The sequence below is a fragment of the Electrona antarctica genome (genome assembly GCF_951216825.1).
Source record: "Electrona antarctica genome assembly, chromosome: 22".
NCBI lineage: Eukaryota > Metazoa > Chordata > Actinopteri > Myctophiformes > Myctophidae > Electrona > Electrona antarctica.
The window spans coordinates 10,177,519-10,321,697 of NC_136805.1; the positions used below are offsets into that span (position 1 = coordinate 10,177,519).

Consider the following 144,179-nt stretch of genomic DNA (forward strand, 5'->3'; position numbering starts at 1 on the left):
AGCTTGTCCATGGCTTGTTAGTCAATTAACTTGCCAACCTCAAACAACTTTTTCTTTGCCGATAAAGTGACGTTTTAGACTGCAACGGAGTCCGACATAATGTTTCCGGTAAAGACTCACCCGTGGCTTCCCTGTGAGGTTAGGGTTAGGTTAGGGTTAATGGTAGGGTTAGTGTTAGAGTAATGTCCGACATACATCGCTATTTTTCATACTGTGTATTTCTATCAGAAATGCATTAATCAGTGTCACGTTCCGTGACATGTTTTGTATTTTCACGTGTTTCTTGGTTTTTAGTTATTTAATGTTTTACTTTACTGTTCTCCTGTGATCTTGTAGTATCGTGTTCCATGTTTCTCATTTCCAGTTAGAGTTTATCTTGCACTGTGTAGCCTACCTTTATTTTGTAGTTTTGTTTTGTGCCCCTGTAGTTCTGTGCCTGACTTGTCTAACCCTGTTATTAGTCTAGTTTTCTCCACCTGTGTCTTGTTTGTCTCTCAGCCAATCCCTGTGTTGATTTGTTAGTTGTTTACCTGTGTCTAGTCAGTCTTTGTCTATATATGTGCCCCAGTGTGTTTCAGTCCTTTGTCAGATCGTCATTGTAAGTCATGAGTGTTTAGTGTATTTCCTAGTTTTGCTTCTCTCGTTCCAGCGGAAAATTGGGAGTGAGTCGGCAGTTCTGTTTGCAATGGGAAGTTCATTCCATAGTTTTGGATCCAAAAGGCTGGGCCTGGGACGTGTGGAGCGTTGTCCCGGCTTTTTAGTGACAGCTAGGAGGACGAGCGGCAGTGCCAGGTGGTCCAGCTTCGGCCAAGGGCCATTAAGGTAGGTAGGGGCCAAACCCAAATGCCTGAAAAACATCCAATCATATTAGAGACATTATATCATTCCCAATTGTAATGCTTTGAAGTTGACCATGGAAAATTGATAAATAATTGATCATTATTTGATCTAAATTTGATATTGATCTGAAGTTCTGAACATAGTTCTATGTCAGATGTGGGAAAACCATCCTATTTACATAGCCTATTTGTCATATACATACATACATATTTATCACACATAGATACAGTACATACATTATCACACATAAACTGATATAATAATTATTGATAACAGCCAACCATTATTTTTTAAGTCACCACATTCAGTCTTTCCGATGTAATGTGTAAAACTGCATACATGCCCGCAGCCTTATTAATGAGAAAAATAGGTACGCATGAATGAAAGAACCAAACTGTAGCCTACTAAACTAACCTTTTCTTTACTTCAAAAGAAAACCACATCCAAATCTCATTAGTTCAGTGTCTTTATACTGTTGGTGTGGCATGTTTACTGTTGAATTCCAAATGTTAAGCGCCAAACCTTCCTCATGGCAGTCATATATAGAATGCCTTTAAAATCCAGTTTCTTGACACTCATTATTGCCAAACCGTTTAGCCTCTCCTGGTAGAGCATGGGAGAGTTTTTTTTACGAGCTTCTACTGGAGGACTGTTTGCCATATGCCAGAGACAGTTAAGCACATATTACGGCACATTATTTAAAGGTCAGAAGGCTCTCTTGGGCAACTGACCCAGTGTCACCCCCAGTGTCGCCATGTCCTGATTGGTAGCGAGGACAATAAGGTTGACCAATGCTGTCACCCACTTCCATCAGGCTAAGAGCTTTTAAGATCTTGGTTTGAGATTTGTATAGATGAGAGATCTAAGGTCGTCACATGGGAGCCAGGGCGGTAATTGGGGCCACATATTCCCCCGGCTGGACTCGCACTCTGACCACGTAGGAGAGCCATGTGTACATTAAAGGGGAGGAAAGGAAAAAAACAACATAGATCACATCAATTCCATTTCATGGAGGCAATCACTCAGTCCCCATGTCACTATACTGACATGAGGACATCACATACTTGTAGGCTGCATCTTACAAATCTAATTTTACAAATCTCACAAATCATGGTGTGTGTACACACGTACACATACATATACTTCATACTAAGGCCTCACTCAGACCTTTACAACCTTTACAAGATTGATGCTTGCTGTATACAAAGGGTGTGACACAGCTTGCCCCAATGCATTTCCAATGGGAGTCACATGGTCTGACACAACACTTGTGTTGTATGAGGGGGAGGGGCGCAGTCGAAACACAGCCGAAAGCCATACAACAGCTTGTAGTCCAAAATGTAGTCCTCAAACCATGTGACTTCCATTGGAAATGCATTGGGGCGGCCATGACACTCACAACATTCATACAACAAGCATGCATCAATGCTGCACAGGTCTGAGTGAGGCCTTACTGTAGCTTTAATTGTCACTGTGTTCCCTTGTTTTGACTTTTCTTACCTGATGGGATACTTTTTTTTCATTTTTTTTTTTCACCAAATGTCAATTATGTAATCCTGGGCTCTACACTCCCTCTGCCAATCTGGGGAGAGCAACGGACTGACCTCATGCTTCCTTCAAAGCATGAGGAGTCCAAGCCGCTTCTTCTCACCTGACAGTGGGGGAGTTACATCGCGTGGAAGGAACACGTTATTCCAACTAGATCCTTTCCCCTCCATCAGGCGCCCCGGCTGACCAGGGGGAGGCAGTTTGGAGACCAGGATTACTGCATGTTTTTTTTGTGAAGGTATACAGTACCTACCCTAGGGGACACAGGGAGAACATGCAAACTCCACACAGATTCACAGATGGGGGGTTATTGCGGTTAACCCATCAGTGTGTGGTAAATGGTGCATTTTATAGCGTTACATAGATTGTGCAAGCCATACTATGCAAGGCACAAGAGCCTTAGGGGTTCAGAGTCTAGTCAAAATTGTACTTAATACAGTATAAGTAAATGTACTTAGTTACTTTCCACCACTGCTGTTTGTCTGCTGTTTGCTCGATGGAGGGATAAGAGTAAGACTGTCCCATGACGCAAACATGCTTCAGTGAAAAGAGATGAGTGTATGTTCAACTGACTCCAATTTCGGGAGAGTGATTGCTTGGAGATCCACAGCTCAGCATGGTGTCTATGTTGAGCCTTAGTGAGAAAAGCCCTTGATGATGAAATGGAGGCTATCGTTTTTGGACACAGTTTTCACTGGAGAGTGGTGTTCACATCAGGGCTGCTCGCTGTCCCCCCGGGGGGCTTTGAAAATGCAGTGCTTGAAGGCTTGAAATCTAATAAAAAGGGATTCGCAAGATATAGAAACATATAGTTTTGAAGGCTTGCAGTGTATTGATGTGACAAAAATAACAAACTACATCGTGTGCAATCATTATTTTGTATTTGAGTTTTACACTCTCACAACTGCAGCACTCTTTTTTTTTTTACAGTGTTTAACACATTCTCAGAGTCTGTGGTGTAGTTTAGTTTGTCATGGGTTTGACACCTTGTAAATGGTGATGTGAAAACTTCCATGCATGTGTTATAAAGTGCATATATTGCACTTTATAATTGTTGTCGTTAGGGCGTCCTTGATAAAGAGAGCTGGCTCTCAATGGTCTTCCCTGGATAAATAACGATCAATAAAAGAAAATGTGTATCTTTAGTTTCAAATGGTGGATCTTTAGAAATTTGTATTAAATAATATAATGTATTTTTAATACATAATGATGGTCTTATGTATTAAAAATAAAACGCATCTGTAAATATAATCCAAACATCTTTCATTAGGCCATGGACAGCCTGCCATTTGAATGATTCTATAGGGACACTGATATGATAATTAGATTGTTGATGACATTAGACAACTGTACATCATGAGCAATAGTAATGGTTCATAGTGGTGAATTTCACATAGGCTACAATAGATGATTTGTGGTGGAATTGAATACTATATAAAATTATGTATTTTTATCACCCCTTTTTCATCCTTATGCCAAATTGATTCCTCACATTTGTGTTGAATCCTACTGTCTATCACCCTCTCCGATAGGCTTCCCTCTCCCGAACGCCAACCGTGTTTGTGTATAGACTTGACAAAGCCGGATGCACCACGGTGGTAGCGTCGCAGAGGTTCGTTGGGCATGCAGATGTAGCCCCCAGCCAAGGCCCAGCTCGCAACAGCCCTGGCCAATCGGGCTCAGCCCTATTGGCCCGGTATAGGTTGCACGTTGGTCTGGCGAGTGGGAGGCCCGGGTTCAATCCCTGCTTCCGCGGTAATGCTACACAGACACTATACCATTGTGCCTCCCCAGCGCCCTTCATGTACCTTATCTTGATTGAAATGTTTATTTGAATAAAGCAATAAAAACAATATAAACAGTTTTTCGTAGTCCTCTAACCAGAAAATGTTAACACAGATAACATGTCTTAATTCTTCATATAATGGGCAGTAAAACAAAAAATGAATTTTCAATTTCTTTCAAATCACACACTAAACACACTCTGTCCTCCTCAGGAGTACCAATGAATCTACCCGTTTCTAAAGCTAATGGTAAGGTCCCAGAAAAGATCTCTGACTTTTGGATATATTTTGTGTAACATAAGGTTCAGGGCCATAATTATTTTTAATAAGACGATATGTTCTTAGTTTTGGTTTGTACCATAAATCAACTGCCCAACTCTCCTTATACCTAAGGAACATATAGTTCTGTATTTCATGAATATTACAGCATAGTCTAGACTCTATTTAAATAAATAAACTGTGAATTATTCATAAAAAATAAAGACTTTACTTCATTTGCATAACTAAATATGTGATATCTATGCATATATATTACATTTTTTTTACACATACACTTATTACATAGCCTACACACACAAACAACCCCCCCCCCCCCCCCACACACACACACACACCTATCTTCATAACATTATATGTTATCTTTTGAGATCCGAGTTACAGTATTACATTTGTGACCCACCTTGACAAACAGTAAGTCGTTGATTTTCTTTTTCTTTTTTTCTTGTCATATGAAAGCAGGGAGTCATATAAGTAGTTCAGTTTGACCCACCTGTTTTGGAGATATGGCTTATATAGCAGGGGTCCCAACGTTTTTGGCTGTGGACCCCCAGAAATGCTTTGGCCATGTCTCGCGACCCCCGCCCCACCACCACCAATACAAACTGACTGCAAAAATAACCTTAATAAATAGAAAATATATCATAAATGATTACTGAAACCAGATATTTGACAGCCATTCAGTTGCACAAAAAGGAAAAAAATAAATATATATATTTTTTTAATTGGGGACCCCCCCAAAATAATTTGGCGACCCCCTGAGGGGTCGCGACCCACGGGTTGAGAACCCCTGATATAGAGTAAAGTTGAGAAAAAAAGCATTGAAAGGTTCAGTATTGTGGACTGTAACATCACACCTAGCTACATGTTTGAGCATTCATTTCATATTTACATGTCAATTTCAGCTCTGACATTTATTTCAGACATGCTCTAGTATGTGAAGAGTCTGCCTGTGCTATTAACTCATTTTGGATTAAAAAAAGAAAAGAAAAAAAAGAAAGAAAATGCAGTTTTTCTCCTCTGGAGAAGGTTGGAGACTGCACGTCAGTCAAATCCAGTCGCACGCACACACGCACGCACACATGCATGCACATGGGTGAGTTATCCATATTGGGATTGTTTTGAGTAAACACGTGTTGCGTGAAGAGAGTTTGGTGAGGTGAATGAAGTCTGACCAAAAGCATTTATTTTGCTCCATAAAATCCCCACAGTCAGTTTCAATTAAAAAAGAACAAAGGTGCCTTATTGTGGCAAACATACGGTTGCTCTTTTAAGGAAATGTGCTATAACAGTAGGTAGGTAAAAAAAAGACTGCCAAAAAACCTGATTCTTGATAGCCAAAAAGACCATTTTCAGTTTAAGTTAGATCAAAGCAAGGCAGTTTTGGGTTGTTTATGGGGCTCCGTTGTCTGAAACGAGCTGCCAATGTAATGTTATCTGGGTAGCACCATTTAGTAATTGGTGAAATTTGATTACAAGAGTATTTCAGAGATTACATGTATCTCGCCTCTCAAAATAGAGATGATGAATTTGAGTATTTCAGCATGAACACAGCATTAAAACTAAACAGTTTTTTATCTAGCCTATACCTTTGCCATGCACTCAGAGCATGACGGCTCAACAGAATTGCATCATCATGTAAATATCCAAATAATCTGTTCTGCTTTTTCCTATTACGCATTGCAATATAGCAGCATGCAGGTAATTTCAGATAAGAATTGGACCCTTGGTGCAATTGCTTGATGAACAGTTCTTGTGCCTGCCGCTTGTAGTTCAAACCCCCATCAGCTGACGAGCTGCAATGCCGACATGAAAGGGGAAAATGCCAGCTGTTAAAGTTGCCTCCCTGCCATTCAAGGCCATTTTTAATGGATGAAGTGAGTTTCTAAAGGTGGAAACTGCTGCACTTCGCTCACCTTCTCGTTGGAGTGAGTGCATATAGCTGGAATAGGCTGCCTGGGAGTGATGCAGGAGGGGAGAGCTCTGTTGAAAATGCAACATGGAAACAGAACTTTAACATGATATTTCGCAGATTGTAAATCACAAAACGACTGACATGCTGTATGTTTCCTTTCCTTTCATTCTTTCCCTTGCTTTCTCTGTCTGTCTGTCTGTCTGTCTGTCTGTCTGTCTGTCTGTCTGTCTGTCTGTCTGTCTGTCTGTCTGTCTGTCTGTCTGTCTGTCTGTCTGTCACACGCACGCACACGTGCACACACTCATCCTTCTTTTTTTTTTACATACATGACCACAAACAAAACAGAGGAAACAAAACAAGAGACAATACAGAACCAAACCAAGCAAAAAACAGAACAGACAAAAACAGCTACCATACACCAGAACAAACCGTCACAAACATCAACCCACCCTCCCTCCCTCACCCACCCACCCATGCCCAGGGGGGAGTAAAATTAGTTATTACTGAATTCAGTAAGAGATAAAACTAGAAAAAGTGCCCTTCTGGGCAACAGGTCTCCACCAGGAGGATAGGAGTGTGTGTGTGATGTTTGGCAAAATGTTTAGGAGCAGTGTGTGTGTGTGTGTGTGTGTGTGTGTGTGTGTGTGTGTGTGTGTGTGTGTGTGTGTGTGTGTGTGTGTGTGTGTGTGTGTGTGTGTGTGTGTGTGTGTGTGTGTGTGTGTGTGTGTGTGTGTGTGTGAGAGAGACGCGGCTTGGCCTGTTGTAGTGCCACTATGAGGCTGATTTGAAAACTGTGGCATTTCTTCCAAAGCCTAGTGGGAATATGCATGCACAGTTTCACCACAATCGCTGCGTTGAGTAGTTGTGGCGATTTGTACAAAACGGGTACAAAGCGGGCTACTCCTGAAAAGTTTAGAATTTTATTGTAGCCAATGAGGGTGGATTATGAGAAATCAAACAAACCCGTCTTGATCACATGACTATGGAGAGCATGTGTACCGATTTGCGTGAAATTTGGATAAAATCTGAAGGAGTAATATTAGAAAATGTGTTTTACATATGTCGGCCTCCTGGTGGCGCTATAAAGAGCAGATGTGAAAAATTCCAGGCAAAGGTTTTTCCTTGGCCTCTAGGGAGTTGGCATACAAAGTTATCCACAGATCCGTGCAGTTCGAGGTAAAAACACTTTTCGGCCAGTTATAGCGCCACCATGAGGCTGAGTTGAAAATGTTCATGTGGCATTTCTTCCTCGGCCTAGTGGGAATGTTCGTGCACAATTTCACGGAAATCACATGATGTGTTCATGATTTGCAGCATTTTGTTTGAAACTGAGCACTCCTGCAAACTTTGGAAGCCAATCTTAGCCAATCAGGATAAAGTCTGAGAAATCTGAAAGACCCGTTTCGTTGAATGGCTCTAGAGAGACTGTGTACCAATTTGCGTGATGTTTGGACAAAATCTGTAGGTGTACTGTCCAAAAACCTGTTTTGCACAAAGCAGCCTCCTGGTGGTGCTATAACAGGCCATTCTGGAAATTTTGGGGCAGAGGTTCATCGTTGGCATCCAGGGAGTGTGTGTGCAAAATTTGGCATCGACCGGGTTAACGGTGCCGGAGATTAGCTGTTCACAGACGGAAGGACGGACACACACACACAGACACACGGACACACGGACGGATGGACGGACGGACGGACGGACGGAGTGCAAAACATACTCTCTCCCCATGCCTTTGGCCTGGTGGAGACAAACAAAACTAGAAATTAAATAGTAGTAAACAAAGTAGAAAACAAAAGTACAGAGCTGACCAATAATAGAGGGGGGATTGCAACGTTAATCCCTACTTAAATTGTGGTTAAGGAGTTAATGTATGAAATAAATGGGTCCCATGGTTCTGTAGAAGTTGTTTTATTAGATTTTTTCCAAATGGAGAAAGGTTGACACATCTTTTATCCAATTCCATGATGACACACAGGGAGGGTTAGGGCTCTTCCAGTGGAGCTATATACGACGTCTGGCTATGAGGGAGGCAAAAGCAACCGCATCAGCCTGTAATCTATTAAATCTGCCTCCTAAAGGAGACACACCGAAGATGTGTGGCAGCGGTGGCCGAACGGATTGCGGAGCGGTCTTGATACCGGAAGGTCGCCAGTTCGAATCAGCGGTCCGACACGTTAAAATTACCACCGCTGAAGTGCCCTTGAGCAAGGCATTGAACCACTACCATGAAATGTTCTATGAGCAGGGCCTGGTTGGAAACAAGTTATTGAGTTTAGCCCAGATACCCTGGGTAAATATAGTAACTTTGCTTTTTGCTTTGCTTTGCTTTGCTTTGCTTTGGCTATTAGAGTACAGGGAGATACAGAGAATCCCAGAACCAAACTGAGTGTCAAAAAAAAAGATTTCCAAAAAGAGACGAGGTTTGGACAGGAGTAGAAAGTGTGTGTGTGGTTTCTGTTTGTAGGGGGCTGATATGAAGGCACCTGTTACATGAGTCGTTTGATTCTGGAAATTATCTGCTCAGTTTAGCTTTAGTGTAATGAATGTTATTATGAACCACTTTCAATTGAATAAGGCACATACGAGCGCAGGCACAGTTGATTCTAGACAGCACAGCGACCCAATTATTCCTCAATCCTCACTCAGCACAGTCCCAAGTTCGTCCTATCACCACCATAGCACCACCATTCCGATTTTTCTTTTTCAGAATGGCGATGTTTCGGAATGGTAGGTTTTCGGAATGGTGCAGGGTTTCGGAATGGTGGGTCTTCGGAACGGAGGCCTGTCCCCCTTCGAATGCTATATAGTCTGGAACCACATACCAATCCGAGTAATCTGTTTGTCATTTCAGTTCACACATATCTTTAGAGCTTAGTTTTTATTTCCACTTCTGCTAATAAGCAAGCTATATATATGCTTAGATGACTTCTATTTATACTGTATATGTGCGCGACTGTAATGATGAAATGGAAGTGGGGAGGAGGTTCCTGCACTTCCTGAGTCTAAGTTATATTTTAACTTAGAGGATAGCTCTTCCGCTGCTCCAGACTGTATGACGGAAGCATTTGAAAATTGCAAGAGGCAACGTGTCTTGACTATTGAAACGCTGACTACGCAATGAAATACAGGAGAGCTATTGCGGACTCCACTTCCTTTTGGGGTACTGCATGTATTTACACTTTATTGACTCTCCCCTATACATTACCCAGCATGCAGTGTTGTTTTTGACAGCAAAGTTTGATTTTAGTTTTAGTCATAGTCTCTTGAATAGTTTTCAGTTAGTTTTAGTCACATTTTAGTCACCTGGAATGTGTTAGTGTTAGTCTAGTTTTAGTCTACTAAATAGGCCTATCTCACAGCCCGCTTTCCACGCCCACTTCCGGTAAATAGTGGTGTCTTTAACATTAGCATTTACACGTTTTTTTCTCTGGAGAATCTAAGTACATTTTCTAATGTAAAAATGTGACAGACCAATATTATTATGAAGCAAACAAGATGGTAAATCAGCTCGAACAGATAGAACAAACCTTACCTTGAGAAAACAAAAGTTGTAGACTTCTTAAATTACCTCTGTTAACATGTAGCGTCTATGGAGTGACGTCACGCTATCACCACTAACCCCGAAAGGGGGCGTATTAAGGGGGGCGGGGAAATTCTGTGAGATAGGCTTATAGCATAAGATTTTAGTCGAATAAATCTGCAGTTGATTTAGTCGACTACAATGTATTTCGCCGGGCCTTGATGCCGTCGAAATGACAGATTTTACACTTGCTGAAAATAGCCGATCTAAAAGCTCACATCGCGTCACGCTGCGACGCGTTGGGAGCTTGTAAATCTGCTATTTTCAACATGCAATCAAGTGTAAAATGACTTATACTGGATCTCTTGTCCACTAGTCCCTTCCTAACCTTTTAGTCTAGTTTTTATTTGTTGACGAAATTGTCAATATATTTAGTCTTAGTTTTAGTCCTCATAGCTTAGTTTTCATCAGTGAAAAAAGGTAGTCAACGAACATTTCTCGTCTTAGTTTTAGTCGACGAAATCAACACTGCCAGCATGCATCACCAGCTCTCTGAAAGAGCTACACTTAGACATACAGTAGGAAGGGAAGACATTATGGGCAAAGTTGTGTGCGTGCGTACATTGCACTGGAATGACAAGAAGAATCTTATACATTTTTTATGCCGTGCTTTCTGTATTTGACAGGGCAGATGTGCACACTGTGACTTAATGCATTCCTACATTGTCTCCCCCAGCAACAAGTACCCTCAACAAAATACATATCCATTCATCTGTTATTGTAGCATCCGTGCTCTCCACGCCTACACCATGCCCTCTGCTTTTGTGTCCCTCATAACGACATACTCCTTCAAAGGTTTGACGTGTGGGAATGTTCTTGACACGGAATTGGACCACCATCATCCAGTAGCAGCCAGGGGAAACGTGCCGCCGCCCACCATAGTTGGAGGGAGTTCTGTATGAAAGCTGCTGGCTCATCCCTGCAAAACCTTATTCTAAGTCATTTACAACTTCTTTTTCACCAACTTTTCTAACTTAGTGGGAGAATAGTGGCAGATATATCCTAGATGGAGGATGAATACACCAGTCAAAGGACAAAGAGTGACCATATAGTTGAAGAGCGTGGCACACTAGCAGTCCTGTCAGATTCTGTGCACATTCCTTCTGTGCACAACCTTTCTAACTAGAACAGTGGCAGATATATCCTAGATGGGGGATGAATACAACAGTCAAAAGACAAAGTGTGACCAGTTGAAGAGTGTGGCACACTAGCAGTCGTCCACCATAGTTGGAGGGAGTTCTGTATGGAAGTTGCTGGCTCGTCCCTGCAAAACCTTATTCAAAGTAATTTACAACTTCTTGTTCACCAACTTTTCTAACTTAGTGGGAGAACAGTGGCATATAACCTAGATAGGGGATAAATACACCAGTCAAAGGACAAAGAGTGACCATATGCCATATAGTTGAAGAGTGTGGCACACTATAGCATATAGTCAGATCCTTCTGTGCACATTCAACATTCATGTCAACAACAGATCGAGCCCCAAAGTCCTACTGAGAAACTAAAGGAATAGCTTAAGCATTCACTTTGAAACTGTCACAAGAAAGAAACCATCATGATACCTTTGATGTGAGGACTTTAAAGTAGCTGTGTACTCCATGCAGTATGGTGAGTATGGTCCCTTCAACTCTGTGGGGACTCTGGGGAGAAATCCCAAAACGCATGCAAAACAACAGCATTAGAAGCTTGGTCTAAGTAAGACACTAGTTCTCAACCATTTCAGGCTGTGACGCCCCAAAATAATCATATTTCAACTGGGGACCCCCCAGGCTTTTTGGTTTTGTGCTCCTGTAAGGTTCAGCTTTTTGGCATTCCTTATTTTTCTGCATGCAGCTACTGCTAACATTTTGTTGTATGCTTGACCGTGTTTGGTTCAATAAATCAGTTAATTTGAACTTTCCTGCTCTCTGCCTCTGCATTTGAGTTCAGTCATTCTGCAATCATGACATGAAAAAGTTGGGCAAATTAGTTTTTAAAATGCCCTTTACCACTTAGCGACCCTATGGGCATGTTATAATTGGCGAACATTCTCTGAGTGAGAATAAAGTCTCTGCTCTGTTTATTATCACCACAGTATAATGCAATGCAAAATATAGCAATTCTTTATACATTTTCTGTATATCTGTTACAGTTACCACCAACCCCCTTATAGTTCCAGTATAACTGCAATACACCCATTAAATGGTTTTCTTCCAGATTCTACCGGAACTCACTTGCAGTATGACTCACTTCATCCCCCAAGCCCTCAGATCAAAGTATCTTCCTATGGGTGATTTAATGCATTTTTCATGTTCATCCTCTGTAGAACTGCTCATGGTCCTTTTATAATCCAATTGAGTCTGTTCCATCGGAATTACCTTTTAGGCTTAAGCAATACATTAACTTAAACATGCATGGTCATATACAACAGTGCGCATTTATAACTAGCTACTGTAAAGCCTAACCATGACCTCCCGTCCTCCCGTTAATCTCAAATGCTATTGGGAAGTCACACTATCGGAACTCACACTGTCGGACTGGAATGGGCAGCCCTCCATTCTATCTACGTGTGTATAATCAGTACAGCATAAAATGAATGATTATTTATAACTGAACAGTTTATTTACGGTATTTGATTATTTGTCTGTAGAAGGTACAAGAGTACAGTGTTTCCTGCAGGAAAAAGCTTTGGCATGGAGCTGGGCACGGGGGGACCTGAAAATTTGGATTAATTAATTTGATTAATCAATTAATTTAATTTGGTCAATTTGATTAATAGGGCTGAGCCCGATTGGCAGGGCTGTTGCGGGCTGGGTCTTGGCTGGGGGCTACACTCGCAAAACTAAAATTCACAATATGTGAAATTATTTGGGATTTCAAAGAAGTAAATAGTAAATGAGTAGGCCATGGAAGAATGTGGTGCTCATCAGTCTAGTCAGTGGTTTGCATTGCATGATTACGTAGCTCTGGACAGTCAGTCACACACACACACACACACACACACACACACACACATACACACAATTATTGTACAATGTTTCATTGTGTTTTACATAGCTAGAGGCCTCTTATAAACCCCTTGGGCTTTTTTGCCTCAGCCTAGCACTTTACCCTTCTTATATTTATATGTTCACTGTATTTTTTGTTTTTATACTGTGCTGAATAAAACACACACACAACCACTTCCCACCTTATTGCTCCCACTGGGAGAAGGTAGACATGTTGCAGCTAGGGGCTGTGATACTGGCACGTATTAAGTTAAGAAGCTATGTTTAGCTGTTTACACATGACGGCACAACGAGGGAAATACATAAATACAAATACTTCATAGGGCTGTTCAGCAAAAGCAGGATTCCTGCATTCTGCGAGTGCAGTACTTTAGTTCGACTAGTCATTGGTCCGAAAAACGACAACCCACCTCAAACCCTAACCTAACCATAACCGCAAGCACGGGAGCAGGCTCTAGTCCGAGGTGCGGACGCATGTCGAACCAATGCTCCGTCGGACCATAGTATGCCTCCCGCATTCTGCGGGGTCCCAAAGGAAAATCCATGTGGATTAAAGGAGAATTCCATACTAGAAGGTTTTCTTACCTTATTTGTAGTTGTTACGTCCTGTGGCTCAAGAGGTAGAGCACGTAGAGCAGGTCATCCAATGATCCATGGGTCGGCGGTTCGAATCCCGGCTCCTCCTGTCTACATGTCGAAGTGTCCTTGGGCAAGACACTGAACCCCAAATTGCTCCCGATGTGCTGGTTGGTACCTTGCATGGCTTCTGTTCTGGAACGAATAGACTGTTTGTTGTTTTGGAGCCTCCTGCTGGCAGTTGATTGTTAAAATCAGTACTCACCTAATTTCCTACCTCATTTCCTGTCTAGTCAGGATGTTGTTGTCAGATCAGGAAGAGAATCCATGACTACAATGTGCCTCTAACTAAATGTGTCAGTGTGAATTGCAATCTTACTCCATCCTCTTCACATGCTTATTAATACGCAATGTCTGTGAGTATACTTGTTTAGGAGACTTATATTGTTGATAAGAGCACCTTATTTGTGAACTTAGCAGAATGTTGTACACAGTTATTCTCTATCATTTGGATGCATCTACTGTGAATATGCTAACTTAATAGATATGCCAATTCATTCTTTGTAGCCTACTTACCTTATACAATTGGAAGCCTAAAAAGAGAACTACATGTTATGTATAGTATTTACCTACCTCATTGGTATAAAGAGCACACATTACAGTACATCTGTACCCACCTGCTGTATTGTATGTAAGTTACATCTTGGCCGTATTCAATACTTGCTGGCCTATTTGTCGTATTATTTAATACTTGTATTGCATTTACCTTTATTCTGAAACACTTTGTACTGTTTATGCTTTGTTTCAGTTTCACACTTTTGTTCAGTAAACCTTCAAATACAAGTCCTGGCTTCCACTGGAGTTATTGAACTGAGTGTTTAACTTACTGGGTAACCTATCGCTGGTGAGACCAGTACAGTGAAAAGACAGCAACCCAATAGGCTGTGAAAAAGGCGAGCGTGGAAGGATTCCTCAACAAGCTGTCAGCCAGCAAGGAGCACCCCTCCACTGCAGTCTCAACACAAGTCCCCACTTCTGCATCCCACATCATCATGGCTACAAACAAGCAGGAAGATCCATCACAGCACGACGATGATAGCGATAGTCGTTCCAGATCCTCATCATCTAAATTATCATGCAGATCTATCAAGTCTGCAGTATCAAGCTCCAGCATGGCCGTTGTCAGAGCAAGAGCTAAAGCACAAGCAGCCCAAGCCAGAGCTGCCTACGCAAATAAAGAAATAAAGTTAAAGGTTGAAGTTGCCCGTCTCCAGGCCACCCTAGAAGCCATGCAAGAAGAAAAGGAAATGAACGCTGCTCTAGCCGAGGCGGAAGTAATGGAAGCAGGCTTATTGGAACCAGAATATGAGTCGCTGAAAAGAGCATCAATATCTGTTCCTCTTCAACAACAACTTCAATGCACAGCAGACTATGTGAACGATCAAGCCAGCATCAAATCCATTCACCAACCTGCCGAAACATTCACGGATGAAAATATGACAATTTTCTACCCACTTCAAGTGCAAGCTACATTCCCCACTCCCAGTCACGACATCCCCAGTGAATGCATGGCGCGCGTTACATCTCCTACTCCCAATCACGACATCCCCTGTGAACGCATGGCGCGTGCTACATATCACACTGCCAGTCACGACATCTCCAGTGAACGCATGGCGCGTGCTACATACCACACTGACAGTCACGACATCCCCTGTGAACGCACGGCGCGTGTTACATGTCACACTGCCAGTCACGACATCTCCAGCGAACGCACGGCGCGTGCTACATATCACACTGCCAGTCACAACATCTCCAGCGAACGCATGGCGCGTGCTACACATCCCAGTTCCAGTCACGACATATCCAGCGAACGCATGGTGTGTGCTACATATCCCAGTGCCAGTCACGACGTCTCCAGCGAACACGTGGTGCATGCAGCATTTCCCACTCCCAGTCACAACGTCCCCACTCCCAGTCACAACGTCCCCAGCGAACGCATGGTGCGTGCTACATATCCCACTCCAAGTCATAACATTTGCCCAAGCGAGTACGTTAGCTCCAGGCACATTGATGTGGAACCAAGCATGGGCGGTCAACAACTCTTCGTACCTGACGCCGGTCAACATAGTCGTCAGCAGCGGCAGCAGCCTGGGGGCGGTCAGCAAGAACGCAGCCAGCAACAGTCTGCCGTCTACCAATCCCACCACAACCCTGTTGGGACTCATAACCATGGAGGCCAGATCACCACCTTTGACCTAGCCAAATACATGGCTCGTTGCCAGCTGGTAACGACAGGCCTGACTGCCTTCGATGATAAGCCAGGTAACTATTGGGCCTGGAAATCAACCTTCCAAAGTGCCATCGCTGGCCTAGACCTCTCACCAGGAGAAGAGCTCGACATACTCATCAAGTGGCTCGGCAAACAATCATCTGAGCATGCACGCAGGATGAAGGCCGTTCATATCAGAGACCCATCCAGAGGATTAAAGAGGATATGGGAAAGGCTGGAAGAAACCTATGGCTCACCCGAGGCCATCGAACATGCCCTCTTTGCCAAACTGGACAACTTTCCGAAGGTGACATACAAAGACCCTCAGAAACTCACAGAGCTAGCGGATCTGTTGGAGGAGGTGGAAGCTGCCAAGACGGACGGCAACCTACCTGGCCTTTCCTACCTAGACAACTCTAGAGGAGTCAGTCCGATCGTAGAGAAGCTCCCATACGGCATCCAGGACAAGTGGGCATCATTCGGGTCAAGGTATAAACTTCAACACAATGTTCCCTTCCCACCCTTCAGCGTATTCGTCGACTTCATCCGCACCGAGGCAAGGGCAAGAACAGACCCCAGCTTTAACACTGTCTCCTTCCAGTCAACGCCTGCAAAGAGAGACCATTCAGACAAGTATGATCGCACAGCCATAGCAGTCCACAACACCCAAGTTTCACCCACAGGCAGAAAGGAGGATCAAAAAAGAGACATAGACCTCACCAGAAAATGCCCGATCCACCGTGAAATGCCTCATCCACTAAAGACATGCAGGGCCTTCAGAGAGAAGAGCTATGAAGACCGCAAACTGTTCCTGCAAGAGAATTATATATGTTTCCGGTGCTGCTCATCCACAACTCACTTTGCGAAGGAGTGCAGAGCAGAAATACAATGCAAAGAATGTGAGAGCAACCACCACATTTCAGCACTCCATCCAGGCCCAGCTCCATGGAGGCTACGGTCAGATTCTCCCGTCTCAGAGCACGGCGGGGAGCCTGATGAATCTGACAATCAAGAAGTTACCTCTAGGTGAAGAACAAACCTTTCCACACATCGCTCACGCTCAGTGACAGACACTGGTGAGAGTTCGGGCCAGTCAGTCTTCCATCAGTCAGGTAGCGACCACAAACCTCAGTTAATTGACATTCCCACAGAAGTCTCAAAGGACTCAGAAGCACCTCCTATCCTGACTCGCTCTGTGTTGATCCAGAAAACTGGCACCTCTCCTCCTAGAGAATTTAGGAAAGCAGAAATCCTCAGTGAGGAATTTAGACGTGTTCAGAATCTAGACATTATGGAACAGGTGTCAGAAGTACCTGAACACACTGCGTGCTACAAGTGGTACGAAAACAGAGCTAATCTCAAGAAAGGGTTCTCTGGACATAGCCCTGATGAAGGACAACCAGACCAAAAGGAACAGGTGGCCTAAGGCCGTCACTGCGAAAGCCTTCCCGGTCCACGACAGAAGAATGAGAAAGATGGATGATGGAGTCTCCAAAGTCGGACCCCTGAAAGTGTCCCCTCAACCCGTTACCTACGGGGTCCTTATGCCTTCTGAATATGTTTGTGTTAAGTAAAGTTTATGTGGGTTCATTAAAGAACCCAAGCGGGGAGTGTTCTGGAACGAATAGACTGTTTGTTGTTTTGGAGCCTCCTGCTGGCAGTTGATTGTTAAAATCAGTACTCACCTAATTTCCTACCTCATTTCCTGTCTAGTCAGGATGTTGTTGTCAGATCAGGAAGAGAATCCATGACTACAATGTGCCTCTAACTAAATGTGTCAGTGTGAATTGCAATCTTACTCCATCCTCTTCACATGCTTATTAATACGCAATGTCTGTGAGTATACTTGTTTAGGAGACTTATATTGTTGATAAGAGCACCTTATTTGTGAACTTAGCAGAATGTTGTACACAGTTATTCTCTATCATTTGGATGCATCTACTGTGAATATGCTAACTTAATAGATATGCCAATTCATTCTTTGTAGCCTACTTACCTTATACAATTGGAAGCCTAAAAAGAGAACTACATGTTATGTATAGTATTTACCTACCTCATTGGTATAAAGAGCACACATTACAGTACATCTGTACCCACCTGCTGTATTGTATGTAAGTTACATCTTGGCCGTATTCAATACTTGCTGGCCTATTTGTCGTATTATTTAATACTTGTATTGCATTTACCTTTATTCTGAAACACTTTGTACTGTTTATGCTTTGTTTCAGTTTCACACTTTTGTTCAGTAAACCTTCAAATACAAGTCCTGGCTTCCACTGGAGTTATTGAACTGAGTGTTTAACTTACTGGGTAACCTATCGCTGGTGAGACCAGTACAGCTTCAGCTGCAATCAGTGTATGAATGTGTGTGTGAATGGGTGAATGTAATGCACAATCTATGTAAAGCGCCTTGGATAAAGGCGCTATATAAATGCACCATTTACGTCCCCACCAAAGAGGTCCAGGTGTTATTTTGTGCAAAAGTGCATTATTGGCTATTTATTTCCCCTACCATAAGACCTCAATGGGGGTTGGGTTGTTGTGCTAATTCGCTTATTTCCATCGAAATAAGTAGTAAAGTGTGCCGCTTGGGATACTATTTACATTATGAAGAGAGGATATATAAAAAAGAAAAATATGTTTGAGCGACGGAAATAAGCCCCATTCAATTCAAGCCCCATTCAATTCAATGCAATTCATTGAGGGCTTATGGTAGGGGAAATAGCCAATAATGCGCTTTTGCACAAAATAACACCTGGACCTCTTTGGTGGGGACGTAACAACTACAAATAAAGGTAAGAAAGCCTTCTAGTATGGAATTCTCCTTTACCAAAACTCTGCAGGAGTGATGTCTGGCTTGGGGCTTTGCCTCGGGACATGTTCTGGTCCTGTGTTGCTGGCATAGCCTACAGCACAGCATGTGTGCTGTCTGAGAAGAGATCAACTTTAAGTTATGTGCACATGCGTCCGTGTGTCCATCTCTCTCGCCTTGCATCACAATTGATTTGGCAGGTATAGAACTGGGTTGTTTGTTAGTGGAAGTCCATCTCTGTCAGTCCTGAGGGAACAGTAGGCCTATACAGGCACGCACGCACGCACGTACGCACGCACGCACGCACGCACGCACGCACGCACGCACACACACACACACACACACACACACACACACACACACACACACACACACACACACACACACACACACACACACACACAACGACAACCTACGGGTACATTTCAATCACTTAGAACTTTACTGATGTGTTTGTTATAAAGACTCTTGTAATGATCCAACACTGTTTTCTTCAACTTTTTATCACTCTAGACAACATGTTTATCCCTATATGACATCATCCTATTGTTGGCCTATTTGTGGCCGCTGTGGTTCAGCTGATGAGGAGATGAAATTGCCCTGAGAAAATGGTCTGTGGGCTCGTAATCTGTCTGTGGCAGCTAGTGGAATATGGCTAATCAGTCATGGGAAACTGCGCGTACGATAATAGCAAAAAGAAACCTAGTATGAATTTACAGCAGGAGAGAGCAGTTGAGAAGCGGGGCGCCCAGACTTTAAAGGGTAATCACCTTTAAAGTCTGGACCCCCCGCTGGATTGAAGATTGCACTAGATTGGTGTCACTTTTTTATGTGACAGCATCATGCAATCTAGTGCAATCTTCAATCCACACGAGCCACACTAATTACCGATCCTGCATTTTCCTGTCTTCTTAGATGCGGATTTAATTCCATGATCACAGACATCAGAAAGTGGCACAGCGAGGTGACAGACTATGCCAGAAGATGATGTGAGAAGAAATTAAATCCTCCCATATAAATCTCATTGAGTCGTGCTACTGCTGCTGTTTTTTTAAAAGACTCCCCTGTCCAACCACACAGCAGGACAGCGCGGATAGGTTTCACTTATTCCAGCAATACTCTTTTTGCAGCAGAAATGATGAATGACACACATCGGCATAACACAGCCCTCTGGGCATTCTGCTAATTTTTTTTGCCAATGGCTGATTCGGTCTGGTTTATTAACCAGGCTAATTCTGAATGTACAGCCTCCTGGACGACGGGTATTTATGCATGCAAAGAGAGAAGAAGCCGAAAGGTCACTGGTGTGAGTTGTACGTGTTGTGAGGAAACGTGTATATTTGTGTCCCTCAGAGGTTATTAACAAAGACTTCCCTGGCATTGAAGATTGCACTAGATTGGTGTCACTTTATGTGACAGCAACATGCAATCTAGTGCAATCTTCAATCCACATGAGCCACACTAATTACCGATCCTGCATTTTCCTTCTTAGATACGGATTTAATTCCAAGATCAGACATCAGAAAGTGGCACAGCGAGGTGATAGACTATGCCAGAAGATGATGTGAGAAGAAATGAAATCCTCCCATATAAATCTCATTGAGTCGTCCAACCACACAGCAGGACAGCGCGGATAGGTTTCACTTATTCCAGCAATACTCTTTTTGCAGCAGAAATGATGAATGACACACATCGGCATAACACAGCCCTCTGGGCATTCTGAATGCACAGCCTCCTGGACGACGGGTATTTATGCGTGCAAAGAGAGAAGAAGCCGAAAGGTCACTGGTGTGAGTTGTACGTGTTGTGAGGAAACGTGTATATTTGTGTCCCTCGGAGGTTATTAACAAAGACTTCCCTGGCACGTCACAGCGATTGATGTGGCAGCATTATGGCATTATGGAGGAATGTGTGGTCAGGGACAGTTGAAACAACTGTGTGTGTGTGTGTGTGGGAAATCATCACTGCACACACATCGTCCTCTGACATTTGAAAAGGAGTGAAACATCCGTGAAATAAAGTCATCCATCAGATTCAGCGCATCGCTTAACCCTGCAAGACCCGGATATATTTCTACTTGCAAAAAAGAGATTTCAACCTTTCAGAAGGTGTTGTAGGAGTACTTTGGAGAGGAAAATATAATGTTTAAAAAATAATCAGACCCGTCTGAAGTGAGTAGTGCTGTTGGTACTGTACTGTACTGTACTTCGTTGTACTGTACTGTATTGCAGGGGTTCTCAACCCGTGTGCCGCGACCCCTCTGGGGGTCGCCAAATTATTTTGGGGGGGTCCCCAAATTATTATTAAAAAAAATAACTGAATGGCTGGAAAATGGAAATTGAGAGTTTACATAGTACACATAGTGCATGCATAAACTGTCCTTAATGATTATATCTGGTTTGTACTGGACTGGACTGGACTGGAATGGACTGGACTGGACTGTTGTTCGTAGTTGTTGAGTCAAAACTCAGAAATGGACTAAAACTATGTTCAGCGTGACATCTCAGACCTCAGAAACTACATCTCCCAGAGTGCAGCAGCAAGATGGCTGCTCATTACCTGGTTGGTTAGGAGCACCTGAAAAGGATTGGAGGTTCAGACTTTCTCTCAAACAAAACACCAGCTGCAAACGGCAAAGATCTACTCCTGGGTTCTACCTCCAAAGACGCCAATGGTCGGTGATATATTGTTTTGTTTTGTTTTCACTTATGTAAGCAATACTGTTTGATGTGGTTAAAATCTGGCTAATTGTGTTTAGTAGGTTCAGCTGCTTCAGTTTGAAGTGAGGAAGGAACACATTAACACATTGGATTTGGACTGTACTGTACTGTACTGTACTGGACTTCGTATTACTGTACTGTACACTGTACTGTTCTTCGTTGTGTGTGTGTGTGTGTGTGTGTGTGTGTGTGTGTGTGTGTGTGTGTGTGTGTGTGTGTGTGTGTGTGTGTGTGTGTGTGTGTGTGTGTGTGTGTGTGTGTGTGTGTGTGTGTGTGTGTGTGTGTGTGTGTGTGTGTGTGTGTGACAGTTGGTGGTGAACAAAAGGTACTTCCTAGCCGCAATTTGCAACTCTAGATTTTTTTTACAATGGGATGAATCTATATGCAATACCCTCCATTGACTCCCCACTCATCATTTTGCGTTTGCGATCTGCTGGTCTTAAACGACGTTAAACTCACCAACATTGCAGCTGTAGTCCAAGCTTGAATTTTGCTCTTTCAATCTGCAAAGCTTGTTTTTCATAAAAATCCCCCGTAGACATGTTATGAGCTACTTTCTGTCCAAAATATTCCACAAGTGATATTCCGATCCGCCATTTTGGAATTCTGCGACGGGCCGTAAAAACAAGATGTGAGGGGGAGAGCTTGTTTAATAGAATCTTACCTGCACAGGTAAAACACCCAAAGAAGAGGCCGACGCAGCGCGACGCCCCGTCACGCACGGCCTTCTATTAAACAAGCTCTCCCCCTCACGTCTTGTTTTACGGCCCGTCGCAGAATTCCAAAATGGCGGATCGGAATATCACTTGTGGAATATTTTGGACAGAAAGTAGCTCATAACATCTACGGGGGATTTTTATGAAAAACTACAGCTGCAATGTTGGTGAGTTTAACGTTGTTTAAGACCAGCAGATCGCAAACGCAAAATGATGAGTGGGGAGTCAATTAGCCCGGCAGCTTAAGGCCATATTTTAGCAAAATGTGGACGCGGCAGACAAAAGCGCCAAAAAATTTCCACATGCTCTCCATAACCATACGTTTCATTTTGGAAGGGGGGCCACGTCATCAAGATGTCAGAAGGCGGCCATCTTGGCGTTCAAAGATGGCCGCCATGTAATATCTATAAGTGCCGCTATCTCTGCTTCTAAGCCACTTAGAAGGTCAATCTTGGTGTCAAAATATACATTATCTGGGTCAAGGAATGCAATAAGGTCATTGAGAATATCACTAGATGTTTATTTGTGCCAATATCAAATAAATACGGTCATTCTAGCAACATATTTACATAATCTTCAACTTCAAATTATCTGTCACAATTACAACTGCAAAGAGCTGTGCAATTCCAGTGTGCCTTCTGACATGAGCATCTTGCACCACAACCCTTTTTACAACCGCACTTTACCAGTTCATTGCAGGCTTTTGACGCCATAGGTAGAGTGCTCCACACAGGAAGCCAGACCTGGTTGTCGACATCCAATGTCCATCCTCATCCTTCTGGACTGGGTGTTGGCTGCTGGGCCAGTTCAGACGTGGCCCAGATCCCAGACTGGTATACAACTCGCTTCACGTGCTGCAGCAGTGAATCTTGCGTTGGTGTAATGTGTTCCATCGTTTTGTTCTTCTGGCAGAACCATTCTCGCCGTGCTTCATTGACAGATTCCAAATCACTTGTTTTGTCATACATGATGACTGTAAAGCGCTCAAGAAGCTGAAAGTGTTGGGCATCTATGGTCACATTAGTGTATGGATTTTCTGTCATGTAGGTGAAGGCCTGGGTGACCTCAGGGTAGGAATTCCAAGCCGCCCATGCTGACTTCTTCCCTTTCCCACAGAATGCTGATGTTGTGTCACAGCCTGTGTAACAGTGGAAGACCGGAAGTGCTGTGGACTTGTCTTTGCCCAGAGCATGGCAGATGGTGTTTATATGAACATTGGTGTAGTTTTTGCCAGTGCCAAAAGCGACCCAGATGTCTGCAGCTGGATACTTGGTGAACAGGGCATGGAACTTACCGATGAGTATAACAACAACATCCGTATCCACAGTGCGTATCAAGCAGGTAGAACAGCCATGTACCAGGGCATCAAGCAGGTGAATCACTATCCTGGTGTCTGCCTCTTCATGGTTACATGGCAGCATGTAGTGGCTAATGTCTGTGCCAACCACTGTGATGCCAGATGTAATGACGACCAAAAACTACACCAATGTTCATATAAACACCATCTGCCATGCTCTGGGCAAAGACAAGTCCACAGCACTTCCGGTCTTCCACTGTTACACAGGCTGTGACACAACATCAGCATTCTGTGGGAAAGGGAAGAAGTCAGCATGGGTGGCTTGGAATTCCTACCCTGAGGTCACCCAGGCCTTCACCTACATGACAGAAAATCCATACACTAATGTGACCATAGATGCCCAACACTTTCAGCTTCTTGAGCGCTTTACAGTCATCATGTATGACAAAACAAGTGATTTGGAATCTGTCAATGAAGCACGGCGAGAATGGTTCTGCCAGAAGAACAAAACGATGGAACACATTACACCAACGCAAGATTCACTGCTGCAGCACGTGAAGCGAGTTGTATACCAGTCTGGGATCTGGGCCACGTCTGAACTGGCCCAGCAGCCAACACCCAGTCCAGAAGGATGGGGATGGACATTGGATGTCGACAACCAGATCTGGCTTCCTGTGTGGAGCACTCTACCTATGGCGTCAAAAGCCTGCAATGAACTGGTAAAGTGCAGTTGTAAAAAGGGTTGTGGTGCAAGATGCTCATGTCAGAAGGCACACTGGAATTGCACAGCTCTTTGCAGTTGTAACTGTGACAGATAATTTGAAGTTGAAGATTATGTAAATATGTTGCTAGAATGGCCGTATTTATTTGATATTGGCACAAATAAACATCTAGTGATATTCTCAATGACCTTAATGCATTCCTTGACCCAGATAATGTATAGTTTGACACCAAGATTGACCTTCTAAGTGGCTTAGAAGACGAGATAGCGGCACTTATAGATATTACATGGCGGCCATCTTTGAACGCCAAGATGGCCGCCTTCTGACATCTTGATGACGTGGCCCCCCTTCCAAAATGAAACGTCTGGTTATGGAGAGCATGTGGAAAAATGTTGGCGCTTTTGTCCGCCGCGTCCACATAATTTCGCTAAGATACCGGACTAAATGGAGGGTATTGCAACTCTAGATTCATCCCATTGTAAAAAAATCTAGAGTTGCAAATTGCGGCTAGGTACTTCCGTGCTTAGACATGCATACATACATACTGTACAGACAGACATTACATACAGACAGGATGTGTGTGTAGGATGGTTAGCACCAATCAAAAAAAATGTATTACATCCAGATATAGTCTTATTCATGAGTCCGGCAGTCATAAATTAGACTAGCATATATTATATGCAGGTCTGACAAATAGGCTTTTACATGAAGAGAAGCGTTCCGCGCACTTAATGGCTCTTTTTCCACATTTGTCAGGGTGCATACAGCCATAAATTATTATGTCTATATTTCCGACAATGTCTGACTTCTTTAGTACCCACTGAACCTGAGCATTTGATTACACTTGTAGGTGATGTTGATTTGGAGTCCTCTTGAGAACAGAGGTGGCCTGTTATTGTAGAAAGAAAAGCATTTGATTTTGCAGATAGTGCAAACATAACGCCTTCTCTTCCAAGAGGAGGGAAAACAACGAAATCCACCTAGCTGTGACTCACTCGCTTTGGGATAAACATCCATTTCAAATCAATGGACGGTCGAGGAAGGTCGCAAGACCGAAACGTTGCTTTAATAAAATGCTCTGAACCCAGCAAGTGGCAGTGTGCGGGTGACCCTCCTTTCACAAATCAATGGACGGTAAAAGCTTCTTTCACAAAGTAATCACTGTTTGTTCACGGAAACTAACAAAATAAATACAAACATTTAGTTAACTGAAATAGGCTTTATAAACAATGATATCTAACTGACGGTTTACAAAGCTATCTAAAACTAACTAAATGCTAAAATGCTCTTCAAAAATAGCAGATCTACAAGATCGAATTGTTTTGAGCTCGTAGATTTGCAATTTATGCCATTTTTTTCTGACCTTGGTGAACCCAATTAACCTAATTAGTATTCTTGCCCCCGACTAATCCATATTAAAAAAAAAAAAACGACTAAAACTAAGCTTTTTCAAAAACTAAAAGCTAAACTTAAGTAGAATGCCAGCTAATACAATAAATATAAAAACGTTGCTATGTGGGCAGTGTGTGGAGCAACATAGCGGGGTATGTATGTACGTGCCTTTGGTACGCATGCTTGATCTAATAACAATAGGGTGGAAGTGGATCATTTGCTTGTACAAATACCAGCCGTGTTGTGTTACTCTTTCTTTTCACCCTCTAATGCTCCCTAATGGTCTCTGTCACATACTATGCCAAGACAAATTATCGTCTCTTTATTTTCCATCTGAGCAACTGCAAACTGTCTCGTACACGTCACGACACGGGTGAGTTGACTTGAGTCCGGACGGTATGGGCAAATACCCACTTGTTTGCCTTTTTGCATCAGTGACAATGTATCTTGATTGACTCATTAATCTTGTAGATCTGTAGTTTGTCATATTGGTGGTTCGGTATATCTGTGAACTAAAGGCTTCCCCCGTGTTTCCATTAGACAACATCTGTTTCCAAGGTAACAGCATCCACATGGGGGGAGAAGAGAGAACCTTTTAGCCAGAGACCCCAAAGATACATTTCTGTCTCTCCTGGACCCAAATATACTTAATGAATTAACTACCGAAGCCCTATTTAATAGTTAAAATAGCCAATCTACAAACTCACAATGCATATCGATGTGAAATGTAAGCTTGTAGCTTACATTGTCAATTATTTTTGAAATATCTATGTTTATATTTTATCTTTTGAAATGATAATTTAAAACAATTACAAGAGCAATTATTATTACAATTATTACAAGAGCCAGAGGTGATCACACACACACACACACACACACACACACACACACACACACACACGGGGCGTGCGCACGCACACACAGAGAGAGAGAGAGACACAGACACACACACACACTGTGTGTGTTCTGCTTTATATGCTTAGTGAAACATTTTATCTCAGTTTAGAAAAGAAAAGAAAAACAAATTGATGTTTCAAAGCAAATATGTGGTGACATTCGCTTCAATAAAGTCTCCAAAGTAGTGCAGAGAACCGGCCTTGCTGCTAAGTGCTGAACAGCATGGTGTCCCTGGGGGACCAATTTAAGTGGCTACTTGAGAGCAATCAGCACTTTGTGTCTTTTAATTTTAGTACTGTACACTTATGAATATGATGACATTACATAATCCGTGTGGAACATGCTGCTAATGTTCTTACAACCAGAGGAAATAAGCTGGATGACTGCTGTGCACAACTTTGATTAATTGATTGTTTGAATTTGGTGATAAACGATAGAGCACACTAGCACTTTCAAAAACAACTTCTCTCAAGACAGATTCGGGCTAACAACACGATCTGTCAGCACCACTGCCTTAATCATGTAGTGTTGTTGTTAGTAGGAATAAACACAAGTAGCACCTGGGAGCAATGGCGTGTAAAGTAACTAAGTGTACTTAAGTACAATTTTGAGGTACTTTACTTGAGTATTTCCAATACTTTTACTTCGCCTCCCCTACATCTCGGATCAACATATTGTACTTAGGACTATAGTCCACTACATTTATTTGGAAAACTTTAGTTACTAGATTTTGATTATTATTACAAAACAAAGTAACCAATTCAGCCCTATATACTGTACATTTCGACCTTTTGAAAATAGCCAATCTACAAGCTCACAATGTGTCGCATCGCAACGCATTGTGAGCGAGGGAAACAAATACAATAAATACATGTTCAGAATCTACAGCTTTGTAGGCTACATATAACCAACAAACCAACATAGCCAACACAGAATGTATGCTTATCAACAGATAAATAACTGCCATATTGGTTAATGGCAGTTTTATTTGCAGATACCGATATTGCCGATAACCAGATAACTGAGTAAATGTACTTAAGTACTGATTCTGAGGATTTGTACTTTACTTGAGTATTAGTTTTTTTGTATACTCTTACTCGAGTGCATTTCCAAGACAAATTATTTTACTTTTACTCAAGTAAACTTCTAGAAAGGCGCAGTACTGAGTATAGGTTGACTGTTTTGACTGACTTTCAGACATGATGTCATATGTGGCAGTCAAGTCTAAAGCCCTAAAGGCCAACTTTTATACTGAAAAACATCCCTCCATGTGCAGAAAACGAATGGAGCGGCCCTGTGAGTGGCTTTGGCCTCACTCAGACCTTTACTGCATTGCTGTATGCTTGTTGGATGAATGTTGTGTAGTGTCATGGCCGCCCCAATGCATTTCCAATGGGAGTCACATGGTTTGTAGTCCACATTTTGGACTACAAGCTGTTGTATGGCTTTCGGCTGTGTTTCGACTGCGCCCCTCCCCCTCATAGAACACAAATGTTGTGTCAAACCATGTGACTCCCATTGGAAATGCATTGGGGCGGCCATGACACTACACAACATTCATCCAACAAGCATACAGCAATGCAGTAAAGGTCTGAGTGAGGCCTTTGTGAGAATAGTATTGGAGGCAGACTATAGCATGGTGAAGTGTTTACATGTTCGCATTAAGGAAAGGTATTTCTTTCTTCCCTTTCCCCCCTAAACATCCGGCTTATAAGAGCACAAGGTCTTATGATTTGCTTCATTATAATCAATAATGGAGAGTTAGACCTTCATTCGGCCCAGGACACTGTAGGACAGCAATCATACTGTGTAAAACCATAGGGTGGAGAGGGAAAATTGGGAGACAACTAGATGGATGTAGAAGGAGAATTCCTTCTTTGGTGTAATGGACAGCAGCCACTCATCCATCCATCCATCCATCTTCAACCGCTTATCCGTAGTCGGGTCGCGGGGGCAACAGCTCCACCAGAGTGCTCCAGACTTCCCTCTCCAGAGCAACATTAGTGACTTCCTCCTGGGGGATTCCGAGACGTTCCAAAGCCAGTGAGTCCATGTGTTTCCTCCAACTGTGCCTTGGTCTGCCGCGGGGTCTCCTCCCAGTGGGACGTGCGTTGAGGACCTCCCTAGGGAGACGCCCGAGAGGCATCCTAACCAGATGCCCGAACCACCTAAGCTGACTCCTTTCCAGGCGAAGGAGCAGCGGTTCTACTCCGAGTCTCTCTCGTGTGACTGAACTTCTCACCCTATCTCTAAGGGAGATGCCAGCCACCCGTCGAAGAAAACTAATTTCGGCCGCTTGTATTCGTGACCTTATTCTTTCGGTCATGACCCACACTTCATGACCATAGGTGAGAGTAGGAACGAAGATTGCTCGGTAGACAGAGAGCTTTGCCTTCTGGCTCAACTCTCTTTTCGTCACAACAGTGCGGTACTAGCCTGGCTAATAAGCCAGACCGAATCAGCCGTTGGCAAAAGAAAATTGCCTGCCGGCGGATTAACAGTGTTGTGTGATATTAGTCTGGCTTATTAGCCAGGCTAGTGCGGTACAGCAGCCACTCAAAACTCAGAAATAGCTACAAAAACAGCTGAAGTACCGGTACTTGAAAGCTGCATTATTCTGAAAGTAACGAGAAGTAGACAACATGTCTGGCTGTTTGGTTTCTTTGTACCATGAAAAGGTCTTTCATGGCGCGTGCGTGCGTGCGTGCGTGCGTGCGTGCGTGCGTGCGTGCGTGCGTGCGTGCGTGCACAGGGCTGGGCAAAAGATTCAGCCCTGACATTTTGGCACAGACCGGCGCACCACAACCGGCACACAGATAGATACTCTACCGCTTCGCTCTGTCGAGGCTCACACAAACAAACAAGCCATAACACCACCACTTTTATACTGAAAAACACCCCTCCGTGTGCAGAACATGAATGGAGCGGCCCATTCATTGGATGGCCCACCGGCCATATGCCCTGGCCTGTATGTCAAGTGGCCAGTCCAGGCCTGAATTTACTTTTACTCTTGAATAGTTTGACCTGAGATCAGATTCTAAAAATGTCTTCTACAGTTTTCTGAAAAAGCTATGTTTCTATGTCAGTCGTTCTTCGATTTTTCAAAAATAGCAGACCTACAAGCTCGTAGCGCGCCACTCGGTGGCGCGCTATGAGCTTGTATATCTGCTATTTTTCAATAGCTAAAGCACAACATAATTTTAACACCAAAAGGGTTCCCGCCCCTCAAATGGGTTAATAAGTACATTTAAAAGCACGCACTTTTTTACTCTTACTCAAGTAACATTTTGACCGACCTACTTTTACAGTACTTGTAGTGAAGTCTATCTGAACAGGTCGTATTTGTACTCTTACTCAAGTACTGGGGTCGAGTACTCTGTCCACCTCTGCCGATAACGGCATATATCGGCCGATTATAATAAACAAACAACCAACCATTAATTTACACAACACCGATCATAGTGCTGTGAAATTAAATCTACGGAAATCTTTAATCTGCAAAAACGTTTTTTATACAGCATGTAGTTAGTGACATGGTCCCTGCTTAATCTCTCTCTCACCTAAGGGGTCCTTAATTGGCCTGAAAAACATTGAAGACCTTTTGCAATAGTGCTGTACATACAGTACATATAGTGTACAGTGGAGGAGAGGAGTATGAATGAATCAAGCATTACTCTGAGAGTGTTCAGCCTACAGCACAGCTCTATTAGTTACAAATGGATAAATGAACACCAGGGATGAACACTCTGATCTATCTTGGATGTTTGATCTTTCGTCTTCCTTTCTTTCTTTCATCTGTCTAATCGTGTTATGTGGAACGCTGAGGGCTTTAATTCATAATTACCCGTTCCGTTTTATTCATTATATCATCATCAAACATGAGTTACGATATCGACTCCTGGCTGGGAGAGAAAAAAAGAACATAAATAAAAACTAAACTCAGAAGAGCACGTGCATCATGTCGGCGAGGAGCCGAGTAATAATCCAGTGCTTGTCAGATGTAATCCAATGCAAACAAACCGCAGCAGCTCTGAAGAGCCACACGGATGCAATCGAGCTCTTTTGTTGGTGCAAACAAATGGCGGGCAAATGAGGATTGATGTTTTGGTTTAGGTCTGTCTGTCTGTGATGGAAGAAGTATCAATACTGCAGTGCAGTGTAGAAATACTCTGTTACGAGTCAAATTCCAGTATATAAAATGTACTTGAGTGTACTTTAAGTACAAAAGTATTGGCATCTGTCTGTCTGTCTGTCTGTCGAATCAATCTATTCAAATGACCAAGGAAGGACAAAAGAGACAGCAATTCAGGTGGAATCAAGCAGATTTGATTTTAATAGAAGTGATATTTGGCAGTGGATGGAATGATGGGATCTATAACAACATTTACACTGTACCCGAAGTGTTGTCTCACATCACTGAGAAAAAGCAATTCATGATAAATAATGACATATATAACAGCACACAAAACGACAGCTGTGTGTGTGTGTGTGTGTGTGTGTGTGTGTGTGTGTGTGTGTGTGTGTGTGTGTGTGTGTGTGTGTGTGTGTGTGTGTGTGTGTGTGTGTGTGTGTGTGTGTGTGTGTGTGTGTGTGTGTGTGTGTGTGTGTGTGTGTGTGTGTGTGTGTGTGTGTGTGTGTGTGTGTGTGTGTGTGTGTGTGTGTGTGTGTGTGTGTGTGTGTGTGTGTGTGTGTGTGTGTGTGTGTGATCTTGTCACTCTCAAGATGGCTGCCTGTGTTCCCCTTACGTTTGTATATTCTATCCGAGTGTGCAGGAAGAGACCAGGTTAGGCAATCCTAGGAAAGGATTGTGTAACTGTAAAACATTTAAATAGAACGTCTACCCCCAAAGTCCTTAAGTGTGTTGTCTTCATAACAGGGAATCATATACCGGGATGAAAACGCCAATCTTGAAAATGAAAACACAGGAAAAGCCTTGGATATCTTCAGACAAAACGTGAGTTGCGTATATTATGTACATCTGCTAAGCATTGTTCTCTGCCTGTTTCCTGCAGTCCTCTTGCAACAAATACAGATCTGTAATGTCTGCCACTTTGTTATCTCCTCATAGACACTGTACTCTCTCTCTCTCTCTCTCTCTCTCTCTGTGTCTATGACAGGTGTTCATAATCTTCTCTGAAGCGTCGATCAATCGTACGTTTTTGTTTCAGAGCATTTCCACTCCCCTTTCTCTCTCCCCAAATGTCCTCTTATGTTCCGTTTAATGGAAAAAACCTCATTCTTGCCGTTAAACAGTTCCCCGGCCGTGCTATTTAACATAACCATTTTCATTGACACAGTGTGGCTTGAGCAGCACTTCAACGTCGACTCGCTAGTGAGAACGCTAGTGAGAACGCGGCATAAGTATAAGTCAGGGCTTCATTCCCGTCTTTGCGTCTGTCTGGCAGCGGTGGCCGAACGGTTTGTGGAGCGGTCTTGATACCGGAAGGTCGCCAGTTCGAAACCCCGGGACCGGCACGTTAAAATTACCACCGCTGAAGTGCCCTTGAGCAAGGCATTGAACCCCAACCATGAAATGTTCTATGAGCAGGGCGCGGCTGTAAACAAGCATCTCGAGCTTAGTCCACTTACCCTGGGTAAACAAAGAACTTTGCTTTGCTTTTTGATGTCTGACTATGACTACTTGCTGTTTAAACCGGTGTATATAGTGCGGGATTGACCACAGACCAATATATACAGTAGCAGCATGAACATGCAATGCAACGATTACAAACATGGCAAACATTTTAGCTGTGCAACCGATGAAGGCAAGAGCTACAACTACAACCATACCAGAGAAGTAGAGCCAGATGTATCCTTGACCAGTCATCTATCAACATTTTGTCATTTTCTGTCTGTTTATTTGTTGTTGTTTATACAGGGAATTTTAAAAGCATGAATCCACAACTTGCCATGGATTCAGACGAGGCCTTGCTGTACTTTGTCGATATAAACATGTTCTCCGTTACAACAAAATATCGTGGTCCTTTCACAAAATACTCTTGACCTCTTTTGCTGAAAGAAATGTGATATGAATGATGTTTTGGGAAATGTCAGTTCTCTGTCAGATCTGTGGTCTCTGCTTTGCATTACTGACATTAATTAAAATCGAGCATATTATGTTCCGTACACAGAAACCACCCTCCGTCCACAGCGATACTCTCCCGTCCGTTGTCAGAAAACGGCAATCCATCTTGAGTGAACGGTAGTTTTAGAAATAACTTTATATGTACATAACACTGTACATAATCTATGTTCCTATTTAATACGGGGTGAGGGACTGAGGGTGGTAAGTTGGGAGAGAGGGTCAATGTGAGAAAAATGGGGGGAGATAAGAAAATAAATAAAATAATCGCTTGTGTTAGGGTTTGGAGGTGTAATCACTTCGTCTTTGGCCAGTACAAACAGGAAGTTCAGGGAGTGACAGGAGGACGGTGCGTGTTTATAAACAGTCCCAGCACGGGGGGAAAACAGTGGCAGCCGGTTCACTCTGTTCCTGCCCGCTTCAAATAGTTTTATTGTGCTCTCCACATCCACGCTGTCACTGGAAATATATCAAGCTCTTTACAAAAGGAAACAACTCTGGTTCTTCTGGTTTTCGGGTCGCGGCCGTCCGTCATCTCCCATCAGTTTATGTGCTGCCGCCTTTTCCTCTTCCTCAGTCAGCAGAGCTGCTTCTTCATATTGTGAGGCTACCTGTCAGTGAGACACAGGACATAACAGGCTATTATTACTCTGCTGGTAAATCCTTCCAATGTAGTTAGCAAGCGCGCGCACACACACACACACACACACGCACACATGCATACACACACAATTTACAGTGGTGGAAAGTAACTAAGTACATTTGCTTAAAGGGACACTTCACCCTTTTTGCAAAAGAATATATGTTAATGACGTTTAGAAGATTTAGAACACTTTCCTGGGGGTCTTTATGTGTGTAATATGTGGTTTTAGATTTTAGCAGTGAGCCCAGTGTCTCTGATGTCATGTACACTGGGCTTACTTCCTTCCTGGACTACAATTCCCATAATGCTTTGGTGCACTGCTCGTCCTTGTGGATAGGGGGAGGGCGGTCTTACTGAGACAACATGTAGTCCAGGACGTAAGTGAGCCCAGTGTCCATGACATCAGAGACACTGGGCTCACTGCTAAAATCTAAAATATCTAAAACCACATATTACACACATAAAGACCCCCATGAAAGTGTTTTAAATCTTCTAAACGTCATTAACATACATTTTCTTGCAAAAAGGGTGAAGTGTCCCTTTAACTACAATTTTGAGGTATTTGTACTTTATTTGAGTATTTCCAATTTCCATTGCTTTTACAAATATTGTACTTTTTACTCCACTGCATTTAGTTGAAAACATACAAAACATACTATATTGACACTTCAGCCCTACATTTTCAGTCATTTGAAAATAGCCGATCTACAAGCTCACACTGCGTCACATCGTGAGGCATTGCGATCTTGTAGATCTGGTATTTTCAAAAGACATTTGAGAACTTTAAAAATAAGACAATCGGCATAATGAGTACTTTTACTTTTGGTACTTTATGTACATTTTGATACCAATACTTTTGTACTTTTAATCAAGTACATTGACTTCTAGACTTTTACTTGTAACAGAGTAAGAATTGATGCTTTTACTTAAGTATAGATTGTGAGTACTTTTTCCACCACTGACAATATTTATGATGACCACTTAATGCTCTCTCTCTCTCTCTCTCTCTCTCTCTCTCTCTCTCTCTCTCTCTCTCTCTCTCTCTCACGCACAGAGAGTCTGTTCAATATCCCAGTAATCATTATGACAGGAGGAGTGAGAGCGTATAGTTAACAGCAGCATCAGCGCCATCAGATAAGCTGTGTGAACATTGCAATATCTACAAGTCAGACGGCAGCTGTGAGGCAAACATCAGTCAAAACGCACTGAAATGTGTTCATTTAACTCTGAGAGTACAGCTCAGAGGTAAATTACAGTTTTTCACGATTGTTAACACACGTTTTTCACAACCTAACGGCATTCTCAAAACTGCACACACAAAACTGAAAACCTCGCACACAAAATGCTAAACCCTGACACTCCTTTTCCATGATGACTTTGCCATCAAATCTCTTAACTGTTCCCAAAATGGAACTTGTGCTTTCATTTGGTACACACAGCCATATTTTCAAATGACACACATACCATTCATTGAGTACACACAACTAAGCATTTGCTGCACACTATATTATACCAAGCATTTACAACACAATGAAGTGCAAAATTGAAAACGCAATCATAGAAATGGAAGACACATGAATGACATGACTCTGGAGAATGAGCCATTTCTCCTTTTGTAAAATGAAAGGCCTACTTTTTGAGTGGTGCAACCACTCCCTTACGGAGCTATGTGTGTGGCTGGGTGGGTGGGTGGCTGGCTGGCTGGGTGGGTGCGTCTGAGCACGAAAACAGCATGGTTGTTTTTCACCACCTGTGCGCAACCTAAAGCATGCACGCACATATTAACTGTATATATGGTGATTTTGGGTGTACCAGTACAGTACAGTACAGTAGTGGGACCCCATTACTCTGACATTTCTCAACTGTTTCGGACACGGGCCGGCTCGCCGGAATCGGGCCGGCACCCTGGGTGCGTTCCTGTGGGTCTGGAACTCCCCCCACCCCCACACGGAGTTGCACCACTCACTTCACACGGGTGTGATTTTTCATAGTCAAACAGCACACAAAATATGCAGCTTTCTTTTTTTGTTTTTTGTTTTTTTTACTGTAAACGCCACAAGCTGCATGGCGTGGAGCAGTACGTGTGACCCGGCTCTGTGGGTTCCGTTCATATACCTTCTACCTCCAAGCTGAAAAGAACTCCTCAATAGGATTCAGGAAAGGAGAATAAGGTGGAAGGAATAGAACAAAAAAATGTTCTAATGATGTCAGCAACTGTGAAGCGGCTCCTTCTCTCTGTCCACCTACTCCTCTACCTCCTCCTCATCCTCCTCACTCTTACTCTTACCCCTCTCCTTCTCTGGTTTTCGGTCTCTTCAAGGTTCTCCATTGTTCACCAAACAAAACAGAGGCTCTCAAGTCCTTTTTTGCTGCAGTCCTGATTGCAAATTGTTCACCAGATCTGAATGTTTAGAGATCTGACTATTTGTGTGTTATACATGTAGGTTGATGCTTTGAGATTTTCTGTGAGAAGTGTGTGCACTTCCCCAGTTGGACTTTTAATACATAATTGTCCTAATACATATAAGTAATAAATAAAAGGGACCATTACTGCATCACACTACCGGTATACTAAAAAACTTGTCAAATAATGTAAGAAAGAGGCAAAGTGCATGTTTACATCATAAAGTTGACCGTCCTTAAAACAAGTAGCCTATACCCTATACGGTATATTAGTTGGTCAAATATCCAATTAGCTGCCTTCCCCATTCTCTGCCATATGGTTTCTGGTAATATTATTGACCACTTATTGTATTTCCGTGGCAAACATCTAATTTTGAGAAAATGTCCACCACAAGATGGCATGATGCAATGTATGCATGCATGTTTCCCAAGATGGTCAGCTTGTTTTGATATCAAATTGATTTGCATTAACACTGGGTGGTGGTTGTTTTTTCCTTAAAATAAATAAATTAAATAAAAATAAAATGCTGCAACTATACAGTACAGTATATAGTAATCTCCTCCTTGAGAGCAGACAATAAAAAAGGTAACATTTCAGCTCTAGATTTTAGCTGGCAGTAAAACCATCGTCCATCAGCAAGAAACGAACAGGTTTACAGTTACACAAATGCGTACGTGTGTACGTGCTTGATTGCATTTAGCATGTGCAGAGGCCCTTTCACAGCAAGAGTCACTCTTTCCACATTAATTTACAGCTGGGCTCCCACGGTGGAACATGAATGTGTGGGAGCTCTGTCATTAAAACGATACAGTGCATGATTGGCACATATCAGACTTAGAGGGACTTCGAGGAGACATTTTCCACCCTGGCCTGCTTGTGGTGTTGCTCCTGGCATGAGACGTGCTGAGGGATGGATCTCTAATTCTCTATACTAGCATTCACTCATTTCTCTCTCCTTGTCTTTCGTCTCTCTCTCTCTCTCTCTCTCTCTCTCTCTCTGTCCCCCTCTCTCTCAGAAGCAGAAGTACACCTTTTTCAGATTGCTGATTGCTCTATAGCAAGTGTGGACAAAGTATTCACATTTTGTACGAAAATGCAGGAAAAGTATCAATACTGCAATAATAGAAATACTCGAGTAAAAGTACAAAAGTATTGGTGCCAAAATGTACCAAAAGTAAAAGTACTCGACTCGTTATGCAGAATGTCCTGTTTCAAGTTTTCAAATGTAAACAAATCTTTGGAAACTAGCAGATCTACAAGCTCACAAGTGAGCCAGATTCAAATGGCCAGGCTAAGGGCTGAAGTGGGTAACCTATGTTTTGTAATAATAATCCAAATCTGTGAAGTAACTAGTAACTAAAGTCTTCAAATAAATGTAGTGGAGTAAAAGTACAATATTTGGATGTGAGATGTAGTGGAGTAGAAGTAAAAGTGGAGTAGAAGTAGAAGTATCAGAGATTGGATATACTCAAGTACAAATACCTCAAAAGTGTACTTAAGTACAGTACCTAAATATACTTAGTTACTTAGTCCACCACTGCTCTATAGTCAATTGATCACAATTTTTGTTTCACACAAATTAGCATATTTATTGCTCAATTGTGCGTTATTTCTAACAGGTTGTAAGGTGGGAGGACAGGATTATATAGGGAAGTGCATGGTGGAATCATGTGACTTCTCAGTAGGCACGCAGCACCCTCAAGCCTGACTTTTTGCACCAAAAATGTCAGGTCTACAGTACATGAAGCTCACAACGTATTGCAGTGCGACACATTGATGTGAGCTTGTAGAGCTGACGTTTTCGGTGTGAGACACCGGCCCGCAGGGACGTAGCTACTGTAGCTGACCATTTGGTTGCCCTATTTGTGCTGTGATGCCCCCCCCCCCCCCCCCTCCCGGTGATAGCGCTGCATTTCCTCCTTCAGATCGGCTACTTTTGCCGTTTGTGAGGACGCACACACGGCTGCTCCTTATTACGCGGAGGAGCCGCGGAGAAAATTGTTATGTGGGTCGGCTTGGAACTTTTTGCTGCTACCATGGGAGCACATTGCTAATTGCACACATGTACTGTATACATACACCCACATGCAATCTATAACAAGCACACCGAGCTCACTTGTTGCAAGTACTGTATGCACGTACAGTACGCACGCTTCTGTGACTGCTTGCAGTCACAGAAGCACTACATGCTGCCCAGGCTGCTTCCCACTCTGCAGTCCTGATTCTCCAAACTGGGGTCCCACAGGGACCTGTACTTGGTCCCCTCCTTTTCTCACTGAACACTAACATGACACACAACTGTTTCTATCCTTCCCCCCCCTCTGCCACTCAGGTGGAAGAGCGCATCGCTGCATGCCTGGCTGGCTGACATCTCACAGTGGATGTCTTCCAACCACCTCAAGCTATATGAGCTTTTCTTGGGGGCTTGTCCTGTGCTACAGTATATGCGGGAGCTAACTATTTCCATAGACAAGTTGACAACGCCCTGGTAACGTCTGTCCCAACAGCCAGGAAACTTGGTGTTGTCCTGGACAGTCAGCTCTCGTTCAAAACACACATCACAGCTGTCACTCGATCCTGTCCAGGAGTCAGCCCAGCTCCTAATCCAGACAACAGTCTTGACTATTGTAACTCCCTCCTTACTGGCCTACCGGCATGTACACTTAAGCCTCTCCAACTGATCCAAAATGCCGCAGCTTGCTTGGTCTTCAACTAGCCAACATTCTCACATGTCTCCCCCCTTGTCTGCCCACACAGAATACAAAACTCTGATGCTGGCATTCAATAGCCTGGCTAATAAACCAGACTAATATCACACAACACTGTCGCGGGCAGGCAATTTTTTTTTGCCAAAGGCTGATTCGGTCTGGCTTATTAGCCAGGCTAGGCATTCAAAGCAACCAAAGGTATGGCTCCCCCATATCTTGCAAGTATGATCGAACCCTACAAACCCTCCCGCGCACAGATCAGCCAACGCAGGGAAGCTGGAAGTAACCTCACTAAAAACGCTGGGACAACGCTCCGCACGTCCCAAACTCTTCTCCCTTCTGGCTACAAAACTGTGGAATGCATTTCCCATTGAAGTCAGAACTGCAGCATCACTCTCAATCTTCCGCCGTAGTCTGAAAACCCACATTTTCAGACTCCATCATGGCCCGTAGCACTTACTCTACCCCCTTAGATAGCACTTTTTGTAGACTGATACAGACTTATAGCATGTTATGTAGACCGCACTAGAATTGCATTGTATGTAGTCATAGCACTTCATAGTACATATGTATAGCATAGTATAGTATGTATTGCCATGCTTTTTGTTCTTGCTTAATGTAAACCGCTCTGGATTAAGAGCGTCTGCTAAATGCCTAAATTGTATAATTACTCACCATCTGTTTTAATTAATTTTAATACGTGGTATTCTAGTTCAGTTTACTTTATTTAAGGCTTTATTATTATTATTATTATTTATTTTGTAACGTTTTACTGTAATGGGGGTCACGTAGTCATCTACGTGCTCACAAAGCGTAGCATCTCGATGTGTTGTGAGCTTGTCAATATTTGACATTGCATTGCTAATTGCACACTAACAAGCATGTACAGTACTACACACACCCACATACCCTCTAATAAGCACACATATAGGTCATGTATGTACTGTATTCACACCCACATACAATCTAACAAGCTAGCACATATGTCATTTAATTACTGTACACACACCCACATACAATCTAACAAGTACACATCAAAGTCAAAGTCAAAGTCATACGATTTGTCACACACGTTACCGCAGTGAAATTTGTTCTCCGCATTTGACCCATCTCTTGGAGCGGTTGAGCCGCAGCCAAGGAGCGGTGAGCTGCAGCGTGCGCCGCGCTCGGGAATCATTTGATTAGTAGATTTGACCCCCAATCCAACCCTTTGATGCTGAGTGCCAAGCAGGGAGGCATTGGGTCCCATTTTTACAGTCTTTGGTATGACCCGGCCGGGGATCGAACCCCGACCTCCCAGTTTCAGGGCGGACACTCTAACCACAGGACCACTGTCTGGTGTAGTAGTACATGTACTACTACACACATACAGTCTACAGCACACTTCAGTATATAGCGTCCCAGCAAGTCAAATGACGTCATGAAGACGTTATGACGACGTCCTCGGTTGACGTTCAGGACTAGGCAAGATCACAGCCCATTTGGGGATGATCTTTAGGTCATTTCCAGGACGTCTTCACCAGTTGAAATAATATAGCTTATTCTGGGCCGGATCTGACTAGTTATGATATGACTTAAGGGACTTATAGGCACTTTAACTGGCTGTTATCCTTTTGTCTGACTGCAAAACTTCCTCAGTGATGATTAACAAAACTGAAATGGAAAGTTTGTCATACTGCACTGGCAGTATAGTTTCTCCTTATAGAATAGATTGTGCTTTACATTCACACACACATTCATACACCGATGGCGGAGGAAACCAAACCATGCAAGGCACCAGCCTGCTCATCTGGAGCTTAGTGGTCCAACGTCTTGCTCAAGGACTCTTCGACACCTCTGGGGGAGCCCGGCGGGATCGAACTGGTTCCCAAGCATCCGCTCTACCCCTGAGCTACTGCCGCCCTTTGTACCAGGTTGTACTTCTGTTTATGTGGACATATTTCACATATCAGGCTGAATCTCTGTGATTAAGAGGAAGCAAGTATAAAATATCATGTGTGGGTGAGCCAAGAATATTCAGCAAATCAACATGTAGCCAGCTGGCTTGCCTGGTGCTCCAGGGCTTATAGGTACATCATGTTTGCAGTAATGATAAGTACGAAAACTGATTATTCTGCAACTTGCCCTCTTGCCAATGTCAGAGGTTTTGTAAGATTTTGATGAGCCAAAATGGGCTAAAATTACTTTTTGAATAGTTTTCTGCCTGGCTGCGTGCCAGTGTCCCTCACAAGCTTGTAGATCCGCTAGTTTTGGTATGAGATAATGCGTAACCAAGTGTAAATTGGGGCTATAGTTGATATGGTTGAAACAAAATCCTCAGCGATAATTTAACCACTTATCCTTATTGTGGGGAAGGTTTTTGCAAAAAATAGAAGATCAACAAGCTAGTTCACAACGTGCCACATGCAGCGTGATGTGTTGTGACTTACTTAGCCGATACCGATACTGAATACCGATACCAGAGAATTATATTTATAATAATAAAAATCACACCTGTGTGAAGTGAGGGGCGCTCTAATCATCGTACATCATCATACATCATCATCAAGAATGGTGGTCCCTTATTGGCCAAGGGTTCCCACCGACATGCTGATTTGCTCAGACACATATGTGACCAGGTCTAGCAAAATGGTCCTCATCTCGCCTAATGAAAAGGCAGAAAATCTAAAATTAACGTGATTTTTTTTTTTTTTGTGATTTTCTTTTTTTTCATATTAACACAGTTTGAATGTTGAAGGTTTTCATTCCAACAGATTATTGATTTGGGCAAATTAAATGTATATATTTATAAGTCAAAGTAGGCTAGCCAGCTCTAGGTGTTGAAATGTTGTGAACATTCAAAGGGGATTTTCTCAGCTTTGGGTAAAATGGCACAATCATTTTAAAATGGTCATATCTCCTTCAAATATTTTCCATATGAAAGCTTACATTCTGTACTTTAATAATCTGTAAAAAACTGAAAAATGACTCTGGTCGAGATGAGGGCCTATTTGCCAGACCCGGTCGCATATGATGTAAATTCTCCATCCATTGTCAATGGCATTTAATGTTTGTGTTCAGACAGAATCCACACTAATTAGCTGTTTATAGAAGGAAAAATCACACCCGTGTGAACTGAGTGGTGTAAGGTTTTATATAGCATGATCAGCTGTGGTCTGACGTAATGTCTGACGTAATGAAATAAGGTAAGGTATTATGTAGCCTGATCAGCTCTGATCTGACGTAATGAAATCACACCCGGATGTGATTTCACAACTGGCTTTTTCTGTGCAGAGAAAATGACCACGGTTGCTACGGTCATCCAGTTCACCCGGGTGTGATTTAATTACGTCAGAAATTATTTTGAACATAGCAACCATGGTCATTTTTTTCTGCACACAAAAGCCAGTTGTAGGAGTGGTTTACACCACTCAAAAAGAAAATCTTATTTTGAAGTCCACCGACCGGAAGTCAAGCGTTGACACATATGCTATGCTAAGCTTTGACCGTTCAGCTGCGCTGCATTCTTCACAAGTTGGACTAGTAGGGCAGGGGTTCTCAACCCGTGGGTCGTGACCCCTCTGGGGGTCGCCAAATTATTTTGGGGGGTCCCCAAATTATATATATAAAAAAAATAAAAACTGAATGGCTGGAAAATGGAAATGAAGAGTTTACATATAGTACACATAGTACATGCATGCACCTTCCCTAATGATTATATTCAGTATTTATTTATGGTGTATTGTCTCTATTATTAAGGTTATTGTAGCAGTCAATTTATATTGAGGGTCGGGAGGGAGGCGGGGCGGGGGTAGTAGGGAACCGTAAGGAACATGTGACAAAAGCTATCTAGCTATATATCTTGCGTTGTGTTTATAGCAGACTCCTCACTCAAACGTACACTTGCAGGTTGGGCAACTCGAAAGCAAACTCCACATGCCCCAACATTTTATTTACCTGCCATAGTGTCAACCCCTTACCCCTGTGTCGGATCGGTGGTTAGACTGGCATATTCACCGATACCGATATGACCCGAAAATCCACTAGTGTAGAGCCCTGATGGTCAACCATATGGGGTTCAGCACTAGCATGTCTGAAGTAAAATGAGATCTTCAAAATAAAAACGGTCAAAATGACCTCTCAGACATGCTAGTGTTAGGTGGTTAACTAACAAGCCCTAAAAGTGCACTCCTGGTTGTCTAATGTTACAGTATGTGTACAATGAATACCCCTACCCATACAATCCTCAGTATCCCCCCCCCCCCCCCCTCTCTCTCTCTCCTTGGCTGATGTAACTGTGCTCTGGGTGAAGCACACCCCACGTACAACAGCTGCTAGTGATCTTATCTTCACTGTATGATCTTATCACACATTTGATCATCACTGCTTCACACGCTGGTCTTTCACACAGGTGTGATGATTCTTAAACCCATAGAACAGCTGTACAACACAGGTGTGATGATTCTTATTAAACCCATAGAACAGCTGTACAAAATGGTAAATGGTGCATTTATATAGCGCCTTTATCCAAGGCGCTTTACATAGATTGTGCATTACATTCACCCATTCATACACACATTCATACACCGATGGCGGCGGAAGCCATGCAAGGTACCAACCAGCACATCGGGAGCAATTTGGGATTCAGTGTCTTGCCCAAGGACACTTCGACATGTAGACAGGAGGAGCCGGGATTCGAACCGCCGACCCATGGATCATTGGACGACCTGCTCTACCTCCTGAGCCACAGTCGAACAGCTGTACAACACAGCTCTCACGGTGTTTGACATGAAACCTCCTCACTCATATCACCACTGTAACAACGGTGTAGAGAACAGTTTCTTGAGTTTTTAAGTTGGTGTTATAAGACCTTACATGGTCTGTGCCCGCCTGCCTTGAGGGAATTCATAAAGAGGGAAGCCTGTTAGTGGAATCGACACCCATTAGAGGGGACTGTGAAGTGCAGCGTAGACCAAACGCATTCGGACAAAATGTCCTATCAGCGCAGGGTTCATCGTTCATTGGCCATGAGATATTGTTCTACTTTACTCGCTAGTCGATAACCAAACTTGCGACCATTCATAATCAGTCATGCACTTTATTGTCTCCACCAGGCCGACGGCATGGGGAGAGTATGTTTATTGTCTCCACCAGGTCGAAGGCATGGGGAGAGTATGTTTATTGTCTCCACCAGGCCGACGGCATGGGGAGAGTATGTTATTGTCTCCACCAGGCCGAAGGCATGGGGAGAGTATGTTTTATTGTCTCCACCAGGCCGAAGGCATGGGGAGAGTATGTTTTGCACCCCGTCCGTGTGTCCATCTGTCTGTCTGTCCGTCCGTCTGTGTACCGCTAATCTCCGGCACCGTTGGCCCGGTCGATGCCAAACTCTGCTCACACACTCCCTGGATGCCAACGACAAACCTCTGTCCCAATCTTTCCACAACAGCCTGTTGTTGACAATGTATCGTGTACTTAATTGAAAGTACCCTTGTTCCCAGCCTTAGACTCATATGCGAAGAGATCAAAGCCTGGTCACGACTTGTTTATAGGGTGTCTATAGGGGGCCTATAGGCGCCAACCGCCATACTTATTTCTCCCAGAAACAAGCTTTTTCGACCAATCAAAACACTTGTTTCATTGACGAAGAATAGAATGTAACCAGATTCAGTGACGTAGAGTCTGTGGGGGCCGGGGGGCCAGGGCCCCCATGAGGAATTGGACCAGGGATCTCGGCCCCCATGAGGAATTGGACCTGAATATATATTCACCTCGGTTCGTCCCGTTTGTGCCGCAAAACACAGAACCTGCCGAGGCGGACAGGACTATAGCCTGCAATCATGGCATTTAAACATGCTCTTCTGTTTATGGCGGCCCGGGCCCCCATGAGGATTATGAAAACTATTCCAGATTTGTGTGTGCATGTGTGTGCGTTTGTGTATGTGCACTGCACAACGCACATACACAAAGGTCTATGAGTCACAAACGGATGATGTGTGCGTGTGCATTTATAGACTCCTCTGGTTGTGAGCTGTAAACTATATTAGCGGCAGATGAAGGCGGCTTGTGGCAATTGACAGATCAACAAAGCCACCTCCCCAATGTCCCTGAAGCTCACAGCAATCTGCACTATGTTGTTGTGTGGCCTTTTATATAGCAGCGGGCAGAAAATAGACAACCCCCGCACACTGATCCAGCTGCACAGCGTGGGCATGGTGTTGACTGGAGACCAGCATGAAAGTAGTGATAGGCATCGTGCCCTGGCGTGTGTGCCCTGCCAATTTACCACTTCTTTCAACCTGCCCGCCCTATTTTGGGCAGGTCGATGATAGGCGAAAGGTTTCACAGGAATTCTCTGTTCTCTTTCGCTAACTCTCGTAATTGTCTTTCCATCCCTTCCTTGCGCTTTCTCTTGCTGCGACCTTGGCAAACATCTAATAGGCTGGGCTATACCTCAGTTTTTCAGTTCAGTCTTTTATGTATTCATAGTGCAATATCACCCCGAGTCATACAACAAAACACAATAGCAAACCAGACCAGCATGTGTGGTCAAACAGTCACCATGTGGCAGTGCAGAGGTGAGAATGTAGGTCAACAAAAACAAAGTTTTACAACACATGTACAGTGTTTAAAACCACACGGCAAGAAGAGGTGGACATAACAATGAAATCAATAAAACTAGGGAGAACTAATGCAAGGGGAAAAGATTTATTTTATTTTTTTGCGAGTCGGCATCTCTCTCATCAGCTCACCCTCTTTGGCATCTGTGCTGCTCGCCTCCTCTTCCTAATAAGGCCTTAATTCAGCCAGTGTTGCATTGGTGATTTTATCTTTGGTAGGACGCCAGTTTAATCACGCACACGTCGCTTAACACCTACACTATACAGCAGGGATGTCAAACTCAAATACACAGTGGGCCAAAATAAAGAAATTGGTACAAGTCGAGGGCCGGACTGTGTTTCAACACACGGGCACCGCAGTCGTCCCAGGCAAACAGCAAAAAAAGTAAATGCATTTAAAACTGAAAATGGATTATTATTCATCTCAGTTTCCTGTTCTATGATCCTCACCATCACTGCTTTCATAGTATGTGATATGTGCCAATGCACTCGCAGTGCATTGTCGGACTTGTAGTATTATGGTGGTCCGTGCAATATACCCGAGGGCCAGTTCTAATACTAATTAAATATCATCCTGCGGGCCAAAGATAATTCATTCACGGGCCTGATTTGGCCCCCGGGCCTTGAGTTTGACATATATGCTATACAGCCTTTAACATGTCACACAATGGACCCTTGATATGCATACAGGCTCATTCCTATGTTTAATCACGCTGGTGACACTCTGCAGTTGGCAGCTTTTGTAAACGCTGAGGCGTGAACTTAAGGTTTGTTTTTAATCCATGCATGTGCGTGCGAGCATGCTCCTGAAAAATGACCAATATGCAACACGGCCTTCAGCGTCCGCATCATCAATAGAGAATCATCGGTTTGCGTGATCTCTATTGATGACGTCCGCATCATCAATAGAGAATCATCGGTTTGCGTGATCTGCGCAAAAGGACAGTTAACTGTCCTTTTGCGCAGATCACGCAAACCTCAGCAAAAAGAAAAGGACAATATCGATGGCCTCCAACTGTACATTTAGATTGTGTCAAAAGTCATATCTCACCTGGACACGGCCGCGTTCTGACACAAATTTTGACCTGACGGTCAAGATTAAATTGATCCCTCCGAGCAAGCAGGCTGGCTCTATTTGCTCAATGATAAACTTTTCAGCGGAAAGTTACATAGTGCTGCTTTAACTCAAATAATTTACATCTAATTTATCAGTTTATCAGAGTTCTCCTTTGGTCGATTGTTTTATGAAATGTGTTCACATGGAAAATAATGACTTGACAATGTGTGAAAATACTGTACAATTGCTATATTAGCAAGCATAGCAGTATAAATCTCCTGGAGAAAGATTTACGGGGGTAATTATGGTTCTTATCGGAGCTCTGTTATTGTTATGTTTTGCACTCTGGGCCATATATTCAACCTGGAAGAAATTTTATAGTTGGCACAAAATGCCTGGAGATGTCTGGAATTTTAATTGCAATGAGTGCACGTGTGTGCGTGCATTGTGCACACATGGATGGAGTTTTTCTGTGCTCCCTGCAGCCAAAATACTCAAACTAATGAAATAACAAAAAAGTTGAATTGACTAAACAAAGTAGAAACGAGGTCTTTACTAAATAATGATGACTCACTGACACTGTGTTGTGTTTACAAAACCAACTAAAACAAACTAAAAACATAGTAGCCAGGAAATGTCCTCAGTTTTGGTCCGCAAGCTCTCAACATGCCAAGATGTTACGCTTTGTGAGCTTGTAGATACCGGTATACCAGCTTTTAAAAGTAGCCTAATTATAACTAGAAAAAGTCACAAGAAAATAACAATGAAAACTAATGTTAAAAAAACTGCTTAACTAGCCGAGGGCTATTCTTTCATCTGGTTTCCAGGCTATATAACCTTGCTCCCAGCCCTCCTGTCTCTCTCTCTCTCTCTCTCTGTCTCTGTCTCTGTCTCTCTCTCTGTCTCTGTCTCTCTCTCTCTCTCTCTCTCTCTCTCTCTCTCTCTCTCTCTCTCTCTCTCTCTCTCTCTCTCTCTCTCTCTCTCTCTCTGGTAGGACATTCAGACCTGCTAATCCTGTCTTGGATTAACACGGAGGCTCTGCCTTATCTCTGTCCCACAGCACCCCAGGACTCCTGATGCATGCACACATGTAGCTCCATGACCAGGCGTTCTCTGGACAAGACTGAAAGAACACAAGGTCGATGCATGTGCTGCAATATATCACCGCACTTTCTCTTGCTGAGCGTTATCGATACTGCCTGGTGCCAAGGATCGATATTTTACACGCTATCTATCTGACTATATTTACGGATTGCCCCCGGTGATAATCTCGACTGCACGAGATCTGTGCGATCAGTATTACTGATCATCCGTATCTCAGACAAGTAAAATGTGGAAACATGCTGTGTTATTAGTAGCTACTGCACATTATACATAAACACGGAAGAAGAAGATGAGAACAGACAGACTGCGAAACCGGGAAGTGCATCCAACCAGACTACTGTAATCATAACACCGTTCCTCCCTGCCGAGATGAATTGCACACGTTTCACTGTCTCTTTTCCATGGATGACACCTCGCATCTCAGACTGTTCTCCATATAGGCCTGCTCACCAAAAACATTGCTCTGTAGTCCATATGGATATGATTTGGATTGTGATCTTAAAGATGAGATGATCATGTTAATCATGTTAACCCATTTTGGGCGGGAACCCCTTTTGGTGTTAGCATTATGTTATGCTTTAGCTATTGAAAAATAGCAGATCTACAAGCTCATAGCGCGCCACCGAGTGGCGCGCTACGAGCTTGTAGGTCAGCTATTTTTGAAAAACGACTGACATAGAAACATAGCTTTTTCAGAAAACTGTCAGGATGTAGAAGACATTTTTAGAATCTGATCTCAGGTCAAAATGGGTTCGAAATGTAGGTGCTGAAGTGGCTATAGGTTCTGTAATAATAATAAAAATCTACAAAGTAAGTAATACTGTAACTAAAGTTTAAGTTTAAGCAATATCTCACAACGGGTAAGGGCTAGTAATAATAATAAGGGACATGCCTCGTATTGGCTTGGCCCCTATACCGTAGGTCCGGGAAAAGAAGCCACGCAGCTGGTGGTGGGATTTTCAAGTTAATTATAATTTGGTCCGAGATGGGTTTCTTTTTTCCCCGTGAAGTCCCTGTAGTATCGCTGTCCTTTGAACAAAACCAGATAATACCATGGCATTATGGTAGCAAAAAGCCTGCCGCCACTCCAGGGGGAAGAAGATCGAGGCGTCCTGCCAGAGAGAACTGACAGAAACGTGTTTATTTTACTCAAACGTTCGTCCTCTGGGTACTGTTTCCTTGTTTCATTCTGGTCAGAGGCTGGGTTATTGTACTCTCTCTAGGGATTGAGATAGGCCCATGAATATTTAGGAGCTGTGCGTATGTGCGTGCGTGTGCGTGTGCGTGTGTGTGTGTGTGTGTGTGTGTGCACGCTGTGGTCAGCATTTTGCACGCAGCATTGTTCCCTGCACTAAGCTCTGTGTGATATCCGTAATTCTGTTTAATTTACACAACATCCAGCTATAGTGCAACGCAAAGAAATGCCTTTTTTTGCTGACAAATGTGCTGACATCATCACATTTGAGGTGACGGCTATGGCAGTTTTTAGCCCAAGCATGATGAAATGTAGATTTTTTTTCCCCCTTATAGGTGGTTAATGGTATGGACCTGGTCACATTATGCCAATTATGAAAATTACTCCAACATATGCATCTGGCAGTTTCTACATGCTGGGGACCCATATGCCTACTCAATATTTCTTTCAAAATCTTTTTTTATTTTCGTTTTATAACAGTATGGGTGTCAAGTCACAGGTTCATAGAATAAATATCAGATTTTAATATCAGTGACTGAGGTAAACAAACGTAGCCTACTGTATGAATCGGAGATTGTGGGCACAGACATAATGAAAAGACTGTTATTGTGCAAAACATGCCCCTTCAAGACAAAAGAAAAACATTTTCTCCCCTTCAAGTCCCAATTTAGTAAAGCCAATTCCCAATTCCCCAGCCTCTCTACAAGTACTCCATCTCTGCTAACCCCCACAATCAGTCATTGGGAGGGTGAAGAAAGCCTCGGGTCTCCTCCGATACCCGGGCCATCAAGCCAACATCTTCTACTCAATATTTCTAACATAAAACGTTGGTGTACTCAACATGCCTGGGTTCACATTCTGGCAAGTGGACTATTAGGAATGAATGGACTAAACAGAATCACAGGCATCACACAGAGCTTAGGGGTGTGCAGACTTCTTGCGGAAACAAAGTCACAAGAACAAAATGAAGTAATTGAAGAGAAAATAATCCAACAGTCCTTTTTGGCCAGGCTTTGCATTTCTACACCACTGCAAAAATACCAATGTCAACATTGTGTGCGATTGCATGGTCATACATTCAAGGTGCATGCTCGTGATTTATTATGTTTTGTCTCCGCAAATCTGCCAGCAAAGTAATGCAATTTTAATGGTTTGAAGAAAGGTTGACTGAGGCAGTTAGGAGGTACAAAAACAATGTAAGATCCCTCTCTGGGACTATGCTGTACAAACTGATGAAAACTAATTATTGAAGATAGGACACACTTTGTCCACTGAAGAGAGTGCAGGGATTACATTTCAGTCATTTTCATTTGGATTCCATAGAAGCCTGCCGCTGTGCCTATAGCAATTTGTTCAGAAGCATCTTCCATAAAACTGTAATGGTCGGGGCTTTGTGATAAAAGCAAAGGTTAAAGCCTTGTAGGCTGTGATTTCTTCACCTGGTTGGCAGTATTATGTAGAACAGCAGGAACAATATTACTCAAGCATAATTTTACATTAGGACTTGATCATACAAACATTATTTTTGCTTTTTATCCACAAGAGTGTACCTGCTCGCTCTCTCTCTCTCTCTCTCTCTCAGGTTCAGGTTCAGGTTCAGGTTCAGGTTTATTTGTCATATGTATAAATACAAGTATAAATACAATGAAAATCATTTTGCTCAGAGCATTCTCAGTCCTACATACACAGGACATAGACAACATCTATAGTGCAAAGAAAAATTCGAAAACACAAAAAAAGTGCAAGTGGATGACAATACAGTGCAATACAGTTCAAGGTCAGCTGTTCAGCAGCCTGACTGCCTGGGGGAAGAAACTGTTACTGAGACGGTTGGTGCGAGATGTCATGCTCTGGTAGCGTTTTTTGGAAGGGAGTTGTTTGAACAGGGTATTTGCGGGATGGCTGGTGTCTTTGATGATGTTGTGGGCTTTTTTCATACAACGAGTGGTGTAGATGTTGTGGAGACTGGGTAGTCTCTCTCTCTCTCTCTCTCTGCTAATGACAACCTGATGTGACAAAGCACATCAGAGGTTGTTGAGTGGATTCTGGATATCCAGGAGGCACAATGTCCACTCCAGCAGTGTATACAGACAGGTCAGGGTCTAATGTCTAACGGAGTCGCCTCATCATGTAGAAAACTCCACAGAAAGCTTCTGTTCTGTTTCGGCAAGCCAATACAAGTTGACTTTGTTTGAAGTATGATGCCAGCTTTCACAGTCCTCGCTGTCACTGTTAGCTAAATGTGTTTTTCAATGAAGAAAGATTAAGTCCATTAGACTGACACCCTTGTTAAAGATGAAAGGCTGCAAATTGTGTCACATTTTTGCATATCAGTGGCCATAAGTGATGACTAATTCATGCCAGTCTTTTGAAAAACATGTGGAAAAAAGGTCATTTGCAACAGTTCTATAATTTGACTTCTGAAAATGTGTTTTTATCAGGAACCAACAGATGCTTTTTAACTCGGTGACACTGAGTATTTTATATTGCACGCTATATGCTCTTTTTTGCGTCATCAGTTGGTCTCATGCAGGGAAAATTACTGTTATGGCTCTGTATACTTTGTAGTACTAGGTTTGTAATGATATATTAACTGCATCGAAAAATTTTGTTTAATTTCAAGAATTGAAGTATATTGATATGTAAACAGCACCATACGGTATCGTTTTATCTTTGATCGTTTTGCAATGCAAATCGGTATCGAATCGGTTTAATGCAATGCAAATAATCGATTGTTCTTATGCATTGTATTTAGCAATTAGTCTATTGATAAATGTGTCCATAATGTGTTAAAATATAATATCCATGTATTTGCCAGATAATTACTGTTTACTTATTTATATTCATATTAATCCCTTTTCCCTTTAAAAAACCTGCACTATCCACATGTTTCACACATATATATTTCTTTGTTTAATAGTTACTGTATTGATTTTAAATAATTGAATCGTATCGGGTGCATACTTAGTTTAGACTATAGTCATGTAGTGATATGTATCGTATCGCTGTTAACATGTATCGTTACAACCCTACTTTGTACTGTATCAACAAACCATTGTGACGCTGCCACATAAATGTGTGAAGAAATGTATTTCCTGTCGTGGTATGAGTATTGAAAGAAAATTAAACTAATAATAATTAGTTAATATATAATTAATATGTAACTCAGACATCACATACAATTGTATGGTTCTGATTGTTATACCATAAGAAAGCCAGCAAAGTATAATCATAGTAATCATCATATCAAAATCTCAGTTTGTGTCTGTATTCAGAATTATAGCCCCATTAATAAGCAATGGCAAGGAATATTAAGTAGAATAGTGTAAGAATATGATGTTTATCACAGTATGGTCACACATGATCACTTCCCCAAAATTCAAATAGCTCTCAGCTCAATGTGTTCCCCTGCTGGCCTGGTGGTCAGTCCTTTGGTAAACTCTCTAAAACTTTCTTTTTTAAATCTTGTATCAATGTTATTGCCCAAAGTTGAATGTTTAATGGACCACAATGGAAACACCTTTGGCTTTCTTCATCCATTTGTCTTTTTTTTTTTTTTTTTTTACTTTTACTGCTGTATTTTATTTTTCTGTTGCTGGTTTATCACAAATCACTCCTGACATTAATCCCCATCCGTTCCACCCTGCCTGCGCTCTCTTCTTCACCTCTCTTACGCAATCCCCAGTATTTTGACCCCAAATTGTTTCAACTCCTTGGCCTCCACCACCTTCACTCCTTGCATCCTCACCGTTCCACTGTCCTCCCTCTCAACCGGTTCCCTCCTCTCGATACAATAAAAATGTTATGCACTGTTACGTGCCACGTAGTGTAGGTTGTGTAGTTGCTCTGTATTCCTCCCCTGTCTCTCCTTCCCTCCACTCTCTCATTCTCTGCAGGTTTGAAGTCCCCAGTCACTCATCCGTCAATCAGCCTGTTACCTGACTCCTCCCTCATCCAATCACCACCACCTGCTGCCTATAAAAGGCTGAGTCCCACCTGGGCTCACTCTCTCTCAACCAGTACACCTCAGTTGTTTGTTTGTAGCCCTGTCACTGCTGCATCATTTTTGTCTCCTCTTGTGTCCCTGAGCAAACCTTATCTGTTTAGTTTAATGTTCTACTACTAATGTAAATTCTATGCTGTATGCCCTGCCTTGGGACAGGTAAGACAGAGGCCTCTATACATAGGCACCACGTAGGTAGAACCTTGTTAAGCACACTAGGTAAGGGGTGTTTGCCACCACATGTATTTTGAACTACGTTTTGGTTAGAGTAGTTAGGTAGGCAGGCTTTTGTTTTACTAATTGTCTAGGTAGTTAGTTAGTCTGTCTTTTGTTTCCCTAGCTGCTCCTTTTGTTATTTTGGCAACACTCGTGTCCCCTGGCAGTGGCTTAATTGTTTTTGCTTTGTTATATGCTTTATGCATATACACTTGACCACCTGTAAATATACCTCAGAGTAAAAAAGCACATCACCTTTGGTGACAGTAACCCTGTGTTGACTCCGTTTATTTGCACCTCCAATGCTTGATATCCCTTGTTTCTTAAACATTGTTGTGAAACCCTAGCCTCTAGACACGTCATGGCTATTTTGTCTAGGGGTTTCGTAACAAGTTGGGGGCTCGTCCGGGATCATTGAGCATTGGGGGGGGGGGCAAATAAGTTGACTTGTGTTGTGAGTTTAAGTTTTCCAATTTTCAAGTTTCAAGTTTTCAAATGTTCTTGCACTATGGCTTCAGGCTTTGATTTGGACCAGTTTGTGTTAAATCCTTCCCTGAAGGCTTTTGAATTGTTTCGCAAGGAAGATCTGATTTTGGTGGCCAAACATTTTGGCATAACTGTCAAAACTGGGTCCCGTAAAGGGGAAATTAAGTCAGTAGTGTTTGGTGGGTTAGTGGACAGGGGTGTCTTGGGTTCTCCGGAGGTGGGGATGGATGGTGCAGCCCCTCCTGAAACATTGGAGACGGGGGGGTCACCACCGGCCTCGCCGAAGGGGGGCCCCATGGCTTTCTCTCCGACCCTAATAGGGTCCCTGGATGGCGCTAAGCTAAAGTTGCGTTTGGCCCGCCTCGACAGAGAGCGGGAGGAGAAAAGGGAGAGGGAACGTGCAGAAGTTGCAGAAAGAGCTCAGAAAGCTGAGCATAAACAGCAGCTTGCAATCCGCAGGCTGGAATTGGAATTCCAGCTAGAGACAGCCATCAGGCTGCGCAAGTTGGATCTAGAGTCCTCTCCCCAAACTGTGGCACCGTCCACCTCCTCTGCCTTCGTTCCGCCATCCACTGCGGTGGCCCCTGCCTCTACTACCTCCACCACACTATCTGGTAAATCAGACCTGTTTAAACACATAGAGCTGCCTCCCTTTCGGGAATCAGAAGTAGATGCTTTCTTTCATACCTTGAGCGCCTTGCGACTGTACTTAAGTGGCCAAAAGAGAACTGGTCCACCCTGTTGCAGTGTAAGTTAACTGGTAAAGCACAGCATGTACTTGCGTCCTTGCCTCTTGCTGACAGTCTTGACTACGATGTATGTAAAACTGCTGTACTCCGTGCCTACGAGCGCGTGCCCGAAGCCTACAGGCAACAGTTTAGAAACACCAGGAAAGGTCCCACTGAGACTTTTGTTGAGTTTGCCAGGGAGAAGGGAGAAATGTTTGATAAATGGTGTGTTGCTAGCAAGGCCAGTGATTTTGCATCAGTGCGTGAGTTAATTCTGTTGGAGGAGTTTAAGAAAGGTGTCCCAGAGCGCTGTGTCAGGTATCTGAATGAAAGGAAAGTTTCTTCACTCAGCGAGGGCGCAGTGCTTGCTGATGAGTATGTGCTAACCCATACGGACGTATTTGTGCCACCCTGTGATCAGAGTTCTGTGTCTGATGTGTGTCCAGTCGACAACACCTCACCTGGAGTCTCTAAAGACAAAAGGGAGTGCTATTACTGCCATAAAAAAGGCCATGTCATGGCTGACTGTTTGATATTGAAACGAAAACCTCAATTGGGCCCTGATCGTTCTCAGAGTTAGTTTTGGATTTTATGGTGGCGCCGTAGAAAATTTTGGTATTTGTGATGTTGCAGGTCAGCAGTCTAAGGAGCATTGGTTGCTCTTGTTGTGATCAGAACAGGGTGTCAATTCGGCCAATTGACTGTGTTTCAACCCTGCTTTCTTTTTTTGTGTTGACTGCGTGCCTGTAGGGTGTTGAAATGGTTAATTTTGGTTTGCTCTGTGTTTGGAGACTTTTTTTTGTTTGTTTTGGTTTGGTTAGAGAGCATATGATTTAACAAACCTTAGTGTAAGTTTGTTCTTTGTGGTGGGCGTGTTACGTGCCACGTAGTGTAGGTTGTGTAGTTGCTCTGTATTCCTCCCCTGTCTCTCCTTCCCTCCACTCTCTCATTCTCTGCAGGTTTGAAGTCCCCAGTCACTCATCCGTCAATCAGCCTGTTACCTGACTCCTCCCTCATCCAATCACCACCACCTGCTGCCTATAAAAGGCTGAGTCCCACCTGGGCTCACTCTCTCTCAACCAGTACACCTCAGTTGTTTGTTTGTAGCCCTGTCACTGCTGCATCATTTTTGTCTCCTCTTGTGTCCCTGAGCAAACCTTATCTGTTTAGTTTAATGTTCTACTACTAATGTAAATTCTATGCTGTATGCCCTGCCTTGGGACAGGTAAGACAGAGGCCTCTATACATAGGCACCACGTAGGTAGAACCTTGTTAAGCACACTAGGTAAGGGGTGTTTGCCACCACATGTATTTTGAACTACGTTTTGGTTAGAGTAGTTAGGTAGGCAGGCTTTTGTTTTACTAATTGTCTAGGTAGTTAGTTAGTCTGTCTTTTGTTTCCCTAGCTGCTCCTTTTGTTATTTTGGCAACACTCGTGTCCCCTGGCAGTGGCTTAATTGTTTTTGCTTTGTTATATGCTTTATGCATATACACTTGACCACCTGTAAATATACCTCAGAGTAAAAAAGCACATCACCTTTGGTGACAGTAACCCTGTGTTGACTCCGTTTATTTGCACCTCCAATGCTTGATATCCCTTGTTTCTTAAACATTGTTGTGAAACCCTAGCCTCTAGACACGTCATGGCTATTTTGTCTAGGGGTTTCGTAACATGCACAAACATCATCAACTTCTGCCTTGATGATTGATGATTGATGTACTGCAAGTGTGCATTTGTGTGCAGTCTTGATATCTTAATGTACCAGCAGTTTCATCACTGATGATTGATGATTGATGTACTGCAAGTGTGCATTTGTGTGCAGTCTTGATATCTTAATGTACCAGCAGTTTCATGATGATGTACAAGTGTGTTTTACACTTTTTCCCGGTCTGGTCATCCATAAGCCTGATTGTCAAAAGGACATAACCAAAATAGGGTGTTGAAATAGTTTCGGAAAAGTCTGCTAGTAGAGGTCCTGTGTCGGACAGGATGGGACTTGAAGCATCATCGCGGTGTCAGACGCAGTATCATGGGAGCGAGGGTGATGCCTTGATCAGATTCCACTTTTAATGGCATGATGCCATGCTTCATTACAATGATTGAACAGCTCCATTGCACACGCCAGCTTGTGTGACTGTCAAGGCTCTTTTAAGGCTTAGTTCTAGCATATTAAATGTACCCTTCACCCGGGCCATACACCAAGATTCAAAGCTGGTTGGCGAGCCGTACACTCACCGTACTTTGAAGCTAACATTGGAGGTAGAGAGACTTTGAGAGATTCCCTGAGGATTTCATCATTGTAGGCCTTAACAGATGCACTGTGCAACAGTGCAGAGTGCTGTCATATGGCTCAATCATGCAAGCACAGCATGCGTCCCTTTGGATGGCAAGTCGTTTGAAGTAACATATAACTTTGAAAGTGTTCAAAGTTGGTCGGAGTTGGAGTAAATTGGGTCCCCATTATTTTAGACGGTATACTTCATCCTTTTTCCCCTCTACGCCAAATCTCTTCACTGCTATTTTCCCCAATGCCTTTCCTGGGACGAGTATAGGCCTATATTCGCCTATTATGCCCAAGGGACACTCGAACTATACTGTATTTCATGCGGTAAAAACGGTGAAGCTTGCATGCTGCATTATGGTGACATTGCCAGGAGAACTCATCACACTGAATAACAGCTCTGACGACTATGACAATGATGTAAAACAATTACTGTATATATATAGTCCTGTACAGCAACATGTTAGAAATTAGATTTTCGGTGCTTTTACTTTGGCACAGACACGTGCATGCGTGACACCCCTCCTTATACACCCTGAACGGTCCAGAGGTAAATGGTGCATTTATATAGCTTTACATAGATGTGCATTACATTCACCCATTCACACACACATTCATACACCGATGGCAGCGGAAACCATGCAAGGTACCAACTAGCACATCGGGAGCAATTAGGGGTTCAGTGTCTTGCTCAAGGACACTTCGACAGTAACTCTGGGGGAGCCCGGGTTCGAACTGGCAACCTTGCGGTTCCCATCCAGGCACTCTACCCCTGAGCCACCGCCGCCCCAGAGGGAATCTACTGTTAATGTGGCAGTGTTTAAAAGCTCTATACCTCTTTATAACAACCACAGTGTGGTCTAATGACGTCAGCGCTAACAGCTACAGCAAATACCGTAAATCTGGGTGCTAGGAGTGTACTGTACGTGAACATGCATGTGAGATTGAGTTTATGTATCTGTGCCTGAGTGGGTGGCGTGTGCATGCGAGCGAGCGAATGTGTATTTATTCATATACCTCTGAGTTTTCACGTGCAGAAAGCATGTGCTTGTGTGTGCCGGTGCCCCAGCACTCCATATATAGACTATGGGCAGTTAGCTTTATAGCCTAAGTGAGAAAAGGCAGTGGCATGCAGTAAAGGTTTTGCCCCTTGAGTGCTGGAAAAGAAAGCACTTGTTTGTACTTTGTACTGAGGGAATTGTCTGTCTGTCTGTCTGTCTGTCTGTCTGTCTGCAAGCAATGCTGGTTTCTGAACATTCTATGTGTGTTAAACGCATACAAGGATGGGGTTTGATTTCATGGCGCAGGTGTTTCTCTTCAAGGTCTTACGTAATTCTTCTCCACAACCAACAGATATTTTTCTCCTCACCTGTTTAGAAACGGCTAGCTCTCCTTTTCTTTGAATCGGTTTTATTAAGACTATTTTCTCTGTGTGTGCGTGCTTGTGTGACTGTGTGTGTGCGGTGCATGCATGCGTGCATGCATGTGTTTTATGACTTTCTCCTTGGCTATCTTCGTCAAGGTGGCAGAATGTGACTTGGATATCTTGTCCACATGTCTCACATTTCACTTGAACCATAGCGAGCACACCATATAGACAGCCGACCTGCGGGCAGCGCAACCGCAGGTTTATTTTCAGAACAAAGACTCACAGCTTCGAAGAAAAACTCCTGCACAGTGTTGATTTCGTCGACTAAAACTAAGGCGACTGACAAACTAAATGGAAACTACATGAGAACTAAGCTATGATGACTAAAACGAAGACTAAATATACTGACAATTTCGTCAAACAAATAAAAACTAGACTAAAATGTTGGACTAGTGGACAAAGAGGACAAGGGGTTTGAGGGACCCTGGTCATAGGGTTTAAGTGGTTAAATTGTGAGGTCACTTGCAGTACCAGGGAAGATACATCAGCTGACCAATCAGCACAAGCACCCTTTCATCCATTGAAATATATCTGGAACTTTGGAGACTTTTATAAAAGGCCCAGAACCAAGTTAAATGGACATGGGGTACCTTATTATTATTATTGACTGTTGGCCACTGTTTATAAAAGGCAACATTTTGTGTAGTCAAGTTGAAAGTGTGTTCCATTTATTATGCCACGTCTGAGGCTTTTCATCAGTCTCTGTTTCTTTGTGAGATAGATAGGATGTCATGGCTAACCAGGCCTTTATAATTGATGATGCCATTCCCCAGATATCTATCAAGCTATGCTTTTAGAGGCAGAGCTCCAATGTTTTTCCCCTAGTTTGACTGTTAACAGAGGTACGGTCAGGATGCTCTTTTGGTTTTTAAGTGCTGTGTTTGTTTAGGCCAAGCGTGTGCGTCATAACTTATAAATTACATACAACGGGAAGGGAGACCTTTTATGAAGTTATGAGTGTTTGATGTTTGGTGTTTAGAAAGAAATAAGTCACGCCAAATGTCAAGTGAGATTTCATCATTGCATTATGTTGTTATTTGATGTCTGGCACAAGTGCCTTAGCCAAGGAGGTGATTCTGGGCTCGACGTATTCATTTTCTTGAATGTGAGTGGGCGGGTGTTCACTTAGAGCAGTGGTTGTCCAACATTTTCATGTCAAAGACCCCCAAATTTGGCCACAAAACACCCTTTGAAAAGACTAGACAAAAGTTCCCTTCTGGCGTTTGGCCCTATGTATGTGAACTGAAAGTACAGGAGAATATTTTCTTGCATATAGATTCGTTGCTGTCGGGAGGAAACCACCTAACACCATTTTTGAGTTTTTAATTATTATTATTTTTTGCATAAATCTGTGCTATTGAACACCCTTTACGTCTGTGTGTGGTTTAAAAAATATTGAACCAATGAAAAAAGCGCTTCGGATATACCTCTTAACTCCATTGGACCCTTAAACTGTCTGCTAAAAGAGCTAACTCCACCACCTCTCCCCCTCTCATGCAAGTAATTGACAATATATAAAGTCACAACACCAACTTTGATGAGGCAGTATTGCTTTGTTTTCAAATATAAGGTTTTCTTCATTTCCTGAAAAATAAATATTTTTTATTTTCTGAAAAATGTACATTTTGGAATTAGGTGTTTCTTCCCGACAGCAGAGAGAGATAGGCCTATAATTATTTTTGAGTGGCGCTAGCCCCTCCTATACATTCAGCTATTAGTGTAGATTTTCGTCACGAACATTAAATTCACATTGACAATGCATGGAGAATTTTACGTCATAGTGTCTGAGCAAATCGGCTTAGTGTCTCTTTTTGTCTAGCCTGGCCCAGCCATGCAGCGTGCTTTCTGGTCTAGAGGGGTGGGTGCGCATGGAGCAAGCGCTGGAGAATATTGGTTCACCGATTTTAAGATTTGTTTTTGGCTTTTCTGCCTTTTTTATTGATAGTTTCAAGTGGAGATTGACAGGAAAAAGGGAGAGAGAGAAGGGGAGAGACATGCAGAAAAGGTCGCCATGAATGGGACTCAAACACGCAACGCACTCGTCAGGCCAGAGTCTATATGTGACATGCGCCTGGACCACTAGACCAGCGGGCTCCCATGTCTGTGTCCCTTTTATGCCCATATTTATGGAGTTCTTTATGTGGAGTCTATATGCAGATGTCAGAACATCGTTTGTTAACAGGCCAGCTCCATATTATGGCGATCTAGGGGTGATCAGGTGTGATCAATTGGCTAATTTGGGCCCTGTCCAGAGCCTTTAGAGCGGTTCCCATTGGGCACTGCAGGGCCTACTTGAAACGATGCAAGTATAGGAATTGCATTCCCCACCCAGTTATTATGTCTGTGTCCCTTTTATGCCCATAGTGTATATGGAGTTCTTTGTCAGGCATGCCCAAATATGAAGTATATGCATTGTTAGAATGATGTCAGAACAGAACAGCTCCATATATGGAGCTGGCCTGACCGACTCGACACCGACCGACTCGACACCGCACTCCCTGTGGTGGTGTGGAACGCACGTATCGAATTCGAAGTCGGTGGTGCGAACGGTTGTCGAGTTACGTGGATTACAGACGTGCACGTCTGTAATCAGAGGTCTAGTAGCATTTATTGCTACTAGACCGGTGCCCGGCTGTAGAGCACAGAGTCGGTGACAATACACTGACACCACGGCGCGTAAACAGCGCCTCAAACTGTGACTCCGCCCACAAACGGGGGAAGTTGTGATTTTCGCTCGTTCACTGCAATGCAATTTGCGGCATTTTCAAAACAATATTGAGCAGAGTAGCGATTATCAAACGTATTTGCAATGCCATACGTTGAAAGATCTGTTGCCCGTAAACAAGGCACGCTTACCTCCGCAAGTTAGATAGCATCGGCATAGATGTTTGTCCGTATGTGATTAAGGATTGGACCAAGTTGCATTGGCAGCCATAGAAAATTCCGGGGTAAATTCTTACCCCGGATGTGACGTTTTTGGGCGTTCCTGTCTAGCGTGGTGTCAGTGTATGGAAGTTGGAGATCCTTGTAGATAGATAATGTATTACGGTTATGATAAGTATAATACTGTACACATATGATCCCGATTCGCTGCCAAAAGAAAAACAAATCTTTGAGCGACCATTGTAAACTACAGTATTATGCTACTTGACCTTATTAGTATAAAATGCTTTATATATATTAGATATGATTGCATTATCAGTAGCCTACCTCACCCATTTTGGGCGGGAACCCCTTTTGGTGTTAGCATTATGTTGTGCTTTAGCTATTGAAAAATAGCAGATCTACAAGCTCATAGCGCGCCACCGAGTGGCGCGCTACGAGCTTGTAGGTCTGCTATTTTTGAAAAATCGAAGAACGACTGACATAGAAACATAGCTTTTTCAGAAAACTGTCAGGATTTAGAAGACATTTTTAGAATCTGATCTCAGGTCAAAATGGGTTAAGTGTGTTTATAACTGTAATTATGAATGCAGAATGTTATATGCATAATATGGGACCGACCGACTTCATATTCGACTCGCGCATTGGCGCCCTAACCTCAGTAAAACTATGCCTATAACCCAAACCCTAAACCTATAACCTCAGTAAAGCCATGCTTGCCCGGGGGTGTGGTTATAAGCACAACCCGGCTTGGATTTGGAATGTCGCCAAATTGGCAAGTTGTCTGCCGAGTTGTTCGGGTATCCAGACTTTTGTGTGTTTGTAAAGGTGTCTACTAAATTGAGCCCAAGGAGTGTTTTTCGTGCAAAACTAATGCTTGGAATGGGTTCAGAATCATGAAAACCCCCTAGTTTGACCCCTAGTTTGGCCATAGACCCCCTGGCCATAGCCACTTGCCCAAATGTGCCCAGTGCCCACCTCACCTCATCACATTTGTGATAACGGCTGGGCTATGGCCGTTTTTAGCCCAAGGAGTGTTTTTTGTGCATTTTGGCCCTTTTGGTGTTATGCTTTAGCTATTGAAAAATAGCAGACCTAAAAGCTCGTAGCGCGCCACTCGGTGGCGCGCTACGAGCTTTTAGGTCTGCTATTTTTTTTAAATCGAAGAACGACTGACATAGAAACATAGCTTTTTCAGAAAACTGTCAGGATGTAGAAGACATTTTTAGAATCTGATCTCAGGTCAGAATGGGTTAAAGCTGCTATAAGCAATAATATGTCAAAAATGTAATGTCCTTTTTTTTTAACTTTTTTTTGTTGGTATTCAGACAGCCAGCAATGGGTAGAACGCTCCCAAAAAACATTTGAGTCTCTGTGACACATCTAGGGGCCGCAATCTGCATTCAAAGATTGGTATGAATACCAAAAAAAAAAGTTCATTAAAATCTTGACATATTATTGCTTATAGCAGCTTTAAAACATAATGAAATTTAGAACATTTTGCCATTGGTTGTTGATTGTACCGCGACTTTCAGCAGCTGTCATAAATTCCCCTAGGGTGGTTGAATATAAACCAATGTGGGATATAGACACCTTTACAAACACATCGGTGAAGAAAATTCTTGTATGGCTGCAAGCCAACTCACATCACTGTCATCCCTAACATCGTCCCTAACGTTGTTCTGGAAATAGCTCAATCTTTCTCTATTGAAATTTGCACTGGAAATTATACACATATCACAAATTATGCAGGACTTATATAGACTCTTGTCTTGACCCTGTGACAAGGTTGTCATGGTGTTTCCAACTAATTGTGTGTATTCGTGTCTCCATGCGTGCGTGTGCCATGTGAAGGCGTGAAGTGTTGTGAAGTCCTTCTACTGATTTGACATGAAATTACATGATATTACAGTAAGTAGCCCTATAATTGCGTTCTGATTGCATCGTTATTTTTATCATTCCATGGCTTGTCATGTCAAAGAATATTGAAACCGGGAGATCAGCTGCTCATAGTTGCACGCACGCACGCACGCACGCAAATTATTCCATATGTTTGTTCTATTTTTGAGAATCACTCAGCATCACTCAATCACTCACTCAATCACTCAGCACTCAGACACTCAGCATCAATGGGTTTGGATTGGGGGGTCAAATCAACTAATCAAATGATTCCCGAGTGCGGCACGGCGGAGAAAGATTTTCACTGCGGTAACGTGTGACAATTATTAGATCGTACGACTTTGACTTTGTAATCGCTCAAAGCGTCACTCTCTCACTGAATTCAAAGCTTCATGGGGTGTGTAATTGATAGAATTTAAAATTATAAATGTATCTCCACATAGGGGAGTCTGGAAAAGATGCAAATGATGTCCACTCTGCCTTCACCTCCGACATATCTGTAATAGACTCTCACATCTGTCTACCATCATCCTCTCTCAGACCTCATCTCCCCCCTCTCTCTCTCGCTCTCTCTCTCTACACATATGGTCCTGTCATGTCAAACAGCTTTCACTCACTGCCACGTTTCAGTGCCTAATCCATTTACCCCTGGGTGGGATAGAAATTGGCAGAATGCTTATTGGTTTTTAGCACGTACGTGTGTAGCATCCTTCTGCATCACTATAAAAGAGTTAATACTGCATCTGAGTCTCCACATATAAAGTGAAGATGGCAGCACATTACCTTTTGGAACGTGCGTGCGTGCGTGCGTGCGTGCGTGCGTGCGTGCGTGCGTGCGTGCGTGCGTGCGAGATGTAACTGCTAACACACCAGATGTTGTTATTGTTGATGAGGACGGACAGTAGAGAAGTGACCATTTTGGAAGTGGCATGTACATTTGACCACAGTCTAGAAGAGGCATTCCTTAACAAGGTGCTTAAGCACTAGGATGCTATTATACAGCTTGGCTACAAATGTAAACTACTTGTGTCCATATTTGTTAGCCTCGGTAATGTCCATAAATCAGTTGTGAGCGGCCTGCAGATTGCAGAAATACCCAAGCCGAGAGCCAAGGCATTGGCAAACTTCTGTTCAGTGTCGGCGATAATTGGCAGTTGCCATATATGGACAAGGCTGTGTGTGTGTGTGTGTGTGTGAGTGTGTGAGTGTGTGAGTGTGTGAGTGAGTGAGTGAGTGAGTGCCCACGTGCGTGCGCATGTCTCAAAGGGATACCAAGGACAGCCAGGTCGCTGTGTGGGCGTTAGCGCACCTCACATTATCATCTTGTTTCACTGCTGTTTCACGTCTGACCTATGCAATTGTTTTGGGACGTCCAATATATGTAAATTCCCTAAAAATAGGACTTGCTTGTATAGCAGAGCTGTCGACAGCAGAATAAATGTAAAGCCATTAGTCATTGTGATGCTGCAAGTTTCATCTGGATCTTGAAGTGTGTTTTTATCATCGCCACTTTTTCCTCAAAGCCTGAATGTTTTACATTTCGATTCTTGGACGGCTCCCGTGAAAACGAGATGTTTATCTCAATGTGACACCCCCACTTAAATAAAGCTTACGTGATGAAAGATTAAGTACAGGCGAACGGCAGGTTAGAATAATTAGATAGACCAGAAGGCGAATCAAGGGTGAAGCTGCCTCTAAAGCTCCAACAAATACACCTCTTTGTTCGTATAGCTAAAACAACACGCAGTTATAAGAGTTCAATTAGGGTCGCTGAACTCCCCAACATACTGTAACTAAAGCCCATATTAAATTAACATACTCCTCTCAAAGCGTAAATAAGCTCATAGGGTGGCTGTGCAACTGTTAAATGTGCCATTCCCAGTCGGAATTAAAACTCCTAACGCTGCCAATGTTTAGCCCTGTGTTATTATCTACAAATGGAGGAATAAATAAATTGGTCCAAAGGCTTTGGAAAGCATCCGGCACTGCATCACTCAGACACTCGGGTAGCTCATTAAACCAGGTATAATTGTATGCTCTTACTGTAATTCATTCATTATTTCAGGGATGGATTGGCGTGGATTGGCGAGGGAGAACTAAGTCAAAACAAAATGCACAAAATACACGTGCAAAGCTAACAAACTAAGTAGCTATTTCCGTGTCAATCAGTGGCAGAGACGAAATGTTTTTATAATCGTCATGGGGGCACCCGCCACAACGGGGGAAAAAACGTATTTGTAACACTCTTTAAACGTGTCACAGTGTTTGTAGATTATAAGAGCATGTTTGTTTAAATGCCATGATTGCAGCACTGAGTCATCTGGTAGGCTACTCCTTTTCATTGTGAACAAGTAGCCTAAGCAGAGTACAGACTGTACCCTACCTGGCAGGTTAAACAAGATTAGCATTTGAATGCCGGACAAAAGGTGTTAACGTGCGTTCAGACTTGGATGGTTAGAGCTGCGCGATTACATACAAAGTCAATGCAAAGACGAGAATTGAGCGAACCTGCCTTGTCTAACCTGTATTGTGATTAGTCTTTGTTTTCCACCTGTGTCCTCTTAGTCCCCCAGCCAATCCCTGTCTTGATTTTGAGTTTTGTTTCACCTGTGCCTAGTTAGTCTGTGTCTATTTATGCTCCCCTGTTTGTTCAGTTCCCTGGCTAGTTCGTCACTTTATGTCATGAGTGTATCTATGTCTATGATTATCTACTAGTAAGTGTATTCCTGGTATTTGAAGTTCCTTGTATTGACCGTGTTTTGGAATAAAAACACTTGGATTGAAGTCCTCTGCCTGCACCTATCTGTCTGCATTTGGGTCCTAAAGCTCCTGCCTTTGCACTGTGACACTCCTCCGATACATACAGTATGGAGTCACCAGGCACTTTCTTCTCATCTGTTGGTGAAGAGTTTCCCTGGGTTTAACGTCTTACGGAGGAACGCGGTGTCCTCTGCTGAATGGGTTCCCCAATGGGTTTTTTTTTTCCCTTCACATAATAATAATAATAATATAAAACTTTATAGCACCTTTTAAATTTGCATTACAAAAAGCAGAAAAATATACAGCAGAAGACATACAGCAGAAAATATACAGCAGAAGACAACAAAATATAATCAGCAGGAAAATAATATATTAGATTGGCAGTGAAGGCTAATCTATAAAAGTGTGTTTTCAAAAGGGATTTAAAAGAACACTGATTCAGCACGCTTGATCTGTAAGGGCAGTGTGTTCCAAAGTTTAGGCGCTTATGGTGCTGAAAGCCTGATCTCCTTTGGACTTTAGCCGACAAGTTTGAGGATCAAGAAGGTCTTTGGATGAGGATCTCAGGGAGCGGGTTGGGACATAGGGGGAGATTAGATCGGAGATGTAGGGTGGAGCGAGACCGGACCTAGCCTTGTATATGGTGAGAAGGAGTTTGAAATCGATTCTGAAGGAGATTGGGAGCCAGTGCAGGGACGCTAGAACGGGGGTGATATGGTCAAATTCCCTGGAGCCAGTTAACAGGCGAGCAGCAGCATTCTGTACTAGTTGGAGACGATGAATAGATTTTTTTAGTGAGGCAGGTATACAGAGAGTTACAGTAATCTAAGCGTGAGAATATAAATGCATGAATGACTTGTCAAGTCAGAGGTTGATAGAAAGGATTTGATCTTATGCATGCTGCTGTAACGCGGGGATAATAAAGTACATCTCATCTTATCTCTCAAACTGTAGGAGTCACTGTCGGGGGCCACAGTTGAACGGGTTTCCTATGCCCGCAAACGGGGACAATTCGTCGGCAGTGCTCGACCAAGAAATGTTGGCCCACTGAAGTCAACTGCCAGCAGGTCAGGACATTGCAAACACACACACAGGCCTACAAACACATATTATTCAAAGAAGCAAAGGAACACAAAGTGTGGTGTGGCAGACTGAAGGGAAAGAAATATTGAAGCACTCCGTCTTCAGGTTTTTTCTTATGAGCATTTGTGCCTGTCGTAGACATGCGCAGAGCAAGTTCAGTCAGGGAACCTCAGTACCCGCCTCAGCATCACGCTCCCATTCACATGATTCACTCAGCCAATCACACACTCACTCCATCTTCATACCGGCTACTTTAACCGGAGGTTTGCATTCCTCCTCCTGCTTGCTTGCTCGCTGCTGCTACCGTATACCTGCGCGCTGCAGTATACAACCTTGCTTGCTGCTGCTGTATCAGTGCGCCGCTGTATACAAACCTGCTGCGCACCCACCTCCACCCCAGCTACCACCTGTCGTTTTGGATCTACTGTTTAGGTACGGGGGATTCGGAGTCCCTATGGTCGGGACTGATGCGCTTGATCTAAGTACCTAAAAAGCAGATCCAATACATCGCCAAACCATAATAAATATACTGTATTGCTCATCTATATTCAATAAATATATATTACATCCTTCTTGAGTTGTCTGACTGAACTTTTTTTGTTTTGCCTCAGTATTTCCTTCCCTGCCGTCTGCCTCGCCACAAGCAGAACTTTTGGTTCCTTTGCTTCTATGTATACCTGTTCCACTAAAGAGCACCTGTTTTGAGCCACAGTGATTGAACTCAGGCAGCTAGCGCTTCCTTTTTCTGTTTTAAACGTATTATTCCAATTTTTAATACCATGGGCATTAACACACGCTCGTAACATATGCAGGTGTACAATAGAGTATATACATTTAAAACACCAAATTCATAATACATTCAAATGTTGGCTCTTATACTGGTACAGAAAGAAAAACAAGATTCACAGAAACGGGTCCATGGTCTGCCATCAATGCAAGCTGATTCAACAGAGGAGAGCTATAATTGCATCGTCATTGGCCACAGCCGCCGCCACACAGACATTTGCCCATGCAGGTGCACTGCGCTGCCGCCCCCCCCCCCCCCCCCCCCCCACACACACACACACACACACACACACAGACACACATGCTGGGAACTAACATAAAATCCATAAATCCAAATCTCTGTTCCCCAAGAAAGTATAACTAAGGAATAGTCTGACTTAGAGAGAGAGAGAGAGAGAGAGAGAGATGGCAAGGTCACTGCTATATTTGTATTCCTGCTCCGAGGAGTAAACACGGCACCTCAACCCGATGGCTTAACTTAACGTTTAAAACTAATGTTTATTTTTGAGTGGTGTAAACCACTCCTACGACTGACTTTGTTAGTTTACGTGTCTGTCTGTCTGTCTGTCTGTCTGTTCGTACCAAAAAATGAGCATGGTTGCTACGGTCACCCAGTTCACCTGGGTGTGATTTCATTACGTCAGACATTACGTCAGACCACAGCTGATCAGGCTATATAAGACCTTACACCACTCAGTTCACACGGGTGTGATTTTTTTATTTCACAACATGCTGCTGTAACGCATCAATTTCCCCGCGGGGATAATAAAGTCTCAAACTGTAGGAGTCTCTGTCGGGGGCCACAGTTGAACTGGTTTCCTATTCCCCGCAAACGGGGACAATTGGTCGGCAGTGCTCGACCAAGAAATGTTGGCCCACTGAAGTCAACTGCCAGCAGGTCAGGACATTGCAAACCCACACACAGGCCTACAAATACATATTATTCAAAGAAGCAAAGGAACCCAAAGTTCTGCTTGTGGTGTGGCAGACTGAAGGGGAAAAAAATAGTCTTCAGGTTTTTTCTTCTTTTTTTTGTTTTGCCTCAGTATTTCCTTCCCTGCAGTCTGCCTCGCCACAAGCAGAACTTTTGGTTCCTTTGCTTCTATGTATACCTGTTCCACTAAAGAGCACCTGTTTTGAGCCACACTGATTGAACTCAGGCAGCTAGCGCTTCCTTTTTCTGTTTTAAACGTATTATTCCAATTTTGAATACCAAGTGCCTTAACACACGCTCGTACATTATGCAGGTGTACAATACATACATTCAAATGTTGGCTCTTATACTGGTACAGACTGTAAAACTGTGCATGAAAAACTGCATGCAAAAAAGATACTGGTACAGAAGGGGTCCATTGTCTGACATCAATGGATGCTGATTCAACAGATGACAGCTATAATTTCATGGTCATTGGCCACAGCTGCCACAGGTGCACTGCGCTGCCGCACGCATGCACACACACATGCGCACACACGCCGGGATCTAATAAATAAATCCAAATCTCTGTTCCCCAAGAAAGTATAGCTAAGGAATAGTCTGACTTAGAGAGAGAGAGAGAGAGAGATGGAGACTGAGTCGCCACAGGAACCATTTAACCGTGTATCTGGGAAGCCTGTTTTTTTTTTGTGTGTGTGTGCGTGTGTTGGCGTGACGTGTACTAATTGCAACGATCCCACACCGAACATGTCTCACTGGACAATTAGTGGCTGAGAACAATCGGTTACGCCTAATGAATAATGGGACTCTGATTGATGAATGTGAAACCTCAAGCCAGTCCGCTTCATTAATTCAGCTCCGTCGGACTTGGCGGCCGGGGGCTCAGATGTGTCTTCATTCTTTCATTATTTTCCTTCTCCGAGTTCCCACTCGTTCTTGGGCAATCCCAGAATCTCTCCTTTCTCTCTCCGGCCTCACAGGGAGAGACAGACAGAGCGGGCCAGCATGAATTAATGCACATTTGACCCTCCATGTGCTTTGAACTTATACCTTATAGCATGGGTTCCCAAAGTGGGGTCCGGGGACCCCCGGGGGTACTTGAGGGAGTTCCAGGGGGTACCTAGCTCAATTAGAGATAGCTAGGAACCAAATGGACCCTTATGGGTCTGTAACTCAGAGAGTGTACAAATGGAACCAAATGGAACAGTGGTTTTACAATATAAATTGGGTACCAGAGATAGAAATGCCATTAAATCGGGGGTCCGTAGCATAATGTGTGTGAAACTGGGGGTCCATGAAATGATTATGTTTCGGAATCACTGCTAGAGCCGTACAAATCCTCCCTTATCGAGGTCACTGGCTGGCATATGCTTTCAAATGGGGCGTCCGTAGCCTAATAAATGTTGATTTGGGGGTCCTTTGGCTTTGGGAACCACTGCCTTATACTGTATTATATGTTATCCTGTATGTTTCCGCATAAATCCTGTCCATGTGCTTATATACACATACTTTCTGCCTGTTCGTTGACACTCCCTGTGCTTGTTTATGCTGTTCTTCCAATTCCATACACACATTTATTTGTCGAAATAACCTCTCCTGGTTCAGCGGCCACAGGTTATCAGCACAAAGGGCACGTCCATAACTTAATATGGACATATGGGTATACTAAAGCTGTTGATTTTGACAGCAGATTTTAGTTTTAGCCTTAGTCTTTTGAATAGTTTTCAAGAACAGAAGGTTTTAGTTGACCTTAATCTATGGTATTTTCATGGAGAGCCTTGATGCCGTCGTAATGGCTCATTTTACACTTGCTGAAAATAGCCGATCTACAAGCTCATAAGGCGTTGCGCTGCAGCGCTGTGACGCCTTGTGAGCTTGTAGATCAGCTATTTTCAGCATAAAATGACTTGTGTCTTTTACTTATACTGGATCTCTTGTCCACTATAGTCCCTTCCTAACATTTTAGTCTAGTTTTTATTTGGTGACGAAATTAGTCTTAGTTTTCATTGAGTTTCCATTTAGTTTTTGTCAGTGAAAAAAGGTAGTCGACGAACATTTTTCGTCATAGTATTAGTCGACAGAAATCAACACTGCTGCTGATGTCTCCCCTTCATGTGCATCATTATCGTTGCCTCCTACTATTCTGGAACATCCGGGCCTTAACCTTCACCAGGCTAACATTCACTCCTTAAGAGTTCCTCTTAACCTCCTACTATTCTGGAACATCCGGGCGTTAACCTTCACCAGGCTAACATTCACTCCTTAAGAGTTCCTCTTAACCTCCTACTATTCTGGAACATCCGGGCGTTAACCTTCACCAGGCTAACATTCACTCCTTAAGAGTTCCTCTTAACCTCCTACTATTCTGGAACATCCGGGCGTTAACCTTCACCAGGCTAACATTCACTCCTTCCTAAGAGTTCCTCTTAACCTTTCTATTCTGGTCTATCCGGGCGTTAACCTTCACCAGGCTAACATTCACTCCTTCCTAAGAGTTCCTCTTAACCTCCTACTATTCTGGTCCATCCAGGCGTTAACCTTCACCAGGCTAACATTCACTCCTTAAGAGTTCCTCTTAACCTCCTACTATTCTGGAACATCCGGGCGTTAACCTTCACCAGGCTAACATTCACTCCTTCCTAAGAGTTCCTCTTAACCTTTCTATTCTGGTCTATCCGGGCCTTAACCTTCACCAGGCTAACATTCACTCCTTCCTAAGAGTTCCTCTTAACCTCCTACTATTCTGGTCCATCCAGGTGTTAACCTTCACCAGGCTAACATTCACTCCTTCCTAAGAGTTCCTCTTAACCTTTCTTTCGTTTGTTTTGTTTCTAATCATCCCATAATTAATATTATTATTTATTATGCATGCCCTATGCATAAAGCAAAGATAAACATTCATCCTGCGTCACTAATGTAAGAGCTTTATTGTTTCATTAGTAATTTTTTAAAACAAACCACAATTCATGCATTCTGAGCACATCCAGCCCACGTTTTCCATTCATATTTATAAAATACTGGCAGTGACCCGTGTGTTCTGACGGGAAATACACAGTGTATCTGTCCTTCAGGACATTTCGTAACACGTATTAATATTTTATATCCATTTTTGAAAATATTCTCTGTCACACTGTGACACGCACGCACGCACGCACGCACGCACGCGCACACACACTCACTCCCTGGAGGATTAGTTGAAACAACTAGCTTGCTCTCCTCAAATGCAGCATGATGGCAATGCACATAGCGTTCATAGAGTGTACCAAAATCTCCTTGTGTCACGTCACGTGGTTGCGGCCGCTATACTTGTTGGCTTGTCTGGTTTGTTTACATTGAGCGACTATCCGGTGTGCTTGTATACGTTTTTTTTTATACTGACCTCACTCACAATGGTGCAGACTTGCTCAGTAAATAAGTGCCACAGCAGGTCACGTCGAGGGAATGAGCCAGAAAACGGAATTAGATTTTCAGCTTTCCAGCATGGAGACAGCATCAAGGAACCCAGATTGACGAGTTTACAAAAAGGCTTGGATCTCGGCTGTACACGGCGCACGGGCGCAGAGGCATAACGTTCAACAAAGTATCTAAGCACAGCCGTGTTTGTTCACGACATTTTCCTTGTCCTTGTAAGGTATTTGGGCTATGTCAATATTTACAAAAACATACCACCGTCACTCTATTCTGAGTGATGTGGGCTAGAGTTTAAATTAAGCCCACAAGAAGGCCGCCGCTAGCTTTTCATCCGCCGCCCCCCTCTTGGTGACGTACACGTTTTTACACCCTATATGCAAAGGGTCTCTAAACTGATGCAGTCAAATCCATGGCATCTCGCTAATCCCCAAAACACACACACCTAAAAAAAAATAGGCCTGTTAAATTGGTTAATGCCGAGCCCCAACATATTGAATGTGTTCCCTGGGATGGATCATTTGATCCCTTTATTTGTCGACTTGAGGTGGCCGCGGGCAAGGGCACTGCTATGTTTGTATTCTGCTCCGGGGAGTACACACAGCACCAATGGCTCAGAACGACAGTCTTCTGATAAGAATCCATGGCCTGATGGGAGGGATGTCTGTCTGTAAACGAGAGGTCAGAGAGAGGAGAGCGAGATTGATCATGGAAAAACACCAGAAGTCAAACTAAAATTTGAAAGCCTGAGGGTTCATTTGACTCGGAGAGTATACAAATACACATTGTGTAAACGCTCGGTTACAAATGGATAAAACATACCGTAAAAAGTCTAAAAATGTAACTCTCACAGTTACTAATAAGGATTTTGCAGAGTAAAAGCATGCTATAGGGAGGGACGGTAAAAACGCACAAGGCAGCCGAGTACTTTGAGACCCCCCAGCTAGTTCTTACGTCAACTGAATGTCATGTTAATGTCTTGAATTTCACGATCATTGGGCGTCCAAGACTTTCTCCACACTTTTTAACTACTGTTAAGGGACGTGGTGACCCAGACTGGGTCACTTTCCCCATGCTGACGCTGTAAACGACTGCGTAACTGTGTCGACACCGTCATCTTCAGAGAGTTGAAGTGCTATATCTTTTTAATGTGACATTTAATCAAATCATGTTTAGGCCTATTATACATCTATATCTTCATGCTTTTATTTTATTTCTATTTGAATAGGGCTATGTATCTTGAATATTTCTTAACCATGCTATTATAAATGGTGCATTTATATAGCGCCTTTATCCAAGGCGCTTTACATAGATTGTGCATTACATTCACCCATTCACACACACATTCATACACCGATTGCGGCAGAAGCCATGCAAGGTACCAACCAGCACATCGGGAGCAATTTGGGGTTCAGTGTCTTGCCCAAGGACACTTCGACATGTAGACAGGAGGAGCCGGGATTCGAACCGCCGACCCATGGATCATTGGACGACCTGCTCTACCTCCTGAGCCACAGTCGCCCACAGTTTGCTATTTATTTTGTGAGTATGTACTATGTAGTATGCTTATGCATGTACTGTATATACATTGTATGTACATATACTGTCTATACATAGGTGCTTTACAAAGTTATTATTATTATTATTACGGTATGAATTAATTAATTAAAGGTGCTTTAAATAGGCGCAGTGGTAAAGTCTCTGCCCACAACCACAGAGGTTGTGGGTTCCAATCCACCGTGGTGCTTTGTCGGCCGTCAGTGCGGTGCGGGGAGTGGGGTAGTTGTCACTGCAATGTATTCCTATACTGGCTGGGGCGGCACCTGTCAGCATGGTAACAGGACACAGGCTCCACGTCCTCCTGGCGGAGGCTCCTCACTGGCACTGATAATGTGGTTTTTCTAGTCTGTTCTGACTCTTCTATTTCTATTAGGTTGGAGGCTGCATTCCACATTCGGGTAGGTGTGTCCTGGCAATTACCTTGCTGGTCTCCATTTGGCAATCACCATGGCTGGCTACAAATGCCTGGCTGTGACTGCAGAGTGCACTCTGTGCTCAGTGATAAAACCGCCTTCAGTCAGTACACACCTCTGTGCTTCATTATTCAGCTTTTGGAAGCTTGGACATTAGTTAACTTTTTGGACTTGTTTAAGTTTTTCCCTGAATCCTGCGGCTTGTGTTTGATGCCTGCCTACTAAAGACTTGATTAAATACACTTGAAGTTTGCATCAACGTTTCCTTGGTCTTTGTCTGCATCTGGGTTCTAACTGCCTTGACACATTACCAGTCTGGCTAATGCCAGGGTACCTCACTGGCATGTGAGTCAGTGCAGTGGGATACAACACAGAACTATGTGTGGGGAGGAATTAACTGGCATGACGACTAAATTGGTGCAGAAAAAGGGGGGTAAAAAATAATAGGCTACACATAGGAAACATTGACGACGCAATAAACATACAGTACAGCAGAGCTTTTTCATACTGCAGCATCACCAGTGTGAAGACTATTCTGTTTCATCATACTTTAGCTTGTCTTGTACCTGGGACATAGTGCAGTACACTATACCTTCCTCACTATTATGATCATCATTGTCGTCAGCCAAAGTGTAATGCGTCAACAACAGCGCTCCTGTCCTGGTTACTGTCCTGCTCTGCCTCTCCTCATGTGCACACACGCACCAAACTGGTCCATTACGTCTCGTTAAATTGACTGTCATTTGTCCTCTCTACTGTAATCTCTGTCCAAAGCTCACAGTGCTGTTTTGTGAATCAGGCCCGGCTGTGAATAAATTCTTGGCAAAACCTGAGCGCATGCACTCAAACTGGACTCAGCACAGCCAAATGGCACTTATAGCTTTGCATGTCTATTGTTATCAATTCTTGTGCATTAATATCTCATTAACCTATTAAAACCGGGAAAGCATCTGTGTCATTTTAGATGTCTTTGGCTATTCAAGAATAGCAGATATACAGTACAAGCTCATAGCGCTATATACTTCATGCTACTATGAGCCTGTAGATCTGCAATTCTTTGAAAAATCGTGAACATTTTGTGAAAATCCTTGAATATATTATTATTTTTAACTCAAACTTTTGCTTCTGGGGATCCCTGGAACAAGATATTTTGAGATGGATGGGGGTCGGCGGCCAAATACATAAATATTAGAGATGTCCCGAATCTCCCGATACTGTATCGGTATCGGGAAAAGTATCGGATCGGCCCTTATTTGTCGTAACAGTGAAATATGCCGTGTCTAACCACCGATCCGACACAGGGGTAAGGGGTTGTCACTATGGCAGGTAAATAAAATGTTGAGGCATGTGGAGTTTGCTTTCGAGTTGCCCAAACTGCAAGTGCACATTTGAGTGAGGAGTCTGCTATAAACACAACACGAGATATATAGCTAGATAGCTATAAACACAACATGAGATATATAGCTAGATAGCTATAAACACAACATGAGATCACGACACTGGTATCGGTATTTGGTATCGGTATCGGCTAACACAGAAAAATCGGAAGCGAAAAAAGTGTATCGGGACATCCCTAATAAATATAATCATTTTGTGGGTCCTTGACAGAAAAACTGTAAGGATTTACAAGACATTTGTAGATTCGACCTCAGGTCTAATCATTACCAGCATGAAAATGGCAGATCATTATTGATTATCTTCAATGAGCGACACCAGCGCGCAACTAACTTTAAATCAGTAAATCAGGGCTTAGATGAAACGGGCTGTTCTTTGATCTCAAATCCAGACATCCTATTGATCAGCCAATAGTTTTGGCAGATCACCATGATTTATTACACCGGCCAGCCCAGTGTCGAGTACACACGCTTATACACTAGTGTGCCGCACACACATCTGAATTAATTAAAGCTATTTGCCAGAAAGGGGCATCTAGAGTATAGTGTACCATAGAGACTGGGTTTCGATTCCTCCACAGCACATCCAGCTTGGCTGGGCGCGCACACGCGCGCACACACGCACGCGCGCACACACGCACGCGCGCACGCACCCATTGCGTTCACATTTAAAAACAAATTCTTGAACACAAACAATAGTATGCACAAACTTGTTTCAGGATACAGCTGATCACGACTGCCAATTATCACAGACAGACACTGAACAGAATTTTGCCAGTGCCTTAGGTCTTGGCTTGGGCATAATTCCTGCAATCTGCAGGCCTCTCACAATCGATTTATTGACATTACCGAGGCTTCCAAATATGAACACAAGCAGTTTGCATTTGTAACCCAGCTGCATAATAGCATAATTAAGACGTAAGCACCTTGGTATGGACTATGGAATGCCTCTTCCAGACTGTGGTCAAATGTACATGCCACTTCCAAAATGGTCACACGCACGCACACACACACACGCGCGTGCGCACACGCACACACTGGCGGGCTGGCAGACGAGGGTGTTTTCTAATCTCTATCACTGCACTATAGTTACTTCTGCAGGCTGTTCAACTGGGAATTGGAGTGGATACCGTGTTCCACGGTTTCACCACCACCACATGCGTTTACACCGTCAGGTGAAATATACGGCTGGTTGAGAAGACCAAACAATATGACCAAATGAAAGAGCAGTAACACGTATTCACCAGAGAAATGTTATGAGCATGCCGATGTGCTCCAGTCGCAGAATCCTGAGCCTGGATTATTAGTGGGGTGATGGAAGGATGTTGTGAGGGCATCTTTAACCCCCGAGACATGAGCAGTGCAATTTAGTTCAAAGCTCCCTGGCTTACCTTATCCTGCAGGAATCCAGAGTGCTTTTAATTAATATGGCTGCATGCATTGTGTGTGTGTGTGTGTGTGTGTGTGCGTGCGTGCGTGCGTGCGTGCGTGCGTGCGTGCACTCTTCCTTCCCGAGCTGTTTAAATAATGGTGAAATAGTGAAAATAGCTGATCTGCAGTTTGAGCACAAACTATAAAAATGTTTTGTTTTTGTTTTTGCTCTTTATCCAAACAATTCCCTCTGCTGCTCCCTAAATAACAATGACTCACCTGTGCGTCTCTGCACCATGCAATACCACCAGCTTGTAGCTGGTCTTAACATGACATTTTAAAACCAACACACCCCCCCATTATATGCAAAAATGTTGCAAGAAAGGTGTGAATGTGACCACTGCGCCAGGGGGACGATGTCGAGTGCCTTTTGCTATTGGGTCATTGTCGTGCCACATTGCGGAAGATATAGTGCCCAGAGGCTGTCCATGGACATGCAGGAACTGTCTGATAACATGAGTGCAAGTGGTTGTAGGTGTAGTTGAACGCGTCGAGAATATTAACAGGCCTGAGCTTGGAGAAGTAAAGGGCACCTGGCGACACCCTTCTATGATGTGCTGCAGGATATGGGTGAGCACCTTTCAGCCATAGGCTCACACTCCCCCCGATGCGGAGCGGTACAGACTCTCTTCCATGCCAACTGCTATCAGACTCTATAAGAACTGCCTCCCCCAAATGGCATATTATGGTCCTTGGTGGTCCTGGTCTTGTGTGGTTATGTCCACTTGTGTCTGTTGTTTTTTGAGTGGTGTAACCACTCCAAGGAATAGCAATGTCCCTATGTCGGATGTCCACGAACCTGTCCCTATGTCCGTCCCTATGTTTAGAGTACCAATAGGGGCAAAGTGGCGCTGTTGTGCTAGAAACAGAGAGAGAGGGAGATAGTGTTGCACTGTTGCCTGCTAATGAGAGAGAGAGGGGCCGTGTCTGCTAAATGCTAATTCCCCCACACAGTAACTCTGTCATTTCTCTACCGTTTCGGACGCAGGGGCGTCCAGTAGTTTTAGCTTTATTTATGTGCCACATTATACTGTTGTAAAGCTTCAATTTCCCCTCTGGGATTAATAAAGTATATCTCATCTCATCTCAAGTGGCTGACTATGTTACACAGTGTACTGATAGCTCATTGTATGTGTCAGCACTGCAGGGAGAAGCTTCACGGTACAAATTTCAATTTAGATGGAAATTGTGTGAACTGATGGATAGCATGGATGGATGGATATGGATCAAAGACTTGATCTGACTTGTTTCTACAGAATATAACAATCTTTTGTGGTGGTGCCTCGTGTCGTACGTTTCTGTCACAGTGCTTGGGCACTTGTCGCATGCCTTGGAAAATGTCCTCGTGTAAACCCACCCAGCGGGGAAGAACAACAATCATTTCCTCCGGCAACGCAGGAAACAGGAAAACAATGGCTTGTATAATCTTGTGGGGGTCAAGGCATGTAAATTATACAGATATGTGTAAATTGCCTCAGTAAATGATTTATAGGATTCATGGGGGGGGGGCTGATCTTTTCTTTGAAGTCTTTGAATGTATACCGATGTTGTGTGCCTATGCGTTACCCCCCCCCCCCCCCCCCCCCCCTGCCCACTGCCATACTGTACACATATGCCAGGCACTTTTGTCCACGGTCAGGGGAAAACTATTTACAAGCGTGTGAGTTGCCTAAGGAGCAGTCTATTAACACAGACAGCTGTCCGGGGTCACCGCACGCACACGCACACGCACACGCACATGCACATGCACACGCACATTTATTTATTGCCATTTTCAACTATAACCCTGAAGCCAAAAGTAGGTAGTAAGGTCACGGCTCGTTGCGAGTGTAGATTTGCGTGACAACTCGGCAGCACACGACTATAAATCAGGAATAACTCCAATCCTATAACCCCTAAACCTAACCTTTTAATGTCTAATCATAGCACACACACACACACACACACACACACACACACACACACACACACACACACACAGAGCCTTATCCCTAAACTTATTTGACATTGTTTACTTACTTTACTGTAAGGGGTGGCGTAGCGCAATATATAGCTGATAGAGTATTATTCTCACAGCCATGCTCCAACCCAATTGCAGAACCTATTGTATCTCATTGCATCAGTGAAATTTACATCTCACCTTTGTCTGTCTTGCTGGGTTTTTATTATTGGTATTTATTCTTGTCCACTGCCACAGCCACTACCTGTCCTGAATAGTTTCAGCTTTCCCAATGAAAATCTGTATCTTCTTCTTTTCTCTTTACCACGAGAGCTCAGGGTAAATAAGTATAGGCCTGCTTAGCTTGATACATTCTAAACATGGCTTCTCCTCTTTGTCATACAATGGATTCCTTCGGCCGCTACTTATCTCCTTCACTGCGCGAAAAGCATGGAATACAGATGTGTATATTACAGGAAACTCCCGTTAAACTTTCCAACAAACTCTGGTAAACTCCCGAATTGTACAATCACACCTGTATATTATCGTATATTACTGTATATGCCTGCTAAACTTGAGGTTTACGGGCAAATCTAGTGCCCATAATTGCTCGTTAACTCCTCTTTTCAAACTGGTTAAATTCTGCCCGAAACCCTGGCCTACTGTCGACACCAATACCCAACACCAGCCTCTGAAAGTAGCCTTTTTAAAAGTGCCAACTTTTAAAAGTGGGACTGTCGGTCCCGATGTGGCTCATTAGGCCTTGGCCTAATAGCCCAAATTTTCTCTCTGAAAAGAATTGGCAGAGTGCTGAGTGACTGAGAGAGGCAATGAAGTGCTTAAGTGAGGCGAGAATGGCTACGGTTGAGTTTGTACTGCACAACAAATGCAGCTATCATTCAGCTGTCAAAAGAAAAAAACAAAAACAAACAACAGCTTGTAAAGCTCATCAACTCAGGGGAAAAAAAGCATTCTTTTCAGATACAGTACAAAGTACAAACCAAAGGATGTCTATTGTCTATCTACCTATAAATAAGGGAATGTCTGTCTGTAGGTTATGTCTGAGGCAAATGTCACTGCTCCTCACTGGCTGCACCAATGGCTCTGAATGTGCACACAGGCGTTGACCATTACCTTATGGAGGTCTTATGGAGGTCTTATGGAGGTCTTATGGAGGTTATCGAAGCCCTTTTTCACTTTATTTATTTATTTATTTATTATGCTGTTTATTAGCTTTTTAAAAAAACTCTGTTTAACTCTAGTGCAGTTTTTTCCGTCACTGCCATGCGTGATGTTGTCACGGTTACTGTCCCGTTTATAGTTTCCGTCATGGACACGACGCATCCAAAACCACATTCTCTCCACAAATAAGCGTAAGCTCAGCTTCAGCAGAAAAAGGATACATTTCACTGCAGCATGTGGACCCAGAGGAGTATTAGCAACTAACGTGTAGCTCAACGTTATAGCACTAGCAGCATGTTGTTTACAAATGGAGCAGGAGTCGGGTGTGTGCAACGACAGGTCGCGCAAACATGCGTTTGGACCAACATGCAGGTGGTCCACTGAACACCTGCCTCAAAACGTATACTATCTTTTTCTTTTACTATAATTTTTATCCCATGATTTTGTAACCCATTTTTCACCCCTGTGTCAATTATCTAATGTGATCCTGGGCTCTACACACCCTCCGCCAACCTAGTCCCAATATATGGGGGACATGGGGAGAGCAACGGACTTGAACTCATGCTTCCTTCATGCCTGAGTGTTCCAGTTGCTCCTTTACACCTGACAGGGGGGAGTTTCCCTGGTTGGACGTAGCATGTGGAAGGAACACGTTGTTCCAACCAGTTCCTTCCCCCGTAACGTATAATATAAATAATAGGCTATGATCTATTTTTGAACGGGGGCTATAGGACTAGCATGCATGCATAAGAAATGGAAGCATTTTTAGCAAATCATACTGAAGCTACAATGCGCTCACATTTTGATTTCGAAACGCTGCATGTTTCATCCTTTTCCAGTCAGACTGAAAGTCAGACTTTTCAAGACAGAGGTTACAGACTAGTACTGTAAAAGCAGATGACAGGGCACATAGTCAGAGGTTACAGTACTGTGAAAGCAGATGACAGGGCACTCCATCAGCGTAATGTTCCATAACAGCAGAGAATGGCGAGCCAAGGTGCGAATTGATCACAGAGGTGACGGGTAGTAGAGTAGTAGGGCCATACCTGGCAACCCTGGCAATATCTATTACAGTGAGTGAGTGAGTGAGTCAGTCAATACCAGTCTATCATCTATCTATATGACAAGGATGGGCTTCCCTTTGCTGGGAAAAGAGCCAATGTAATAAGCTTACAGTATATGGCTGAGAAATCAATAGTACAGTACTCATCGCGTGTGCGTGTGTGTGTGTGTGTGTGTGTGTGTGTGCGTGTGTGCGTGCGTGCGTGCGTACATGTGTGTGTGTGCACGTGTGTGTGCAGTCTGTGCACGTTTTTGTTTGTGACAGAGAGAGAGAGAGAGTTATTGCCTGTGTCTAGTGTGTGTCCTTGACTGACCTCTAAATAACTGCCCTCTGCTTGGTTGCACCCTCACCCCCACAACTGGTTCACTGGCCAGATCCTCTCTATACAGAAAGCCTGGGGGAAAGGGATGGGAGGATGGCACTGTCTCTCCTTCAAAGCCTGGGGGAAAGGGATGGGATGATGGCACTGTCTCTCCTTCAAAGCCTGGGGGAAAGGGATGGGATGATGGCACTGTCTCTCCTTCATTCTGGCCAGATCCTCTCTATACAGAGAGCCTGGGGGAAAGGGATGGGAGGATGGCACTGTCTCTCCTAGCCTGGGGGAAAGGGATGGGATGATGGCACTGTCTCTCCTTCATTCTTAGCGATGTCCAGCAGAAACCTTGTTTTTCGTTCGGCCCGCTGTGAGCTTGTAGATCGGCTTATTTTCGCTATTACTGAAACATTTTGGAAAGTGAAAGTGGTTAAGTCGTGTATTCTGTGGGTTTTAGAAATACGCTATCGAGTGTATTGAACCAATTAAATGTTTTAACAAGAGCCAAGCGGCCAGTTAACACGTTCACTGGATCCATAGGTTGTATCCATTTATAGAAAAGGGTTTGGACTCGCAGTTTCCATGCAGCCAACCATGATGATGCCTTCTGTGGGATGATAATGTGTCACAATGTGTCAGCTGTATGTGATTACAGGGAGCGATTACACCATTTTCATGTTGTCAGATTGAGCATGAAGAATCATGTCATCTCTGTAAGGAAATGCAATATGTCACGCACATGAACTATTCTACTGACAGGTAGTCTTTATCTTCCTCTCGCTTCTCTCCTCGTGGCAATATTTACAAGGTTATGTGATTAATGGTGCATTGATATACAGGCCATGTCTTTCTTCAAAGGGCTTTACAATCTGCAATACATTCATTCATCCATTCACACACTGGCAGAGGCGACCATGCAAGGCATCAACCTGCTCATCGGCAGCAGTTAGGGACAATTCTATACATCATCATCATTTGAGTGACCTTGAGATCTGCGACACAAGCTGCTTCCACTGGTCTCTTTTGCTCATTAATTGCCACAGCGAGTTCATTCACAGTCATTCCTCCTGTGCCCCTTATTCAGAACATCTGGAAATGTGAGTGGTCTTGTTCCTCGTGATGGGCAGGGTAGTCTTGTAAGTCTCCACAGAAGAATATCCAAAATGACCTGGCCTTTTGCTCTGTGTCCAGCAAAGTGGAGTCTTCTTTGTGCCACAACAACTGAGATGGAAGGGATGCCTCCATAAATATGAGCTTTAGTTGAGTTGGTTCCTCCAAAACCACCTTTACTTTTTTACCCCAAAGAGTGTTTTGTGCCTCCTTTTTATAAGATATTTTTAGGGATTTTCGTCTGCCTTTATTGATAAAAACAGTAGTTTGACAGCAGGAAAATGGGGAGAGAGAGATATGGGGATTGACATGCAGCAAAGGTCGAACCCACAACGCGCTCTCAGGCAGTATTATTAGCCTAAGTGCCCAGATGGCTACGCCAGCCGCCCATGCTGTTTTGTGCATCCTTATGGGTGTATAGAGTTACTGTAGGATTTATGGACTTCTGTGTTCCTTTTTGTTTTGAAGTAACAATCCTAATGTATCTTGTTGTCCTTCTAGCGTCGGCAAAAACGCTTTGCCGACGCTACAGGTTGAAGCCGCGCATGAGTGTCATTTCCCTCCACCAGCTGTTTAAATACCAGAAAGAGACGCCTGCTCTAAGCGTTTTCTTGACACCTCTTGATGCGTATATTATGTGCCCCCGTTGACTGCCAGTTTGTAATTGTTGTTGCCAGCATGTTCAGTTCTATGTTATGATCTCCTAGTCACTAGGTGTTTTCTCAGTATTCCTTGTGTTTCTTCTCAAGCTCCTAGTGTTTCCTGCTTTTGGTAAATAAATCATCTTGCACTTGACCTGCTCTTCCTCTGCCTGTCTGCAGCTGCATCTGAGTCAGTCCGAGTCCTGACAGATCCAGGATTTAGAGCACTTTTCACGTACAGCTTGTCACACGCACATTCTTAAAAGCTCATCTCTACCCGTGTTTTGAGTTCCCTGGATTCCTACAGTAGCTTTAAACTTTTGTTTTCCACCACCCTCCTGCAGGATATGATTTTCTATTGTGGATCACCTTTTAAGTTCACTATTTTCCTTTTATTCAAGTCACAATTTGAATGGAATATGGAATGGAAACAAACTCTTTGAAGACATAACTGATATGCTATATTTTAACAATCATATTTATCAGTGTTTCTTGGCCTGTTTGCAAAATGTGTAAAAATGTGGTCTCTCAAGTTACGGATTGCAGCTTTTACGCAAGGTTATCAACCTTTGATATTTCTGGAAGTTGACTATTGGAAAGAATGAAGCTGAAAGATATGTCAAAACTGATAGATATGTTCTATGTCCACCACCCACTGCCGTTTATGTATTGCTAACTAGTCTGGCAAAACATTTGAATAATGTGTATACAAAAACAGTTGAATTATGTGTATACAAAAACAGTTGAATAATGTGCAAGTATGTTGATGCCCTTAAAAATGATCAAAGGTAAACCTTTGGCAGTGGAAAGAACGGTATAAAATAAAAACCTGATTCATGTGTTTTGTGTTTTGTCAAAATGTTTTTGCTTTTCGTTGGTGGCCTGCCCTAGACTCCCTGCAGTAGCCTATGCTGTCTCTCACCCTGTCCATTCTGCCCTGGCTTTCCCTCCTAATATCCATGACGGGTGCTCCTAGCCAGACTTCTCATCTTGGTATCAAAATCTACTTCCTCTGCAGTGCTGACTAATTAACTTCCTCTCCTTATCGTGTGAAAGGGAAGGGCATGCATTTAAATATGCCACTATGACAATGAAAACACAATACTGGGAGTTATGTAAAACACTATTCCATTATTGTACATGTTGCATTCTATGTCTGATCTGTTGTTCCTGTACATTAGCAAGGTGATTGTTTAAACTAATGGCTATATTGTAAAAGCAGGGCCACATTGTTTAAGGGACAACCTTAGGTTTTTTCAACCAAGGTTCATGTTCTAGGTTATTAGAGAAAGTAAAAGATGAGTCTTAATTTCATTTGCTGCTTTCTTTCGTTTTAGCGATTTTATCTATTTTTGACAGGGGGGCGGGGGCATTCGAACATAGGGCTAAATATGTATTTTTTTACCAAATTTGATAGCGATTTATTTTTTTATTATTTACTATAGTCCTACTAGACCCCAGGAAATTACATCTGGCTACAAAAGATCACAGGATCTACTGAATGTGAAGGGGGGTACTATAGGGGGCTGCTATACTGTGTTGTATGGCTCAACAGGTCAGTTTGTCACCCCCTTCACATTCAGTGATCATTTGTAGCCAGATGTAATTTCCTGGGGTCTAGTAGGACTATAGTAAATAATAAAAAAATAAATCGCTATGAAATGTTGTAAAGAAAAACATATTTAGCCCCATGTTCGAATGCCCCCGCCCCCCTGTCAAAAATTGCTAAAATTGCTAAAACGAAAGAAAGCAGCAAATGGAAATAAAACAACACTCATCTTATACTTTCTCTAATAACAACGTAAAACATGAACCTTGGTTGAAAAAAACTAAAGTTGTCCTTTAAGAACTCCAGTCAGAGGCTGTTTCTTACTGAGATTATTGTGCCATATTTTGTTTTGCAGATAACTGCTGCTAAGTCGTAAATGCTGTGGTGTTGCCATAGCAGGGGAGTTGCTTTGTTTTTGCAGCGATGAGATGCAATCTGCATCTTCCATAGGGCCTGCCAGGCAGCTGTCACTGCAAGGGCGACTGACACAAAGTTCAGCCTGGGGCAACATTTTCAGAAGTACTTTGTATACCGACTGCACTGGACAAATTACATCCAAAGTGAGGGTGTGTCGTCAACAGATTTAACCCAGTATGACCTGACCAAAAAGATTTGAGTTAAAAATGTTCGCTTTAACATTTCTTATTCATTCACAGATTTGCAAAAATGTTATTTTCTTGTTCTTCACATTTTCTAATTTAATAGCAGATCTGCAAGGTCATATGATCTGCTATTTTTGAATAGCCAAAGTATAAAATGACACCGATGCTTTACGGCTGCTTTTAATGGGGATAAGGTTCTCGCTGACTAACGCATTTTTTGGAAAAAACTGTGAAAAACACATCAGTATGCAAGGACTGTAAGACTGTGATACAGCTTTAGAATCATATTTTCTCTTGACCCGTTGAATTCTCCAACCGCCCGCTGATCACGGGATTGCTAGTTTAATGATGTACTAACTGTACTAACTGTACTGTAAAACACCTTTCAGTACACAACATCTGCTTGTAAAACAAATAATGATAAAAAAGCAACACAGAATACAGTATTCCTATATTCAGTTTATATGGAGCCGATGAAATGGATGGTTGTTGCTGGTCCAATCAGCATCTATAAAACCATGGCAGTGGGACTGCTTTTCAGTGAACAAACAAACCCATTTAGACCTGAGAACAATTCTACAAATGCCTTCTAAATTCTCAACTAAAAGTTGTTCCAGGGACCTCCCCAGAAGCAAAGATTTGAGTTGAAAACGTTCGCTCTGAAAGAATATATATTCAAAGATTTGCGCAACATTTTCACGATTTTTCAAAATAGCAGACCTACACAAGCTCGTAGCGCGGCACTCGGTGCCGCGCTATGAGCTTGTAGATCTGCTATTTTTCAATAGATAAAGCATAACATAATGCTTAAAACACCAACAGGGGTTCCCGCCCAGAATGGGTTAACAGACCTGTACCAAGAATGGAAAAAATACGTTGACTGCGGAGAATTGAAATCTTCAATTCTCTGCAGCTTCACTGCGGAGTATTTCACTAACCTTTGAAGAATCACCTGGGTGCTAATGTATAGGTCAGTTTCACCAAAATCCGCCTGAATATATTCCAATCGTTTGTAATATTATTCAAAAATATTCCACAGTCTCGACAACAACAACAACAGCTGGGGCACACGGGCCATTGCTTTTTTTCTTTTTTAGTTTCGTTTATTTCTAACCTTTCACATGTATAACAATACATAATACATTATACACTTGAGTGGCCCGAAAAGGTGTAGGTTGAAGCTAAAAGCTTATAATTGCCTACCCTATTGGTTTACAGAACCAAATAAAAAAAGAAATAATAATAATAATAATAATAATAATAATAATAGAGCTGACAAAACTGTCAGACAGTAAACTAAGAAAATAACAATGATAATAATAAGTCCCTCAGAGCCTCAATTTCCCAGAAGCCCTGAGAACCCTGTGTGACTGATTTGTTTCTTCTGGTCACGTGATCCAAACGCGTGACGTATCCTACTGTGTCCGCTGGAAACCATGTACCATGTAACATGTACCATGTAAGTGATCAAAAACTGCAAATTAAACAATGAAAACTAAAGTCGGGAATGTCGTGATCCACAGGGAAAGATCTCTTTATCAATTAAGTCGGGAACGTCGTGATCCGCAGTCAAACTGTTAACCCATTTTGGTGTTAGCATTATGTTATGCTTTAGCTATTGAAAAATAGCAGACCTACAAGCTCATAGCGTGCCACCGAGTGGCACGCTACGAGCTTGTAGGTCTGCTATTTTTTTTAAATCGAAGAACGACTGACATAGAAACATAGCTTTTTCAGAAAACTGTCAGGATATAGAAGACATTTTTAGAATCTGATCTCAGGTCAAAATGGGTTAATAATATGTCAGGGTCATGTCGGAGTTGAATGCATGGGGTAAAGAGAAGGGGGACCATGAGCTTCAATTTAGAAACCTACAATGAATAAAATGTAATTTAGTGGAGTTACAATAGAAGAAAATGTAAGAGTATACTGTCAAGTGAGCTTTACGCTATCGTATAAGGTTCTATGACAGAAGAGATAATGATATACATTGATGTAGGGATTTAGTGTCCCCTATATGTGCACAGAGTTGGAGGCAGAAGGATCATGTTCTATTCTATTGAAGGCTTATGGCGCTGGCTTATCCTTACTGCCCTCCGCCAGGTCACCTCATTACATTCTCATAGAATACATGCAATCTCTGCAGACTCTTGGCTGGATAATAACTATATATGTCCCTCTGCAATAAACATAAAGGTTAATGTTATAGAGAGTCGCAGTCCCGCCCCCTTTCATGGCGACGATAGGCCCAGGAAATAATTCCCCATGCATTTTCCCCATAGACATTTCAAAAAGTATTTATTTCAAGATCTGTAAACCTCGAACAAAGCCAACTCGGATCGGGACAAAACATGGGCCGAACAAATAATTACAAGGAAGAAAAACAACAGAAAAAGTGTTTTGTAACCTGCCCTTTTTTTCTTCTTTCTAATTATGTGTTCGGCCCCAAAAATTGTGTTTGTTGTCATGATTTGTCACGATCCGGGTTGGCTTTGTTCAAGGCTTACAGATCTTTAATTAAATACTTTTTGAAATGTCTATGGGGAAAATTAATGTGGCATTATTTCTTAATTGGGTCTGTCGTCGTCATGAAAGTTGGCAGGACTGCGACGCTCTATTCTCCTGGATGGTGTGCCAATTTACTGAAAGCTCTCTCTCTCTGTGTGCGTGCGTGCGTGCGTGCGTGCGTGCGTGCGTGCGTGCGTGCGTTAAATGGAATTATAACATCTGATGAATGAACTTCAGCATCGTGATAGCAGTTACTGTAAGTGCCTTGCTCAGGGACACTGTGTAAGCTCCGTAGTTTTTGTTGCTGTTGTGTGACATGGCTTTTTCGTGTTGCCATATTTGGTAACAGTTTTAGAAAAGAGGGGAAAAGCAACAAGCCACACGGGGGGGTCATGGTTTACCGTGATTTTAGAACGGCTAAGCCTAGTCGCTGTTCTCAAATCCGTGGTAAACCCAGGGGCTTGCGTGCCTGCATGGTTTCGTAAAAAAAAATCGCATGACTCTCCAGTCTCCCTGGTCTTTCATTTGTTTCTATCTGCGGATGTGAGTTGTTTTTCTAAGACTCAGTCTTAGTCTTGGGCATTTTGTCAGAGTGATTGTTGTTTGGTTTGATTCAACTGCAGAGCGCTCTACCTTCCTTTCGGCACAAGGAGAGCCGTTTTCTCTCCTACCCCCCTTTTTAGCCGTTCCAAATAATGAAAGGGTACAATGTGCATGTGCGCGTGCACACAGAGAGGACCATATGCTCTGCCCTTGTGAATTATGGTAGTTGTTGTCACTCGGCGAGGTATATTCTCAGACAAAGAGGGGGTCAGCATGCAGCACTGCTCTCATAGCAGTCTCTACTGCCTTGAACTCACAGCACTATACTGTAGCAAACTAAAGTGAAGCACCACAAAGTTATGACAAGTTTAGGATTCTGGTCGTTGAAGTTCTTTCTGCCGATGGAGTTATATAGTTATAAGAAAACCGAACCGGCTATTATAATGAAGCTGTATGAGAATAATAGGTTCCTCAGAGACGTTATGAGAATAAAGGATAATACTCAAAGAAGAGCAGACTGGTCCCCTGCTGCTTAAGATGGGTTATGACAATGTGTGTTATTGTTTCCATAATCCTGACCACTGTGACCAGTGGCCAGTGGCAGAAAAACCCCATGTGGAAAAGTGTGTTATTGCGTGTGCGCTGCTAAGAAAAATATATCTTTTAGTGGCGACGGTATTTCATGCAGTATATCTGTCTCCTTATACATACAAACCCCTCAATCAAATCAAACCTCTATAAAAGTTTATCGTGGAGAACCTGCATTGTTACGGCACACGATCCATTTTGACCCGTCGACTTCAGTACAGTTGGGTGCCACCGATATTGTCCCTTATCATTTGACCCATTTAGGCCTGACCTCAAAATTTAAAAAAATCCTTCTAAATCCTCCAGTTTTCTGAAATAAATATTTTCACGATTTTTCAAAAATAGCAGACCTACAAGCTCGTAGCGCGCCACTCGGTGGCGCGCTATGAGCTTGTAGATCTGCTATTTTGCAATAGCTAAATTATAACATGTTTAAAACACCAAAAGGGGTTCCCGCCCAAAATGGGTTAACTGTCCTTTTGCGCAGATCACGCAAACCTCAGCAAAAAGAAAAGGACAATATCGATGGCCTCCAACTGTATGTATCCTGTGTTTGCACTGTGCACGTACAGTATCCATGCGTGCACACTGCACACACACACGCGCGTGTCTGCATCCTCATGCCCTTTTCAGTTGAGCGAGTGATCTACAGCTGTAGCACATGAAGTGCAGAGCTGTGTCATAAAACGGAGTGCTTGTGTGTGCCCCTATAGTACTCAGACCACCACCCTCCCATGAGCCAAGCCCTGGGCTCTTAACCCCAAGTTCCCCTCCACTGCAATCAGCATATCACAAGCACCCGGTTTCCTCTCCAGGGAACACTTAAGACCGGGGGATTGCGACGTACAGACAGTATACTGCTAGAGACGGTGCACTCTCATGAATGTACACAGATACACTGACACGCATGCATGCAGATATGCGTGCAACATGCAGCCACGCGCACACAGGCAGACAGACACACGTACATACACCACCGGCAGATCGTTTCGGGCCGCAGACTCATGCTTAAGGAAGACCTCAGCGGGTTTCCTCTTAATCAAGAACAGCTCCCCTGGCCGCGACATGAACTAGCCCCGTGACACGGGTGCGATTGAGGCTAAGAAATAAAACACCTCGGAGAGCATGAAGGAGAAGGAAAAAAATGATCGTTTACCGATTGCCATGTAGGGACAGCGCAACCGAACTCTGAACAGACAAGAATGCAGACAGTTGAATGTGGACCGTGGCCACTGGCCAGGCAGACAGGAGGGCAGAATTATTTTTGGTCATAGATGCTTGAGGCCCCAAATTTCATGCACAACCTTGTTCTCATTCAGTGATGAGATCCCACGGTCACCCTGACCCTGGCATCCCACGGTCACCCTGACCCTGGCGTCCCCGGGCATGTCATAGGCTATTAATCAAAACCCTTTTCAACATTTTCAAAACTTTTCGAACATTTTCAGAAATGGTCAGAAATAGCCGATCTATGAGTAGTAGTACAGTAGATGTTTCAACAGGTGGGCCTTAAAGGAGTAGTTCGTCCAAAACAATTACTTATTTTCGACCAGTTACTCATCCCATGGAGACTGGAGTTGAATTCATGGATATATATATATTTTTTTACGCATTCCTGAATCCTAAGCCAATAATTCGATGACACAAAGAGTCTCCATTGTGTCTCCATAGAGTCTCCTTTGGGTCTCTATAGGGAACCACTGCTGGACATCAAATTATGGGTTTAGGAATGTGACAAAAAAAAATAAAAATATCCATGAATTCAAGTCTCCGCATGGGATGAGTAACTGATCGAAAATAAGTCATTTTGGAGGTGAACTCTTATAATGGGGTTTTGAATTGAGGCTTTGAGGTGCAGGTCAAAGGAGAACAGATGTGTAGATGTCCTACAGGTATGAATTGGGTAACAGTTGACTGAATGTTTATTGTTGTCCAATAAAGCACGCGTTACCTCAGATCCGGCTCTACGCATAAACAAAAAAGAAAAAGAGGCACCGCTTGTCGTGTTTACATAATTATAATAGTATCGGGAGGCTGACGGTTCCCCTGTAGACAGACATGTCTACACACGCAGTAATGGAACCCATCTGCCATGTTAGCCCCCCAGGATCAGACGTTCCTCTCTTTAACAGAGTCAACAATTCCAAAAACATCCAGATCTGCATGAGCCACACACAGGCCATGGAACTGGTACAGCGCCATGACTACACGCATGGAGTATGGAACATTAGCTTTAAGATCTGGTCAAGAATGTTTGTGGTCAACTTGTTGTTCGAAAACTGCCATGACCACTTAAGCCCTATATCTCCGCACGAAGACTGGGCGAAAACAGTGGCTGCGCAAGCTCACGATGCTCGTAGACGTGACTACATTTGACTGAGGGACTGCCATTGGATTTTTTTGAATTTTCGTTTTTTCATGTCATATGAAAGCAGGATAGCTTCAAATTGACATATTGGTTGTTCAGTTTGACCCGCCAGTTTTGGAGATATGGCTTATAGAGTAATGCCTTGTAGAAAACAGCGAGTTGAGAAAACCGGCTTGAAAGGTTCACTTCTGTGGTCTCTAACATTACACCTAGCTACATGTTTGGGCATTTATTTCATATTTACATGTCGATTTCAGCTGTGACACTTATTTCAGACATGCTCTAGTATGTGAAGAGTCTGCCTGTGCTATAAACTCATTTAAAAAAGAAAAAAAAAGAAAAACGTTTTTCTCCTCTGGTGAAAAGCTGTAATTTGCGCCATGGCAGGCTCTCAGTCAAATCTGGTCACATTAATGAACATGACACGACGATAAAAGATAATCACAATCAGCTGGCCCCCGGCCCTTACCTCTCACAGGCTGCTGTTGTGGGCGCGCAGGGACGCGGTGTGCGTGAGCACGAAGCTCTCGGTGCACTGCTGGCTGCTGGAGGAGGTGGTGGACCGCCGCGGCGAGCGCTGGAAGCGGTTCCTCCGGCTGAAGTAGCTGCCGGCGGTCCAGGAGCGCTGGTGCTTCCGCAGGTACTCCTTATAGTTCTTGGTGAGCAGCGTGTAGAGGAACGGGTTGATGCAGCTGTTGCTGTAGGTCAGGCAGGTGGTCAGGTAGTTGATGTTGCGCTTGGCCTTGGAGGACAGCTGCAGCTGCGGGTGGAACTGGCCCAGCAGCTGCCAGATCCAGAAGGGCAGGAAGCAGGCCCAGAAGATGAGCACAATGGTGAAGATGAGGTACAGAACCTGCAGGAGAACCCAGCAAGATGTTATATAGGCCTGTTATAAGACATGAGAACAGATTCTATGAAATGTCTTCTAAATCATGACAGTTTTCTGAAAAAATATATGTTTCTCGACTATGTCAGTGGTTCTCAAACCTTTTCATGTCAAGGATCCCTGCAATATTATATGTAATTGGCCGCCAACGCCCTTCTCAAAATTTGTTGTTTCAGGGACCTCCCAGAAGCCAAGATATGAGTTCAAAACGTTCGCTGGGAAATAATATATATTCAAAGATTTGCACACATTTTCACAATTTTTCAACCGCTAAATAATAATAATAATGGTTAAAAGCTATAAGGTGACACAGACGTGTCCTCAGGTCTAAATGGGTTAGTGGTGGACATTTATGGACATCCCTCTTGTTTTGACTGTCGCCTACATCTGTTGACTCTGTTCATCTGTACAGAACTTTTGATCCAAATCTAATCTTCAGCCATGTGTCCTACATAAACAAAGACATGCATGTTTCCGCTATAAAGGCTTCATTTTTAGATTAGAGTTTTTCTCCAGCCTGACAATGATGACAACTTGAATTTTCATTTCGTTTCACTTCATTATTCAGACTGAAAGCCTGAATAATAAGTGAAACCGAATACGGCAGCTGCAGTTTCTGGGATGAGTGTTGCTAAAGCGGCAGTCTTCACACCAACAAATCAAAATGGTAGCAAAGCTGTCAATCTGGCTAAGGGCCGATTCATACTCCTATTTTACCGCTGTTTCGGCGCTGTAGTGCCGAAATGATTTCGGCTCGTCAGAAATTTTCAGTAGCACCGAAGAGCCGACTTTAGGACGCCCCTCCGAACCTCAAATGACGTCACATTGTAGGCTCTACAGAGCCGAACCGACTTTTATTCGGCTCTAAAATAGGAGTATGAATCGGCCCTAACCCGGTTGCTGCTAACCAAACAAACACGGTCAACGAGCGCTGCTAGCATGTAAATGAACACGGTAACATATGTCGGATGATGATGTTTCTAAAACCTGTCTTTTTCTGTAAAGAAACTAGTATATCATAGGGCGATTTAATAGCCAGATCGATACAGTCGCAAGTTACCACAGTGGTAGCCTGGAACTCACCTATGCTTTTTATGGCATAGGCAGCTCCCGGCAGGATCCGCCGGGAGAAACTATGCGCAGCTGCTGGACATGAGACTAATTACTTAGAGCGACAGAGAGAGAGAGAGGAGTGTGTGTGTGTACATGTGTGCGTGTGTGCGTCAATTTAACAAAGGTGCAGACGATCAGAAATCAGCAGAGAGTGAGAGATGTTTGCGCTACTCTATGCCGAATTGAAGTGGACTCGGACCCAGACTTTTTTTCTCCCTGGAAAAAAAAAACGTACGTGGTTTCCGAGGCTACCACAGTGGGGGCAACCATGTTTGTTGTTTGACGTCATCGAGTTGAAACGGCGCTGATTAGCCGTAGCCGCAGTATCAGATTTTCATGCCAAAAGCGATTCAGGGGCTGGAGCCATGCAGGCTACATTAACCCATTAAAACACAGGACAGATTTGTTTGTGTTAAATAGCAGAAAATAATTGCAGATATACAAGCTCACAGCACATCACTTCGTGCCGCGCTGCCAGCTTTTACATCTGATATTTTCATCTTGTCTTATAATGGGTTAAACTGTTTTCAAACTTTAGTTAACATTGGCAGTTAACGAGGTATGGACACATGCTCAGGTGGAACAGGGGTAAAATACCATATATTCCAAATGCCATATATTCATATTCATTCATACTGTATATCCTTTGATGATTTTGATTTATATTAGGATACATTTGCGCGACTGTAAAGTCGAAAAAGGGAAGTGGGTAGGATCGAGGCTTCACTTACGCTTTATCGCTAACTCATGATCAGAGCTTCCGTTGCTCCAGAGAGTATGACGGAAGCATTTGAAAATCTGGCAATGCGAGACTATAGTCAATATGGGCTAAACTACAGTATGGTACTTTAATACGTACGTCTAATTGGAATTAATTAATGCATGAATGAATGACATCTAGTTCAGTCAGATAACTCACATACAGATTGTATAAAACATTTTATTAATAATGTATAAACACAGGTGTGAATACCGTCTTATTTTTGATGTTTGCATTCATGCTCTGCTACTTGTTTCTCCCTGTACAATTAGAAAATAAGGCAGATATATACCGGTACTGTGTACACACTGTACAGTATATAAAAACACCCACAGCAGAAAAAGAGCCCACAGGTGGCACTGGGGGTGGCGGTGGGTACAGCACACACTGTACCAACGTGTGCTTGCTGCTGTTATGGGACAGCAAGACCCACAGTGGAATGAAGTGCATTTATGTAACCTGTCAGGTCAGCTGCTTGACACATAACAGTTACATAAACCCACAAAGTGGCGCGCATGCATGTGACCCTCTCTCGGGTGTGTCTGGTCGAACTATATAGCCCGAAAGCTCTGAATAATTAGTGTGTTGAAGAGCTAATGCATGGGCGCCCGCTGGCCTATAGTGGTCCAGCCGCATGCCACATAGGCTCTGTCTGGCCTGACAGCACGCCGTGTTGGTTCGAGTCCTGTTCATGACGACCTTTGCTGCATGTCTCCCCCCGTCTCTCTCCCTCTTCGCTGTCATTCTTCACTTCGCAACCTACGTTAATCATTAGTCTCGGCAAGCGCCAATAAACGTATGTTTATTCAGTTGTATAAATGTTTTGATCCAATCTAGCTGAAAGTCTACTCACATTAGTTTCGGATGGCTATCTGTTGTTAGCCATAACACTGTACTGCGCCATCTTGATTTGCGCGTGCACCTTCAGTCGCTTTTATCTCCAATTCCCCGTCCCAGGCGGCATTTCTGGTCAAAACAACGCTTATTGCACGGAGCGTAGTGGTCACTAATGGCGCCGGCCTGTACTTCTCATCAGCTAGTGAGAGATCAACACCTAATCCGACACATACCATTCAGTCAACATCCGATTCCGGTCGTGGTGTTTTGGATCTTCAAAATAAGGGTTGAACAGGGGGATATCCTGCCATATATAGTAATCATTCTTTAATTAATCCTGGCGGCCAAACGGTTAAAAAAATAAAATAAAAGAAGAGCTAATGCACCAACCTTCTGATTGGGCAGTTTCTTGGTCTGCTTGAAGGTCTCCGTCTGTGAGATCCAGTAGGCGCGCGCCAGCCGGATGTACAGGTATCCGATGATGAGCCCCGGGGCCACGATGCTGGTGCAGAACAGGCAGGATATGTACACCTTGTACGCCGACTCGGACAGCGTGGGCAGGCACATGGCCTTGTCGCCGCCCTCGAACAGCTGGATGGTCACGATCATGGGCAGCGTGAGCACCAGCGAGGCAAGCCACACGGCCAGCGCGATGGCCTTACGGTAGCTCTTCGACCGCTTGACCGTGTCGAGCGGCTTGAGCACGGCGAAGTAGCGCTCGGTGCTCATGGCGGTCAGCGTGAAGATGCTCGCGTGCATGGTCAGGAAGTCCATGCTGATGAGCACGCGGCAGCCAATGTCGCCGAAGTACCAGCCCTTGAGGAAGTGCGTGCAGACCACGAAGGGGATGGTGAGCAGATACAGGAGGTCCGCCAGCGCCAGGTTGACGATGTAGATGTACATGGAGGCCGCCACGCGCACCGAGTGGCACATCACCACCAGCGTGTAGATGTTCCCCGTCACGCCCACCAGGCACATGACGGAGAGGATGGCGCCGATGGTGAAGGTGGCGGCCGCGTCCTGCTGTGACCCCGGGACCGCCAGCGACGACGACGACGGGAGCAGGTCCAGGTCCGGGGCGGGCGGCGGCTCCACGGTGGCGTTGAGGAGGAGGACCCCCGCCTCCAGCAGCACCGTGGTCAGCGCCAGGGGCTCCATGGACACTGTGGTCATCGCTGCATGGGTGTGGAGACAGTGGTGGGGGAAAAGTGTTCAATTGTTTTACTTTTAACCTTTATTTAACCCGTAAAAACACATTGAGACAGAGGGCTCCATCTTGCCACCCTTATCCTTTATCACTAAACGTATTTGCCATTTTTTTTTACTATTTTGAAAAACATTTTAAAATAGTTCAACTAGCCGATCTACATCGAGACATTGTGTTCGGCTGCAGATACAAGCAGAGCTTGTAGATCGGCTATTTGAACTATTTACTATAGTAATATAGTAATAGTAATTTGAACTATAGTAAAAAATGGCAAGGGATAAGGGGTAAGGTAAGTCTTTTTCAAGTGGGAGCTGGCCTAGTGGGAAAGAGGCAGAAATAAAATTACAACTTCAAAGCTACATCATACATGTCAATTACAGTACAGACAATATACATCCATGATACCCCATAAAGTCAGCAAGATATAATACAAAAAAATTCCAAAGTGATACTTAAAGGGGCATTCCACTCATTTTCAATATTTTACTGTCATTAATATACCTTAGAGCTGTTGTGTGGAAATAATTAAAAAAACGTCCCCCCATTCTGTGTTTCCTAGAACTGGAGGTCTGAAAAAATTCATTAACATGGTGAAGTCATCAAGATGTGATTCACCATGTTAATGATGGTATTCCCCTTTAAGTGAAAGTGTCAATACTGCCATGCAAAAATAGGCTACTCTGTTGCAAGTAAAGGTCCAGAATTAAAAAAAAAAAAAAAACTGCCAGCCTGATGGAGGGGAAAGGAACTGGTTGGAATAACGTGTTCCTTCCACGCGCTACGTCCAACCAGGGAAACTCCCCCCTGTCAGGTGTAAAGGAGTCCGTTGCTCTCCCCATGTCCCCCATATATGGGGACTAGGTTGGCGGAGGGTGTGTAGAGCCCAGGATCACATTAGATAATTTACATAGGGGTGAAAAATGGGTTACAAAATCGTGAGATAAAAATTATAGAAAAAAAAGAAAAGAAACTTGAGTAAAAAGTACAAAAGGGTTGGCATCAAAATGCACTTAAAGTACCAAAAGTAAAAAGTACTCGTTATGCAGAATGTCTCATTTCATGTTTTTACTTGTGTACAATTCTTTTGAAAATAGCAGATCTACAAGCTCACAAAGTGTCTGCTATTTTCAAATGGCCGGACAGTGCTGAAGTGGTCAATGTATGTTTTGTAATAATAATAAAAATCTACAAAGTGACTAGTAACTAAAGTTGTCAAATAATTGTAGTGGAGTAAAAGTACAATATTTGCCTCTCTTTGCCCTCTTTTGCCATCTGTCTAATGTCCGCATAATTACTTTGCAGATGCTTCTGGCCGTCTGGTAAAGGCCTGATAGACATAAGATTTGTTGAGTACTCTTAAGAGAAAGCAAATTCCACCTCTAAGCCCCGTTTCGGAGAACGACTCATGTAACAGCCTCTAGCTATGTCTAGGTCAATGCAATTACAGTTTTATTGACAGTAAAGTCTAATCGTATTCTGGAAACGAACATAGCCCAGACACTGGTTGGACAGAGAAATGTGATTTAGGATGTTTTGATATGGTAACTGTACCCCTGTCTGGCCTCCTGACCCATGGTACACAGTAGAATCTTATGTTAATTTATCTGTGAAAGTGTACACATTTAATGGTTGACTTCTGTGTGTAAAAGTATTTTAACAGGGTGTGACCATTCTAGGAATGATTACACTTCAGACACTTACAAGATGTCACATACTGTACCATGCTTGCCAACGACACAACTGAACTAGCTTCTTATTATTTTGTGACCAGTTAAAAAGTCAATGTAAAATTAATAACTTCAAAGTGAAATTTCATTAAAAAGGCTTCAGACAACTTTTCGGTATTGGGGCGTTTGTGGCTCAGGGGTAGAGTGGCCGGATGCATGGCAACCCCAAGGTTGCCACCTCGAACCCGGGCTCCCCCAGAGTTAATGTCGAAGTGTCCTTGAGCAAAACACTGAACCCCGAATTGTTCCTGATGTGCCTTGCATGGTTTCCGCTGCCATCGGTGTATGAATGTGTGTGTGAATGGGTGAATGTAATGCACAATCTATGTAAAGCGCTATGTAAGGAGCTATATAAATGCACCATTTACCATTTATGTTTTCAGAAACAAAACATAATGTTACTGGTGAAAGAAGTGGAAGTGTAGATCATACACATATTCTGTGAAATGTTTAACATGTGGGACTGTAAATATATGTGAGCCGTCACATATGTTATCAAATAGAGATTTCACTCCTTTTTTTACAAGGCACACACACAGCAGATGACACAATGTTGAATCTGAACCTGATTTCTGTACTAAATACCCAATGAATAATTCCACACAAGATACTACAGATATACTACATAGTAAGAGAAATCTATGAAAATCTGGGAACTAAATCGTTACCAAGAAATTTCTTCACCAATGTGTTTCTAAAGGTGTCTAATAACATGTACTAAAAGTTTGAAATTCAACTCCCGTGGGAAATTGAGTTATTAGCATAATATGTGACCATACCCTTAACATCCTATATAAGGCAAAAAAGTCCAAATTTCATCATTCTTTAAGTAGCATGTGACATATGAAACTAGGGGGTTTTCATGATTCTGAATCCATTCCAAGCATTAGTTTTGCACAAAAAACACTTAAAGAATGATGAAATTTGGACTTTTTTGCCTTATATAGGATGTTAAGGGTATGGTCACATATTATGCTAATAACTCAATTTCCCACAGGAGTTGAATTTCAAACTTTTAGTATATGTTATTAGACACCTTTAGAAACACATTGGTGAAGAAATTTCTTGGTAACGATTTAGTTCCCATATTGGTCAAATACCTGATAAAATGCCCTTACTAACAGCATATTAATTCCTCAATTCTGGACTTTGGACCCTGCCCAAAAAAACAAATAAATTGGACCAATCCTGTTTATGGAACACGGAGTACCGTGCCTCCTCAGTCAAAACTATCTCTTTTGGTAGAGAGACAAATGCTGAGCAGCTGTCAAGACTCAGACAGGAATCATCGTTAAAGTGTTTTTTGTCCTTGGACCCAGTGCCTGACTGCCCTGGTGCCAAACGCTCCACACACTGAACAACATAGGGGTCAATATCTCATCCCAAATCTTCCCCTCCTAATTATCGACTTGTCTCTTCTGCTCTTGCAGATAAGCACTGACACATCAGTCTACTGTGTGTGTGTGTGTGTGTGTGTGTGTGTGTGTGTGTGTGTGTGTGTGTGTGTGTGGTTTTTCAATGAAGTTGTGTTTTTTAATGTTTTACTGTAAAGCACTTTGGTACAACGTTGTTGTTTTTAAATGTGCTATATAAATAAAGGTGGTATGGTATGGTGCGTGCGTGCGTGCGTGCGTGCGTGCGTTTAATCACACCCTTGCATGTGTCTGTAAGCAGACCAGTGGGTTTCCAACTTTTTAATTTAAATTTAAATTTAAATTTAAATTATTTAAAGGAATTAAAATGGCCCATTTGGTCAAGTTCAACACACTCAGACTTACAGACCTGTAAGGGTCCATTTGGTCCACTCCACTCAGAGTTACAGACCTGTAAGGGTCCCTTTGGCACCAGCTTCAAGTAACCATGAAGGTCCAAGGACCACACTTTGAGAGAGCCACTGTTGAAGACATTCAATTACACGTCTGCTTATCATGTGTATGTGTGAGCCCCTCTCTTTGTGTGTGTATAACAGCGTGGTGTGACTGTGTGTGGGAATACCTCACAGAGAGAAAGCAAGCGTGCTCCGTGCTTACCTTGACCGTGTGCCGGGAAAGTGGGCTTTAGCACTTAACTCCTGGTCTCTGGCTGTCAGCCATGCTTTCGCTCACTGGGGTCCTCCAAACTTCACACATACTGTACTACGGACATTTCATGCTCTATAAAAGTCCTACATGTATGCGATCCCGAAGAGCATCCGAGTTATGAAATTATGATGAAATACGGTAATAAAAGCCAGAAAAGCCTTGAGGCAAAAGAAAATCAAAGGTGTCCTTCGGTGATGTGTGGTAAAACTCCTGCCATTGATGAATAAATAGCCTCTCAACACAAAGTCAAGATATCCAAGGTGCACAGATTGAATGGAAAGGTGCTTTGGACGAATGGCTTATAAAACTTCTCTCCTGTTCCCTCTCCCCCTAAACACCTCGATTGCATCCAAGACCCGATAAGTGTCTGAGACGTCCGACTGACACATGGACTTTCCAGGAGATAAGCGAGCAGCGGAAAATCGGTGGAAGGATGAAGAAAGATCTGAGGATCACGTCAGAGCTACAGCTGGCTAAGCGGAGAACCCCCCCACCCCCCCACCGCTCCTTGTTCACTGAGAGAGGGAGAGTGCTGGAGGGTGAGAAGCGCTTGTGAGTGAGAGACAGAGAGGGGGAGAGCAGAGAGATAGGGAGAGGAGTGCACTGGTAGAGGCACTCTCGCACATGTGCACAACGTGGGAGGAAGAAGCGGAGAGAGCAGGCAAAAGGGGAAGAGAGATGGGGAGGGCTGGGGCATGAAGGGAGGAGGTATGTAGGAAATATGTTCTCTCTCCCTCCCTCCCTCCCCCTCTCTCTCTCTCTCTCTCTCTCTCACACGCATGCACCTACCTTATGCCATCATCGATTGATTTCCTATGCAACAGGAGTAATTGGAGCCAGAGGCTGAGCGAGAGAGATGAGACACATACCATGTCTAATTCCCAGCTGTCAACTGTACATCGTCAACGATAATCACCCCAGAGTCTTATCTGTGTCATTATTGTAAATGGATATAGACATGGCCAATGATTTGGATGTTAAGGGCCACGCCAGTCTAAACATTTGGAGGCTCGCCCCGACCAAATCTGTTGATGCTCACAGAGTCAGACAGGGAGAGACGATGAGCTCTCTCCCTTTCCTTTTACCCCCTCTTCTCTCTGTATCTCTCCCTCCCTCCCCTCTTTTACCAACAAACACTAACATTATACAACTAATATTAATAATGATGATACGCTCAGTGTAATTAAGTTAAGCCCATGTTCTCACACGGCATGTTCCTATTTACAGGACCAGAGCCACAGATGTGATTTTGGGATGGAACACAAAGTTGCGTGTTTGCCCACTTATCTGATCAGCGATGCCCCAAAGGCAGAAATGGTTCCAAGCAGAGATGGACATTTAACCACTTAAGCCCTGTACTTTGATGACCAAAGTCCCCCAGGGCTCTATATTAAGCCCCTTCCAGGTTTTTTGCTGATCCCCATGCAGGGGGTTGTATTCCCCCTGCTCTTAATGGCTAATGATGCTTATCTAATTGTGCCGAGCAGGGACAAAAAGGTAGCAGAGCCTGAACGGCAAGCGGCTGTGGCTCAGGAGGTATAGAGCAGGCTGTCCACTGATCCCTGGGTCGGTGGTTCGAATCCCGGCTCCTCCTGTCCACATGTCGATGTGTCCTTGGGCAAGACACTGAACCCTACATTGCCTCCAATGAGTTGGTCGGTGTGAGCTCGCCACCATTGGTGTGTGGATGTGAGAAGTGAGGATGCTGGCGTTGACTGTTCGCCGCTTCACCTCCCAATGTATTAATGAATGAACCATTGTAAAGCGCTTTGAGCACTTGGAAAGGCGCTATAAAAATGCAATTCATTATTATCATTATATTCCACTATTCACATTCACAATTTTGGTTCATTCTAGTTACCTGCATGACTGTAATGACCTTTTTCATTTCCAGTATTTTCAGCCAGGGCCATTTTGACCTCAAAGGTCAAGCTTCCATTCATAAAGACCACTTGATGTTTCCTGTCAAAAATAATTTAGCAGTAGATCTACTATTTTCCAAAGAATAGGGACGGTAGCGTTCATGTGGTAAGAATGTTGAGTGGCTCTCATTGTCTCTTTTCTTTTCTCAAGTCCAATTCTCATTCTGCTGTCTCCATGCATCTGCCCCTTTCTGCACCAACCATCCGTACACACCAGAATGGCCAATGTCAAAGTAATTGGGCTGCACATCCTGTGTGCACTGAATTAACAATGCACACAGGATCAGCCACCCCCACAGGCCCACACACATTCAGGAAGAAACTGGTAAGTGAAAGATACAAAGTCAAAGTCATACAATTAGTCACAGACGTTACCGCAGTGAAATTTGTTCTCCTCATTTGACCCATCTCTTGGAACGGTGTGCCGCCGCGTGCGCCGCGCTCGGGAATCATTAGTTGATTTGACCCCCAATCCAACCCATTGATGCTGAGCAGGGAGGCATTGGGTCCCATTTTTACAGTCTTTGGTATGACCCGGCCGGGGATCGAACCCCGACCTCCCAGTTTCAGGGCGGACACTCTAACCACAAGGCCACTGTCTGGTAAGATACACCCTAAGATGCACCGGGACACATCTTCAGTGATGTGCCTGAGATCATCAGGGGTTTCGGGTCTTTCAACAATCATACCCCCTCCCTCAGGGGACCCAGCCAGGGTTGATCAGACCCTGGCTTGTGTCCCAGGCCAGTAGCATTGGCCCACAGATCACTCCTCCTGATCCAAAGCCATTCTATAGGCGCTCTCTCTGCCGCCTCCACGGTGGACTTGATGGTTTTCCATTTTGCAGCCCCCGTGATGCCAAGTATAGCGTGAACACCTTGCACAGTGAGCGACCAACAAAGCCTCTACAGTGACAAACCCCACTTCAACTCGCAGTGTGCCTTCCAGCCTCTTCTTTGGCAATGCTCGACCAGCTCCTAGTACTTTGACCGCTTCTGCTCATTCGATCCTCCCAGGGAACTGTCAGTTCTATGCAGCAGCCACCTGCCTTGAAGATGACGAAAAGCACAATGTCTGACCCCAAGAAAGATGTTGTGACGTGGTCTGGAAACTTGAGCTGCTTGCCCAAGTCAACTCGTAGATCCCAGTCCAACACTGAGGTGAGAATGAAAGCCGGCTGTTGGTTTGGGCTGTGACTGCGGCTGCTCTCCACGAGCCCTGACAAAGGCCATGTTCCTGTTGCCATGTTGTTGCTTGCCAATTGCCATTGTAGTTTTTGGCCACGACTTTAGAGATGGCTTCAGCAACGGTCTTCAGCTCCTGGTCGTGCCGCCAACGGTAGCGGCCCTCCCCCAGAGCTTTCGAGCAGCTGTTTAGGATGTAGCCTGGCGCGCAGTGGCATGGCCAGACCCATAGCGTGGATTCACTGACTACTTATAGGATGTGCTCCAGAGAGCCTTTCCTGGAGCACAGAACACACTAGGGCATTCACTAAAAAATCGATTTATCGATTTCATTAACACAAGTCGATTCAGATTAGGTGAAGTCGAAAGTTGAAAAAAAAAAAAGGAAAAAAAAAGGTTTTCCCCATATCATATTTTTTGCTCTGTGTGCGATTAACAATGGAACTAGGCGGAGCTTAAGCGCCAGGGCCCGAAGCTTGCAGGGCCCGGTACGAGACAGACTATAGGTAGGCTACAGCTGTTGCTTCTGTCGAAAAATACAACGCAACACAGGAATCCCCGCTAGTGTTTTTGGTCGTCCGACAGTTTCTGTAGCAGTTGATTTTCCCTCGGTCGGTTGGGGGGGGGGGGGGGCAGTCGGCTTGGGGGGGTTCCCGACGGCTGCGCGTCGCTTCCTCCTCCATCACTGACAGAGGGGAAGCGAGTAAGCGACGCCGCCAGAAGCCCCCTCGCTCAGGAAGGCCCCCTCTCTCAGACCAACGTGTTGTTGTTGCGACAATAACATGTGTTCAACACACAGGCTGGAGAGTCAACCATGCCCCAGATGGAGATTGGCTGGGCTGGGTAGGACATCATAAACCACTTGAACCATGAACTTGATGTGCTGGGGTTCTGCCTGTCATGCTTTTATGGCTTGGCAGCACCACGCCTATGGAACAGCCTCCCCATGGACTTGAGAGTGCCGCAGAATGTGGAATGTTATAAAACAGGCTTAAAAACGTTCCTGTTTCAGAAGGCTTTTTCGTGTTGAAAATTGCACTGTTTTTTGATAACCCTGTTTTTAACCTATGATTGATTATATGTTTTTGTAGCACTCTGGGATTCCCTGTGAATGAAAAGTATAATACAAATAAAATTCATTATTATCATGACAGAGAGGCTAGATCAATCTGTCCCCCTGAATGTGTGTGGCGAAGTTCATGAAAGATTGGAAAAAAAACTTTTTTGCCATAATTTAGAATCTTCCATCTTCCATCTTACAATAGCAGTTTTCTGTATGATGTTCTCACTTTGGGAAATATCAATGATAACCCTGTTTTTAACCTATGATTGATTATATGTTTTTGTAGCACTCTGGGATTCCCTGTGAATGAAAAGTACAAAACAAATAAAATTCATTATTATCATCATGACAGAGAGGCTAGATCAATCTGTCCCCCTGAATGTGTGTGGCGAAGTTCATGAAAGATTGGAAAAAAACTTTTTTGCCATAATTTAGAATCTTCCATCTTTGATCTTACAATAGCAGTTTTCTGTATGATGTTCTCACTTTGGGGAATATCAAACCTTCTATTGCATGTCTCGTTTGATATTCATGATGATGAAATGTGTGGATAACCTTTTACATAATCTCTTATGGGACTGTGTGACTTTTATATTTCTGATTGAATTACTGAAAGACAAAAAAGAATCCCGCACACTGTCTTCAAATGCAATTAAAACATTTGAATGGGAATAACAGAATGTCAAGCCTCGGCAACCCATGGGCGTTTTTTTTGTTTTGGTTTACAACATTTAGGTCTGTTAGACCTTAATTCATCAGGATATCTTTTAATGAAATTTCATTAAAAAAACAAGAGGATCTCTGAGTTCTCTGAGTTAACCATCTCAGACAGTCACTGTGGTGCATGTCTTTCACATCATCACTCGGCATCAGTTGTGCTGTCCCTACAGTACATCCATGTATGGTTGTATTGTATCTTTGAAGCAAGGACGCCCGCACGACTCCAATCCGTCTTAGCATCTCTGAACATTCTTACCGGGTGCGTGCCTGTGTGGTCGAGGAAAGTTAACTTTACAAGACATTCTCTAAGGAGAGAATACCAGCACGTATTGTATACCTTCTGTCAGATAAAAGAATGCAAAGGTCTTATAGAGTTCAGTCATTCCAAAGTTTTTGAGGGGCGCTAGACCCTCCAATGCCTGGCTTTTGAAATGACGTCATATGGCAGCCAAGTCTATGGACTGGTTTGTTTGTTTAGTCAAGTCACCTTTATTTATATAGCATGATTTAAAAACAACAGAAGTTGACCCAAAGTGCTTTCCCTTTAATAAGAATCACACCCGTGTGAAGTGAGGGGCGCTCTTGTCGTCGTACATCATCCAATAAAAAAAAGATATGCTTCTTCCTTAATTCATTTGTCAACTTAAGTTATTATCTTTTAACCATGATACAATGTTTAAAAAACCTCATCTTTCCATCATGATCATGTAAGATGACAACTGAATTTATGTGATATACAGTATGTGTGTGTATATATATATATATATATATATATATATATATATATAAACAGTTGCACTGTGTTTAGAAAAGCCGATTTGCTCGTTCACATATGACGTAAATTATCCATTCATTTTCAATGGCATTTAATGTTTGTGTTAACACAAACAGCCTGTCTGTTGCATACATTTATTATGTAGTGATGTCCATAATGTTTCCTGTTTTCCCTAGTTACTGTTTCCTGTCTTGTCTCACCTTTATACTAGTTTTCTCCACCTGTGTCCTGTTACTCTCCCAGCCAATTCCTGTGTCTACTTAAACCCTCAGTTCCTTGTGTTCCCTGCCAGATCTTAGATGTTGTTTATGTCATGGTGTTATGTTCCCGTCCTGTTCCTGTGTATTTCCTGTGAATAAATCCGGGTTAATTTGACCAGCTCTGCTCCTGTCAGTCTGTTTCTGCAATTGGGTCCTACATCTCCTGAGTCGCACCGTGACTCCGCCGATTTGTTCAGACACACATACATGACGTAAATTCTCCTTTCATTGTCAATGGCGAATATGACACGAGTTAAGGACTAAAAGCTGTATATAGGAGGTGAAATCACATAAAAAAATACCACATAAAAACAACATAGTAAAAAGAAACAATAATACAAATACGGTGCAACATCATCATAAGAACACCTTTAACAAAAATCGAATGGCAGCCACGTCTAAGGACTTTTAATGTTTGTTTGGGGCACTAAATTGGGGTACATGTGTTTGGTCCGCCGATTCATTGATCCGATACCCCAACCCCTAACCTAACCATAACCGCAAGCACGGGAGCAGGCGCTAGTCCGAGGTGCGGACGCATATCGAACCAATGCTCCGTCGGACCATAGTATGCCTCCCACTAAATTGACGACGTGAGACGTCATGATGTGGCCAATATAAATACATCTTGTGACCGGTTTGTTTTATACAATAACACACTGCACTCCATGTCTCGTAACGTACAGTACATAGGCTATATAGTGGCAGTGAATCTGCAATCGTGTGGCAGCCATAGTGGGCACTAGAGCGGACGCAGAATAGGCACATCAACAGGCTGGGTGCTGGGCTGAAGAAACTTCAGCAGATGATGGATGGAGCCCTGTTGCACACCACAGGTACAAAGAGACTTTCTTCATTGAGAAATCTGACAACGTTTCGATCTGTTTGATCTTCATCAGGTCATGCCACAGTGGGCGCCCTTCACTTCACACGACTGTGATTCTTTCTGGACGTGTCCCAAAGTCCATATCCTTTGGAGATTTGTAACCATACTGACTAACGTAGATTTAATTAAATTGGAAATTGGAGTCCTCGATCTTCCCCCAAGACTTGGAGGAGGGAGATCAAACTCCGATCCACCCTCAAAGGCGTCAGTCAACATCATCCATTAAGATCTGGAAGCCCTCTAGACTATGTCAACGTCACTGTAATTCCACAAAGACACCTTTTATTGCACTGTGATCTACTGTCACTGTAGTGCCGTTGCGTGGGATTGGTGTGGGTTTATGTACAGTACGGTGGGATTAGTCATTTTTCCACACAACTCTGGCCCATCGTCTCTATGCAAACCTGGTCCTCTATTGTATTTGTGTTAGGTTCAGTTGTCTTCTTTATAGTTTTTGGCTTCTCTGTTCAACATTCCACTGTTGAAAACCCAATAAAAAGCCCCCCACCATGCACGCACGCACGCACGCACGCACGCACGCACGCACGCACGCACACACAAAACCGTGAACCGTGAGTGTTGCTTGGCTCAGCGTTCACTTTTTTATTATTACTTGTTGTATTTCTGTACTATACAGTATAATATCATTGCTGTCGGAAAAAAACTATGGAACCAATGTTAAGTATTGAAAAGCGCTTCGGACAAAACCTCGTAACTCCATTGGACCCTCAAACTGTTTGCTAAAAAGGCTACAACTACACCACCTTGCAAGAAACAATTACGAATCGCCGTAATCCTCTACGAATCGCCCTAATCCTCTACGAATCGCCGTAGTCCTCTACTACCACCAGCTGAGCTTACGTCAACGAGGAATCTCAGGAACGCAATGTGTTGACAGCTGGGCGTGACGTATATTAGCAGCGACATTGCCTTCATATGTAGTTTCAAGGCTTTTAATTCCATTTTCTCCAGAAACTGGCTGTATCAAATATGAATGGACATCATTAACGACGCACAGCCACTCCCCTGACAGAAAGGCCGGGGTGGTCGGTTTATTTTTCAAACACAGTTCTACTGAAAGTGACGTCAGACGTCGGTGCTCTATACAGGGCTCCAATAACATTCACACTCAGAATGTTCTGATTAGGAGAACCTCTATGTACGCACGCACGCACGCACGCACGCACGCACATACGCACGCACACACACACAACCTTATGTCATTTTATAATGCTTAATAAATAATTATGATGAATATTATAGAACATTATGAGTATAATTATAACTCCTTATATAACTGAGTCCTTATAACTAATAATCCAGTGTTAGAAGTAGATTATAATATATTTAACATTATAAGTCATTAATAAAATGCTTCATAATGTGTTGAAAGCATTTTAAAGCTTTATAAGGATATTTGTGTGTGAACGCGTGTGTGCATGTGTTTAGTCTACTCATGCCTTTCTGAATGCGCAATCTGTTAAGGGTTTAATAACACCTATTGCTCTTATCTTTTAGTAAAGTAGAAAAAATAAATGATGGCATCTTGGGGAATGGTTAGATGTGGTGTGTGTGTGTGTGTGTGTGAGTGCGTGCGTGCGTGCGTGCGTGCGTGCGTGCGTGCGTGCGTGCGTCAATGCCAAATAAAGTCTTACATGTTAGAACTCCCTCACACTGTGATTTAGAGGAGCAGATGAATTGATATCATTGAATACATAATATCATTTATTTTAATGTAATTTAATTCGTATCAAATTGAATGACATCATGACTCGCATGACATTTTCAAAATTCCCCACATGGTCCAATCAGGATCCAACCTGTGTCCTCGTGAGTCGTTACCATGCCCGCCACGGCGCCACGGACAGTGGCGTGCACAGATAGACACTAGGGGGTGCTATCTGTGCTACCTGCCCTTTTGGAAATGTGCCCTTTTGAAACCCTTTTTTTTGTACAGTGTACACTGTACAGTATGTGGACCATGGTGACATTGATCAATTCTTGATGAAAAGCTTCTAATATATTATTTAGGCCCCAGAATCTATAAATCTCACACTATTTAGGCAACCGGCCGGTTCCACGCGCTGCACATGGTGCCCTTTTTTCCCTTGAGCACCTGCCCCTCTAAATGTCTGTGCACGCCACTGGCCACGGACCAAACAAAACAGCGTTCCAGCTATAGGGTTGTCCTGATCCTGATATCATGATGATTAGACTGGATATTGTCTGTGATTTGGGATTTTGTACTATTATAATATGGCATAAATGTTCTAAAAATTGGGATGCACGATTAATCGGTAGCATAATCGGAATTGTACCAGCTCAGTGGCCTTGTGGTTAGAGTGTCTGCCCTGAGACTAGGAGGTCGGGGTTCAATCCCCGGCCGAGTCATACCAAAGACTCTAAAAATGGGACCCAGTGCCTCCCTGCTTGACACTCAGCATCAAGGGTTGGATTGGGGGTAAATCCCTGCGACATACTAGCGTCATGTCCAGGGGGTGTACTAGGAGATATAGGCTCCTGCCCTATGGGCCCCATGGCTCGGCAAGGCTACTTTTTTATTTTATTTTTTTACTTATAATTTTACTTATAATTGGCCATATCGGCCATAAAAATGCCATATCGGTATCGGAATGGTCTCGAAATAATACAGATTATTTAATCGGTTTTCAACAGCAAAAAATAAAACAATTTTAAATAAATCTACATTTAATTTGTGTACTCATCTCATTCAGTAGTCATTCAGTTGTGAAAACAGACACATGGAAAAGTATTATGCTATTTATTGATTGATTAAATTACTTTATTAACAGGCTTTAACTAGGCTTGTTTCCATTGTGGTCCTCTGTATAATATCGGAATCGGTCAGAATCGTTATCGGCAGATATGACCCTGCAAATAATCGGAGATCGGATATCGGTCATAATTTCATAATCGTGCACCCCTAATAAAAATATAAATCGGTATCGGCAGATACTCAAAATCAAATGATGGAAATCGGATAGGGAGCAAAAGAACGTGATCGGGACATCCCTAGCTCCAGCAAATATAGCTCTGAAGATATAGCTCTAAAACCATGACAAAAAGATGTCCGTCGACTACCTTTTTTCACTGACGAAAACTAAAAAACGAAAGCTACGATGACTAGACTAAAACTAGACTAATATATTATAGGGAGGGACTAGTGGAAAAGAGATCCAGTAGAACTAAAAGACAAGTCATTTTATGTTTGGTGCGGTCCGAAAGTAGCAGCTGGTAGCTGCGACGCACTGTGAGCTTGTAGATCTGCTATTTTCAGCATGCAACCAAGTGTAAAATCAGGCATCAAGTACAGCATACAACGCCATCAAGGCCCACCACAATACATTTTAGTCGACAAAATCAACTGTAGATTTAGTCGACTAAAATATTATGATATTTAAGTCGATATATCGAGTAAACTAACACTGAAACATTTCAGATGAACAAAATATTCAAAAGACTGTGACTAAATCACACACTAAATGTGCTGTCAAAATCAACACTGCACCAGAAGGAAAAGAGAAGACAAGAAGAAAGAGAATGACGCAGCAGGGTGCAAAACAATTGGGGAAAACACATCTGAGGAATACCAGAATGAGGGAATAGAGATAGAGAGACACACACAGAGACAGCTAGAGGACTGTTTGCCGGTGTCTGAGTGGCCTTATACTTCATTTGTTAGCGCTATCGATGTGCAATGACACACTCAATACTCCCACAGAGTTCAGAGCTTCAATAGAGAGAGACACACACACACACAAAATGTGCATAAATAAATGTACAAAAGTATTGGCATCAAAAGTAGAAAGTACTCTTTATGCAGAATGTCTCATTTCAGGTTTTCAAATGTATAACAATATTAAAAGAAAATAGCTGATCTACATCTACAAGCTCACAATTCGTCGCGATGTGACGCAATGTGAGCTTGTTGATCAGCTATTTTCAAATGGCCAAATAGTTCTGAAGTGGTTCATGTTTGTTTTGTAATGATAATAAAGATCTACAAAGTAACTTACTTACTTACTTACGCCTGACACCCCTACTGGGGTATAGGCCGTCGACAAGGGTCCTCCAGAGTTCTCGGTCACTGGCATTCGTCTCTATCTGCGACCAGGTGCATCCCAGCCTCTTGGTGTCTGCCTGAAGATCCCGTCGCCAGCGGTTTTTGGGCCGGCCTCTGTTTCTCTTTCCCTGAGGGTTCCAAGTCAGAGCCTGTCTGGTGGTGTTTGATACTGGCTTGCGCAGTGTGTGCCCGATCCATCTCCATCTTCTTTGTCCAATTTCCTCTGTTGCAGGGAGTTGTTTAGTTTTCATCCAGAGATCGTTGTTGCTTATCTTGTCCGGCCAGTGAATTTTCAGGATTCTCCTCAGACATTTGTTTATGAATGTTTGCACTCTGTTTATTGTGGTCTTTGTAATTCTCCATGTCTCTGCCCCATAGAGCAGGACGGATTTAACATTGGAGTTGAATATTCTGATTTTAGGTTTTTTTTTCTAGAGCGCCAGATGTTCTTGAGAAGTATAAAAGCTGTTCTTGCCTTACCTATTCTTACATGTACGTCTGCATCCGTACCACCCTGGTGGCTGATAATACTTCCCAGGTAGGTGAAGGACTCTACCTCTCCTATCGTGGTGTCGCCTAGTGTGATTGGTTCTGCACTGGTCGTATTTATCCTCATGTTTTTGGTTTTTCCTTGATGGATGTTAAGTCCTACTTGTGCGGAAGTCTCTGCAAGTGTTTTGGTCTTGTCTTGCATCTGATGGTGGGTATGTGACAGTAGTGCCAGGTCGTCTGCAAAATCTAAGTCATCCAGCTGTGTCCATAATGTCCATCTGATTCCATTTTTCCTGTTTTCTGTTGTTCTCATAATCCAGTCAATGACTAGTAAAAACAGGAATGGGGATAAGAGACAACCCTGTCTGACCCCGGTCTTGATTTCAAACTGGTTTGTGAGCTGTCCATCGTGTATTACTCTACAGGTCATTCCCGAATAACTGTTTTTAATGATGTTCACTAGCTTAGTGGGCACTCCGTGGTGTCTACAAAGTAACTATAGTAACTAAAGTTTTCAAATAAATGTAGTGGAGTAGCAGTTGGAGGAAACACATTGACTCACTGGCCTTGGAACGTCTCGGGATCCCCCAGGAGGAAGTCACTAATGTTGCTCTGAGTCATGAGAGGGAAGTCTGGAGCTCTCTGGTGGATAAGTGGTTGAACATGTAGTGGAGTAAAAGGGCAATATTTGCCTCTGAGATGTAGTGGAGTAGAAGTAAAAGTATTGGAATTTGGAAATACTCAAGCAAAGTAGAAATACCTCAACATTGTACAGCACTTAAGTAAATGTACTTAAGTTACTTTCCACCACTGCAAACGGCTGACATCAATAACTAACCTAGCCACTAGCCAGCTTCGGCAAGAAATACATTGGTTCAATGTGTGCGTAAGTCTTTCGCCCGGGATTGTGTGGGGATTTGTGTCGGCGCGCAGCAGACACCATCGCTCTCCGGTGGCTTTGAATGCACATCTGGAGACCATCTTCACACACTTAATACTTCCACCATATAATACAGTGTACAAAAAACAGCAGCTGAAACTCGGATTGAAATCTAAAATAATATCATCAGGCTTTTTGAGACTTTATCAGCGACTTGACATGAAACGTTTAACTCGGGGAAAAGACTAGAAAGGTGCCCTCTGTAGAGAACATTTATTTTAATTACATAGTTATTGTTGACTATGGTTCAGAAAGAAATATTCTGAATTGAAATAATATAACACTGATCGCCCTAGAGGTATGCAAGATTATTTGTGGAGAAACACAAACAAACGCAGACAATACGTACACGCACGCACGCACGCACGCACGCACGCACCGGTGAAAACATGATGTCCTGGCACAGATCATTATGGCTGGGCAGCTTATAACATTGATGAAACGCCTCCGCACTAATCGAGGCCTCGACCCCTCGTGAGTGGCCATATCTGAAATACAAACGCTGTCCTCCTTTCTCATTTGTTTGTTCGTGGGAAATTGTGTACCGCAGGCACAATTTCACAATTTCCGTTCTAGTGTCAGTGAAGTATAATGGGTCAGGATCTGTCGTGAGAAAACCATGCATGGCAATAATTATGTTTTCGTCATTGTTTATACTACATCTCGGATCCAAATATTGTACTAATCTATTTGTAGATTTTGATTTGAAAACTTGAAATGGGACATTCTGCTGGGGTTAAGTTTAGGAATAGGCTCAGGTTTTAGCACCTGTTGTACTGATGCACCAGCTTCTGGCCGTCCAAACGTCCCACATGGCTTAACCGTCCTAACCACATTTTTGCATCACATTTGTGACGCGTTGTGATCTTGTACAGCTGCTATTGTTGGCTAATGCTGGGGTTCAAGTGGTTCATTTTGGCTAATGCTGGGGTTCACGTGGTTCATTTTGGCTAATGCTGGGGTTCACGTGGTTAATTTCAAGGACCCTCAGTTTAATATGCATGCAGAGAAAAATGAACGTTGCTATTTTCAAACTTTCTTGCAGCTTTTCATTGTCATGACATTTCAGAAGCTTCAACAATGTTTGCAGAATCTTTGATACAATCTTCACAACACAATCAAAGGGACTTTTTTTTTCTTTTTTTTTCAATTGCTTGGATCAAGCTAGATCTGCTATTAAACTAATGAAGAAGGGTAATTTTGGAATATTTAACAGCACAAAATCTTGTATGGGGTCCCCTAGCACAAAATATTTTCAGGGGCCTTGGACAATTAATCTGGGGGTCCTTGCCGTGAAAATGTTTAAGAACCACTGGTTTATAAACAAGGAAACAAGCCCAAATATGCAAACAAGTTTAAAAACAATGGCATTTTACAGACAAACAAGCCTAAAGTCGCTTATAATGATATTGGCAACACTGACAGAGAATAAGGAGGCCGAACAGAAGGAGGAGGTGGAGGAACACTCCTCTTAATTCTGGTCATGTCTATGGTCTTATAAGGCTTAGGTTTCATCAAATAGGTGACCCAGGCTTAGAGAGATGCGTGCAGGGAATACCGGTAACCGGTTTTACCGGAAGACTCGCCCCAAAAAACAGTCCCCCCCCCCCCCCCCAGCCTTTTTGCGGACAGCTCTCCACCAGCGGTTCTTGTATTGTATTCTGGTTTAAGGACTTCAGTGTTTTGTACCTAGTTGACTAAGACTAGACTAAAGACTAAAGACTAAATTGTTTAGATTGCCTAAACTGGCCTAAAGCAGTGTTCAAAGACTATAAGCTTAAATCTGAATGTGCTATTAAAAGTACATTTAGGAATAAGGTTACAGGAGGTTTAGTTTACTGAGGTTACGTTTAGAGATGTCCCGATACTGTATCGGTATCGGGAAAAGTATCGGATCGGCCCTTATTTGTCATATCGCGTCATATCGGTATCGGCAAATATGCCAGTCTAACCACAGATCCCACACAGGGGTAAGGGGTTGACACTATGGCAGGTAAATAAAATGTTGGGGCATGTGGAGTTTGCTTTGGAGTTGCCCAAACTGCAAGTGCACGTTTGAGTGAGGAGTCTGCTATAAACACAACACGAGATATAGCTATAAACACAACATGAGATCACTACACTGGTATCGGTATTCGGTATCGGCTAACACAGACATTGAGGTATCGGGATCGGATCGGAAGCGAAAAAAGTGTATCGGGACATCACTTTTAGGAATAAGGTTAGGTTTAGGCATAGTTTTACTGAGGTTAAGTTTAGGAATAAGGTTAGGTTTAGGCATAGTTTTACTGAGGTAACGTTACGCTTAGGAATACCTGGTGGCGACCGTTCCGAGGTCGCCGGATTTGACCCAGGGCGAACGTTCTTGTATGTGGAATATCTGGTAGAGGCCACGTCAGACCAAGACATAATGCAACAAAAGTTGCATCCGTTTAGTAATTGTGGATTGTGTCATCATTGGTGGCGTAGCCCCGCCTGAGGCTGCTACAGTGGTTCAGCCCAATATCCCATGATGAAATGTAGCCTCAAGTGACAGAAGAACCTTCATCAACATGTAGTATCAGCTGTCAAATTGCAGTATAATGCATGCTACTGGATACCACCCAATAGGACATTAGTACCATTCACATTTCAGTAATATTAACTTACTGAGATTATGTCTATCTCTGTCTCTCTGTGTCTCTATCTGTCTCTCTCTCTGTCTCTCTCTGTCTCTCTCTCTGTCTCTCTCCCACGTGGTACTGCAGTCTCTCCGTCTCTTGACCTATTTGTATTGCAGGCCACGTGTGTGTGTGTGTCACAATATGCTTCTCTCTGTGTGTGTGTGTGTGTGTGTGTGGGGGGGGGGGGGGGTGTACATGCACAGCACACACGTGCACAGTGCACACCTGTTCGCTATGTGTCTGTGTGCATTGTGATTGCTGCGCATCAGAATCAGAAGAGGTTTTATTGTCACATCACAGCTTTACATTAGTGTAAATAAGTGGGTGAAATTCTGCTTCCTATGGTGCTTCCCTGTTTTCTATGGTGCAAGTCATTCAATTGTAACATTATATATGTGCACGTGCACACGCAGGCAGGCAGGTTTTTGATTTGTTTTTGCATAAGTCAGTGCTATTGAAAACCTTTTACGTCTGTGTGTTGTTTCGAAAATATCGAACCAATGGATAGTAGTAAAAAAGGCTTCGGACAAAACCTCTTAACTCCGCATTGGGCCCTCTGTCACGATATCTGTCTGTTGAATACCTTTTATTATGTAGTGATGTCCTATATGTTTCCTGTTTTCCCTAGTTACTGTTTCCTGTCTTGTCTCACCTTACTAGTTTTCTCCACCTGTGTCCTGTTAGTCTCCCAGCCAATCCCTGTGTTGATTGTTAGGTCTGTTCACCTGTGTATTGTTATCCTGTGTCTACTTCCCTCAGTTCCTTGTGTTCCCTGCCAGATCTTAGATGTTGTTACAGTGTTCAGTCCTAGTTATGTTCTCGTAGTGTTCTTTGTATTCTCCTGCGTTCTCTTGTGTTCCTGTGTTTTGGAGAATAAATCACCTACATTTGACCTGCTCTGCTCCTGCTCTGTTTCTGCAATTGGGTCCTACATCTCCTGAGTCGCACCGTGACAGTAAGATCTGGCCATAAGATGGACCCAGCAGAACAGAAACCATTTCAATTAAGGGTGGATGAATTTGAGAATGCTGTGTCTTGCCTCATCACATCAGCTCCCAATCAGCGTGCTGACATTGAAAGTAGGATTTCGACCCAGCAGCTATGGTTACAGGAGCGGCCATGGGTGAGCCACTTTGTGCCTCACCTTAACATTGTCTGTGAGAGGCTAAAATATTTTTGTCATTCCACCTCAGTTACCCCTGCTTCCCAGCCTGCTCCTCCTGTCAGACTCGGGGTCATGAACCTGCAGCCTGCCTGCCCCAAGTCTTCCCCACTGAAGACGGAATCAGTGAGCCTGCTGCACTATTTTAGTAGCAAGGTTAAGATTCCTACCTATACTGAGCAGCTGCTAGACCCCACGCCTTCTGATGCACAGTTGGGTTCTCGCAACCCAACTGTGCAACTACGATGAGGCAGTATTGCTTTGTTTTCAAAATTCATGGTTTTCTTCATTTCCTGAAGAATTTGGATTCAAGTGGTTTCTTCCCAACAGCAGAGATATATTATATATTGCAGTAATGTTTTGGTATCTGTCTATATGGAAATTTGATATTTTCATGTACAGTATTTTAGTTCTATCCCGATTCCCTCTTCTGTGAGATATAAAGTGAATTGGTCGAGACAATGGCCTTGCCTTGCCTGATCTCTGACACACAGGCTTATAGATTGAAAATATACAACACACATCACAACTTCAGCACTCAGGACAACTCAAGAATGGATGGAATATTGAATACTAATGACAAATTACATTTATTTCAGACCTGCTCTAACATGACGTGAATAATAATATAGCTTCAGATCATTTTAGATAAAGGACAATGACAATAGTTTTTCAGCTGTCCTGAATAGTTGCCACCCCCGTGATGGCTGTCTGTACATCGCGTGGGGTCACATTTTATTATGGTTTGGCGATGAATTGGATCTGATTTTAGGTACTGAGATGAAGCGCACCAGTCCCAACCATAGGGACACCGAATCCCCCGTACCTAAACAGCAGATCCAAAACGACAGGTGGTAGCTGGGGTGGAGGAGCTGGTGAGCAGCAAAAGGTTAAGCAGGTAGCAGCGCAGCAGTATCAGTGTGCAGCAGCTGTTATGATGCAACGAGAGTTGAACCCAAAATGCAGAGTCACAGGAAACAAGCTTAGATTTCAAAGTAATTTAATAAAAAAAGGCAAAACTCTTACACGGAAGTTGCACGCAGGAATCAGGCAAATCAGAAAATGTCCAAACAGTCAAAACCAGGAACATGCATCTGCTACAACAAACTATGAACTGACAAAGGTGGTTTGCAATGAGTCCAGTTATATAGGGGGCAGGCTGATTTGTAGAAGTGTTCACAGGTGGGATGACGAGGGAGTTGGAGACAGGTGAGTAAATGGGACTGCAGTGTGGAATGGAAAATGGGAGTGGCCAGGGCTGACATGGTCTGTGGAGAGACAGACCCTGACAGCAGCAAGTATAAGCAAGCAGATTGAGCAGTGCTGTGCAAACTTCCAGTTTAAATAGCCGGTATGAAAATGGGATGAGTGTGTGATTGGATGAAGAGAATCATGTGGACGTGATGCTGAGGTGGCCCGATTAAAGTTTCCCGACTGAACTTGCTCTGCGCATACATGTCTGTGACAGGCGCGATGCTCATTAGCCTTGTTGTGAGCATGCAGATTTGCACACTCTCATTCTGCGTGTGCGCATGCACTTGGGTGTGCGTGTGCGTAAGTGCGTGTGCGTGCATTTATATAGTGATGGAAGTAGTACTCACAGTTTTTACTTAAATAAAAGTATCGACATCACAATGTAGAAATACTAATTAAGTAAAAGTCTGGTATTTAAAAGTAGAAAAGTATTGGCATCAAAATCTACTTCCAAGTACCAAAAATAAAAGTACACTCATTATACAGATTGCCATTTTCTCATTTCACAAGTTTTCAAAATCTTCTAAAAATAGCATATCTAAAAGCTATTGGAGTGAGTGAGTAGTAGCTTGTAGATCTGTTGTTGTTCAAATATCCAAAGTAGGGCTGAAGTGGTTAATGTACAGTATATGTAGTAATTATAATCTAAATCTACAATTAAGCACGGCACGCGGACATGCAAACATACATGAAATGAAATGATTACTATATTTACCCAGGGTATCTGGGCTAAGCTCAAGAACTTGTTTCCAGCCAGGCCCTGCTCATAGAACATTTCATCGTAGTGGTTCAATGCCTTGTTCAAGGGCACTTCAGCGGTGGTAATTTTAACGTGTCGGACCGCTGATTCGAACTGGCGACCTTCCGGTATCAAGACCGCTCCGCAATCCGTTCGGCCACCGCTGCATACATGCATGCTTGTGTAGCCCCCAGCCAAGACCCAGCCCGCAACAGCCCTGCCAAACGGGCTCAGCCCTATTGGCACGACAGGTTGCGAGTTGGTCTGGCGAGTGGGAGCCCCGGGTTCAATCCCCGCTTCCGCGTAATGCTACAATCTGGCGTAGTCGGCAGGATGTGGAGCGTGATATCCTCGCGTGAGGGACATGAGGGACATCGTGTGCGGCGGTCCGCGGTGTGAAGTGAGAAGCACGAGGACTCACTTCAAAGACTGGGGGGGTGATTGTAGCCCCCAGCCAAGACCCAGCCCGCAACAGCCCTGCCAATCGGGCTCAGCCCTATTGGCACGGTAGGTTGCGAGTTGGTCTGGTGAGTGGGAGCCCCGGGTTCAATCCCTGCTTCCGCGTAATGCTACACTTGCGTATTCGTGCACAGACAGATAATGTTGCCAAAGACTGAGACTAAACTGCACCAAAACATAGCAGATCTGCAAGCTCTCAGGGCATTGCATGGGTGTTAATAACGACGTAGGCTACTGTATAAATCACTCCTTAAAGTCTTGCGAGGCTGTGTGGCAGGCTGCAGGCCACAGGCTGCTGTGGAACGGACCACAGACTGGTAGCAATATGCCTTATGTAAACACCAGTAAGGGGGAGGGGGGGGTGTGTGTGTGTGTGTGTGTGTGTGCGTGTGTGCGTGTGTGTGTGCGTGTGTGCGTGTGTGTGTGTGTGGCCTCGGAAACCCAGACGTTTTTTTATTTAGTGAGTGAGTGACTGAGTGAGTGAGTGCATGCATTTAGGGAAGTGTGCATATAGTTATTAGTAGCTTATATTTCAGTCTTCGATTGTGATTACTTTATCACTCTCTCATACACTCAAACACACGCGCGCGCACACACACATCATGCGCGCACTATTGTCAAGGACATGCATCTGGAAGGGAGAAAGTAAGGGGAGATGGAAATAAATCATGGGTATACAAATCCACAGGCGGGCAACAGCACATTTCCCTCAAGATGGAAAATGGAAACGTTAATGACAGGGCTGCCTTTCACTTCCTATCATGTTTGAGCAGCCTTTCAACAAATTAGATATGACAGGGAAGGTGAAGGCTCACACTGCAACACATAGTCACTGGTAGAGCCTACAGCGCTGGTTCTCAAACCCTTTGTTTCATGTCAAGGACTCCAAAATTGATAATGTATTTGGCCACGGAACCTCATCTGAAAATCTTGTGGCAGGGACCCCCCCGGAAGAGAAGAACAAAACAAAAAAAGAGTTATTCATAATGTTTCCAATACTTTCAAGATAAATAGATGTGCTTGACACGCTGTGCGGAGATGTGCGCTTGTATATCCCTTTTTTCATGTGCCGTCTAAAATGGCATAAATTAGATTCAACATATTTTGTATAACTAAACCACTCTTAAGAAGTATCTTCTTGGTAATGATTATAAATGATTCATACTAATGTTTCGCACAAGTGATCACACACCGAGAAGAGCCGATCTACAAGCTCCCCATGTGCGTCGCAGCACGACATGTTTTGAGCTTGTAGATTGGCTATTTGTTGGTGCCCAACACAGTCAGGCATTAGAATAGATTGAATCCAGATCAACTCAACTCCACACTGCCCTCTAGCAGCACTATGCATATGAGCACCTTCCTTCTCTACCTGCATAATATGTTTAATATCCACTCTTCCTTTGAGCCATATCCTTATCCTTCCCTGACTCTACTTTCTCAGCTCACCTCACTCCCCTTTCTGTCAGCGATTTTTCCATAACTTTTAAGGGGCCAAGCCCGAAGGGCCTATGGTCTGTTTTATTTCTTCTTCTTCTTCTCCTTCTTACGCCAAAAATTGGGACTCCCTGGGGACCCCCGGAGACCCCCACATGGTAACTCTGTCATTTCTCTACCGTTTCGGACGTGGGGCGGCTCGCCGGAACCGGGCCAGCACCCTGGCCGTGGTCTTGTGGGTCTGGAACTTCCGGGGACCCCCACACGGGTGTGATTTTTATAGTGTTCCAGTTCCAATTGTGTCTGCTCATTTCTTTGTGTTACAATTCCACCAATTTAATTTATATCCTGACTGAGTTCTCTATCCTGATTGGATCAAATTTGTATCCCGACCTGAAAATACATTTTCTGTTTAATAAAAAAGCTGGAGAGACATGGAGACTCGGCCCTGTTACTGAACAAACGGTCTATAGCAAATGAGTACTATCACAATAGCTTTTAAATACTCATCTTAACCCATTAAGGTAGGGTAAGTGGATTTCTTTGGTTAACATGAAATGTGTTCTGTGTTTACCACTCCCATGTGTGATATTGTACTGTGTTGTGTAATGTGTGTTGCTATGGCAGATGGGACAACAGTGGACACGTTTATCACAGAACTGCGCCAGAGGAGCGAACCCTGTGACATGTTAAAGGACAACTTTAGTTTTTTTCAACCAAGGTTCATGTTTTAGGTTGTTTTTAGAGAAAGTAAAAGATGAGTGTTTGTGGCCAGATGTAATTTCCTGGGGTCTAGTAGGACTATAGTAAATAATACAAAAATACATTGCTATAAAATTGTGTAAGAAAATACATATTTAGCCCCATGTTACTTTCTCTAATAACAACCTAAAACATGAACCTTGGTTGAAAAAAACTAAAGTTGTCCTTTAAGAGATAAGATGGTGTTCAGCTTGAATGCAGCCTCTCTGAAAGGCTACTATGGATTTAACCCTTGAGAAAGCACTGAAGCTGTAACCTTGTGCAGAGCTTGTTGTCGTTATTCTTCTATGCAAACAAAAAATGCTGTGGGTGAGTCACATGTGCAAGCCATGAATAGATCCCTATAGCTTACACAGATAAAGGGACATTCTACAGAAAGACAGAAAAGGGAAACAGAGAGTACACAGAGTGCACATGCACTGTAACAAGTGAGAACACATGAACCGTGCCAGTTATGGTGCTGTATATGCCACAAATGCAACACCATTTTGCGAAGATGCAGTGCCACACCACCAGCTGGACAGGACGGGCACCCAAACTAACAGAACAGTGACAAGACGTGGTGTCCATGTATGACCTGGAGACTGAGGTGTAGACCAGGGGTTTTGGCCGTGGACCCCCGGAAATGCTTTGGTAATGTCTCGGGACCCACGCCCCGCCCCCCTCCCGACCCCCAATATAAATTGACTGCTACAATAACCTTAATAATAGAGGCAATACACCATAAATAAATACTGAAAACCAGATATAATCATTAGGGAAGGTGTATGCATGTACTATGTGTACTATATGTAAACTCTTAATTTCCATTTTCCAGCCATTCAGTTGCAAAAAAAAATAAGAAAATAATTTGGGGATCCCCCAAAATAATTTGGCGACCCCCCGAGCGGTCGCGACCCACGGGTTGAGAACCCCTGGTGTAGACTCGCTGTTTATAGGCACTGTGTCGTGTGTGTGAAGTGAATGCAGTCGCTAAAAGTAATGTATGAATGAATGTCCCGGTCAAATTCAAGATTGACACAGGAGCAGATGGAAATGTGCTGCCTATGTCAGTAGTTCCCAAAGTGGGGTCCGGGGACCCCCAGGGGTACTTGAGGGAGTTCCAGGGGGGACCCAGCTAGATGATAGTTTGTAACCAAATGGACCCTTATGGGTCTGTAACTCAGAGAGCGTACAAATTTAACTCTGAGTGGAATGGAACCAAATGGACCCTAACGGGTCCATTTGGTTCCATTCCACTCAGAGTTAAATTAGCATTGATTTTACAATATAAATTGGGGGTCCCAGAGATAGAAATGCTATTAAATAGGGGTCCGTAGACTAATGCATGTCAAACTGGGGGTCCTTTAAACGGGTTCTAAATCACTGCTAGAGACATACAAATCTTCTCTTATGGGGGTCCCTGGCATATCTTTTCAAATGGGGGTCCGCGGGCTAATTAGTGTCAATTTGGGGGTCCTTGAGATGAAACAGTTTGGGAACCCCTGGCCTATGTCCATTGTGGAAACACTCCCAGGTCGTATCCAGCTACAGCCCACAAGAACAGTGCTGGTAGATTATGGAAGGAACCGTCTGAAACCTGAAGGGACTGTCTCACAGATGAGTGAAACTTCCAAGGCTAAAGCCGAGCTTGATTTGTACGTGATCAACCAGTCAGCCGTGCCAATCATGGGCAGAGAGGCTTGTGAGGAACTGCGGCTTGTGAAAATAATTGATGCACTTGAGAAAGAGACCTCCAGCAACAAATGAGGAGCTGAGGAGAACTCCAGCCACAAAAGAGAAGTTGCTGGAAATGTATCCCAACAGTCTTCACTGGGCTGGGTGAGTTCCCGGGTGTACATCACATACACACACTGACCCGACACAGTTACACCTGTGGTACATGGGTAGGTGCACTGCAAGGGACATTCCTATTGGGGCGGTGGTGGCTCAGGGGTAGAGTGGCCGGATGGTAACCGCAAGGTCCTGATGTGCTGGTTGATGCCTTGCATTGTTTCTGCCACCCTCCATCGGTGTGCGAATGTAATGCACAATCTATGTAAAGTGCCTTGGATAAAGACGCTATATAAATGCACCATTTTCCATTCATTGCTGTCACGGACAGGATGAAAGTCACACTGCAGCACCTAGTGGAAGCAGATGTAATGACACCCATTCTGTTGGGTCACAACAGAATGGGTGAGCCGTTTGGTGGTCACAGAGAAGAAGAACGGATCACTGAGGTTGTGCTTGGATCCTCGTGACCTGAACAAGGCCATGAAGAGGCAACACTGCTCCATTCCCACTCCAGAAGACGACCGCTGCAAACTGGCAGGGAAATCCACCTTCTGCATTCTGGATGAGAAGGATGGATATTGGCATGGTGAAACTGGATGACGAGCCATCATCTGAGCTGTGTACATTCAACCGGTACCACTTTAAGAGACGGCTAACCACCCTGAAAACACACGTGCACGCAGGCACGCACACACTCACAAACGTTTGTATATCAACAAACGCTGTTAGAAATAGCAATCTAACTAATGGCATTTTACCTTTGACACAACCAGGTGTAACCCCCACACTAACACACAAACATACGCACGCACGCAACGCACGCACGCACGCACGCACAAACACACAGAAGGGAGGTACTTTCACTCAGCCTGTGTCTTAGAGATGGTCATGTCTATCTACGGTGGACACATCAAGCTGACTAGTACGACTATATTGCCATGGACTAATGAGTCTGACATGTACAAGTTGGACACCAGCACAATGGTCTGGTCTTTAATTAACACCAGAGGAGCTCCACCACCTGGTAAATAAATGGTGCATTTATATAGCGCCTTTATACAAGGCGCTTTACATATTGTGCATTACATTCACCCATCCACACGCACATTCATACACCGATTGCGGCAGAAGCCATGCAAGGTACCAACCAGCACATCGGGAGCAATTTGGGGTTCAGTGTCTTGCCCAAGGACACTTCGACATGTAGACAGGAGGAGCCGGGATTCGAACCGCCGACCCATGGATCATTGGACGACCTGCTCTACCTCATGAGCCACAGTTGCCCGCTATATTTGGTGATAACCAGACCATCAATGCATCAAGTAACTCTAACTCTGCCACCATCATCGGGACAAAGATGTTTGTATTTGTGGGCTATGGGTACCAGGGGTTTTACATCAGTGTCAGTGTGTTTGACACAGAGACCAACTACTGCTGAACACACCTTTTACATTAGGGGTTCAGTGTCTTGCTCAAGGACACTTTGACACTAACTCTGGGGGAGCCTTGGTTCGAACTGGCAACCTTGTGGTTACCATCCAGCCACTCTACCCCTGAGCCACCACCGCCGCCGATGTGGCACGTCATTTCATCCTCTTTGGAGGATACAAAGAGACAACACACCCACTCTCCACTAAAGACCTGTTCATCTTGACATCAGGTGTTTGCGTCACCACATCCACTATGGCCTCCAATCCCATCCTCTCTCAGCTTTGCACTGGTCTTTCTCTCCCTCAGTGACACACCGCACATCCATCTGATCGTCCTCATCTTAGTGAATCCTGTAGCCTATATTTTTCTGTCTTTCTGTGTGTTGTGAGTGGAATTTTAAATGCGTGTTTTAAGTGTGTGTGTGTGTGTGTGTGTGTGTGTGTGACTGTGTGTGTGTGTGTGTGTGTGTGTGTGTGTGTGTGTGTGTGTGTGCAGGGCCGGTCCTGAGCAATCTGGCGCCCCAAGCAGGATTTTTCGCGGCGCCCCCGACCCCCCCCCCCCCCCCTCAAAAAATAAAAAAAGTTTTTTTTTTTTTTTTTTTTACTCTGTCCCAAAAATTGAGGAGACACTGTGGAGGCACTGGGGGGACAGTGGGGACACTGTGGAGGCACTGGGGGTCCATTGGGGAGGCACTGTGGGGACACTGGGGAGGCTCTGTGGAGGCACTGGCACTGGGGAGACACTGGGGAGGCACTGGGGAAGCACTGGGGGGGCACTGGGCAAAAAAAAAAAAAGTAAAAAAAAAAAAGCCCCTCCCCCATGGCGCTCGAAGCCGCCGCTTCGTCGGCCTGTAGGAAGAACCGGGCCTGTGTGTGTGTGTGTGTGTGTGCGCATGCGTGCGTGCGTGCGTGCGTGCGTGTGTGTGTGACGTGTGCGTGTGTGTGCGCGCATTTGTTACTAATATATTTTTGTGCATGTCAAATTAATTGTTCTGCTTTCATGAATGAAATAAAAGGGAGCTTTATGCGATGCTCCATCAAGCATGGATTTCTGGACAGAATACAGATTGGTTTGACATCAGCATCAGTTTGCCAGTAGTACAGCGTGTAATGCTGTTTAGAGGCTCTGCTAGCACATCCTGTGTTTGCTTGGGCTAAATTAAGTGTTATTTTTAGCTGTATGAGATGATTTTGGTTGATTAACGTAATGACTGACATGACTTTGATGTATGCCATGCTTTTTGTTTTTGTTATTGCTTAATGTAAGTCGCTCTGGATTAAGAGCGTCTGCTAAATGCCTAAATTGTAAATTGTAGAGAAATACAGCACATAATTCTGCAGCCTCTTGCAGACTTATTTTCCCATATATTTAAGTTGGATTTCAGCAGTAGGATAATCGTTTATGGTAGCGCACTTGGATTGGATCAGGTGGTGCTGAGGGAACAGTACTGTGTGTGTCTGAGCAGCCCAACACCTGAGTGACAGTCTCTTTGGCAGTGATGGCTTTTGAATGCGCTGCCGTCGCCTGTTGACACCTATTTAGGTTCCTTTCGCCTAGCTCTCCTTTCTGCTGCTGCTTTATTCAGTTCCGCTTCGCTCTTCTGGATTCCAGTCCAGACCTCATGCCTCCAGCAGGCACGATCACTTGCACTATCCTCCCAGTTGTCTACTCCTATGCCCATGGATTTCATGTCACGCTTGCAGTCGTCTTTGAACTGCAGGTGGGGGGGGGGCGGCCCACTGGCAAGCTGTCCATATAGAGCAGGTCCTTGGGGATCCTCCCGTCTGCCATACGGCGGACATGATTGTGTCAGAGTTCTGAAGGCTTTCAATTGTTGCATACGTACTACACATCTTTTTGTGTCATTGTTGTTTCTTCTGCTGTGTTGTATGGTTGGTCTCGGCCATTTAAAATGTGCTCTATAAATACAATTTGAGTTCTGCAAACTCGCCTCCCCTCTTTTGGAACTTTTCATGTTTTTTACTGACATTCACCCACTTTGTGATACGCATTGTGACCTGTAAGCCAAAACGAGATCGAGCAGCCTGGCACATCAGCTTAAGATATATATTTTTTGTGGCTTTCGCCTTTTTTCTATTTATTTTTTATAGAGGGATAGGTATACAGTAGGCTGACAGGAAATGGGGAGAGAGATGGGGGGGGGGGGTGACATGCAGTAAAGGCTGTCGGGATCGGGAGTCGAACCCGCGGCACACTGCCAGACTGGATTACCAGCCAAGGTGCCCAGATGGCTACGCCAGCCGCCCGGGCCAGGCACATCAGCTTAATGCAGTTCTCAAACGGTTTAATTTCAAGGACTGCCGCCCATAACCCAGTTAGTTACACAGTAGGGAGGCCCCATGTGCAAAGAGTTTATTAGGCCAAACACCACCATTTGATTTCATCACATTTTTTTATTGTTTTGTTGTTGTAGTTTTAATGTCTGGGATCCCCAATTTACAATTGTGTACTGTTAGCTCTGAGAGGGTACAAATGGAACCAAAAGGTTACAGACATGTAGGGGTCCATTTGGAGCCCTGGTTGTCCATCGAAGTGGCGTTGAGAAACAGTGTATTGGGCTATTAGGATGCGGTCACACCAACCATACTTTAATTCTGCTTATGCGGCAGATTCAGTCAGTGCATTTCAATGGGAACTGAGTGGTTTGTTGCCATTCGCGTATTCTTGCGAGAGAGAGAGAGAGAGAGAGAGAGAGAGAGAGAGAGAGAGAGAGAGAGAGAGAGAAAACAACACCACTCCATTCCCATCGAAAAGCATTGGCAGAATTCCGCCGCATATGGCAATTAACGTTCGGTGTGACCGCACCTTTAGGCTACATTTCAACCTATACAAAATATTCTGTCCAAACATTACTATGTATCTACGCATGTGGCCGCAGCCTCCAGTCACAGTGCTTCAGTCATGGTCAGCTCTATAGTTAAATGTTACTGAGGGGGAACTTCCAACATGGCAAAACCACCAACTCTAAGTGAATAACATCATTATATAATTTGAGACTTTTTGAGGCTGTACTTTCTTCACTAGCCACAATGGAAACTGTAGTGCGTCCCTTGTTTATCGTATTCACTGTCTAACCATTGCATGTACACAACAATATTTGATTTGTGCCTTCTTAAATTAACCAGGGCAACGCAGGGACATCGGTAGTACGTAGTAACTACAGTTACAGTATATAGGCCTGAGACTGCCTTTTTCGCAGAGTTTTCGCCCAGGTTATGCCTGGCCCTAAACCTAACGTTACAGTAACCTCACAAAGACTATGCCTAAACCTAACCTCACAGAATAATAACCTCAAATACACGGCCACCTGGGAGAATGCTACGCGAAAACAAAAGGCTTTCCCATAGTAGGCCTATACTGTATATATTATTTGAAAGACAACAGAAATCGTTTCGCAGGTGTCCTTTCAGCAAAGTTGAACTAGCCCGAGATTGAATGAATCCCTGTCCCATATGGTCTGGAGCAGATGTCTCTGAGTCACACAAGGCCATCAGTGTGTGACGGTGATGGAATCGTTCTGAAGGCTCAAATAAAAGAATATTTTAAAATCTGCCGTTAGTCATGAAAATCTCTCATGCTTATTTGAAAAGCCTGTCAGAGGCATTACAATGCAACAGTCAAAGCAGAACATTTTTCATCTTGTCTCTGTCGAGCTCCGGCCCTGTTTCATTTTCGTAATTCAGCATACAAAAGTTTCACAGAAAAGTTGTGAAAATAGCAGATCTACAAGCTCACAATGTGTCGCGATGCAACTCATGAGCTTGTAGTCTTACATCAGCAATTTTCGCTATTTTTTGGACGTACAGTACTGTACTTGTATGAGGTTTCCACCTGACATCGAGTCAGTGACGATCTGTGTTACAACAGCAGGACGATCCATGTAAACGTAAATGTCTGAGTGTTGAAGTTGCACCATTTTTTGTCCGCTTGGCCTAACAACGAACTAGTCAATCTCAGAGAAATCATCCTTCCAGTCTATAAACCGGGGCTGGTGCAACGTGTCTTCAGCTGCCATGGTCAAGTACAAATCAGTAGGCCTGCTGTACAAGTATTTCACTCTTATTTCCCCCCACAAGAATGTTTACATTACGTGTACTGTAAACTGTATGTGCGAAAGAAGAAAATAATTTACAAGCACAAGTGTGAGAGTAAATATTAAAATCTACTGAGAATGTATGGGACATTTGTCAGAAAACAATGCTGGCTTAAGGCGCCGGATGCAAAATTGTATTGAAACACCGGATTTAAATTTATTTTGCTTTTCTCACATTCTACATGGAAAATATATTTTTGCCCTGCCATTCTGCTCTGCTGTGAGCATTAGTTGATGTTGTTATTGCACAACACAATATGCTATAAACCACAGTCTAGAACTGACTCATGAACGGGCTACTAGGCTTTTTTGTTAAAATTATGGTTGCACAGTAATACTCACTCAAAGTACTTAACCATAATAGAAGCAAAACCCAAAGTCAGCTAATTCGATCTCAGTTTGTACATAGTGTGTGTGGCGTGTGCGTCCCTCTGTCCTTGTGTTGGTGAGCATACCTGCATTGGTAATTCTGAAAACTGCATTAGTGTTGATGAGGAACATGACATAGATAGAGGACATTGAAGTGACAGCTATACCCATTCATACATTACACAAGAGGCCGGGAGATATGCCTACCCCCAGCCCCTCCCTGCCCCCCCCCCCCCCCCCCCACACACACACACACACACACACACACACACACACACACACACACACACACACACACACACACACACACACACACACCACCCACCTTCCTTCACGATACCTCCGACTCTAAATCAGAGCATGAACAATAAAGTACTGTATCTGTATGTAGTACTGTATGATTTGACACTTTTGATAAATGTTTTAGTAGCCTATATGTTTCTCTTTGCCAGTGGGAATAGCTCGCTACATGCATAGCTATATACACTCCTCATGTAATATTGAAAATACATTCATTGATTTCATTTCATTCAATGATATAGCATTTGTTTGATGATTTTTTTTAATCATCTCAGTCTAATGCAGCGGTTCCCAAAGTGGGTTCCGGGGACCTCCAGGCCCAGGGGTCCTTGAGGGAGTTCCAGGTGGTCCGCAGCTATGATATCAAATGGACCCATAGATCTGTAACTCTGAGAGTGTACAAATGGAACCAAATGGACCCTAACGGGTCCAGGTCTATAGAGCTATATTTGAACAAACAAATAAATAAATAAATACTTATCCTACTTTAACTAAAATAATTTGACCAATTCCAGCTTCTGTTATTTAATTAGTTTGAGCTAACTATAACCAGTAAGACGCCTGAGGGCGAGAAGCGACCTCGAGGTTGCGTGCACGCATCCGCCTGGGTGACAGCAGACTGCTGGGCAAGCGCTGGCACTTTGGCATGGGGGGGTCAGATCAACATATCCGCCTGGGTGACAGCAGACTGCTGGGCGAGCACTGGCGCTTTGGCATGGGGGGTCAGATCAACATATGGTCCTGGAATGAATTCTGTACTGGCCATATATGGAGCGTGTCTTGAGTGTACAGGGTTTGACATCAACATATATCAACATATGGAATGTCAGAACAGGTCAGTTCCATACATGTAGATGGAAGGGTGGCAGCGGAGGCAGTGTCTTGAGTGTACAAGGTTTGATGAGGGCCCAGGTAGCCTTCATTTTCTGGCCTGTTGAGAACTCTAGTTCGCCGGCTGCCGGGCGCAGCTGCACTAATAACTTTGGGGCAGGCCCGTCTAGAGTTTAAATGGACAGGTATCAGTCAAAAGGGAGAAACCGAAGAGGAAGGATGGATGGGGAAGGATCAACATATGGAATGTCAGAACAGTTCAGCTCCCTATATGGAGATCTAAGAGTTTGAGGTGAGATGTAGAGTTGCTGGCCAATATTGATGACATCAGGGATCTCCATATATGGATTTAATATTGATGACGTCACGAGGCATGACCATATATGGGGCATGACTGATTGACTGACTGACTGACTGACTGACTGAAGGGAAATGCACAATTTCATAGATAACTGCGACCTGCAGTCGCAATAATCCTAATCTGCTGTGTGTGTGTATAATTGAGAAAGGAGGGATGGGGGCCGGGGTGGTGGTGCGTTCTGAATACAAACTGTACTCAGGGACTGATGCCAAGCTTCACAGCTGATCCTCACTGTAAAGGAGACCCTGGGTCCATCCACTTTGAAGTGCAGCGTTATGCCGGATCCGAGATCCCTGTCATAGGAGAGCTTCTCTGTGGGAGGCCTGCAGGGATCCTCCAAAGTGCCAAGGTCAGCTCCACTTTAGCTACTTTCGATGTCAACGTGAGCTCTCTCTCACGGAACAGCTGTGAACTTCCCCCGACTCCTTTGCGATTCCTGCTCCCACTCACTTTGTCTTTATTTCTAACAGCTTAACACCACACCGTCCGACATCTGGCAACACTGAGTCATCACTGCAGTGGGCTTATCTGGCTTATCTGGGTTATCTGTGTTTTTCAGGTACTGTACATGAATATTGATGTTGCATGTTCGTTAGTTGTTTTTGATGTGGGGTTCTATAGGATCCTCCGCATTCCGTGAGCGGGCTCCATGGGAGTCCCCAGCTAAATTATTGATTGTTATAGGAAACAAACTCATCATTATGGGTAACTCAGATAGTGTACAGTACAGTAATAAGTAAGTGAGTATTGTAAGTGAGTAAGTAAGTCCAAGTAGGTCAGAGAGGCTTATTATAGGTATCAGCCGAGAAGAGTGTACAGATGGAAACATCAAATGGATGTCCGTGGCCCAACGCATTTCATTTGGAGGTCCACAAAATAAATTAGTAGTGTACAGTACACGTACAGTATGTGTATGTGTGCATTTTAAGTCTTAATTGTCTCTGCACTTGCAGCAATTATTCAAAAGAATCAGAATCAGTATACTGTAGACAATTGCCTTGATCAACACGGATTTGTCCGATTTTCCATATTCCATCCTGATTGGCTAAGATTGGCTTCCTAACGTTTGCAGGATTGCGGGTCCGTTTTAAACAAAATGCATCAAATCATGAACGTAGCGTGCAATTTATGTGACATTATTCACGCACATTCCTAGGCTGAGGAATAAATCCCACTCTTTTCACATTGGCCTGTTATAGCGCCAGCAGCAAGTGGATTTTTACATAACACATTTGACCCATGGGTTGAGAACCCCTGACCTACCTGACCTGGTGGAGACCTATGCTCCGAGGAGCATCTACCGCAGTTCCTCCGCAACAAAACGTTTTTGAGGGCACAGCACAGCAGTGAATAATCTTTCTCAGCCCTTTTCTCACAGCATGCAGTGATGTGGCCTTGGAACGGAGCGCAACGCTCTCCCGAGAGCTATCTTATCCATCTGCCGTCCACAGCGGGTGGTGCAAGAAAGACGACTCTGTACTGAGCCTGTGGAAAGAAAGCGGCGACATGGCAACATGGGGAGACGACGACAGGAAGGCAGGTGGGATAGCATCAGCGGGTAGCTCCCTCACACTGCCTCCCATGTGTACAGTACAGTGGAGGAAGAGCCGAGGGCGCTGCCGCACACACCCGCAAGCAAGACCACGACCGCACACCACGTACAGTACACGGCTGAATAATTCATGAATGCCCCCCTAGTTGAAGGAGACAGTCAATGTTCTCACAACAAGACTTGAAACTTGCATAATGGACTTTATGTGCAATCACATCACGAGTTTGCCATGAAACTGTGCTACTACTACTGTTATTAGCAGCAGCATATTGCCAACTGCTTGGCACCAGTGCTTTGCAGACCCATTAAAGAGCCATTGGCATTGGCTTTCATCCATGCCGATTCTCTCTCTCTCTCTCTCTCTCTCTCACGCACGCACCCACGCATGCACGCACGCACGCAGAGATGACCCCGGTCAACTAATAGTTTAAAAACTTTATAGAGGCTTTAAAGAGTTATAATGCTAATAAAGTGGGAATGTGGGATTTTTACTCATTAACTGCTCTCTGCATTTTCAAAGACAAACTAATCCTGGGTTTCAGAATGACAGTTTAATTGCAGTCTTATCTTTAACTGAGAGCTGGGAGCTTTGAGGACGTGCCTAAAAGCATGTCTCTCCATGTCCCTTGTGACTCGTAAAAGAGTTAAAATTGGTCAGGACATGATGTTTTTTTCAACAAGAGAGAAGACGCACCCTCCCTATATGTGTCACAGGGGCGGCGGTGGCTCAGGGGTAGAGTGTCTGGATGGCAACCGCAAGGTTGCTAGTTCGAACCTGGGCTCCCCCAGAGTTAGTGTTGAAGTGTCCTTGAGCAAGACACTGAACCCCAAATTGCTCCTGATGTGCTGGTTGGTGCCTTGCATGGTTTCTGCCGCCATCGGTGTATGAATGTGTGTGTGAATGGGTGAATGTAATGCACAATCTATGTAAAGTGCCTTGGATAAAGGCGCTATATAAATGCACCATTTACCATTTTACAGTGTGCGAGAGAGATTGGATATACAGTTGGATACAGTTGACTTCAAGTCCAGGCCCAGGACTTCAAGTACCTGGGCTCATGGGTCAACTCAACAGAGCAAGATCTAAAAGTGAGGAAGGCACTTGCATGGAGGGCCCTGAATGGCATGGCCAGTGTATGGAACTCCAACCTCCCCCGACAAATCAAACTCTTCTATACGCGACGGTAGAATCTGTTCTCCTATATGGCAGTGCTGGACCCTGAAGCCAACTCTGCAGAAGGCTCTAGACGGGTGCTACACCAGGATGTTACGTGTAGTGCTCAACATCTGCAAGAGTATTTCGGAAACCATCAAAAACAACATAGGCCTACTATATAGTTTATCATGATTTTCATGAAAAGAAAATATCGTCTTAAATCATGAAAAACAACTTTCTATAGTATGTCATCAAAAATGACATAGGCTACTTTAGTAGGCCTACATATTTTTCATGATTTTCATCAATTCGTTTTTATTGTCGAAAATTTCATTTCATTTCATTTCATATTTATTTATTTCATTTCAGTTATGGTTTTACATGATTATATTCATTTTTACTTTGTACTTATTTTTTTTACATATTCCATACCAGAAAAGAAAAGGAGCAGGAAGAAGAAAATCATGAAAAAATAAATGCTTTTCTATATAAAGACAAGTTTGATTGACTATATCACAATGCTGAAACTTTGTGCAGCCGTAGGCTGTGATAATAACAGATCTGTCGGGGGAGAAGCAAATCATGCCTACTTAACCCATTTAGGCCTGACCTCGAAATTAAAAAAAAAATCTTCTAAATCCTCCAGTTTTCTGAAATAAATATTTTTCAATAGCTAACATAATGTTTAAAACACCAAAAGGGGTTCCCACCCAAAATGGGTTAAGAGATCATTAGGATTTAGAGGTGTCGTCGCTTGGTTGTTCTCACCAGAGAACAATTGTACACTATATATTCGGAAACTGCTTCCTGTTCTGTAAACTGCACTTCCTTCCAGGTGATTTGATGCCTGGTGGTGGCTGAGAACAAGCTGTGAACAACTAAGTGGTATGAAAAAAGAACACAGAATTATCATTTATTGTTGATATATTTCCATAATAGGCCTACATATAAGAGCTGATGAGCCATTCTCTTATTGAAGTCCAGACTGTGATCCTGAAGCAAAGATAATTCAGTCAAGTTTAATGTTGTGGAACCACTATAGGCCCCAAGCCTGTTGCTAATGCTAACCATGTTATATACTTAATTTGCTTGTTTGAGTCCAGATACTTCATAAAAACCAACCAGAGAATATTGGTGTTTTAATCGTACTTTAGTGCTACACTGTAACATTGTAATGATGTTTATGAAGAAGTTTGATGCTAACCAAGATGCTAACCAAGCTGCTAGCCTTGGTTACTGAGGCAACAGCATGGCAAAACATTAAAGGGTCATTCTGCTTATTTTGTTGACATGAAAAACACTTGTTAGAGTGTCTTAAGACACTAATGGTTTGTTGTGTCAGTGGTGATAAGTACTGTAGCTACATTTTGAGGTTTGAGGTTTGTACTTTACTTGAGTATTTCCAATTTCCAATACTTCTACTCCAAATATTGTACTTTTACTCCACTACAATTATTTGAAAACATTTGTTACCTTTTACCTTACTTATTTTAGCTTTTAGGTAATAATTATCTGAATTAAGATATGATTTTGGTTGTTATGTCTGTGTAACTAAATATTTTTCTTTTATTTCTTTTTTTCTGGGTTGCCTGATGCATCATGAGGACACCTCTGACCTCTACACCAGCTGTGGAATTGTGGTGCCATTAGGGACATGACTGTAAGTTACCAAAGTCCTGAAGGTGCCATGCAGCTGAGTTGTGTCTTCCTCACACAGTGGCCCCATTTACATGCAGACATTCATTCGGAATGAATGGATTAATTCCAGTCATCAGAATAAAAATGCTCATGTAAACACCTCAATTGGATAGAATATCCCATTCCGAATTAATTTTCATTCCGGTCTGGAGGGGTGGTATATACCGTTTGAATCGGTAGGCCTATAGATCACCATATAAACACTTTATTCTGAATGCTACTGGGAGTTTGGAATACATGTATTATTTTACACATGTCTGCCCTTAGTAGACTATCGTGCTTTATGCCCATGTCCATGCAGGGATGGCCATTTGGAGACATTTTATGTGCGCAGAAATGCGCTATTTTACCCATTAGAAAAATACAAATACACCAGTTTTTTTTCCCCATAATAAAATGCGCTATTTACGTAAAAACCCATCGGCGAATTACAGTGCCATTGCCAATTGCAGTGTATGGGTGTATGGATGCTGTGTTTTTTAGTTCTGGGTTGTTTTGGGTGCAGGAGGACGCGTGTGGTTGCAGGGACTGCACTTCAAAATATATTTTTATTTTTATTTGATCAGATAATAGGCATTTTATCAGGTATTTGACCAATCTGGGAACTAAATCGTTACCAAGAAATTTCTTCACCAATGTGTTTCTAAAGGTGTCTAATAACATATACTAAAAGTTTGAAATTCAACTCCTGTGGGAAATTGAGTTATTAGCATAATATATGACCATACCCATAACATCCTATATAAGGCAAAAAAGTCCAAATTTCATCATTCTTTAAGTAGCATGTGACATATGAAACTAGGGGGTTTTCATGATTCTGAATCCATTCCAAGCATTAGTTTTGCACAAAAAACACTCCTTGGGCTAAATTAGGCCATATCCACTTGACCAAATGTGCTGACCTCATCACGTTTGTGAGGCCGTTTTCCTCCCAAGGAGTGTTTTTTGTGCAAAACTAATGCTTGGAATGGATTCAGAATCATGAAAACCCCCTAGTTTCATATGTCACATGCTACTTAAAGAATGATGAAATTTGGACTTTTTTGCCTTATATAGGATGTTATGGGTATGGTCACATATTATGCTAATAACTCAATTTCCCACGGGAGTTGAATTTCAAACTTTTAGTACATGTTATTAGACACCTTTAGAAACACATTGGTGAAGACATTTCTTGGTAACGATTTAGTTCCCAGATTTTCATAGATTTCTCTTACTGTTGGAAATATTTAAGATAAAACCAATTTGTTGCATATAAAATGCAGAAGGGACAATAATGATTCACTAATGATAAAAAGGACTGTATAATACTGAAACTATAAAAATACTTTTAAGAAAGTAATCAAAGAGTAAAAATAAATACTCAGCACCACAAATCTAGGCAAAGAGCCTCTAACAATGGTAAAAATGGTTATTAAACCATTTCAGATGACAAAGTTAACAATTAGCTTTAACAGGAATATTATCAATATCCAAATGTTACCTAAAGCAGGAATTACTCTTTAGAAAAATACCTTTAAAATACCCAATAGAAAAAATGAGACCACCAGGAAGAATTGAGTCCAGTCAGAGCAGAATATGGTTTTGTCGATTCATTTCAGTTCAGAGAGACAGGACAGATCCCACATACACCCAAATTACAAAATGTCTCTCCCCTGTGCCACAAAATGCACAGGGTTGTCTCTGCCTGACACATCATGTCCCAGGCATTAATACTGTAGATCACGTCAGTTGTTGATAAACGTTCATTGGATGAATAGAAAGTTCATTTCCGCAATACCCCAGGGTGGTGCTGGTTGTCGAGCACTCATTGGACCAGCACATGGATGATGAGACTGGTATCGTGACATCTTCCTTGGTTCAGTCATTGAGGGCCATAGACCGGGAAAGCACAGAGGCTGGCGTTGCTATGGCAACCTGAAGATAACATTCTTTCCCTGCTAGCTGTAAACTTTCGACAGAGAGAAATACTCCTATCTACTTTCTCACTAGGCACCAAGGTCAAATACATGTCTCAAATCAAAATAGGCCTCTCAGTATGCGAGTAAACTTGACTGGGGAAAGTCTAATAGAGACAGTGAATCTGAACTTGGCGTCAGGAAACCCATAATATAAGTATGATAAAATAATATAAAGGATAATATAGGTCTGAGATGATTAGGCACGTGGATGGTGACATGACATAAATAGGATAAGGAGAACAACCCGGAGTAAACAGGCAGTAGGCTATGAGTAAAATGATGATAAAAGGGCAAGATGACAAAATATGACCTATAAGGAACACGGTCTGGGCCAAAGTTCTATCTGAGTTGACCAACAGAATATGATTGTGGCCAACTTGACATGACGTGTAAACAACATGTCAGAATTTATCTAACAGCTTCCATCCACAAAATAACAGATCTACAATAACTCAAAATTATCCATCACTTACTATTAGTGTTTGTCGGTTATTCATTTCTTAGGGGATAATGGTTATGGGTTGGCCATCTCTATAGTCCAAAGTTATATTCCGAATGAATGCTTTGGTCATGTAAACAATTGAGGAATAGGAATACTTGTATTCAGGTTCCATGTAAACAGTTGGGTATGAATCTCTGTTCGGAATGAATTCATTCATTCTGAATACATTTTGTGCATGTAACTGAGGCCAGTGACTGGTATAAGGGTCCATTTGGTTCCATGTGTACACTCTCAGAGTTACAGACCTGTAAGGGTTCATTTGTTTCCATGTGTTACACTCTCAGAGTTACAGACCTGTAAGGGTCCATTTGGTTTCATTTGTACACTCTCAGAGTTACAGACCTGTATGGGTTCATTTGGTTACATTTGTAAGTTTTGGGTATACCAGTAAGGGTCCATTTGTTTCCATGTGTTACACTCTCAGAGTTACAGACCTGTAAGGGTTTATTTTGTTTCATTTGTACACTTAAAGGTGCTGTAGGCTAAGTTATTAGTTTACCTATTAAGTGTTATAAAGTAAGTAGCCTTGCCGAGCCATGAGGCCCATAGGGGCAGGAGCCTATCTCCTGTTTCTGTAGCGAGGCAGCTTGATGTACAAGTACACCCCCTGGACATGACGCTATAGTATGTCGCAGGGACTTACCCCCAATCCAACCCTTGATGCTGAGTGTCAAGCAGGGAGGCTTGGTATGACCCGGCCGGGGATTGAACCCCGACCTCCCAGTATCAGGGCGGACACTCTAACCACAAGGCCACTGAGCTAAGTGTTATGGCTCACTAATTTCAATGGATTACCCACATGAAAATGTATTTTTTATTTACTAAAGCGTTAGAGAGACAGGATTACCCCGTCACTGAACACACTATAGAAATGATTACAGAACATAGAGCTTTATCTTTGTAACAATAACATTTTTGTGTTCATCAAAATAATTTACGGCCAGTGTTGATTTTGACAGCACAATTTTAATTTAGTTTTAGTCATAGTCTCTTCAGTCACATTTCAGTCACCTGGTATGATAGTGTATCATACGATTTTAGTCGACTAAATCTACAGTTGATTTAGTCGACTAAATCTACAGTTGATTTAGTCGACTAAAATGTATTTTGGTGAGCCTTGATGCCGTCGTAATGACTGATTTTACACATACACACTGTAAGAAAAAGTCCTTCTGCACACCTATGGACAGGTGCGTCGGATATGACTACAGCTGAAATTTGATGGTCTACCACTTTTTAAGAGCAAGGGTACTCCATTTTGGCCAATACTTACAGGGGCACAGTAAGAAACCAGTGGTAATTGTTGTGGTGAGTCTAAACCAATACATTCTTTGTCAGAATATTTGCAACATCTGATAAATTAATTAAAAACACTCAACAGTGGATTTGTTTTTAAGTGAAAAACATTAATTTTGAATGTGACTTCTGTTGTGTGTGACACCCCAGCCCGAGCATTTATCGGAGGTGTTAAATCTACTGCATACTATGGACACCAAAAGGGCCTTTGAACAGGTAACCGGATGACATTCTCTGAGATCCGTGCAAGGTGTAGAACTGACAAATGTTTTAGAGAAGCCAAAATGAGGAACACCACAACGAACACTCACCTTTCTCCAGCCTTGATATTGACATGGCTGCCTTGCCACCTTAATTCCCTCATGATTACATGCACTTAAGTGTGCTTAGGGGTGACAAATCATCTACTTGAGTTGTTGATGGGTCCTCCTGGTCCATTGTCTTGTCGTATGTCATGTAGTCAAGCCTCTTTGGCTTGCGAGAGACTACTTGCTTGCGAAATATTACATTCCTTTGCCAGAAGGCCACGTACACTGGCTGAGAGAGGCAGATGGAAGCATGCAGTGGCGTGCACAGATAGACACTGGCAATGTGCCCTTTTGAAGAAAAAAAAAGGGTTTATTTTCTTTCTTCTTTTTTTTAACAGTGTACACAGTACAGTATGTGGACCATGGTGACATTGATCAATTCTTGATAAAAAGCTTCTAATATATTATTTAGGCCCCAAAATCTATAAATCTCACACTATTAAGGCAACCGGCCGGTTCCACGCGCTGCACAAGGTGCCCTTTTTTCACTTGAGCACCTGCCCCTCTAAATGTCTGTGCACGCCACTGGATGGAAGGCAACAGAACTACGGCAATTTTGTTGTATACCAGTCCTGTTGTACTGAAAGATGTGTTAAAGTCTCAAATCTATCACAATTTTATGCTTTTGTTTGTTGGTGTCTACATTTTGGCAAGCTCGGAATATTGTTTGAGGATGAATGACCTTGCAAATTCTTGGTTTCATTTGTTGAGCATTTTGGCAGTCATTATAGGCAATCTAGTTTACAACATACATTGTCTTGTGCATCTTAGCCAGGAGGTCAAAATGCATGGCAATTTGGATCACTGAATCAAATGTTGTGCAATGGTTTGCACAAAGGACAGGCATTCATGAACCACTTCACCCATTTTCAACGTATCTTCATATTGGTCCTCACTAATGTTCAGTATAAATTATGACAGGGTTTTTGTCAACTCTGTCTCAATGACATTTGTTTTCAGCCCACTGAAATTATTATGGATGCTAGAGCGTTGTACATCCATCTGTCTATCTGAACAACTCTCATTAGAAATGACTATACTTACGTATGTCACAGTTGTCACTGGTCGGCAGGTTTCTTCTGAGTAGACAGCAATCATGACATCTTATAATGAGCATTCAACACAAATGGTGCCCAGTGTTTCCCCTAGCATGTGTGACAATTTGCAGTTATTTCTTTTGCAGTTATTTGCTTTTTTTGGCCTATTCACGGCCGCCTACTAAAAATCATACTGTGGTGGCTGTACTGGTTATGATTGTGTGGTGGCCGCCACACAATAATACATATAGGGGAAACACTGGTGCCATCTTATAATGAGCATTACATGAAGATACGATTTACAATGTGTGATGTGGTCCTTGTTGGTCTTGTTGACTCTTAGAGGAGGTTGTAGTACTCATTTGAATGACAGGGCTGAGTACAATGACAGGGCTGAGTACAACACCATGTTGAACATGTGTGCAATAATGGGTGTCTTCTCATATTGCTCTCAAGTTGTGAGTTCTAACAAATAACTGATTTTTTTTTTGACATTGTTGTTTTTGAGAAAACTAATGAAGTGGAAGTGGTGCCATCGAATTGGGTAAATGGAAAGGAATGCATGTGGCCACCATGCAAAGTAGATGCCACAAAAAGTAAATAACCTGGAGAAGGCTGGGAACCAATACTGTACATACACGGTCAGAGTTGTATTCACATCAAGTAAGTCCAATCTGGTTGACTGTTTATAGTCATTATTCATCATCACACACAAGTACAAATACAGATTTTCTAGACAGACAAACTATCAGCCTCATTATTGAAATATAACCAGTTCTGTTTGAGCTGTTACAACAAAATAATGAACCAACTACTGACTAACTGACCAACACACCAGTTAATTGTGATTGTTAACTCCTTGTTCTTATTTTGCAGATGATTAGGCCTACAATAAGGCGTAAAGCTACCAGAAGCGTTTCTGCACACTGACCTTGGGACAGATGGGGAGGATTCTCCTATTAACTTTCAGCGCCATTGCCGACAATTAAAGTCAATTGAAGCCTAATTTTGATAGTGTCGCTTAACGCCATTGCCGACGGCCTTCGGCAATTGCGCTTTTATGGCGCGTTCGATTGCTCGAGCCAGAATGCTACTCACGTTAGCCGGTTAGCTAGCTATGTTGTTAGCACAGCACTGGATCGCCCATCTTAGATCGTCGTCGCCATAAGAATCCATTCTATCAATTTCTTTCAATCGCCTGTATCTCCTATTCCTTGTCCCAGATGGCATTTTGGTCAAAACAGCGTTTCTTTGACGGCACAGATCTGACGATGTAGAGCTCTCCAGAGCTCCGGTCTGGCTTCAGATTGTAAACAAGGCCTGTCCGCTCCGTATAGTTTCCAAGGTTATGACTACTGCTCATGGACCGGAAATGGCGGCTTTTCAAAATAAGAGCTCAAATTAAAAAAATGCTGGCGTGAATTAGATCCTAATTTTTCAATAAATGCCAGCGGTCTAAGTGTTAAAGTTTTCAATCTTTTGAAAACAGCAGATCTACATTTCCACAACTGTGTATATATATATATATATATGAGATACTACGGTAAATTAAAATTAAAAGGTTGAGTATGGGTATATTGTTTCACTCCTTGACAGCAGCAATGACAATCCCTAAAACTGCAGTGCAAATTACTTAGCTGGAATGTATAGTTGCTGTGGCCTCTGTCCTACTGCCACCTACTGTCCATTTATTATATTACACAGTGGGTGAAAAAAACACACCCCTTAAGGCTAAACCCCACCCATCAGAGGTGTGGCTACCAGAGGTACTTTTGGCCTGAACGACATTGATGGGTACCTCTAGGTGTCAGCCCGGACGAGACCAAGGGTATGGGACTGTATGCAATAACTGACTGCACTACAGCCAGCGCCGTCTAGTTCAGTGCATCTCAAAGTGGGCTCCGTCCGTGGCAACGAAGGGTGCCGTGGCATCCGAATCGGGTGGCTGTGATGCAAGTCCAAAGAATCAAGGATGGTTTAGATCAGCGGTGCTCACATGTTTTTTTTTAGTTTAGAACTACTTTTAAAATGACCAGCTCAACAAGAGCTACTCAACCAAAAAAATGTATAATCCCATTGCTGAAAATACTTTGAAAATGTACCTGAGGGGGCTTTGGAATATAGCAGCGCTGGCGTTACATATATAGGACAGACACACACTTGGAATGGGAAATAGAGGGGATTTATTTTAATGTAACTTCGTAATGCTACTCACGTTTGCGCCTAACACTCATGAAAACAAAGTATTACATTGTGGGTTTGCCTACTATAGAAGCCGTGAACTGAGTGGACAGGCACAGATGTCAATCACTCAAGGGACCTTAATTCAAATGGCAGATGGCAACAATAGTTTTTTGAGGGGCGCGAGCCCCTCCTATAAACAGCTATAGTGTAGATTCTGTCTGAACACAAACATTAAATGCCATTGACAATGAATGGAGAATTTACGTCATATGTGCCTGAGCAAATCGGCTCTCGGTATGTCTGTCGGTATGTCGGTGAAGACCCTTGGCCAATAAGGGACCACTATTATTGGTGACGTAACTACGGTATGTTTCAAGGTCGGTATAAGGTCAATAATGGGTTTAGAAGCTCTCTGTTGTCTGGGTACGACTGCTGCTCCTACAAGCTACTTTTTTGTCCAAAAAGTGCATGATGTATGATGATAAGAGCGCCCCTCACTTCAGACAGGTGTGATTTATTATAATATTTGATTTATTTATTTTTAGGGGGATGTCATGTGGTCTACCATGTGTGATCTGATTCAGATCGCGATCTACCTTCAGGGCACCCTTGGTTTAGAATAGATGCATGGTCCTTTCCTATGGATGTCACAAAACGTCCTCCATCTGAATTCAGATAAGACTGAGATTGTTCTCTTTTGGTCCCCAAAACCTCACAACAACCTTTCAAAAGACGACCTGGGCAGCTTGTACAGTGCTGTAACCAGTGTTGAAACCATGCAGTCGTCAAAAACCTATACTGTACGTATGGACGAACCTTAGAGTATATATTAATAGAGACGGCACCCGGAGGAAACCCTGAGGCCAAATGGACATAGTGGTATTGCTGCGCTGGGCCAGCGCTGGTCCGTTGACAATCATTGCGCGCGTTCATGATGACACGTGAGCGCTGTTTCATTCATGAACGCGTGCAATGATAGTCAACGGCCAGCGCGTTCACGATTTGGCCCAATCCATCCCAGAATGCACTCTGTTCATACCCGGAAGGAGGAGTGAAATCGCCTCATGCGCCTTTGGGCAACTTAATGCAAGTGGATGGGAGGAGAAATCCGGTGCCGTCTCTATTAATATATACTCTAAGGCCAAATTCCAATACCCAAAATCTCGGCCACTCGCTCACTCCCACTCGATCACTCGGGGTCATTCCAGCTTGACCCGGAAATGGTTAACGTTCCGATTGTTAAAGGGCTCCATCGAGGAGGAGAGTGGAGTCGAGTGGAGGAACCGAGTGGGCTCTCCGAGACCGCATAGAGCGAGTGTACATCAGGTGCAGGCTCGGTGGGGTATGTTGTCTCCTCGCTGCGGATTTCCGCATCACGTGTACATGTTTTTTTCCTTCTCCAGTGACATAAGTCCGCCTCCTCCACATGTGGCACAGAAAACACTGCTTGAAACCCGATACTATGCACCCCCCCATCCACTAGCTGCCGGCCGCTGCGGCTGATGAGACGCTGTCGCTGACCCAACACACACATGCACAACACACACGTTAAACTAAAAAGCTTTGCTGTTTGTTGAAGAGACACATTTTCGCTGAATTAATAGAGCTTCAGAATGATACAGTATAGCCTATAGCCTATGTGAAAGTGAAAGGACCACAACAAGCCACTGGCTTTATTGCGTTGTGTGATATAAGCATAATAAAAGTAGGCTATATTGTGCGCACCTCAAAAGCTATAGTTAATTTCTCTCTGTGCATGCCTGAATGCACAGACTGCTATGAATGACGGTGACAAAAATGTATTTATTTATATGTGGACTGAACTGAACTGAATATGTAAGTCAGAGAGACTACCTATAATTCCTGTTATAGTGTCCGTTATTTGCAAAGAACGTCGGAGGAGGGACTGTCCGAGGAGGGGGGTTATTTATACGAGCAAAAAGGAACGCGGGCTGCGGGCAGGTCAGGAATTCCCTTCACATTCACAATCATATAATATAAAAGTGTGCGCATCCTGGCGCTTATTCACTATTTCAGGAATAAATAGCCTTGTTGCACATGTATGTTACCAATACATACACATTGGCCTCGGTTACATGCACAAAAATGAATTGTCTATAGTGTAGACTGTACGGCTCTGGGTTCAGAGTTCCAGTGATCCAGCTGTGTGACACTGTATTGTTCCACCACTTTTGCGTTGGCAATGTAAACGTATGTTTTCCCATGCCAATAAAGCCCTTTGAATTGAATTGAATTGATTCACGTCATAAGTGATCGCGGAATGTGCCGTCGCTTTGAAATGACAGTGGAGTACATTCCGATTCTAGAGGCAAATCCACTCCACCACTCTGTCCTCGCATCGAATCCTCTCCTCCTCCACTCCTCCTCGCTGGGGGCGGAGCCGAGGAGCGAGTGGAGGACGCGAGGGGAGTGAGCGAGTGTGAAAGTTGCGGTATTGGAATTTGGCTTAAGGGACAAACCCTAAACGACCATTTCCCTCCTCAGCTTCCTCGCGTCCTGCTGGCTGCAACACAACACTGACACATGCAGCCCCATGGGTAGGCCACCCGGCCTGCTGGGGAAGATCTGCCCTTTTCTGGTCAACCTATGCCATTAATGCAGTGGTGTAAATTGTAAAGCAAGGGTTCTCAACGTTTTTGGCTGGGGACCCCCGGAAATGCTTTGGCCTTGTCTCGCGACCCCTGCCCTGCCCCCCTCCGCACCCCCAATATAAATTGACCATTACAATAATCTTAATAATAGCGAAAATACATCATAAATAAATACTGAAACCAGATATAATCATTAAGGAAAGTTTATGCATGAACTATGTGTACTATGTAAACTCTTAATTTCCATTTTCCAGCCATTCAGTTGCAAAACAAAAATAAAAATAAAAAAATATTTTTTTTTCTTTTGGGACCCCCCAAAATAATTTCTCTTATGGGGGTCAAATGGGGATCTGCGGGCAATTATTGTCAATTTGGGGGTCCTTGACATGAAAAAGTTTAAGAACCACTGCCTTAATGCACTCTTTCATTCACCGTGTGACCACAATACCTTTAAATAAACAGTCTTATTATCTCTTCACATTAATATGGCTCCGTCGCCTCAGGTGTATGTGGTTATGTCAAGTATGTACAATATACATACAGTACGTCTCTGTATCAATTTGATTATTGACTCTATTCGTGTTCCCTCAGGACGTCATAAACACATCATCCAGTGTTAATTTTGAATTTAGTCTAGACTATAGTCTTTTGACAATTTTACAATTTACAATTTAGGCATTTAGCAGACGCTCTTAATCCAGAGCGATTTACATTAAGCAATAACAAAAGCATGGCATACATCACATATATAAAAAGTAGTTATCATGAATCATGCGTAAACTAAGAACGTAACAGTGGAGTATCTATGTAAACTATACATACTATACTATATAATATATTATACATGTGTACTATAAAGTGCTATGACTACATAAAGTGCAGTTCTAGAGCTGTCTACGTAACAAGCTATAAGTCTGTTTAAAATACTATCTAAGTCTACATAGTGTGCTATCTAAGGGGCTAGGCTAGGGCAAGTGCTACGGGCCATGGTGGAGTCTGAAGAGGTGGGTTTTCAGACTACGGCGGAAGATTGGGAGTGAGTGAATAAAATGTGATT

General features: G+C 43.3%; 1 protein-coding gene and 1 long non-coding RNA gene across 2 annotated transcripts; one reads left to right on the plus strand and one right to left on the minus strand.

Moving 5' to 3' along the window:
• The first annotated feature begins 21,148 nt into the window (after positions 1 to 21,148).
• LOC306915849 lies at positions 21,149 to 51,003 on the plus strand. Its single transcript, XR_013788884.1, has 3 exons — positions 21,149 to 21,258; positions 31,205 to 31,282; positions 46,882 to 51,003. It is a non-coding gene; the product is annotated as an uncharacterized lncRNA (long non-coding RNA).
• Positions 31,452 to 99,266, minus strand: uts2r (urotensin 2 receptor). The gene is made up of 4 exons (XM_079493484.1): positions 98,782 to 99,266; positions 94,208 to 94,992; positions 90,691 to 91,074; positions 31,452 to 33,021 (listed from the first exon to the last, which is right to left on the minus strand). The coding sequence occupies exons 2-3, from the start codon at positions 94,988 to 94,990 to the stop codon at positions 90,694 to 90,696; spliced, it is 1,164 nt and encodes a 387-aa protein (XP_079349610.1). The 5' UTR covers positions 94,991 to 94,992; positions 98,782 to 99,266; the 3' UTR covers positions 31,452 to 33,021; positions 90,691 to 90,693.
• Positions 99,267 to 144,179: the final 44,913 nt, after the last annotated feature.

Bases quoted from the DNA above. Each gene is read 5' to 3' on its own strand.
- uts2r (XM_079493484.1), bottom strand. From the start codon at position 94,990: ATGACCACAGTGTCCATGGAGCCCCTGGCGCTGACCACGGTGCTGCTG. The intron at 91,075-94,207 runs GTTGGTGCATTA...GTTCTCCTGCAG, and splicing joins AGAAACTGCCCAATCAGAAG to GTTCTGTACCTCATCTTCAC.